General features: G+C 47.6%; 3 protein-coding genes across 3 annotated transcripts; 2 read left to right on the top strand and 1 right to left on the bottom strand.

Annotated features, from left to right (window-relative positions):
* Positions 1 to 29,517: 29,517 nt before the first annotated feature.
* On the bottom strand, positions 29,518 to 111,278 carry LOC142310678 (trypsin-like). The gene is made up of 5 exons (XM_075348260.1): positions 111,150 to 111,278; positions 32,675 to 32,828; positions 31,907 to 32,160; positions 30,957 to 31,093; positions 29,518 to 29,728 (listed from the first exon to the last, which is right to left on the bottom strand). The coding sequence occupies exons 1-5, from the start codon at positions 111,196 to 111,198 to the stop codon at positions 29,579 to 29,581; spliced, it is 744 nt and encodes a 247-aa protein (XP_075204375.1). The 5' UTR covers positions 111,199 to 111,278; the 3' UTR covers positions 29,518 to 29,578.
* Positions 48,660 to 57,965, top strand: LOC142310684 (trypsin-like). The gene is made up of 5 exons (XM_075348267.1): positions 48,660 to 48,717; positions 48,882 to 49,035; positions 51,800 to 52,053; positions 53,661 to 53,797; positions 57,816 to 57,965. The coding sequence occupies exons 1-5, from the start codon at positions 48,678 to 48,680 to the stop codon at positions 57,963 to 57,965; spliced, it is 735 nt and encodes a 244-aa protein (XP_075204382.1). The 5' UTR covers positions 48,660 to 48,677.
* On the top strand, positions 93,177 to 100,821 carry LOC142310681 (trypsin-like). Its single transcript, XM_075348263.1, has 5 exons — positions 93,177 to 93,216; positions 93,376 to 93,529; positions 96,494 to 96,747; positions 99,918 to 100,054; positions 100,672 to 100,821. The coding sequence occupies exons 1-5, from the start codon at positions 93,177 to 93,179 to the stop codon at positions 100,819 to 100,821; spliced, it is 735 nt and encodes a 244-aa protein (XP_075204378.1).
* Positions 111,279 to 126,927: the final 15,649 nt, after the last annotated feature.

The raw sequence follows: 126,927 nt of genomic DNA, 5'->3' as shown, positions 1-126,927 counted from the left end.
TTAAAACCTTGGCAGGAACGGGAAAGCCTGATGGTTGATTTTTCCCCATCTCCCTCCTCTTCGGGTCGTTCAACCCCGGCTCCAGCGCCCTCCGGAGAGGACGAACCGGAAGTAAGGATTGGAGAAGCCCTCACCAAGCAACAGAGGCGAGAGGCCAGACGGCTGGTTCAGCAGAACCCCGATGTCTTCTCCGAGCTGCCTGGTAGGACAAGTCTGATACGACATGACATTGTCACCGAGCCTCACCTGAAGGTACGCCTGAAGTCATACCGGGTACCGGAGGCTCGAAGACAAGCCATATCAGAGGAAGTGAAGACAATGCTACGCCTGGGGGTCATCGAAAAATCCCGGAGTGAATGGGCTAGTCCGATTGTCCTAATACCAAAACCCGATGGCTCCTTAAGGTTCTGCAATGACTTTAGGAGATTGAACGAAGTATCCAAGTTCGATCTCTACCCCATGCCCCGGGTGGATGAGCTGATTGATAGGCTGGGACAGGCGCGATACTTCACCACGCTCGACCTGACCAAGGGGTACTGGCAGGTGCCACTGACGGAGTCCGCAAAGGAGAAAACCGCTTTTGTTACGCCGGAGGGTCTCTTCCACTATGTTGTCTTGCCTTTTGGGTTACACGGCGCTCCGGCCACATTCCAGAGGTTGATGGACTTGGTGCTGGAACCCCACCAGGCGTATGCATCATCGTATCTTGATGACATCATTATTTACAGCTCCGATTGGGAGACCCACTTGGAACAGGTACAAGCGGTGGTGGACGCGCTCCGAACAGCCGGATTGACAGCCAATCCCAAGAAATGTGCGTTGGGGCTCACGGAAGCCCGCTACTTGGGCTATGTAATAGGCCAAGGAGTGATTAAGTGGAGGCGATCCAGAAGTGGCCTAGACCCCTGACCACGAAGCAGGTTAGGGCTTTCCTGGGTATTGTGGGGTACTACAGGAGGTTTGTAAAGGATTTTGCGGGACTATCGGCCCCCTTGACGGACCTTCTCAAAGGCAAGAAGTCCGTCATGGTGCGCTGGACTCCGCAGGCCGAGGACTCCTTCCGGGCCCTGAAGGGGGTCCTGTGCGGACAACCTGTTCTTGTCAACCCTGATTTCCGGAAGGAGTTCATAGTACAGACTGATGCCTCTGAGGTCGGCCTGGGGGCAGTGCTGTCTCAGGTGGTTAAGGGGGAGGAACACCCTGTCACCTTCTTGAGTAGGAAGCTCACCCCTCCTGAGCGGAATTATAGCGTAGTGGAGAAGGAGTGCCTGGCGATTAAGTGGGCCTTGGAGTCCCTGCGCTATTACCTGCTGGGACGGCGGTTTCGCTTGGTGACTGATCACTCTCCGCTGGTCTGGATGAGGTCCGCCAAGGAATGGAATGCCCGGGTTACCCGGTGGTTCCTTTCTCTGCAGAACTTCTGTTTTACGGTTGAACACCGGGCCGGTAGGTTGCAGGGCAACGCCGATGCCTTGTCCCGCGGCCCGTGTTTGATGGCGGGAGTTCAACCCCGCACGCTTGAACTGAGGGGGGGGGGGTATGTGAGACTGTGACCGGGGTTATCTATGACGGCCGGTACATCTCGCCCCGGTTGTGCTCACTCCATGATAGAAAGTAACTCCACTCCGGGGTTAATGCTGTTTCCCTACAGACTGAAAGGAGGGTTAAAAGGGAGCAGGAAGATGGGCGTGGTCGCCTAGTGTGTGAGGGAGTGAACACAACTCCCTGAGTATCTGCCGGAGAAACAAGTGTATGCTGCATTGGACTTGTGATTTGTGCAATAAACCGTGTGCTGTGACCCTTGGTGCCTGGATCCCGTGTCTTCTGCTACGCAGCCGACCACGCTACCTCACAATATATATATATACCTAGCTAAGGATGGTTGACCTTAGGAAGATCAACACTAGGCATTGCTCCCACTAGCCAGTTTCCTACTCCACACTGATGAGGGGCAAATACCCCGAAACAGCTGTCTGTGGATGGATACCATGTTTTGACATAGGTGGTTTCCTTGACTGGAGACTGCCCTTCCCGTGGTTTTTCCTTCCCGGTGAAAGACCTGGCTAGTTACCCGCCAGCGTTGAGAAACATGTGATGGTGTCTCCGCGGCTTCCTTGTTTTGTATATATATATATATATATATATATATATATATATATATATATATATATATATAGCACTATGTAATAAACTGTATAAGTGGCAAAAAATAGTTTTCAACAAAAACATACTAAATAACATTTGTGCAGTCCATGAATTTGTTGTAAGAAGTAGAATTGACTCCATCAGATCCTCCTTCGCAGATGACCTCAGATCTGACCTAATAATTTTAAGGCTAGAGAACAACCTCTCTACAGTAACTTGGGTTGGAGGCAAAGCCGTAACCACATGGGCAACATCTCTAACAATTTCCGGGTATAAAGGAATTGTCTCATGCACAGTCATTTTAGATGAATGGTTGAATTTTTCTATTATTTGAGAGGAAGTGAAAAATTTTGCTGAAATTTGGTCAATCTGCCGCTATAGGAGATGGAGTGAAATCTTTTTCCTTGCGGCAACGCTTTGCCTGCTCCATGTCATCCAAATACTTGTCAAAGTTAAACTCCTCATCTGATGAGGATGAAGATATGGCAGCAGTAGCACTGTCAGGACCCAAGTCCTCTTGCGCCTGGCAGTCCTGTAGCCGCTCATCCTAACTGTACCTCACTCAAAGCTTCTTTTCCTTTAGTAAGCTGTTGATCATCAAGCAGTATTCGATGACTTGGGTCCACATAAACAGCTGCCAGAAGAAATTTATTTTCCAATAGCTGTGTCTCTCTCCGTTTCATTGAAGCAAAAATGCCATCTGCGATTAAACCTCTTTGAGACAGGCAAAATAGCAAGTTCTTCCACTCCCTTATGAAAATGCCAGAAGTTAAATCCTCAGCTTGTAATTTTTTTAGTCATGATAAATGGGTGCTTAATCAATTCCTTCAATTCAGTCACCTGTGTTCACTGACCTTCATTTAGGGTTATCTGTGGGTTCGCCATATCTATAAGAAACGGTTTTAGTTCAAGCAATCGCTCAATCATTAAATAAGTGCTGCCCCACCGAGTGGCTTGATTGACAATTGCCCCTTTCCCAGCACGTCTCTTCAAGATGGAATCAATTTTAGGGGTTCTGGCGGCAATAACCAATTTCCTCACTTTTCCAATCAGATTTCCAGCATGTCCCTCTTGCAGACTATCTCTTATTGCCAGCTGCAGCGTGTGCACAACACAGCGCATGTGATGAATATGAAAGTGTTTTGAAGCAGCTTCAACAAGATCATCTAATTCTAAAGTATCATTTTGCTGTTCTGTTGTAATATCTGTTTGTTCCTCCGTTACATGAACAGCGCTGTGGCTCCATCTCACACATACTGATTACTGAATCCTAAATTTTCTTCTAGCTGTTGTTCATTACTCTCATTCATCAGTGTAATTGTACTTATCATGTGTGAAGCATTGTCCGTTACAATAGCAAAAACCTGTACTTTTTGAGTTTGTAATCTTGCAGAACGTTTTCCACTAAGGCCTGGAGAAACTGGCCGCTGTGATGAGCTTTACTATCTTTTACTGCCAGTGTCTTACTAACAATTTCTTTCTTGTCACAAACATATCGAACATTGATGGCAAAATAATTCAGTGAAATGCAGTAACTCTGGCATCCAGCAAAGGCAATGGGTGAAAAGATAGGACATTCAGACACATCGTGTTGTGAGGATCCTCACAAAGAATGAGCAGTCAGTTTGTGGATTTTCTAATCTGCTTTTGCTATTGAAAGCATTATTTATGAGCTCTAAAACCTTTCAGGTGATGCAGTTTTTTAAAAAGCTGATCTGCTTTTGCAGCTGAAAAACGTATCCTCAAAAAACGCAGCAAAAACGCTGTGTGTGAATGTAGCCTTAGATCAGGAATAGAACAGCCATTTATAGGACATTTCATAACTTTCCCAAATTCCTATGAAAAAATATTTAGCACATTCTGCATTGCACTACTGGACCCAACTTATTATATATTTTAGGAGTCAGAGTCAGTGCATTTTATACCAACTCCACCAAAATGAACACGACTCCGACTCCACAGCCCTGGATACCATGGGTGTTTTCCAGAGACTAAATCATTACTACACCGGTAGACGAATTTAAAGAAGGGTGTATATTCCAACATGTGGTCACTTGAGGGGGTTTCTGCTGGTCTGGCACTTAGTTAGGGGCTCTGCAAATGGAGTCTGCTTACTATTCTAGGAAAATCTGTACTCGAAAAATCAAATGACGCTTCTTCTCTTCCGAGCCCTGCAGCGCGGGCGAACTATACTGTACAGTAACGTGGAGTATTCAGGAGAAATTATGTTACACATTTTGGGACCTTTTTTTTACCTATTGTCCTTGAAAAAATTGGAAATCTGAGGTTAAAATAACAGTTCAGTGGTAAAAATGTAATTATTTTTTGCTCATCGCCCTTTTAAAAAAAAACAAAACAGCCTGTCTAATATAATGGGGAGGGTGACATGTCAGGACATGTAGTGTGATATCTCTAGCAGTTTATTGGAGTTGACCATCCTGCTAAACTGGTTTCCCAACAGTGACAGGTCCAAAAAGTTAACCTCCTATTGTGAAGGTTTCAAATTGTGAAATTGCATACCGTGATGTTACAATATATATAGTAGTGATGTCTGGTATCGATACACCTGACCTCCACAAAAATAGAAAGTCATGAAAGTAACAATCGCATACAACCACAAAGGATGAGTAGGGACTACAATGACAAACTCAGAATTTGTTTTCCAGTCCAAATAATGTGTTGCTCCCCTTGAGGCACCAATGGCAAGATCAGATAACCATGACTGTGTGTCCAGTAGAGTTGAGCGCGGTTCGAGGTTCGAGGTTCTCCAGTTCTAGGCTCGAGTGATTTTGGGGCCTGTTCTAGATCGAACTAGAACTCGAGCTTTTGCAAAAGCTCGATAGTTCTAGAAACGTTCGAGAACGGTTATAGCAGCAAAAAACCAGCTAATTCCTAGCTGGCTTTCCGCTGTAATAGTGTAAGTCACTCTGTGACTCACACTATTATGACATTTCAGTGTATAGTGTGCGGGAACAGCGCCTTCAGATCACTGCTGTTTGTATAATGGCCATTTTTTTTTTTTTTCCTTGTCTTCCTTCCCTAAGCGCGCGCGTCTTGTGGGGCGGGCCAGCATGTCAGCCAATCCCAGACACACACACAGCTAAGTGGACTTTTAGCCAGAGAAGCAACGGCATGTGTGATAGGATGTCCATGTCACATGTCCCTGCATTATAAAAACGAGTATCTGCCCGTCCGGACGCCATTATCTCTTCTGCGTCCTTGGTGTCAGACATCACTGGCGCAGCTCCGTCCTGAGTACTATCGCTGATACAGCTGTATGCGCTCCATACACAGCGCTGGACAGCATAGGGATAGCACTTTCTATCAGTCCTTTTAAGGGCTCGTACCGGCAGGGTCAGAGCCATAGGTGACAGGTCCTGAAAACAGAGACAGCGTCTGTGTAGCTAAGGTCAGGGATTTCGTCGCTGCATTTCCCCATTAGGAGGGAATAGAAAGGCAGGCTTCCATTCCTCTACCCAGAGCCCCACAATCCTGCCACTGTACCCTCCTGTCCTCTGCACACTCCAACTCATTATAACTAAGCCATTATACTAGCAAACACTCAGTGTACCTAGTGGCATCCTAAACGTGGCTATTGTACTTTTGTGTAGTCACACTAGTGGAAAGATATTTGCAGCACGTCTGCCTGCATTGCACACTCAAACTCTTTTTAACTAAGCCATTATACTAGCAAACAGTCAGTGAACCTAGTGGCATCCTAAACGTGGCTATTGGACTTTTGTCTAGTCACACTAGTGCAAATCTATGTGCAGCACCTCTGCATGACACCCTCCTGCTCTGTTTTTAATAAGCTATAATGATAGCAAAAAATACTGCCATTTAGTGGCATCATAGAACTGGCTGTTGTATTCCATTAGTGCCCCACTGGTGCCAAGCTATTTCTAGCACCTCTACATGACACCCTCATGCACATTTTGCTATGCTAATGTTATAGCAAACTCAGGGAATTCATTGCTGCATTTGATAATTCGGAGGGATAGAAAGTCAGGCTTCCTTTAGCTTTTCCTTCTGTTCATAGACAGCATCTCCAAGTTCACACCCGAAGAGCAATTTCCCCTCCACGTCTAAGTGTGGAGAGGCAGCTAGTGCGCATGCGTGTGCCGATTTACCCCAGCTGCAGCCTAACTACAGTGTTTCGCCTAGTGAGTATGCTCAGCCTGACTGTGCCATTCCTGACGCTAAGTCTTCATTTCGGGATACAGCGCATGCTCCCACACTAAGTGTCAAAAGCCTCTTTGCACAGGTACTTGCATTCCATGCCGGGTCTAAGTCCTGTTTTGTGCCTAGACACCATGCTAAAGCTGATAGTCTTTTTTCAGAGACTGTATTTCATGCTACTGAGCATGCTCAGGCACTTACTGCATCAGAGACTAGGTCCGGTAATGAACTCTTTGGCCCTGCCCCTGATGTGGGGGGTCCCATATAGACCACAGGGCATCAGGTGTCCTCCCAAATGGCTTGCAGAGGCCCACCCCTATGACTTGTCACCGCATTATTGATGGTCAGACGATGACTGGAGAGGTGTTTGGGTCATGGCAGCCATGAGGTCATCATTGAAGTTGCGGTTCCAAATAGGACGCTAGTTATGCCACTCATGACGTGTCACTCTACTTTTGTCTCCAGGAGGTGCATTGTCGTTCACCCTGGTTTGGGGCGGACCCAGGTTATAAAAGGGGCTGGAGCCAACAAGGAGGTGCACAGTCTTCTATTATGCTCCGAAAGAGCACACCTCCATGTGTTGAACCCATTGCGGCTTTAGGCCAGAGGTAGGCAGGGATAGGGTGTCGATGCAGGCCACCACCACAGTTGGTAACGCAGAACGGTTAAGACCAGCTCCTGTCCTACCAGTCCTGCTTGTGCAGCCCAGTGGCATTAACAGGCCTGCTGCTGCTGATGTGCCTGCTGTCCACAGGTGTGGCCCCTACGCACACGGTCAGCATACTCAATGGCCCCTGTGTTGTTAACAGGGAGTTCCTGGGCTGGGTGGGCATGTGGACCCTGTGACGCTAACAGGGCTCCCAGTCTCAAGATCCGAGTGGAGTCTAACTTGGTTCAGGCTACTATTAGTTTCATAGCCACACAGCTCTGTATCCTCCACCAAACCTTCCAGTTGCCAACCTCTCCTTTTCCATCTGGGAGCACGGTGGACATTGACTGCTGATGGGGATATATACCTTTCTCTTTCTTTTCTTATTAATTTTCGTTATATAGCGGTAACATAGTATATACCACCTTATCCAAATCTGCCAGTCCCACTGTAACAGATGGTGTTTCTTCAGCAAATGTTACTGTTGCTTAACCACCAAATCCACGGACCAAAACTTTTTTCCCCTTTCCAACACACCTGTTCCCCTTTCCACCAGCATCTGTCCTTTTTCAACTCATTTTGTATATGACCAAAAGTGCAACTCTGCAGGGCCAGGGACACCGTACTCAACGCCATCTCAGCACAGCAGCCAGCCCTCGGTCCCTCAGATGTGGACAAGTAAAAGACCATTTCCTCCTATCCATGACAAAGCGTTGAGATTCACTCTGTGCAGCACTGGTGTTTAGTGGAAAAGCAGATCTAAGATTGCGTACCACATTCTGCAGATACTCCTGTATACGTGCGTCCATTTCTATGGCAGGAATTATTTCGCCAAATTTTGTCTTGTACCGGGGATGTAACAGTGTGGCAACCCAGTAGTTAGCATTACTTCGAATTCCTACAATCCGAGGGTCATGTTGTAGGTAGTGCAGCAAGAAGGCGCTCATGTGTCTTGTGCATCCAGGAGGACCAAGTCCTTGGTGTGTTGGTGGCAGAGAGGTGAGAATCGTGCCTCCTTCCTCTGCCCTCTCCCCACAACCTCGCACAACCGAAATGTGAGCAAGCTCTCACTCATCTGCTGAGTCTTCCATGCCCATCGCCAGTTCGTCCTCCATTTCTTCATGGGCTCCTGCACCTTCCTCAACACTTTTTGCTGATACTATGCGCCCTTGTTAATCCCTCTCCCTCACCATGACTGCCGCATAGGTGCCACTGACCATCTGGACCTCGTAGATCTTGTTATCCCTTCCGCATATGACTCCTCCTGTACTTCCTCCCCTTCCTCTTGTCCCAACACCTGACTCCGAATAATGCTTACAGTGTGCTCCATCATGTAGATGACCAGAATTGTCACGCTGAGAATGACATTGCCAGTGCTAAACATCTTCGTCGACATTTGTAAACTGTGTAGCAGGGTGCATAGGTCCTTGATCTGACACCACTCCAGCAGCGTGATCTGCACCACCTCTGGATCAAGTTATCCCAGGCTATATGTCATAACGTATTGCAGCAGGGCTCTGCGGTGCTGCCACAAACGCTGCAACATGTGCAGATTCCAATTCCTGCGTGTGGGCACATCGCATTTCCGGCGTTTAACCACCAGACCTTAAGACTTCCGGAGTGATGAAAGTTGTTGAGCTGCTGTGTGCGCACGATGGAAGTGAGCACATAGTGAGCGTGCCCGCTGCACAAGGCCATGTAGGCCGGGATGGTGTTTTAAAAATTGCTGGAGAATTCGGTTCAACACGTGAGCCACACAAGGCACGTGTGTCACATTGCCCTGACGATGGCCCGCAGCCAGGTTTGCATCATTGCCGCACACGGCTGTTAAGTCACCAACGGAGTCCGCTCCGTCAATTTGTACTCCGGTCGCCAGGTGACAACGTGTTCCTTTCATGCATAGTGCTGATGATGGGAGAGGAGTCGATGCCAGCGGCGCAGGTGGACGCAGGTTATGCTCACCCACTGGGCTGCATTACCTTGACAGATGCAGAATCTCTGGCTGAATGTAGCTGGTGGGTATCTCACAGATGAAGTACCATCATTCAGCTACAACCAATGGGAAGACACCCTTTTTTATGCCCATCCTGTCTGCAGACCACTGCCAGACATAGCTATGAACCTCTGGTTAATTTTACCCCCAGTTCAGTTTTATGATTTTGTGTGCTTGTTACCTGACTACTTTTCCTGCTTGCTGTTTATGTACCTTGTTGGCCGATCGCATTTCACCTCTGCTTGTTTTCTGATTAAGTCCTGGCCATCCCATTCTGTTCCTGTTCCTCAATTAATGTTTTGACCCTGCCTGACTACTATTCTCTGGAAATGCAGCCTTCCACAGGTATTGATCACCTTGGGCCCTGTGTAATTCCTAATCCCTGTATAGGGGTTAAAGGGTTTCAGGGTTCTAGGGGTCCTGCTTGGTGAGTGGCTTCCCTCTAGCCTATCATTTACAGCCCATCTGAGTGTGTGGATCAAGGAAGGCATTACACCGTGCTCTTTGCAGAAGGCCATGTGGGCCAGGATAGTGCTTTAAAATTTGCTGGACAACCAGGTTCAACACGTGAACCACACAAGGCACGTGTGTCACATTGTCACAGCGAAGGGCCGCACCCATGTTTGCATCATTGTCGCACCCGGCCTTCCCTGGCTGCTGGTTGAGTGGAGACAACCATTGATGAAACTCGGTCTCCAGAGCTAACCGTCCACAATTTCTCAGCGGTGTGACTCACATTTCCCATACATTTCAAAGTAAACCTTTGACCACCTGATGGCATTGAGCTCTGCTGCCAGCATAGTAAGGAGGTGTGTGGTAGTCCTTGTGCGCAGTTACAAGGAAGGGTGGCCTGACCACACAGGGTTTGGGCCAAGGTGGAGGACCCACACGAGGTTGAAGAGGCAGAAGCAGTGTATTAACTTCTACATACAGAAGAAGGATTGACACAACTCGTGGGGACGGCAAGACTTGTACAGCAGACCCTTCTCCATCTCTCCCCACAGTAACCCATTGCCCAGTCAGCGACATGTAACGCCCCTGTCCATGCTTACTGGGCCAATTATCTGTGGTGAAATGCACCCTGTCACACAGAGTTTCTCAAGGAATCAGTGATGTTTAGTGCGACATGCTGGTGTAGCGCGTGCACGCCTTTGTTGGAGAAGGAGTGGCGTCTGGGCATCGGCTCTTGGGGCACTGCGATGGGCATAAGGTCTCGAAAATCCTCGGTTAAAAAGGTTGGAAAGGCATCATTTTGGTAGCCAACAGTTTGCAGATGCTGAAAGTCAACCTCCAAGCCATGTCATGCCCTTCTAAAAGCATGTAAAACACAGCGAGGGGACTCCAACCACAGTCTCCCTCGTTTCCACTAACTGGGCCACACACACCCCACTTGACTGGCAACAGTTGACCCCCCTTTTGAAAAAGAAAAAGATGCTTTGCATGAAGCACTCTCCAAAATACGCGTGCCTTTCCCGTCCCCTGGCTGACCCAGGGGAAGAAAAGTCCTCTGAGAGCCATGACTTGTTCATCTTGGTTCTTTTAGAAACACAGCGAGGGGACTCCAACCACAGTCTCCCTCATTGCCACTAATTGGGCCACACACACCCCACTTGACTGGCATCAGTTGACCCAATTTTCAAAAAGAAAAAGATGCTTTGCATGAAGCACTCTCCAAAATACGCGTGCCTTTCCCGTCCCCTGGCTGACCCAGGGGAAGAAAAGTCCTCTGAGAGTCATGATTTGTTCATTTTGGTTCTTTTAGAAACACAGCGAGGGGACTCCAACCACAGTCTCCCTCGTTGCCACTAATTGGGCCACACACACCCCACTTGACTGGCATCAGTTGACCCAATTTTCAAGATGAAAAAGATGCTTTGCATGAAGCACTCTCAAAAATACGCGTGCCTTTCCGGTCCCCTGGCTGACCCAGGGGAAGAAAAGTCCTCTGAGAGCCATGACTTGTTCATCTTGGTTCTTTTAGAAACACAGCGAGGGGACTCCAACCACAGTCTCCCTCGTTTCCACTAATTGGGCCACACACACCCCACTTGACTGGCATCACTTGATCCCCATTTTCAAAATGAAAAAGATGCTTTGCATGAAGCACTCTCCAAAATACGCGTGCCTTTCCCGTCCCCTGGCTTACCCAGGGGAAGAAAAGTCCTCTGAGAGCCATGACTTGTTCATCTTGGTTCTTTTAGAAACACAGCGAGGGGACTCCAACCACAGTCTCCCTCATTGCCACTAATTGGGCCACACACACCCCACTTGACTGGCATCAGTTGACCCAATTTTCAAGATGAAAAAGATGCTTTGCATGAAGCACTCTCAAAAATACGCGTGCCTTTCCGGTCCCCTGGCTGACCCAGGGGAAGAAATGTCCTCTGAGAGCCATGACTTGTTCATCTTGGTTCTTTTAGAAACACAGCGAGGGGACTCCAACCACAGTCTCCCTCGTTTCCACTAATTGGGCCACACACACCCCACTTGACTGGCATCACTTGATCCCCCTTTTCAAAATGAAACAGATGCTTTGCATGAAGCACTCTCAAAAAATATGCGTGCCTTTCCCGTCCCCTGGCTGACCCAGGGCAAGAAAAGTCCTCTGAGAGCCATGACTTGTTCATCTTGGTTCTTTTAGAAACACAGCGAGGGGACTCCAACCACAGTCTCCCTCGTTTCCACTAATTGGGCCACACACACCCCACTTGACTGGCATCACTTGATCCCCATTTTCAAAATGAAAAAGATGCTTTGCATGAAGCACTCTCCAAAATACGCGTGCCTTTCCCGTCCCCTGGCTTACCCAGGGGAAGAAAAGTCCTCTGAGAGCCATGACTTGTTCATCTTGGTTCTTTTAGAAACACAGCGAGGGGACTCCAACCACAGTCTCCCTCATTGCCACTAATTGGGCCACACACACCCCACTTGACTGGCATCAGTTGACCCAATTTTCAAGATGAAAAAGATGCTTTGCATGAAGCACTCTCAAAAATACGCGTGCCTTTCCGGTCCCCTGGCTGACCCAGGGGAAGAAATGTCCTCTGAGAGCCATGACTTGTTCATCTTGGTTCTTTTAGAAACACAGCGAGGGGACTCCAACCACAGTCTCCCTCGTTTCCACTAATTGGGCCACACACACCCCACTTGACTGGCATCACTTGATCCCCCTTTTCAAAATGAAACAGATGCTTTGCATGAAGCACTCTCAAAAAATATGCGTGCCTTTCCCGTCCCCTGGCTGACCCAGGGGAAGAAAAGTCCTCTGAGAGCCATGACTTGTTCATCTTGGTTCTTTTAGAAACACAGCGAGGGGACTCCAACCACAGTCTCCCTCGTTTCCACTAATTGGGCCACACACACCCCACTTCACTGGCATCAGTTGACCCAATTTTCAAAAAGAAAAAGATGCTTTGCATGAAGCACTCTCCAAAATACGCGTGCCTTTCCCGTCCCCTGGCTGACCCACGGGAAGAAAAGTCCTCTGAGAGCCATGACTTGTTCATCTTGGTTCTTTTAGAAACACAGCGAGGGGACTCCAACCACAGTCTCCCTCGTTTCCACTAATTGGGCCACACACACCCCACTTGACTGGCATCACTTGATCCCCATTTTCAAAATGAAAAAGATGCTTTGCATGAAGCACTCTCCAAAATACGCGTGCCTTTCCCGTCCCCTGGCTTACCTAGGGGAAGAAAAGTCCTCTGAGAGCCATGACTTGTTCATCTTGGTTCTTTTAGAAACACAGCGAGGGGACTCCAACCACAGTCTCCCTCATTGCCACTAATTGGGCCACACACACCCCACTTGACTGGCATCAGTTGACCCAATTTTCAAGATGAAAAAGATGCTTTGCATGAAGCACTCTCAAAAATACGCGTGCCTTTCCGGTCCCCTGGCTGACCCAGGGGAAGAAATGTCCTCTGAGAGCCATGACTTGTTCATCTTGGTTCTTTTAGAAACACAGCGAGGGGACTCCAACCACAGTCTCCCTCGTTTCCACTAATTGGGCCACACACACCCCACTTGACTGGCATCACTTGATCCCCCTTTTCAAAATGAAACAGATGCTTTGCATGAAGCACTCTCAAAAAATATGCGTGCCTTTCCCGTCCCCTGGCTGACCCAGGGGAAGAAAAGTCCTCTGAGAGCCATGACTTGTTCATCTTGGTTCTTTTAGAAACACAGCGAGGGGACTCCAACCACAGTCTCCCTCGTTTCCACTAATTGGGCCACACACACCCCACTTCACTGGCATCAGTTGACCCAATTTTCAAAAAGAAAAAGATGCTTTGCATGAAGCACTCTCCAAAATACGCGTGCCTTTCCCGTCCCCTGGCTTACCCAGGGGAAGAAAAGTCCTCTGAGAGCCATGACTTGTTCATCTTGGTTCTTTTAGAAACACAGCGAGGGGACTCCAACCACAGTCTCCCTCATTGCCACTAATTGGGCCACACACACCCCACTTGACTGGCATCAGTTGACCCAATTTTCAAGATGAAAAAGATGCTTTGCATGAAGCACTCTCAAAAATACGCGTGCCTTTCCGGTCCCCTGGCTGACCCAGGGGAAGAAATGTCCTCTGAGAGCCATGACTTGTTCATCTTGGTTCTTTTAGAAACACAGCGAGGGGACTCCAACCACAGTCTCCCTCGTTTCCACTAATTGGGCCACACACACCCCACTTGACTGGCATCACTTGATCCCCCTTTTCAAAATGAAACAGATGCTTTGCATGAAGCACTCTCAAAAAATATGCGTGCCTTTCCCGTCCCCTGGCTGACCCAGGGGAAGAAAAGTCCTCTGAGAGCCATGACTTGTTCATCTTGGTTCTTTTAGAAACACAGCGAGGGGACTCCAACCACAGTCTCCCTCGTTTCCACTAATTGGGCCACACACACCCCACTTCACTGGCATCAGTTGACCCAATTTTCAAAAAGAAAAAGATGCTTTGCATGAAGCACTCTCCAAAATACGCGTGCCTTTCCCGTCCCCTGGCTGACCCAGGGGAAGAAAAGTCCTCTGAGAGTCATGATTTGTTCATTTTGGTTCTTTTAGAAACACAGTGAGGGGACTCCAACCACAGTCTCCCTCGTTGCCACTAATTGGGCCACACACACCCCACTTGATTGGCATCACTTGATCCCCCTTTTCAAAATGAAACAGATGCTTTGCATGAAGCACTCTCAAAAATACGCGTGCCTTTCCCGTCCCCTGGCTGACCCAGGGGAAGAAAAGTCCTCTGAGAGCCATGACTTGTTCATCTTGGTTCTTTTAGAAACACAGCCAGGGGACTCCAACCACAGTCTCCCTCGTTTCCACTAATTGGGCCACACACACCACACTTGACTGGCATCAGTTGACCCCCCTTTTGAAAAAGAAAAAGATGCTTTGCATGAAGCACTCTCCAAAATACGCGTGCCTTTCCCGTCCCCTGGCTGACCCAGGGGAAGAAAAGTCCTCTGAGAGTCATGATTTGTTCATTTTGGTTCTTTTAGAAACACAGCGAAGGGACTCCAACCACAGTCTCCCTCGTTGCCACTAATTGGGCCACACACACCCCACTTGACTGGCATCAGTTGACCCAATTTTCAAGATGAAAAAGATGCTTTGCATGAAGCACTCTCAAAAATACGCGTGCCTTTCCGGTCCCCTGGCTGACCCAGGGGAAGAAAAGTCCTCTGAGAGCCATGACTTGTTCATCTTGGTTCTTTTAGAAACACAGCGAGGGGACTCCAACCACAGTCTCCCTCGTTTCCACTAATTGGGCCACACACACCCCACTTGACTGGCATCAGTTGACCCCCCTTTTGAAAAAGAAAAAGATGCTTTGCATGAAGCACTCTCCAAAATACGCGTGCCTTTCCCGTCCCCTGGCTAACCCAGGGGAAGAAAAGTCCTCTGAGAGTCATGATTTGTTCATTTTGGTTCTTTTAGAAACACAGCGAGGGGACTCCAACCACAGTCTCCCTCGTTGCCACTAATTGGGCCACACACACCCCACTTGACTGGCATCAGTTGACCCAATTTTCAAGATGAAAAAGATGCTTTGCATGAAGCACTCTCAAAAATACGCGTGCCTTTCCCATCCCCTGGCTGACCCAGGGGAAGAAAAGTCCTCTGAGAGCCATGACTTGTTCATCTTGGTTCTTTTAGAAACACAGCGAGGGGACTCCAACCACAGTCTCCCTCGTTTCCACTAATTGGGCCACACACACACCCCACTTGACTGGCATCAGTTGACCCAATTTTCAAGATGAAAAAGATGCTTTGCATGAAGCACTCTCAAAAATACGCGTGCCTTTCCCGTCCCCTGGCTGACCCACGGGAAGAAAAGTCCTCTGAGAGCCATGACTTGTTCATCTTGGTTCTTTTAGAAACACAGCGAGGGGACTCCAACCACAGTCTCCCTCGTTGCCACTAATTGGGCCACACACACCCCACTTGACTGGCATCAGTTGACCCCCTTTTGAAAAAGAAAAAGATGCTTTGCATGAAGCACTCTCCAAAATACGCGTGCCTTTCCCGTCCCCTGGCTGACCCAGGGGAAGAAAAGTCCTCTGAGAGTCATGATTTGTTCATTTTGGTTCTTTTAGAAACACAGCGAGGGGACTCCAACCACAGTCTCCCTCGTTGCCACTAATTGGGCCACACACACCCCACTTGACTGGCATCGGTTGACCCCCCCTTTTGAAAAAGAAAAAGATGCTTTGCATGAAGCACTCTCAAAAATACGCATGCCTTTCCCGTCCCCTGGATGACCCAGGGGAAGAAAAGTCCTCTGAGAGCCATGTCCACATTGTCAGTGGACAGACACGTGTGCTTATCTGCCAGCAGACCCCCAGCAGCACTGAAGACAGGTTCCGAGAGAACGCTGGCTGCAGGACACGACAAGATCCCCAAGGCGTACGTGTCGAGCTCAGGCAATTTATCCAGATTGGAAGCCTAAAATGAGCAGGGCTCAAGTTGCACAGTAATGGCATCGATGTTTCCTTGCATATACTCATATATCTGTGTCTCCTCTTTTTCCTTGTCCAGCTCTTTTGTTTTCGCATGAGTATATGTCCTTGTCACTTTCCCATGTGTTTGTGTTGTGTTGTGAGTTGTTTATCACCTTTTGGACACCTTTGAGGGTGTTTTCTAGGTGTTTTTCTGTGTTTGTGATTGCCTGCCATTGTTTCCTATGCAGTTCGAGTTCGGTTCGTCGAACGTTCGACGAACCGAACTCGAACGAGAGCTCCGTTCGGCGAACCGACCTCGAGCCGAACCGGGACCGGTTCGCTCATCTCTACTCCTCTTATCTTAGTATCATCTGCAAATTTTACGAGTTCCCCAATAATTCTGATGTCCAGATAATTTATAAAGATATTAAACTGCACTGGACCCAGGACAGAGAGTTGTGGACCCCACTCTTCACTTTCCAACAGTTTGATGTGTAGCCATTTAGTATTACTTGTTGTGCATGATCATTAACGCCTTCACCCCCGGCCCCGAAAACACCCTTCTGACCGGGCCATTTTTTACAATTCTGACCACTATTAATTTATGAGGCTATAACTTTAGAACACTTCAACGGATCCTGGTGATTCTGAGAATATTTTTTCATGACATATTATTTATTTATAGAGCACCATTGATTCCATGGTGCTGTACATGAGAAGGGGTTACATACAGAATACATATACAAGTTACAGTAGACAGACTAGTACAGAGGGAAGAGGGCCCTGCCCTTGCGGGCTTACATTCTATAGGATTTTGGGGAGGAGACAATAGGTGGGGTGGCAGCTCCGCACGGTGGTGGGGCGGCAGCTCCGCACGGTGGTGGGGCAGCAGCTGTGGTGGTGGTGGTGAAGCAGTGAGGTCATTGAAGGTTATAGGCATTTCTGAACAGATGAGTTTTCAAGTTCTGTTTGAAGTTTGCAAGTGTAGTAGATAGTCTGACGTGTTGAGGCAGCGAGTTCCAGGAGACTGGGGATGCTCGGGAGAAGTCTTGGAGTCGGTTGCGTGAGAAGCGAATGAGAGAGGAGGAGAGAAGCAGATCTTGGGAGGACCGGAGGTCACGTGTTGGAGTGTAGTGGGAGATAAGTTCAGAGATATACGGAGGAGATAGATTATGGATGGCTTTGTAGGTCAGTGTTAGTAATTTGAATTGGATACGGTGGAAGATTGGGAGCCAATGGAGGGATTTGCAGCGAGAAGCAGGGTGGTATTGAGGAGAGAGGTGGATCATTCGGGCAGCAGAATTAAGGATGGACTGGAGAGGGGCGAGCGTGTTGCAGGGAGACCACAGAGGAGGATGTTGCAGTAGTCGAGGTGGGAGATTATGAGGGCATGCACTAGCATTTTTGTAGATTGGGAATTGAGGAAAGGGCGGATTCTGGAAATATTTTTGAGTTGAAGACGGCAGGAGGTGGTGAGGGATTGGATTTGTGGTATGAAGGACAAGGCAGAGTCAAAGGTCACTCCGAGGCACCGAACTTTCTGTGCTGGGGAGAGCGTGATGTTATTTATTGTAATAGGTAGATCAGGTAGAGAGTGTAGGTGAGATGGAGGAAAGATGATCAGTTCAGTTTTGGCCACATTGAGCTTTAGGAAGCGAGAGGAGAAAAAGGAGGATATAGCAGATAGACACTCCGGGATTCTGTACAGCAGAGATGTGACATTTGGGCCAGAGAGGTAGATCTGAGTGTCTTCGGCATATAGGCGATACTGGAAGCCGTGGGACTTTATGAGTTGTCCCAGGCCAAATGTATAGATGGAAAAGAGTAAGGGTCCCAGGATAGAGCCTTGAAGGACGCCAACAGAGAGATGGCGGGATGAAGAGGTTGTGTGGGAGTGGGAGACACTAAAAGTGCGGTTGGAGAGGAATGAAGAGATCCAAGAGAGGGCGAGGTCTAGACACCAAGGGAAGAGAGGATCTGTAGTAGTAGGGAGTGGTCGACAGTGTCAAAGGCTGAGGACAGGTCTAGAAGTAGGAGTATAGAGAAGTGGTTGTTAGCTTTGGCAGTAAGTCATTTGTGATTTTAGTCAGGGCAGTTTCAGTGGAATGATGTGGACGGAAGTCGGACTGTAGGTTGTCAAAGTGAGAGTTAGAGGAGAGGTGGGAGGAAAGTTCAGCATGGACATGCTGTTCCAGGAGTTTTGAAGCGAATGGGAGTGGTGATATGGGGCGATAGTTGGCAGCAGAGGTTGGGTCAAGGGAAGGTTTCTTTAGGATGGGTGTGACTGTTGCATGTTGAAAGGTAGAAGGGAAGGTACCAGTTGTTAAAGATAGGTTGAAGAGATGGGTTAAGGCTGGAATAAGCATAACGGTGAGGTTGAGGAGGAGATGGGATGGGGTCAAGTGCGCAGGTTGGGAGGTGCGCTTTTGAGACAAGATGCGCAAGTTCTCCTTCGGTGATGGTGGGGAGAAAGTTTATGGGAGAGGGGCAGTGGTCTGTGTGACGACATGGACTCTCATGGGTTAAAGTTTCTTAAAATCCAGCCAGACAGCATGATAGATTGTCTATAGACGGGGGAGAAGTCCCTCATTGTTTTTACAAGACTCTTGTTGACTCAATGTAATTGTGTTGGCCACTGAAAGCTAGACGTATTGTTCTCCAGACATTTCCAGTAACCATTGTATTGTAGTTGTGTATTGATAATGTAATTACCTTAGTAGCCATTGTCTAGTCGGTGACTCCCAGTTTACATGTACACCCTCAGTCTTTCTATGCACATCATTTAAATGAACATTGTCCATGCAGCTTGAAATTCCTCCAATGGGAGAAGCAATCTTGTCCAACCAATCGATGAGGACGCAGTGTATCTAAGTGGAAGGCTGTGGCTATAAAAGGGACTTCTTTAAGCCACTAGGGTTGATGAAGGTTGATGGATCCAGTCTAAGCTCTTTGGAGCTGACTAGAGGATCAGGATATCTTATGGCTTCAATCTAGGGACTCCGGACCCGGTTGGAGACCATATCCACAGCCTAGGGATTTCGACTCCGGCTGCCAGGATTTTAACATCAAACCAGGACTACCTAAGGAGGACACTCAGGTTGGGACAGTTCAGTCACCTGTTACAGACTTTGCAGACCTCAGACAGCGTGGAACCTGTGAGGCATGGACATTCTAAATCCCTGGTGAGCCAGCGGAAGGGTGAGACTCTGTTGCCTGTTACATTTGTGTGTTTTTCTGGTTATGTGTTATGTGCCGTTAATTGTTTGGGGATCCAATAAAGTCTAATTATTGTGGTTCCCTCACCCTGTGTTGTCTGAGTAGTGTTACGCCCACGGTTAAGGAGGCTGGCGTTCAGTTGGGATGAGCCCTGAGCCACGCTGTCTTTCTAAAGGCGGCGGGTTTTGGTGGACGAGAGCACCCACTGAGCCCCGTGTCTCCACATTTGGTGGCAGCAGTGGGATACTACTCAGCCTGGTTTACCCAGGGGAGCTGCAGTGGACTGGTGTTTTCGGACACCGTCCAGGGCTCAACAACCAGGGAGGCACATAAGCATACCCAGCAGGCCATAGGGGAGGCATTCAGGTTTCGGACGCTGCCATATCCAACCCCACCAGCTCAGCCATGGGACAAGGACAAGAGAGGAGTTACGACCGCTGCAGTAAATGGATGCTGCAGGATCTGTGCCGGAGGCGAGAGATTGTCTGCTGGAGCGCTGAGACTCGGTCGGACTTGATCCGGAAATTAGTCCGTTGGGATGCCCAGAATGATGCAGAGGACTATGAGGATCCCGCCGATATTGACCCAGAGGATGTAGACTATGTGCCACATCATGGATCTAGTGACAATTGGGAATCAACTTTGTCCAAAATGGCCCAAGCCACAGCGTTGTTGGATGCATTGGGGCCTAGATCCTCAAGAGAAGAGAGGGCTTATGTTCTGGAATATGTTTATGGGCTTCCAGCTGCAGTACTGATAACACCAGCCGGTCGAGAAGGATGGTCCCGCTACCCAGCAGAAGCTGCGCCAAAACAAAGGACTACAAACAGGGCCTGTGACTCGCCCAATCTATGGCGCTGTTATACATGTGGGCGCAATGGACATATTGATAAAGATTGTCTCCAAAACCGAGGCCGCATGCTTGGAGCCTGTCTGCCACTCCAACCAGTCAACATATGCCGAGATGAACCAACGAGACCTGAGGAATGCTACTCCCAAGAAACACCAATAGTTGAGGAAGTGATTTATCCAGTCCACACCCTACGGCAGGCCGGACACCGTACACCAGCCAACCTCCATCCCCACATCCAGACGGTCAAGGTCGGTGATATACAGGCTCAGGGACTTTGAGACATTAGATCTTCCATCACTCTGGTAAGCCCAGTTATTGTTTCTCCAGAAGACCCTGTACCAGATTCCCAATTATCCATCTCCCTGGCTGAGGGCCAGCGCTCAGACGTCCCTCTGGCATGTGTGCAGTTGGACCTAAAAACCGACCAGGGAGAGGTCGAGGTGGAGCTTGTGGATAGCCTCCCCACACCTGGTATTTTGGGGACCATCCAGGAAGTGATCGATGTGGGGATTGTGAACAGCCTCCCCATTCCTGACATTGTGGAGACTGACCAGAGCAAGGCTGATGTGGAGCTTATGGACACCGTCCACACACCTGTTGTTTCGGGGACTAGCCAGGAGGAAGTTGAAGTGGGGTTCATAGATGGCCCCACCAAGCCTGTTGTTTCGGATACCACTCAAAGGGAAGTGAAAGTGGGGCTTGTGAATTACCTGCTCACACCAGTCATTTTGGAGAATGACCTAGGACAAGGACTAGCCAGTCAGTTTGAAGAAGCCATCACCCACCTCCAAGCCAAGCAGGACCCTGATGTGGATCTTTCTAACATCTTTCCCAGGGATGGTTTGCATTCCCGGTCTCCATCATCCACTTCTGAGCCAAGAACCGTGAGTAAGCCTAACCACACTGTGGCTATTGACTGGGGGAGGATTGATAGTGGCAGATTTGTGCAGGCCCAACTCATGGACCCCACCTTAGTGCTTGTCCACCATATGGCTGCTCAACTTGGGGGAGGTAATCAGGGGGAGGTGTATAGATGCGAGCCTCTGTTGCTGACCTCACCATTAAAAAGGACAATGCCGTCAAGAGGAGAAGGATGATCGGAAGCCTATCATGTCTGGCTAATATTAAGAAGGGGGAGGAATGTGACGACATGGACTCTCATGGGTTAAAGTTTCTTAAAATCCAGCCAGACAGCATGATAGATTGTCTATAGACAGGGGAGAAGTCCCTCATTGTTTTTACAAGACTCTTGTTGACTCAATGTAATTGTGTTGGCCACTGAAAGCTAGACGTATTGTTCTCCAGACATTTCCAGTAACCATTGTATTGTAGTTGTGTATTGATAATGTAATTACCTTAGTAGCCATTGTCTAGTCGGTGACTCCCAGTTTACATGTACACCCTCAGTCTTTCTATGCACATCATTTAAATGAACATTGTCCATGCAGCTTGAAATTCCTCCAATGGGAGAAGCAATCTTGTCCAACCAATCGATGAGGACGCAGTGTATCTAAGTGGAAGGCTGTGGCTATAAAAGGGACTTCTTTAAGCCACCAGGGTTGATGAAGGTTGATGGATCCAGTCTAAGCTCTTTGGAGCTGACTAGAGGATCAGGATATCTTATGGCTTCAATCTAGGGACTCCGGACCCGGTTGGAGACCATATCCACAGCCTAGGGATTTCGACTCCGGCTGCCAGGATTTTAACATCAAACCAGGACTACCTAAGGAGGACACTCAGGTTGGGACAGTTCAGTCACCTGTTACAGACTTTGCAGACCTCAGACAGCGTGGAACCTGTGAGGCATGGACATTCTAAATCCCTGGTGAGCCAGCGGAAGGGTGAGACTCTGTTGCCTGTTACATTTGTGTGTTTTGCTGGTTATGTGTTATGTGCCGTTAATTGTTTGGGGATCCAATAAAATCAAAATTATTGTGGTTCCCTCACCCTGTGTTGTCTGAGTAGTGTTACGCCCACGGTTAAGGAGGCCAGCGTTCAGTTGGGATGTTCAGTTGGGATGAGCCCTGAGCCACGCTGTCTTTCTAAAGGCGGCGGGTTTTAGTGGACGAGAGCACCCACTGAGCCCCGTGTCTCCACAGTCTGTTATATGAGGGGGTTGTGGTGGTTGAGCAGAAAAGACTTGTTTGGTTTGGTTGATCTTTTCTTTGAAATGTGTAGCAAATTCTTCTGCGGAGATGAGGGAGGTTGGAGGGGGCAGTGGTGGGCGAAGGAGGGAGGTAAAAGTATTAAATAGCTGTTTGGGGTTGTGTGTTAAAGAGGATATGAGGTTTCTGAAGTAATTCTGTTTAGCGGAGGTGAGGGCCAAGCGAAATGTGTGAATTGCATTTTTTAATGTGGTGAAGATTTCCTGGGAGTGCGTTTTCTTCCAGTGCCGCTCTGCAGCCCTAGACACTTGCCGTAATTTTTTAGTGAGGCTGTTGTGCCAGGGCTGTCTATTGATTCGTCTCGCTCTGCTGTGTACAAGGGGAGCGACTTAATCAATAGCTGATGTGAGTGTGGCGTTGTAAAAACTGGCAGCACTTTGTATTAGCACTATTGTACTTCATGTTCTTTGTAAATTTAAGCCGATATTTTTTGCATTTATTTGAGAAAAAAAATGGAAATTTGATGAAAATTTTGAATGTTTCATCATTTTCAAACTTTGAAATTTAATGCCTATAAATCAGAGACTTATGTCACACAATATAGTTACTAAATAACATTTCCCACGTCTACTTTACACTAGAGCAATTTTTGACACATCATTTTTTTTTTGTTAGGAAGTTAGAAGAGGTTCATCACCAATTTCTAATTTTTCCAACAAAATTTACAAAACCATTAGTTTTAGGGACCATATCACATTTAAATGACTTTGAGAGGCCTAGATGACGGAAAATACCAAAAAGTGACCCCATTCTGAAAACTGCACCCCTCACACTGCTCAAAACCACATCCAAGAAGTTTATTAACTCTTTATGTGCTTCACCGGAACCAAAGCAATGTGTAATTAAAAAATGAAAATTTCACTGTTTTACATAAAAATTTTATTTTAGCCATAACATTTTGCATTTTCATAAGGGTATAAGGGAAAGTGCACCATAAAATGTAATGTGCAATTTCTCCTGAGCACGCTAATACCTCATATGTGGTGGAAATCAATTGTTTGGACGCAAAGCAGGGCTCAAAAGGGAAGGAGCGCCATTAAAATTTTTGAAAAGCAAAATTAGCTGGAATCATCAGCGGACGCCATGTCACATTTGGAGAGCTCCTGAACAATAGAGCTCCCCCAGAAGTGACCCCAATTTGGAAACTAGACCCCTCAATTAATTTATGTGGATGTTTGTTGAACCCCTTGAAGCCCCGGGAGCTTCACAGAAGTTTATAAAGTTGAGTCATGAAAATAAAAAATTGACCACAAAATTGTTGCTTAAACCAGGTAGCTTTTTTTCACAAGGAAAAAATGCATCATGAAATTTATTGTGCAACTTCTCATGAGTATACTGATACCTCATATGTGGTGAAAATCAATTGCTTGAGTGCACAGCAGGGCTTGGAAGGGAAGGACCGCCATTTGAATTTTTGAAAGCAAAATTTTATCTGGAATCATTAGCAGACGACATGTCATGTTTGAATTGTGTTGCAGAGGTCCTGATCAGAGTGAAGAGGGAGCGCGATCGGTATTGATAGCGGCAATTGGGGGGTTAAAAAGCCAGGCAAGCCTACTTTCAGGGGCAGGAGCTCAGTTGCCGGGTAAGCCGAGTTCCGGGCCACGATCGTAGGTGCACAGCCCCCTGTGCCCCCACAATTTTTGGGTCAAACCGGTATGTCCCTGGATGTTAAGTCACCTTAAAATAGGACGTATCGGTATAGCCTGCGGTCTTGAAAGGGTTAAGCCAGTTGTGAATCCATCTAACTGATTTTTTGTTGCTTCCATACTTGATAATTTTTTCAGTGAGGATGTTGTGACGCCCTGGTCTATCAGGTCGTCACAGGGTATTGTGCAATCTACCCTTCTGTGCAATATCCACCTACTCATGGTTACGGGTCCCTAAAAAATGGTGTTGCCAAAGACCAGCTAATAAAAATCCTAGGAACACTCTGCACCACACCCACCAGACACACAAGTGGACAGCCTGAGTGGAAAACGGTCGCCCACTTAGGGGGTTGGTTAAGGGGAGGTCAGGAGTGTCAGGAGTCAGTTGAAGTGAGATTCAGGAAGTAAGAGGAGGTCAGGAGCTGGGTTCTGTGAAACTACTAGGTAGCAGACGTTGGTCTGGGCCTGGTAGGAGCTGGACCCCCGGTCACAGGGATCGTGACAAGGGACACAGCATTGTCGTGGAGGACAGCCGGCGGCCTTGTACCATCACCGGGCTGGGACCAGGGCACGGCGGGGTACGTGGACTCTAGGTCAGGGAGTAGCTTCAGGCAACCTGACAATTTACCCAATGAGAACGGAACCTTCAAAATCCGCTCTCCACCCGCCCCAAAATCGGGGTACTAGCGCAACAAGAGGGATAGGACTTTCCACAAATACGGTCCAAGAAATCCCAAGCGTGAACCCTGAGAGCAAGCTCTCTCAGTTAGCCATACTGGGGAGCGGGACCCGACTAGTTTCAGGCCATAGGGACCAATCAGAGAGAAACAAGGTGCCAAGGGAAAGGTCACAGATCAACAGGTAACACCAACGTAAACGGCACCCAGGTGTGCTCCCCCTCAGCGGCAGCTGTGTCCAGAACTTTGGTTTACTACAGTTGTCGGGATCAGCGTTATTGGGCTGAGTGAGTACGCAAGTGACCCATAGTTCCCCAACGGCATCTCCCTGTCACCATCACCGAGTCCCGGGGCATTCCCCTTACCCGTGGAGGGGTTAGACACTTGGCTGCCCACTCCATCGCCACCGGATACTCCCAGCCGCAGCGGTGGTACTCCACCTTACCACACACCACGGGTGGTGTCACGAACTGTAAATACAACATCCCCTTTAAATACCCCCTTAATTCGAGTGGTCGCACCACCCCCAGGTCCGGACGCCCCTCGAGCCACCGCGGATCCGGATCCGAGCAGCCCGGCTGCTGGCACGGGGGCGGTACAATGTCATGTGACACTTTATCGAATGCCTTACTGAAGTCAAGGTATATACTATATCCATAACTTTCCCCTTGTCGGTGACTTTGTTGTAGAAAGAAATCAGGTTGGTCTGACAAGATTTATTGGTCAAAAGCCGTGCTGGCTTTGGTTGATTAATGCCTTCCCATCCAGGTACCTAAGTAAATGTTCTTTGACAAAGATTTTCCTGCAATAGAGCTCAGGCTTACCGGCCTATAATTCCCTGGATCCTCCTTTTCCCCCTTTTTGTAGATGGGAACCACATTTGCGCTTTTCCAATCTAGAGGAACCTTTCCTGTTTCCCATGACTTATTGAAGATTATGGCAGCGGTACTATTATTTCCTCAGCTATCTCTTTCAAGACTCTTGGGTGTAAATTGGCTGGACCTGGGGATGTCGTTTCCTTTAACTTGGCTAAGGGTACCTTCACACTTAGCGATGCAGCAGCGATCCGACCAGCGATCTGACCTGGTCAGGATCGCTGCTGCATCGCTACATGGTCGCTGGTGAGCTGTCAAACAGGCAGATCTCACCAGCGACCAGTGAACAGCCCCCAGCCAGCAGCGACGTGCAAGCGACGCTGCGCTTGCACGGAGCTGCCGTCTGGAAGCTGCGGAGACTGGTAACTAAGGTAAACATCGGGTATGGTTACCCGATGTTTACATTAGTTACCAGCGCACAGCTGTGTGTGCAGGGAGCAGGGAGCCGCGCACACTGAGCGCTGGCTCCTTGCTCTCCTACCATAGCTACAGTACACATCGGGTTAATTAACCCGATGTGTAATGCAGCTACATGTGCAGAGAGCAGGGAGCCGCGCACACTGCTTAGCGCTGGCTCCTTGCTCTCCTAGCTGCTGTACACATCGGGTTAATTAACCCGATGTGTACAGCAGCTACATGTGCAGAGAGCCGGAGCCGGCAGCACAGGCAGCGTGAGAGCTGCAGAGGCTGGTAACTAAGGTAAATATCGGGTAACCACCTTGGTTACCCGATGTTTATCTTGGATACAGCTTACCTCAGCTGTCAGACGCCGGCTCCTGCTCCCTGCTCGCTTCATTTGTCGCTCTCTTGCTGTCACACACAGCGATCTGTGTGTCACAGCAGGAGAGCGGCTTTGAAGAAAACGAACCAGGGCTGTGTGTAACGAGCAGCGATCTCGCAGCAGGGGCCAGATCGCTGCTCAGTGTCACACACAGCGAGATCGCTAATGAGGTCACTGCTGCGTCACAAAAAGCGTGACTCAGCAGCGATCTCGGCAGCGAGCTCGCTGTGTGTGAAGCACCCCTAAGTGTTCTAATATCAATTCTTTGCTTATTGTTACCTTGGACTCCCCCTTACAATCACTTCTATCATGATTATTGTAGATGCTTGCATTAGTTGTTTGGGAGAAGACAGATACCATCTACGGATTTAGTATCTCCACCGGCTGTTCCACTTTGTTGACTGTTTCACCTTTTGATTCTGAAGGACTCCTATGGTCTCTTTCACTTTTCTTTTCCTTTTAACATACCCCCAAAATCCTTTAAAGTTACTCTTTGCCTCTTTTGCAAGTCTCAATTCGTGTTTGGCCTTAGCTCCTTTGATGCTTATCTTGCAGAGTCTGCCAGGTGCCATGTATTCACCCCTAGGTCTAAACCCCATCTCCCACTTGTATGTTTTAATTTTCTTTTTAAAGGGGTGGTTCACCCATATTTTTTATTGCCTAAATCGATATTATATTGAGAAACAATGTTTCTCTCAAATACCTTGCGTTGGCAATAGTGCATGTGAGAGGCGCTACTGCAGACCACTGTTCCCCCGTCCAGTGATGTCCCTGTCAAGTGCTGCACACGTCACATCTGTGCAGCCGGCTGCATTCTGAGCCCATCTGCTCCCTGCTCTCTCCTCCCTCTTCCCTCACAGCACAGCGCGTCTCTTGGTTGCAGCGTTTCTGCGAGGAGGGAGGAGGGATGGGGGAGGAGGGAGGAGGGAGCAGGAGACGCGCTGTGCTGTGAGGGAGGAGGGAGGGGGAGCAGGAGACGAGCTGTGCTGTGAGAGAGGAGGGAGCAGATGGGCTGTGATAGCGGTGAAACACCGCTCACAGCTCAGAGTCTGGAAGAATGTAGCCGGCTGCACGGATGTGACGTGTGCAGCATTTGACGGTGACGTCACTGGATGAGGAACAGCGGTCTGCAAAAGCGCCTCTCACAGGCACTACTGCCAACACAAGGTATTTGAGAGAAACATTGTTTCTCAATATAATATCGAACTTGACAATAAAAAAATATGGGTGAACCACCCCTTTAAGCAGGTGATGTAATTTTTTGTTCATCCATCCTGGTTTATTTAGGTCTTTCCCAATTTCCTTCCTTTTAGATATTGTTAGTTCTTGTGCATTATGGATTTTGCAGGCACTCACAAGTAGCAATCCCCATTTCTATTATTAAATGCATATTTGTGGCACACAGCTTTCCCTATCCTGCACGTCCCTATTCTACACTATCGCTCTCCTATCTATCGCAACTACCTATCATGAAACCCATAGCTAAGCTAACTGTCTGGCAGCAGCGGCGGCGGCAGCACCTTACCTAACATTTCACATTCGCAAAATGGCATTGACGCCGCATGTCCGCATTTTATATGCAGACGGACATGTGACTTAAGCAGCCAATGATACAAGCCCTTGTTTCTGAACCTTGTGAATGTTTGCTGTGTCATGATTGGCTGCAGGAACATCAGGAAATAAAGTTAGAAAAAAAATGGTGCCACCAATGTTTTTGTTTTTGTTTTTTTAACGCCATTAACCGTATCATAAAAGTAATAAAACAGCTTTATCCTTCGGGTCGGTATGATTACAGCAATACCACATTTATGTTGTTTTATTAATCTTTTAACACTTTTACAAAAAAAAACAATTTTATTGAAAAAAGAACAGTTTTTCCATTGCTGTATTCTGAGAGCCATAGCTTTTTCATTTTTCCACTGATGGTGCCTTGTTTTTTGCAGAACCTGATGATGTTTTCTTTTATTTACGTGCAACTTTTTGATCGCGTTTTAAACTAATTTTTAGCGATATTATGAAAAAGCATCAGTTTTTCTTGACGCATTTTGTATTTATTTTTTTTTCATGGTGTTCACTGACGGGGTTAACTACTGTTACAGTTGTATAGATTGGATTGTTCCAGATGTGTTAATACCAAATGTGTACTTTTTTGATTATTTATTGTTTTACATAAATATACGCATTTATTGGTAGCATATTTTTTTCTTTTTTTCCCCCCTTTATTTAGTGATTTTTTTGTTAAATATTTTTACTTTTTATTTTTTTACTTAGTCCCTCTCTGGGACATTAACTTTTATTACATTGATGGCTGGCGTTATCTATTGCAAAGCACAAGCATTGCAATTGATACCTGTCAGTTTTACACTGACGAAAGTCTCTAAGACTGTGCCCCTGGCATGGTCTCAGAGGCTTGCCATACCTGGGTTGCCTTGGCAATGATTGGACCCCCATGATCACATTGCTGGGGTCCCAATTGCTTGGGAGAGGGTGTTCACTCGCTCTCCCCGCGCCTAAATGCTGAGATTGATCTTGTTTTCAGCAGTTAGGGGGATGAACATCCAGTGAAGGCATGGGGACCACTCATGGCTGCCAGAGCTGGAGCTCAGCTGTCGTTTGGCGATCACACAGGCACAGCTCCTGTGCCCGAACAATACCATGACGTACCCCGTATGTCATCAGTCGGGAACCCCTTCCCAACCATCACGTACAGGGTACATCATATGATGGGAAAGAGTTAAATAATTGGCGTTGAAAAGACCTCAGAGTGTTACATTTTTTTAAGGCCTATTAGTATTTCCAGTATTGTGATTTTGTAAAAATGTTCGAACCTGACGAATTTAAATTTTAACAGATTCTATCTCTAATTGTGAGCCAAGGATTCCATGAACAAATCTTGATCTCTCTAAAGAGGTTAAATGATGACAAACAGGGATTCCCGAAGATTACACTCCTCAGCTAGATTACACTCCTCAGCTAAGCCCACAGTCCGATCTGTTGTAACCCATTTTCACAGGTAAGTCTTGTGGTTCCTCAAAGTTACAAGCTGGTTCCTCTCCTCTTTTGCTGCCCCTTCTGTCATTTCTCGTACCAGCTCTATTTGACATAAATTTAATTTTTTGGAAAGATTTGCCAAACCTGGTAAATTTCAATTTCTAAAGATTCGATCATCTCTGCTCATTAGTGAGGTGCGGAGGGCAGATATTTTTAAGTCATTAGGACATGCCATGTTTTTCTCTAAAACAAAGTTGGAATCTATTCAACCTCATATGGGGTTTTTGTCTTCCTCTCCATAAATACCGCAGGTATGAAGATGATGGACCTTCCCGTGTCCCAAGCATTATACACTGAAGCTGTGATTTGTTTTATCTTTTTATTGATTGTCACCTGCCACAAAGATGTGAATTATAATAAAGTAGCAGAGTAAGAGAAGAAGACAATCAGAAGATGGAAAATGTTTAGTTGGCAGCCATGGTGCTGGAGATCCAGGAGTTGTAGTTGCAGACCTTGGTGTAGACACCAGGATAGTTCCTGAGGGCACAGCCGTATCCCCAGGACACAATACCCTGGAGACGTCCACCACAGACCACGGGTCCACCAGAGTCACCCTGAGGAGATGCAAAAAGACATTGTTAGATTTTTATAGAACTAAAGAAGTTGCAAATATTATGTATCAATATTCTCAGAGATACATTTATGGATACTACTGCCATTTATGGGTCTTCTTGAAATATGAGCTATCTATCTCCTGGTAAAGGTGGCCACTTACAATCCATCGCTGTTGATCGAATGTTCATGCCGCCAACTAATAATCCTCTTGAAAAATATAAAATGTTCATGTAACGAAATCTGAAATATATCTTATCTTTAAAGAGAAGGTAATAAGCCATTGCTGGACAACTATGGCTGCAGACATTCTCTTGTGACTTAAAGGGAACCTGTCAGGTCCCATATGTCTTCTAACCTATTTACCAGAATGGGGACATATACCAGGAGGGACCCAAGAGTAGGGCAAAGAAACCAGGAGCGGAATATGTATACCAGGAGGGGACATATATATCAGCAGGGGCCCAGAATGTGGAAATACATACCAGGAAAGGAACACGTATTACAGGAGGTGAACATGTATACCAGGAGGTGACATATATATACCAAGAGGAGCCCAGGATGAGGCCATATATACAAGGAGGGGGCCATTTACCAGGATGGGAACATTTATTCCAGGATGGGGGGCATATATAGCAGGATAAGGGATATATTTACTAGGATGGAAGACATATATACTAGGATATTTACCAAGATGGGCTCAGGATGAGGGACATTTAACAGGGAGAGGACATATCTACCAGGGTGGGAGGTATATATACCAGGATTAGGACATATTTACCAGGATGGAGCACATATCTACAAGGATGGGGGGTATATATACCAAGATGGGGAACATATTTACCATGAAGAAGCCCAAGATTGGGGACATTACTACATAATGCGGGGGAGGGCAACTCATATGTCTTTATAGGCTTTAGAATGCTAAATTTATAGATACATATACATACCTCTGATCAACATAGAGGGGGTCCCAGGGCCAAAGTTTGCATTGGGGGCCCATCTAGTTACCCCACTGCCCTTGCCCTTTAAGTTATAAACCCTTTTTTATACTTTGATTTTACACAATATTATTAGACAGGGATGGTTAGGCAGAGATTTTTAGCCCACACATGTCCCTGCTGCTAGGTTAGATGACATATGGGACCTGACAAGTTCACTTTAAGAATACTGAGATACCCATTATTGGGTCACTGATCTGACAGTCATGGGATGAGAAATCCACATTACCTGGCAGGAATCTTTGCCTCCTTCCAAGAATCCAACACAGATCATGTTTCCGGTGATCTCTCCGGGGTAGGCGTTGCTACACTGGGCGGCGGTCAGGACGGGGGCGCTCAAGCACTGGAGGAGGTTGGGCATGTTTGCTGAATGTAAATTTACATTGAGTATTAGATTTAGTATGTAAACCCTAAAATTATTAACTATCCAGACGATGATTTGCACAAATGCATTTAAAGTGCAAGAGCCCTTCTCAGATAACTATTAATAACCTCAGTGATAGCAGCCAAGGCTGAAAATATCAGGATTTCTGCATGTGGGGTGGGCTCATACTCCAGACTGAATAAATTGAGATGTTTTATAAATTTGTTTCCATCATTTACAGATGAGTAACATGTCCCCACAGACCGTCACACATGTGCATTTAATGCATGGATTAGTGAAGGGGTCCTAAAAAAGTATATCTTTAAAATATATTCTCTTAAAAAGCTCAACTCCTGAGCAATCTATTCCCCTGAGCAGTCTCCACTTCTGAGCAATCTCCACCCCTGAGCAATCTCCACTTCTGAGCAATCTCCACCCCTGAGCAATCTCCTCCCCTGAGCAGTCTCCACTTCTGAGCAATCTCCACCCCTGAGCAATCTCCTCCCCTGAGCAGTCTCCACTTCTGAACAATCTCCACCCCTGAGCAATCTCCACTTCTGAGCAGTCTCCACTGTTGAGCAATCTTCATTTCTGAGCAATCTCCACTGCTGAGCAATCTTCAGCCCCGAGCAATTTTTACCCTTGAGCAATTTTCCCCTCTGAGCAATCTCCAGCCAGCCCTGAGGAATCTACACCCCTGAGCAATTTCCACCCTGAGCAGTCTCCACACCTGAGTAATCTCCACCCCTGAGCACTCTCCAAATTTTAACACGTCAGTAACTTATTTTTTTACTTCCTCCTAATTCTTGACTTACTTCCACTGCTGAGGGTGTTTCCCCATCCGGCGATCAGACAGCTGGTGCCGGAAGCAGGGCAGCCAGTGGGCAGACCAACAGTCTGGACGTAGGAGTTGACGGAGGCAGCAGAGGCCAGCTTGATCAACATGATGTCATTGTCCAGGGTTCTGGAGTTGTAGCTGGCGTGTCTGATGACTCTGGAGGAGCTGATGAACTGCTCGGTACCTTCACTGACGGCGATGTTGTGCTCTCCCAGTCTGACCTGCAGGCTCCTGCAAGAAAATGTATATTTGTCTTGAATTTTTTATGATTAGTAAATATTGATACATTTCATAAAATACTTAAAATTCCTTAGATTAAAAATTGCACATACAAAAACTAGGGGGGAAGGAAGGGGCCAATGTATCAGCTTCACAGTGGTGGATCTGATCTCCATGTATCTGGTCCACCACTGGGATGTTGATACATTAGCCCTTACCCTCCCCCCTTTATGTATGTGCATTGCCTACCACTCATGACCATGAGAAGGAGAAACACATTGGGAGGCATGCAGGGCAATTGTAGGGAGAAATCATTCAGGGACAGATGTGAATACCATTGTAACCTCTTAATCTTGCTTTTCTATATACTCCCAATTTTTAACACAGCATACTGTACACTATATGTGCTCTGCTCATGATATCAGACTATAAAAAGGATGGTGTCAATACCACAATTGCTTTGTGTGGTCATAATGTCTACCTTTATTTCAATGATTCAGTTTTGGTTACAATTCCGGTAACTTACGCCTTGTAGCAGTGAGCGGCGGAGACCACCCACAGGCTGTTGAGCAGGGCTCCACCACAGAAGTGGTAGCCGGAGTTCAGGGATGCGATATAGGGGACGGAGTTCTTGGTGCAGGTGTAGCCTCCGACAATTTTGTCTTCATCCTCAAAAGCAGCTGAGAAGATTACAATAAATCAGGTTATATATTGCTACATTGATGTCTTAAAATGAGCAATGTTCTTCAGAAGGAAGCATCGGACTCACCAGCAGCTCCGAGGAGCACACAGATCAGGAGGAACTTCATGATGATGGATCCAGAATGAATATGGAGGGGAAACCACCAGTATTTATACCCAAAATGTTATCACCCATCTACCACCTCGTCACCCAAAAATAAGTTAATAAATATCCACATAACCTAAAATATACACATAATCTGTGGATGAAGGTCACGTTGTTGGAAATGTTCTTTTGACGTTGTTGAGTAGTTGAAAAGTTTCTGTCCTGGAAGATAAATCATCATATGTTATGCTGCTTGTCTTAGGCCGCCTTCACACGTCCGTGTCTCCGATACATGTGACGCTTGTTTCCGCACATGCCAGAGACACAGACACACGTAAACCCATTAAAATCAAGGGGTCCGTGTTTTCACATGGTCCGTGTTTTCACATGGTCCGTGTTTTCAGATGGTCCGTGTTTTCACATGGTCCGTGTTTTCACATGGTCCGTGTGGAGCATACGCCTGACCGTATGGTATAAGGTAAGGTAAGGTATATAAGTGATATAGGGATGCAGGTGAAAAGTGAAATCTGCCCGGCAACAGACAGTTGGAATTAGCCAATAGGGGATGAGCTAGTGCTGAGGGAGAGAATCAGTATCTGTGGTAACGTCAGTGAAGGTCCAGGCTGTGACAGGAACAGACGTCAGGTCTGAGGAGCAGCAGAGCTGCATAATATGGGGGATTTGGGACAGGAAAAGAAACTAAGAATCAAGGAAGCGAGATTCTGACCAGAGAAAAGAGCCATCTACAATACAGTTACTTGAGTCCAAGTCTAAATCCACTGAGCAAGTGAATGACCGAGAGACTGATCCCTAAGGGAGACGCTCAGCAGTGCGGTCCTTAATGGCTTATATCTCAAGAAGAAACAGTACACGAGTCGAATAGATAGATCCAGAAGCGTGAGAAGGCGATTAGCCCAGTCTGGCCATATTGGTGTGCCGCCCCGTGCTGGGCAGCCGAGCCGCTCGGGTCCGGACCTTCAGTGGGTCGCTCGAGGGTCCCCGGACCCGGGGGTCCATGGTCACTCCGATCAAAAAGGGGTTGGCGGTGTGGGGATGTAGGTGTACGGCCGGAGCCGTGTTTAAGTTCGTGACGCCACCCACGGGATGTGGTAAAGGTGGACACTACCGCTGCAGTTACGGGGCACCCGAGGGAGATGTTGCGCAGCAAGTTGTTAACCCCTCCGTGGGTAGGAATGGTGGCCCCGGGACCCGTTGGGGGAGTCGGGCGGTGCAGGGAAATGGGCGGCCGGAGGGCACTGATATACTCACTATTAGTAAACACACGAGTCTCTGGTAAACCAAGGTGATGGTGGTCGGTGCCCGCAGCCGGCTTCAGTCTGGTCCCCCACCCGGTTGGTGGTCTCTGTCTTTCTCCTGCACCTGTTTTGTGATGGTGGACTACCTGCACTTGCAACTTCAGGAGTCCGCTCCCTGGCTTGTGGTTGCCTGAGGAGCCCTTTGCCCTGCAGACGCTGGCCCTTGGGATCTCTCTGCCATAGCGGTGGCTTTCTATCCCCCTCATTGGGCTGTTACCTTCAGTCGGGACTTTGAGTGGGACAGGACCTGTAGTCCTGGTCGCAATCAGTTAATTAGCTAGCCCCCAGTAGCTTCTGGACCTAGCTTCAGGGTCTGAGTACCCCTCTTTGTGCTCCGGTTTCCGAGTCGGTTCCCCGGGTCGGTACCGGCGGGCCATTACCCTGTCCCGGTCCACCACGGTTCCACCAAGCCGTCTTCCCGGCTCCTGCAGACAGAGGCCTCCGTTTGCCTCCTAGCCAAAGGTACCCGGGCTCCTACTCTAGCACCTGTCAGTCTGCTACAGGCCTGTCACACAGGCCTGACCTTCTCCACTGAACTCTCAAACTGAACTACTGTCTTATCCCGCCTCAGGCCATCCAAACTCCTCGGTGGGCGTGTCCAACCGCCTGGCTCCGCCCCCTGGTTTGTCCATCAAGCACTGAGGGGGGTGACTAGGGTTTAAAAGTTTGGCTGCTATCTCCTTGTTAAAGGACTGGTGTAATGCGGGGGCCTTTCTGTGATTACCTGGCCCGGCCAGGGCGTCACATTGGCACAATCTCTACGGGAGAGGAATATGACATGGAGCCGCAGAGAGGACTCAGCGACTCTAGAGGACTGTGATATCAGGAGGAGCCGAGTGGTGGTGAATTGCTTAGGCCTATGTGGAAGTGTAAGGACATATGAGAATGAACACGCTACAGGAATATGTCTGGAGTTACTCTTCAATGCATATGAAACATCCGATAAGCAATGTGCCCGCTATCGTGTGTATAGCATTACCATTTCTATCAGAGTGGTGGCTTCCTTTCCTGAGTGAAGCAACAATTGGTCATGGAAAGCCAACACTAACGGCAATATGCGGCCAGCACGGACGTACCTCCCACACAACACAAAGTTACACACCCAGCCAGGACCACATCTTTCATGTAGCGTGCCGGGGTGCAGCTTTCTCACAATCTCAGGCTTGCACAGAGAGTTCGTCGTCTCGCGCAACCGCACCTATGTTTTTGGCTCTGCCCGCAATGGGGCAAAGCAAAGTGCACCTGCGCAATCCGGGAATGAGTACGCAAGCACACGATTTTGCCAAGCTACGTGGATGATGACGGAAGCTTCATCCATGTTAATCATCAAAGGAGGGACAGGAGCTGAAAAAGAGAACGCCCATCCAACCAGAACGGTTCATTTACATACATGGCACCAAATTGTATAAAGGTATTTGTGGGTCTGCAAGGGGAGTCAGGGAACAAGTTGTACCTTCATAGAATGCAGCCCAGGAGCTGCAGAAGGTGATATTTTTGGTTTAACACTCAAAAATCCGGTGACAGGTTCCCTTTAAGTGGGATACGATAGGAACTTACAGTACTTTGTAGTTTTTAGTTAGATAGGGAAGATTACAGAAGAGAGGACCTATGCTCCTAATATTATTTTGAAGGGTGTTTTGCACTCGGACACAGGGCCGGACTGGGACTGAAATTCAGCCCTGGAATTCAAACCAAAGCAGCCCACATGCAAAAATCGGGCTGCTCACTGGACCCCGCCGCTATAGTGGTGGCCGGCGGGTGGCGGCAGCCACAAAATAATTTTAAACAGCAGGCAGTGCGGGCAGGGCCAGCTCCAGGTCTTTGTGGGCCCCGGGCGGAAGAGTCCCAGTGGGCCCCATCCACACGCAGACACACACATACGTACACATACATATACATATTTAAAGAGAAACTCACAAAAATACATATAGAACTGACACATCTATACAGTCATATACACTGACATACATAGATACACATCATACATGCATACAGACACACACAGCTCTGCTGCATACATACACACATAGCTCTGCTGCATACATACACACATAGCTCTGCTGCATACATACACACATAGCTCTGCTACATACATACACACATAGCTCTGCTGCATACATACACACATAGTTCTGCTGCATACATACACACATAGCTCTGCTGCATACATACACATGTGACGCCCTGGCACAGCCAGGTTGTCACAGAAAGAGTTAATCCTCCTTGGTAATCTGATCTCACACCGGTGCAGCCAGACAAACCACAGCCCCCCAGTGTAAGAGAAAAGCAGAGGAGAGGGGAGGGGCTGGAGCAGAGAGTGTGTGGAGGGCAGACAGGACAGAAGTCTGGTGTTGTAGCTCCCAGGCTGGGAGTGAGGCGTGGTCTGAAAGGGCCGGGACAGGCCGTAGTGAGGAAGGGGCCAGAACAGGTAGCCGGAGCAGGGCGGTGGCCCCTCGGTACCTGGGTACCCGGATCACTACAGGGGAGTGGATTCCCCGTTCCCGGCTGAGGAGAAAGAGGAAGAGAGTGGAGAGAAAGACACTTGGCTGCAGGGGAAGAACAACAAGGGCTGCTGCACCGTGTGTGGGACACTAACACCCCCGTACCGAAGGCTGCGGACACCGGCAATTCCTAGTTTACCAGTGACTCCGTGTGACTTTCTTGTGAGTACACCCGTGCCCTCGGGCACCGCACTGCAGCACTGCGCCCTGTTCCCTGCTTACCCCATCACCGGGCCCCGGGACTACCAACCCCCTACCCACGGAGGGGAGAAATAACATCTAGCTGCTCCATACCATCGCTCCCGGGATCCCCGTCCAAAGCAGCGGTGGTGTTCCAACTTCACTACAACCGTGGGTGGCGTCACGGACAATCTCCCTTACCCAAATCCCCTTTTACTGTGGAGCCTGGGATCACAGACCGGGTCACGCCACCGTGGTACCCACAGAAGTGACTCTGTGGCCCGGATCTGAGTACCCCTGGTCCCCGGGCGACACACACACATAGCTCTACTACATACATACACACATAGCTCTGCTACATACATACACACATAGCTCTGCTGCATACATACACACATAGCTCTGCTGCATACATACACACATAGCTCTGCTGCATACATACACACATAGCTCTGCTGCATACATACACACATAGCTCTGCTGCATACATACACACATAGCTCTGCTGCATACATATGAAATGATGGGCCAGGGGCGCCTCTGACCTTGTAGTCGTGGCCCTGGAGGATTGGCTTACCCATGGCTCCACCATTACTGGAAACTCAGGCTCTGTTCTTGTGGGGCAGTGTGTGACGGCGCTTTCGACGGATGGTGCACAAACAGTCCTCAGGCAAAAGCTGGTGATAATAAAAGATGACATTTATTGGCACAATACAATCCGGTCAGCAGAATTCGGCACTTTCTGTGGAGCTGGGGACAACCTGCCCAAACGCGCCCTCTGGTGGGGATATGCCCTGAGTACTCCGCTTCTCCGGGCTCCCACTCCTAGGTCAAGCACACACCGGACCCACACCAGCGGATTCAGACCTTGAGGTTACGTTCCCCTCCGTTGCTCCGGCGTCCCCTGATGTTCCGCTCACACACACTGCCACCGATGTTCACACACTGCTGTCCCGGATCTCTCTCCACACACACACACACAGACCTTCCCTAGACATCCAGCCGACTCCTCCTTCCCCGGTGGCAACAGCCGTCCCACCCGGCCACTAGGGGGTGCCCTAACACTACAACATATTACAATACACTTTTATTAAAACAACTTTAACAATTCCGGGTTAACTCTGTTGGTACTGGTAGGGGGTAGGCCCACCCACTACACACACACATAGCTCTGCTGCATACATACACACATAGCTCTGCTGCATACATACACACCTAGCTCTGCTGCATACATACACACATAGCTCTGCTACATACATACATGAATCTGCTACATACATACACATAGCTCTGCTACATACATACGCACACGTGGCTCTGAGGGGCCCACACACGCGGCTCTGGGGGGCCCACACACAGCTCCAGGGGCCAGCACATACAACACCGGGGGGGGGGGGCGGGGGGGGGCACATACCGCTCAGGTCACGGTGGAGAGGGGGCCCACACAGCACCGGAGAGAAGAGCTGTGCTGGGGGTCGCTGGCTGGCACTGCAACTCCTTCATCTGTGGGACTGAGCAGGCCGGTCGGTAGCTCTGCCCACAGATGAAGTTCAAACCAGGAAGTCTGCGTGCCTTAAAGGGACGGTGCTGCAGATTCCTGCCTGGCGAGGACTGCGGACCCACGGAACTCGGCCCGGGGGCAGCAGAACTAAGGCGAGGGGCACCAGAACTGACGAGGCCGAGTGGGCCCCCCCGGCTCTCCAGGGCCCCGGCATTTACCCAGGTATGCCGCGTGCACTGCTGACGCCGGCCCTGAGTGCGGGAGAGCCCACCGGGAGAAGTCCCGCCCCTCCTGCCTGTCAGTCCGGGCCTGCTCGGACAGCATGTTCTGAAGTAAGGAAGGGTAAAGTGTCAGAAGGATTCCTTATCTCAGGCCAATTGGGCCTCCATCAAACAGCATCTATACTAGGTGTAGTCAGATTTGAGGGTCACATCGAAGAAGATGGCCAAGCTGGGACATGTGTTCTCCTTGGAAAATTAAAGCTGCAGAGGTACACCAAGGAACATGGCTCAGATTAAATGGATTTTGAGTATAGTTGTGAGGAGTCATTGCGACGCACCTGAGCCTGTGAAGTCCTGCTGATGTACTGTATATACTTATCGTTTTGTTCAGTAAAAAAGTTTAATTTTGCAATCTGGTCTCCCTCACTCATCTCTACCTTGCTGGGTCCTGGGCTGCCATGTTAAGCAGGCTTCAAAGACGTATTGCTAAGGTAATAACACACACAGCCAGGAGGCCCCTTTTTCTGTAGCGTGGTGGGGCATGGAAGTGACCCTCATCCATGGCCGCCCCATATGTTACAAAATCAGATCCATACCTGATTGTGTGACCAGGAAAGAACCATACTCTCCTAGGCAGCTGCTTTTGTGCCAATTCAACTACCAATTTCTCGAGTTGTTGGTTGATCAGTAGCTGCCATACCATGTAGAAGGATCGCTGCTGCATCGCTAAGTGTGAAGGTACCCTAAGTGGCAAGAGCTGACCCAGCTTGCTATATGCATACTATCTTATCTAGATTATAGGAAAGGGTACTCAGCATGGCAGGAGTCTTTGTCCAAATGGCCATTGCTTTTACCTGTGCACCTTCTTGTGTCTGTGCCCTAAGAGAGATACTTTTAGGTGCACTCAATTTTTAAAGGGCCAGCAGCCAGCCCTCACAACTTTCAGAGGGCCAGACGGCCTTTACTCAATTTTATTTTTTTATTTTTATTTTTTTGGGAGGTACACCCTTTTTTGTATTTAGTTTGTTATTTATATATTTATATAGTCACACGGTTTATGCAATGAAGATACACTATTCATTACATTTAATATATTTAACGGGCACTTACATAACCCTTATTTATTTATTTATCCATTCCCGGGACATTTTTTGATATTTATCATTATATGATTATGGGATTTTACGTTACTCTATATATATATATATATATATATATATATATATATTGTGAGATGCCAAGGGGAGAAGTACTAGAGAACAGGTATGTTTCCCCTCGGTTCATTTCATATGTCTCCATGTATTGATTGTGGAGCGGTTGGCCCATGCAAATGGGCTGCGAAAAGTTGGGAAAGTTATATCTGGCTCAACAATAAGTTAGTCACTGAAGCCTGTTTATTTCATTGTAATTTTGGGCTCGGTTTTTCCTGGAGCAATCAGTAGGAATGGCAGTGGGACTGGTTGCTCCCTTCTCCACATTCAAGCCAGGGTTTTGATTCCTCACTGGATCAGCTGAAATAATCAGGAGGCATTCAGAACAGAGAGGCTGCTGAGGAGAGGTACAGGCTCATGGCTGCTGGGGCTGAGACTCCATACCTCCACTGGCTGTGCTGAGGAACCCACACAGTAAGAGAATACTGTTTTGTTGTTACATAGGTTTATTTTGTAGTTAGCATTCTGTTGTTAGTTAGTGGCCAGACGGCCTTAGACGTTTATTTTCCTGTTTTTGCATGTGTAACACTGAGGGATAAGTGTACACAATAAACACGGCAGTGGCCGTATCTGTTTGGAACCTGCCTGTCTGCCGGTGTCATCTGTGAACCATAGCCACTCTCTTGGACCAAAGCAAAGATTCCAGCTGAGCTATATTCCCTGTCTCACAAATGGTGTCTTGAATGCGGGCATTAGTGGCTATTGGACTGTGGCTGCAGATAAACCGTTCTATGGGCATTGTCTCTTGTTAATGTCCTGGCTGAAAGCTCCTGTGCTGCTGAAGAGCCAAGAGACCAGCAATATGGAGGAGCTGCTGAAACAGTTGGTGCTGGCCAACATTAACCAACAACAGGCCAATGTCTAGCAACAACAGGCCAATGTCCAGCAACAACAGACCAATGCCCAGCTACAACAGGCCAATGTCCAGCAACAACAGGCCAGTGCCCGGCAACAACAGACCAATACTTACCTCCAAAAGGCGCTGGAGCAGCAGCATCAAATGCACCAAGAGCAGTTAAATGCAATAAAGGAGGACTTGGTTCAGCAGCCGCGAGACGCGGAGGACCGTGCACAAAGCCCTGCCAGTGCGCGGAAAGCTGTACAAAAGACTTTACTTAAAATGACTGCTGATGATGATGTGGAATCATATCTGGCAGTGTTTGAACGTATTGCAGAACGTGAGCACTTACCGGTGGACAAATGGGCTGAAGTGCTCGCTCCATTCTGATTGGAGATCCGCAAAAGGCATATAATGATCTAAGTGGAGCTGATGCTATGGACTATAGTAAACTAAAAGGCGAAATCCTGGCAAGGCTGGGAGTAAACACATATGTACGGGCACAGCGGTTACATCTTTGGACTTTTGTGGCACATCAGCCAGCTCGTTCACAAATGCATGACCTCATCCATCTGGTAAAAAAATGGCTGCAACCAGAAACTTTGACGCCCGCACAGATGGTGGAACGTGTTGTCCTAGACAAGTACCTGCGAACCTTACCGGCTAAGATCCAGAGGTGGGTCGGACAGGGTGACCCAACTAGCGCCGACCAGTTGGTGAATATGGTCGAGCGTTACAGCGCTTCTGAAAGCCTACCCCAGGGGACGCTTTCACCTTGCTGGGGTTCTAGGAAATCGCCTGAAAGGCCTGAAAGTCCTGCTAAAACTACTCTTTTTCCAACAGAGAATGTTGCAACTAGGGGTAGCAGGTCCACAAAGGACTATGTTAGTGGTGTAATTTCTCAGCAAGTCACCAGGCCCAGACTGAGGTCCCCAACTGGCCTATACAGTGTTGGCGATGTCGTGGGCTCGGCCACGTAGCTGCTAACTGCCCATTAGCCTATGGACTGTAACACTACAAGGCGTCTGTCATTATACGTACAGTCTGTGCTGCGGAGATCCTCACAGGAAATGAACAACATGTGTGTTGCATTGAGGTCAACGGCTATAGTGTGAATGCCATCTTAGACTCTGGCAGTCAAGTAACCTTGGTACATGCTAGCTTGGTGGACCCTGGAGTAATAACAGGTTCAACTGTGGGCATTAGTTGCATACATGGCGATACTAAAAACTACCCCACAGCCTGGGTAACTCTTGCCACGCCCTTGGGGGCCAAAAGACATCAGGCGGTGATTGTAAAGACTATGTTGCATAGTGTAATCCTGGGGAGAGACTTTCCCTTATTCTGGGACTTGTGGAACGTTAAAAATGGCGTGAACACCCCGATTGAAGAAAAACTGGTGAACGATACCCTGGGGTTAGCCCCTGAGCCACTGGAACAAGATGATAGGGGACCCAACACAGGGGTAGCACCAGAATCTGTAGACTCTCCTCTGGCTGTGTTTGCAGGCGAGGCGGACACGCTAGAGGATGTTATAGAGATGCCAGGTCTTGAGGTGGCCCGTGATAATTTCGGGACCGCTCAACACCAAGATCCAACTTTAACAAGGGCATGGGAAAATGTGAAGGTCTCTGAGGGAAACCCAGTGTACCCAGGGGCTCAAAATGTGTTTCCACATGTGGCAGTGCAACAGGGCATGCTATACCACATTGACAAGATGCGAGGAGTGGTGGTGGAAAAGCTAGTGGTACCCAAATCCTTTCGTCAGGTGGTTTTAGACCTGGCACATAAACATCCCTTGGGGGGCCACCTGGCTTGAGAAAAGACAAAAGACCGTATTCTGCAACGTTTCTTTTGGCCGGGTCTGGTGGGAGATGTAACTCGGTACTGTCAATCCTGTCCTACATGCCAGTTGACTGCGCCTATGACACATTTTAGAAGCCCCCTGGTACCCTTGCCAATAATAGAGGTGCCCTTTGAGAGGATAGCAATGGATATAGTCGGTCCATTAGTTAAATCTGCCAGGGGTCATCAATACATTTTGGTGGTACTGGATTACGCCACCCGTTATCCGGAGGCTGTACCCTTACGGAATGCCAATGCAAAAGCAATTTCAAAGGAGCTTTTGAACATGTTTTCTCGCACAGGCATTCCGAAAGAGATACTTACGGATCAGGGGACCCCCTTTATGTCTCGTATTCTCAAAGAACTATGTAAATTTCTAACAATCTCCCACCTGCGTACCTCAGTGTATCACCCTCAGACGGACGGTCTGGTCGAGCACTTTAATAAAACTTTAAAGGGGATGTTGAAAAGGGTAGTGGATAAGGACGGGAGGGATTGGGATACTCTCCTGCCATATCTCTTGTTCGCTATACGAGAGGTACCCCAATCCTTCACGGGTTTTTCACCTTTTGAATTGGTCTATGGGCGGTGTCCCAGAGGCCTGTTGGATATTGCCAAGGAGACTTGGAAGCAAGAGGTGACTCCTTACCGCAGTGTAGTTGAACATATAACACTTATGCAGGACAGAATTGCGGCAGTTATGCCAATAGTCAAAGAATGTTTGGAGCGCGCACAACGCGCCCAAAGCAGGGTGTACAACCGGGCGGCTATAACACGAGTTTTTCAACCCGGGGATCAAGTGTTAGTCTTGGTACCTACTGTAGAAAATAAATTTCTTGCAAAATGGCAGGGGCCATACGAGGTGCTGGAAAGAATAGGTGAAGTGAATTATAAGGTACACCAACCAGACAAGAGAAAACCCCAACAAATCTACCACGTAAACTTGCTTAAGTCCTGGCGGGACAGAGAGAGTCTGGTAGTGGAAACTACCCTTGATAGTGGGCCTCGAGTGGCACCAACATCTGAGGTAAGTGACCCCCAGATAGTACCACCAGAGGTGGGTATTGAAGACACGCTATCCAAGACCCAAATACAAGAAACCAAGGAGTTCGTACAGAGAAATGCAGATATTTTTTCAGAACTACCTGGCCGTACTCACCTAATTAAACATGACATTGTCGCCGACCCTCAGACACGTGTACGGTTAAAACCGTATCGAATTCCTGAAGCTCGGAGACAAGCCATTGCCCGGGAAGTAGAGAAAATGCTGGCGCTCGGAGTTATTGAGGAGTCCCGGAGTGAGTGGGCTAGTCCTATCGTGCTGGTGCCCAAGCCCGATGGGACTATCCGGTTCTGTAATGATTTTCGCAAGTTGAATGAGGTATCGAAATTCGATGCCTACCCCATGCCAAGAGTTGATGAACTTATAGAGAGACTTGGTTCAGCCAGATACATATCCACTATTGACTTAACAAAAGGTTATTGGCAGATTCCCCTCACTGACTCTGCCAAAGAGAAAACTGCCTTTGTTACGCCACAGGGACTGTTCCAGTACCGGGATATGCCATTTGGTTTGCATGGAGCCTCAGCCACCTTCCAACGACTAATGGATATTGTCCTAAAGCCCCATGTCCAGTATGCATCCGCATATTTGGACGATATCATTATCTTTAGTGATAACTGGGAAACTCATTTGCCAAAGGTGCAAGCTGTCTTGGACTCTCTAAGGACTGCCGGCTTGACTGCCAATCCCAAGAAGTGTACATTGGGGTTGGAAGAAGCTCGCTATCTGGGATACATCATTGGTAGAGGAGTTATAAAACCTCAGGCAAACAAAGTGGACGCCATTCAGAATTGGTCACAACCGGTCACCAAAAGACAGGTCAGAGCCTTTTTGGGGATCGTTGGTTATTACCGGCGGTTCATCAAAAATGTTGCTACCATCGCAGCCTCACTCACGAATCTTACCAAGGGGTCAACCTCTGTCTCAATAAAGTGGAACGCAGAAGCAGAGGACGCCTTTCAAAGGTTGAAAAAGGCTTTATGTGACCAACCAGTGTTGGTTACCCCAAACTTTACACGAGAGTTTATTGTTCAAACAGATGCCTCTGGTGTTGGCCTCGGCGCAGTGTTTTCACAAGAAGTGAATGGCGAGGAACACCCAGTGGGCTATCTAAGCAGAAAACTTACGGAGGCAGAACAAAAATACAGTGTGGTTGAGCGAGAAACCTTAGCTGTGAAGTGGGCCCTGGAAACCCTGCGCTATTATTTACTAGGACGACGATTTAGGCTAGTGACAGACCATTCACCCCTGACATGGATGTCCCAGGCAAAAGAGGGCAATGCGCGGGTGACACGCTTGTTCTTGGCGTTACAAAATTTTAAATTTTCAGTGGAGCACAGAGCAGGCACGGCGCATGGGAATGCAGACGCGTTATCTAGAACGCACTGCTTGCTGAGTCATTGTGTCCGACCCCACGGGCTCGAACAGAGGGGGGGAGTATGTGAGATGCCGAGGGGAGAAGTACTAGAGAACAGGTATGTTTCCCCTCGGTTCATTTCATATGTCTCCATGTATTGATTGTGGAGCGGTTGGCCCATGCAAATGGGCTGGGAAAAGTTGGGAAAGTTATATCTGGCTCAGCAATAAGTTAGTCACTGAAGCCTGTTTATTTCATTGTAATTTTGGGCTCGTTTTTTCCTGGAGCAATCAGTAGGAATGGCAGTGGGACTGGTTGCTCCCTTCTCCACATTCAATCCAGGGTTTTGATTCCTCACTGGATCAGCTGAAATAATCAGGAGGCATTCAGAACAGAGAGGCTGCTGAGGAGAGGTACAGGCTCATGGCTGCTGGGGCTGAGACTCCATACCTCCACTGGCTGTGCTGAGGAACCCACACAGTATGAGAATACTGTTTTGTTTGTTACATAGGTTTATTTTGTAGTTAGCATTCTATTGTTAGTTAGTGGCCAGACGGCCTTAGACGTTTATTTTCCTGTTTTTGCATGTGTAACATTGAGGGATAAGTGTACACAATAAACACGGCAGTGGCCGTATCTGTTTGGAACCTGCCCGTCTGCCGCTGTCATCTGTGAATCCACAGCCACTCGCTTGGACCAAAGCAAAGATCCCAGCTGAGCTATATTCCCTGTCTCACAACATATATATATATATATATATATATATATATATATATATACAGTGCCTACAAGTAGTATTCAACCCCCTGCAGATTTAGCAGGTTTACACATTCGGAATTAACTTGGCATTGTGACATTTGGACTGTAGATCAGCCTGGAAGTGTGAAATGCACTGCAGCAAAAAAGAATGTTATTTCTTTTTTTATTTTTTTTTTAAATTGTGAAAAGTTTATTCAGAGGGTCATTTATTATTCAACCCCTCAAACCACAAGAATTCTGTTTGCTTCCCCTAAAGTATTAAGAAGTATTTAAGGCACAAAGAACAATGAGCTTCACATGTTTGGATTAATTATCTCTTTTTCCAGCCTTTTCTGACTAATTAAGACCCTCCCCAAACTTGTGAACAGCACTCATACTTGGTCAACATGGGAAAGACAAAGGAGCATTCCAAGGCCATCAGAGACAAGATCGTGGAGAGTCACAAGGCTAGCAAGGGGTACAAAACCCTTTCCAAGGAGTTGAGCCTACCTGTCTCCACTGTTGGGAGTATCATCCGGAAATGGAAGGCTTATGGAACTACTGTTAGCCTTACACGGCCTGGACAGCCTTTGAAAGTTTCCACCCATACCGAAGCCAGGCTTGTCCAAAGAGTCAAGGCTAACCCAAGGGCAACAAGGAAGGAGCTCCGGGAAGATCTCATGGCAGTGGGGACATTGGTTTCAGTCAATACCATAAGTAACGTACTCCACCGCAATGGTCTCCGTTCCAGACGAGCCCATAAGGTACCTTTACTCTCAAAGCGTCATGTCAAGGCTCGTCTACAGTTTGCTCATGATCACTTGGAGGACTCTGAGACAGACTGGTTCAAGGTTCTCTGGTCTGATGAGACCAAGATCGAGATCTTTGGTGCCAACCACACACGTGACGTTTGGAGACTGGATGGCACTGCATACGACCGCAAGAATACCATCCCTACAGTCAAGCATGGTGGTGGCAGCATCATGCTGTGGGGCTGGTTCTCAGCCAAGGGGCCTGGCCATCTGGTCCGCATCCATGGGAAGATGGATAGCACGGCCTACCAGGAGATTTTGGCCAAGAACATCCGCTCCTCCATCAAGGATCTTAAGATGGGTCGTCATTTCATCTTCCAACAAGACAACGACCCAAAGCACACAGCCAAGAAAACCAAGGCCTGGTTCAAGAGGGAAAAAATCAAGGTGTTGCAGTGGCCTAGTCAGTCTCCTGACTTTAACCCAATTGAAAACTTGTGGAAGGAGCTCAAGATTAAAGTCCACATGAGACACCCAAAGAACCTAGATAACTTGGAGAAGATCTGCATGGAGGAGTGGGCCAAGATAACTCCAGAGACCTGTGCCGGCCTGATCAGGTCTTATAAAAGACGATTATTAGCTGTAATTACAAACAAGGGTTATTCCACAAAATATTAAACCTAGGGGTTGAATAATAATTGACCCACACTTTTATGTTGAAAATTTATTAAAATTTAACTGAGCAACATAACTTGTTGGTTTGTAAGATTTATGCATCTGTTAATAAATCCTGCCCTTGTTTGAAGTTTGCAGGCTCTAACTTATTTGCATCTTATCAAACCTACTAAATCTGCAGGGGGTTGAATACTACTTGTAGGCACTGTATATATACAGTATATATATATATACATATTTATATATTTTTTTTTTTATTTTTTTTTTCAATGATTTGAGAAATAATTTTGCATCCATATCTGTATATACTGTATTTTTTCAAATTTTTTCCTGTTGGTCATATTTTTTTTAAATATTTTCTTCAATAAAAATCTACTATTTTATTAATCTGCTTATCTTCTTATTTGGTTTCTTTAGTTTTTTTGGCTATCACAGCTACTTTGTTGGTCCTATTCACACTCCACTGGCCCATTAGTTAGCCACCATTTTTAAAAGTTTGTGTAGAATAGATGTAAGCCTGAAAAGGACTTTTGGTTTTAGGTTGCAGCAGTAACATCTTTAAGGCTAGAATCCCTGCCTACATGCCTCTAATACACTATCCCTTCTCCAGCAGCTTGCCCTACACTAAATGCAGCTAAAAGCAATGTTATTATTATAGAATTATCCCTGGAAAGGACTTTTGGTTTATTGTTGCACCAGCAGGTACTATGATGCTATAAAATATTGTCCCTTCTCCAGGAGAAACTCTCCAAACACTATTTCAGGGTACTGTGCGCCGAGCATGGCGTCACCGAGTCTTATATAGAACTGATGACGCAATGCGGCCGGTCAATCACAGTACAGCCAGTAGCCAACATGGTTATGATATTACCATGATTGGCAGGTAATGCTCGCTTGTTTAGTGGCTGAACTTGAGCAAGGCACCTGAGTAGCAGGATACTCCATTGATTATAGAACATCTCAAGCACCCCAATGCTCAATCGAGCACGCTCGCCCATCAATAGTAATAACCTGTGTTATCAGTCTGTCAGTCTAACAGTTCAATAGTAACTTTTCTCCGATGAATCACTGAGGTTTTTGCACCTATTTTGTATAAATCACATTCTAATCATATGAGAGCTGAGCTAATTTATTGAATTGGAATTGAACTGAAAGATATTTTATAATTTATAGCAAAATCCAAGGGAAATAACAAGCCAAACATCTAGAGTTAGATATAATGTCCTTAGACCTATGCTGCCGGTAGGACATGTGCAACCACTCCCATGCCATGATGTCGCACATAAATGTTACTGTATCAATTATAGTGATATAACCCAAGAAAAGAAGCATAACATATGACCACTTTTCTTTCGAAGATGGAAAATTATCAGCCACTGATTACAAAAACATTCCAAAGTGACCTTCATCCATAGATTATATGTATATTTTAGGTTATATGGATATTCATTAACTTTCTCTTGGGTAACGAGGTGGTAGACGGGTGATAACTTTTTGGGTATAAATATCGGTGGTTTCCCCTCCATGCTCATTCTGGATCTATCATGAAGTTCCTCCTGATCTGTGTGCTCCTCGGAGCTGCTGGTGAGTCCGGTGCTTCCTTCCAAAGTCCTTTTGTTTAGTTTTTGATATATTTTTATGCTTTTTTGAGGATTTTTTTTGCCTTTTTTGTTATCATATACCTAACCTTTTTGTTATAGAGACACCAATGTAGCAATATATAACCCGATTTATTGTTATCTTCTCAGCTGCTTTTGAGGATGATGACAAGATTGTAGGAGGCTACACCTGCGCCAAGAACTCCGTCCCCTATATCGTGTCCCTGAACTCCGGCTACCACTTCTGTGGTGGATCCCTGATCAACAGCCTGTGGGTGGTCTCCGCCGCTCACTGCTACAAGGCGTAAGTTACCACAACTATGACCAAAACTGAATTATTGAAGCCAATTAAGTCCGCAACTTTTTACCTTCATTTTTACTGTTCTTTATTGTTGTGGAGTAGCAAAGAGTTATTGTGGTATCGAAACCTGTCCCGTATCGTAAATTGTGTATTTGTAGATGGCCATCATTTTCACGTAAAAAAAAAGTTTATCACGGACATATTGGAAATTGCAGCAAGTTCCATGCAGTATAATACCAGAAAATGAATTAAGAAGGTTTTGTGGGACTGTAATATTGTTAAATATTTAATTTTTGTTACAGGTCAGATTCCAAAACATAAAATAGTCATGACTATCAATGGAGAACCCCTCTAATTAATTGAGAGCACTTTGTGTACCCTGTATGTCATAATCTGGGTGCACGTGTATGGAGCAGGCTCAGGTAATGAACCTGCATGACACCTGGCAAACTTCAATAAGTAGATAGCAAAGCTGAAATGCAATTGGCAAAGGAAGATGCTGGCTGTTAAACACAGCCAGCATCTGCCTTAGCAGCAAACACTGCTAGCCACAATTGATGTGTGGCGCCCCTGACCTGGTCAGGCACCATGCGGGGTCAGTACAAACAGGTAATCCCAAAGGCTGACTAGGGTGTGGACACATACAGACATGTAGTAACCAGGACACACACACAGCTTAGAGGGGACCCCTGGGCAGACCCAGGGAGGGGGCGTAGCCCTCACATCCCAGCTAGTGGTGGGTAGTGGGACTGGAAGCTAGAGAGTGTGCAGTGGCAGTCAAAGGAGTAGGAGTGGAACAACCGCGTCTGAGGTATTGAGCAGAATAGCAGGACACTGTCAGACCCTGCACCTGTAGTGGCTGCTGGCGGGGGAGAGCGGCTACCCAGTAGGGCTGCCTGAAAACCACCTAGTGAAGAGGTTGTTGAGTAAGGGGACTACCGGTAGGCCAAGCCCCCACAGGGAAACAGGTCCCTAGAGCAGGAACCCATCTACTCGGCCTGCTAAACCTGCTGTTGAGGGTGCTGGATGTACCGCACCGAACCACACAGAGTCCGCAGCATCAACAAAAATGAGAGGGCCCATAAGTAAAAGAAAGTAAGCTGCCAGTATTACTTGGTACACTCTGTCAGCAAACGGGCCAGAAAGGGAAGAACGGCAGTTGCAACTTCCCTGGGTGATTCCCACAGTACTACAAGTAAGGAGTCACCCCAAACAAGAAGGGCTAGGAAGGCGAGTCAGCAGTCACCCCTGGATCAGCCTGAAGGATACCTGGTTCCACCTGATTCGTCATAGCATCGCCCGGGTTGACTCACAGCTACCATCTGAAAGCGAGTATAAACCCTGAAAGACATTGCTGCCTGTGTGTGAGTTCTTCTGCGACTTGTGGTACTACACACTTACACCTGAGCCCCTAGGGCCAGCCTCACTCTCGGGAGGCCATAACACCAGACTGCATTTACCATCGGCCCCAGAAGCTCTCTAAACTGCAGTGGCGGTCACCCCCTGACCGCAATTACCGAGAGTGGCGTCACAATTCCTATTGAAGTTAACCTGACCTACCTGTGGCCAGAAGATCCCCAACACGTGAAGACCCTGAGGCGACCTGCAGGTAATGGGGCTTCACAGATGCTTTTTAACTATTTAAGTGCCACTTTAATTCAGTGGCAGCATCATTTAAAGGTTTATATAGCAAGATACCAACTCACACTACCAAAAGACAAATTTAAATAGCAAGATGAGTGGACATTTTGCAACCGCACTCTAAACATAAAATATAACTTTTAATGGTGCTCATTTAAAACGAGTAAACATCATAAAAACGTAAGTATAAAATGAGAATACCTAAAGCAGTGGTCACCAAGCTCAAATGGGCCCTGGTTTGGGTAGAGCGCACAAAACACTAGCTGGACTGGGTCACTATTATGTCACCTCAGTGCTATATTAGAGGTCACATGTACAGGGAACCGCCTGCTTGGGTTTTCTCATTTTATACTCACGTTTTTATGAGGTTTACTCGTTTTAAATGAGCACCATTAAAAGTTATATTTTATGTTTAGTGTGCGGTTGCACAACGTCCACACATCTTGCTATTTAAAATCATGTAAAAGTTGCAATCAGATGGCCATATAATGAGGACGACAATCACGTCGTAACTCCGGCGGCTCTCCTGACCCGAGCGTGACAGTTGCATATACATACACGCTATATTTCCTTTTTTCACCACTTTTTCTTAAGAAATACCATAAAAAGTATTCAATATGCTCCACATGCAAAGAAAAAAAAACAAAAAACTTTCCTTCAGTTCCATATACAGAAAAATAAGTTTACGGGTTTCAGAAAATGGCGACAAAAATATATATTTTTTTTTTACATATTTCAGATTGTTTTACTCAACTTAATTTTGAAAAAAAACTAGACAATATTTGTATTATATTCTCGAAGTCATGTTACTGACCAGGAGAGTTCCAGGTCAACTTTACTACATAGTGAATGCAAGGACAAAAAAAAAACCTGAAAAAGAATGACAGAATTTCCAATTTTGTATCATTTCATTACTCTTGGATTTTTTTTTCCCACTTTTAAGTACATTATATGGTAAAATGAATAATGTCATTCAACACTACAACTCAACCCACAAAAACCAAAAAAGCAAGCTATCAAACAGCTATATCGATAGAAAAATATAAAAAAAAAAGTTTTTGGAAAAAGGGGAGAAAAAAATCAAAACCCCAAATGATTATGAAAACAAAACTATATCTTCTTCCAGGAGCGTACAGGTCAGACTGGGAGAGCACAACATCGCCGTCAGTGAAGGTACCGAGCAGTTCATCAGCTCCTCCAGAGTCATCAGACACGCCAGCTACAGCTCCTGGACCCTGGACAATGACATCATGTTGATCAAGCTGGCCTCTGCCGCCTCCGTCAACTCCTACGTCCAGCCTATTGGCCTGCCCGGTGGCTGCCCCGCTGCTGGCACCAGCTGTCTGATCGCCGGATGGGGCAACACCCTCAGCAGTGGAAGTAAGTCAAGACATACAGAATATATTTATGAGAATTAAAAAAAATATTGTTATGTAGTTAGTAATCATGTTAAGTAGTCATCATCATGTACGTAGCTGGAATTTGTTCAGGGGTGAAAACTACTCAGGGGTGTAGACTGCTCATAGATGGAGGCTACGCAATAAAGACTGCTCAGGGGTGGAGACTGATCATGAGTAAACGCTGCTCAGGAAAGAGTCTGCTCAGGGATGGAGACTGCTCGTGAATAGAGGCTACCTGAGAAAGGAGACTGCTCAGGGGTGGAATCTGCTCAGTTGTAGAGACTGCTCAGGGGTGGAGACCGCTCAGGGGTGGAGGCTACTCCATAAAGAGACTGTTCAGGTGTGGAGACTTATAATGAGAAAAGGCTACTCAGGAAGGAAACTGCTCAGAAGTGGAGATTGCTCATGAGTAGAGGCTACTCAGAAAGCAGACTGCTGATAGGTGGAGACTGTTCATGAGTAGAGGCTACTCAGGAAGGAGACTGCTCAGAGGTGGAAACTGCTAAGGGGTGGAGACTGCTCATGAGTGGAGTCTACTTTGGAAGGAGATTGCTCAGGGGTGGAGACTGCTCATAACCAGAGGCTACTAAGGAAAGAGACTGATCAGGGGTGGAGATTGCTCAGTGGTGAAGACTGCTCATGAGTGGAGGCTACTCAATAAAGAGACTGCTCAGGGATGGAGACTGCTCATGAGTAGAGGCTACTCAGAAAGCAGACTGCTGATAGGTGGAGACTGTTCATGAGTAGAGGCTACTCAGGAAGGAGACTGCTCAGAGGTGGAAACTGCTAAGGGGTGGCGACTGCTCATGAGTGGAGTCTACTTTGGAAGGAGATTGCTCAGGGGTGGAGATTGCTCAGTGGTGAAGACTGCACATGAGTGGAGGCTAATCAATAAAGAGACTGCTCAGGGATGGAGACTGCACATGAATAGAGACTACTCAGGAAGGAGACTGCTCAGAGGTGGAGACTGCTCAGAGGTGGAGACTGCTCAAGGGATGGAACTTATTAATAAACAACTAAAATACAATTCTATAGGGGATAAATGAGTGAAAAATCAGAAATGTCAGGCATTTTAGTCTTCATAGACATATAATTGAAATCTCTGAGAAACTTTCAAGTCACAAAGAGCTAATATATTGCTACTTACTGTAGTTATTCTCTCAACCAGGAGGACCGGCACCATATGCCCCATTAGACAGATATCAAAACAGAATCTTTAGATAAAAACTCCATTTATCTCATCACCATCTTTTGCTGAGGATTTGATGTGTAAAATGTTAAAAGTAAAAGTAAGATGATGAATCTTATTTTTTAAATGGAATTTTTCAGAGGTTACATGATGCTGAATTTCTAAAATAATTTTTTGAGCTTTTTCACAGCTTAGATGGAGGTTTTGTACAAATATTATTTATGTATGGAAGAAACCATGCTGTATCCAGGAGCACTGAGCTTTCATGAGATAGTACAAGAGAATAAGTACAAACAGTGATGATTGATTTTCTCTTTTTTTAGAGTTTTATAATTTATAGTTAATAATTTTGAGGCCTACACACAATATGCTAATATTTTATGTAAATTTACTTGTAGCAAACATGCCCAACCTCCTCCAGTGCGTGGACACCCCCGTCCTGACCGCCGCCCAGTGTAGCAACGCCTACCCCGGAGAAATCACCGGAAACATGATCTGTGTTGGATACTTGGAAGGAGGCAAAGATTCCTGCCAGGTAATGTGGATTTTCAATCTCATAGTTTTCAGATTTGTAAACCTAAGATGGGACAGTATAGGTTCCTATAGACCAGGGGTCTCAAACTCAGCTGGGTGTATGGGCCGCATATAGAAAAAAAAAATTGAGAGTGGCCGCATTCTTTGCAGGACAAAGTGACATTTTTAATGAATTCATGGTTTTTTTTCTATACATCTTTGGATCACTTTTTTGAACATTTGCTTATTAGAACAAACCTGCACTTTTAATGCTTAAGAAAGCATTTTTAATGGTGCAAAAAAAAAAGTCATGCTTTATTTTGAATTTTATCACCTTCTTGTGATATTGTTTAAAAAATTAGCAGCATCATATAGTATTCTTAGCCAAGATATTGTAGTAATGTCCCCATCTTTGTGCCCTGTAGTAATGTCCTCCATCCTTGTGATATTGTGCCCAGTAGTATTGTGCCCATCCTTTTAGTATTGTGCAAGTCCTTGTGGTATTGTGCCCATCCTTGTGCCCTGTAGTATTGCGCTCATCCTTGTAATATTGTGCCCAGTAGTATTGTGCTCATCTTTTTGGTATTGTGCCAATCCTTGTAATATTGTGCCCAGTAGTATTGTGCTCATCCTTGTAATTTTGTGCCCAATAGTATTGTGCTCATCCTTGTCATATTGTGCCCAGCAGTATTGTTCTCATCCTTGTAGCATTATGCCCAGTAGTATTATGCCCATCCTTGTGGTATTGTGCCCAGTAGTAATGTGCCCATTCTTGTAGTATTGCGCTCATCCTTGTAATATTGTGCCCAGTAGTATTGTGCTCATCTTTTTGGTATTGTGCCCATCCTTGTAATATTGTGCCCAGTAGTATTGTGCCCATCCTTGTAATATTGTGCTCAGTAGTATTGTGCTCATCCTTGTAATTTTGTGCCCAATAGTATTGTGCTCATCCTTGTCATATTGTGCCCAGCAGTATTGTTATCATCCTTGTAGCATTATGCCCAGTAGTATTATGCCCATCCTTGTGGTATTGTGCCCAGTAGTATTATGCCCATCCTTGTGGTATTGTGCCCAGTAGTAATGTGCCCATTCTTGTAGTATTGTGCCCATCCTTGTAGTATTGTCCCCAGTAGTATTGCGCCCATCCTTGTAGTATTGTGCTCATCCTTGTAATATTGTGCAAAGTAGTATTGTGCCCATCCTTGTGGTATTGTGCCCAGTAGTATTGTGTCCATTCTTGTAGTATTGCGCCCATCCTTGTAGTATTATGCCCAGAAGTATTGTGCCCATCCTTGTGGTACTGTGCCCAGTAGTATTGTGCCCATTCTTGTAGTATTGTGCTCATCCTTGTAGTATTGGGCCCAGCAGTATTGTGCCCATCCTTGTAGTATTGTGCTCATCCTTGTAATATTGTGCCCAGTAGTATTGTGCCCATCCTTGTGGTATTGTACCCAGTAGTATTGTGCCCATTCTTGTAGTATTGTGCTCATCCTTGTAATATTGTGCCCAGTAGTATTGTGCTCATCCTTGTAATATTGTGCCCAGTAGTATTGTGCTCATCCTTGTAATATTGTGCCCAGTAGTATTGTGCCCATCCTTGTGGTATTGTGCCCAGTAGTATTGTGCCCATCCTTGTAGTATTGTGCTCATCCTTGTAGCATTATGCCCAGAAGTATTGTGCCCATCCTTGTGGTATTGTGCCCAGTAGTATTGTGCCCATCCTTGTAGTATTGTCTCCAGTAGTATTGTGCCCATCCTTGTAGTATTGTGCTCATCCTTGTAATATTGTGCCCAGTAATATTGTGCTCATCCTTGTAGCATTGTGCCCAGTAATATTGTGCTCATCCTTGTAGCATTGTGCCCAGTAATATTGTGCCCATTCTTGTGGTATTGTGCCCAGTAGTATTGTGCCCATCCTTGTAGTATTGTGCCCAGTAGTATTGTGCTCATCCTTGTAGTATTGTGCTCATCCTTGTAGTATTGTGCCCATCCTTGTGGTATTGTGCCCAGTAGTATTGTGCCCATCCTTGTAGTATTGTGCTCATTCTTGTAGCATTATGCCCAGAAGTATTGTGCCCATCCTTGTGGTATTGTGCCCAGTAGTATTGTGCCCATCCTTGTAGTATTGTCTCCAGTAGTATTGTGCCCATCCTTGTAGTATTGTGCTCATCCTTGTAATATTGTGCCCAGTAATATTGTGCTCATCCTTGTAGCATTGTGCCCAGTAATATTGTGCCCATTCTTGTGGTATTGTGCCCAGTAGTATTGTGCCCATCCTTGTAGTATTGTGCCCAGTAGTATTGTGCTCATCCTTGTAGTATTGTGCTCATCCTTGTAGTATTGTGCCCATCCTTGTAGTATTGTGCCCAGTAGTATTGTGCCCATCCTTGTAGTATTGTGCCCAGTAGTATTGTGCTCATCCTTGTAGCATTGTGCCCAGTAATATTGTGCTCATCCTTGTAGCATTGTGCCCAGTAATATTGTGCCCATTCTTGTGGTATTGTGCCCAGTAGTATTGTGCTCATCCTTGTAGTATTGTGCTCATCCTTGTAGTATTGTGCCCAGTAGTATTGTGCTCATCCTTGTGCCCTGCAGTGTTGTATTGTGTCCTGCACTACTGTGCTCATCCTTGTGGTATTGTGGCCATCCTTTAATAACATGCAAAAAAAAAATTCTCACCTTTCCTCCGTTGCCGGTGTGCCCACGATCAGTGTTTGCAGTGTTTTGAATACAGCATGATTCAGCTGCATCCAAAATGCTGCATTGTACAGTACAAGCAGATTTGATGGTATTTCTAAAAATCCCATGTCCACTGTGCTTGTGCGGCCCAACAGTGAAAACTGACCTGCGGTGCGGCTTGCAGAGGCTGCAGCATGTGAATTTATGCTGCGGATTCGCATGCACTCCCTAGGGAGAACACAGCGAGGAGACCCTGAACCCTGATCGCGGGCACGGGTAGCTGTGGTCTCCTAAGGAGGAGACTTGCGGCCCCGCAGGTCAGGACCCGCCGTGTCCAGGATGCTGTGGGTCCTGATCGTGAGCACGTACCTGCTTGTTGCAGCCCGTGACGATCACAGCTCTATGCCCAGGGGCCAGCGCCGGCAGGACGGTGACGCACAGAGGAGCTGTCTGGGTTATGCCAATGGCTACCGCCAGCCAATCAAATGCAAGGATGTGATGTCATATAGCGACGTCACTTCCTTGCATCTGATTGGCAGGCAGCAGCCATTGATATAATGCTCCTCTGTGCGGCACCACAAATGATTCAATTGTAGTAAAGTCCTGCTAGTGCCGACCCTCGGACATGGCGCTGCGATTGTTACGGGGTCTGCGGGCCACAACAAGCAGCCTCAGGGTCCATGTGTTTGAGACCTCTGCTATAGACAGTAGATGAACAATGACAGAACCTTTGCCGAACACCGACGAGCTAAGATGGACTGGATGAAGCCACCATTGGCCAAATCCATCATTTTTGGTAAAACCAACCAAATCTAATATATATGGTGTGTCCCAATATGCCCAGTTTCTCCCTGATGAAGGCGTTTGTTCAACTCTGGAACGTGTAGATTAATAAAACTGCTCTCTTGTTCAACACCATCATCTCCATTGGATATCTCCTTGACCAGAAGAGAAGCAGATTTATCCATATTTCCCTTTCCACTATAACATGCCCATGACTACAAACACCAGATACAGAGATTAAAATGCCCCAATATATGTACTTAGAAGAGATAGGTCACCAACAAAGGTTTCTAGTAGAGGCTTATTCCTCTCTTTCCATGGCGTACCCATACATGTTTGGTCTTACCAAGAAGAATGAGACAGGGTTAGTGGTTGGCCATATGAGCTTTCTGCTATCCGGTGCATGCATAGATATAGTCAGAAACAGGTCGGTAACACCATATGGTCAACAGAACTCATCAGCGGTAGCTCTTTACATAAATGTATACCTGGTCTCATCTTTTAGAATATTGATACATGATGTTCTTCTCTTCCGTACCGCTTTAAAAATGTAATAATTTGACTTTGTATCTTCACAGGGTGACTCTGGTGGACCCGTGGTCTCTAACGGACAGCTCCAGGGTATTGTGTCCTGGGGATACGGCTGTGCCCTCAGGAACTATCCTGGTGTCTACACCAAGGTCTGCAACTACAACGCCTGGATCTCCAGCACCGTTGCCGCCAACTAAACATTTTCCCTCTTCTGATTGTCTTCTTCTGTTACTCTTCTTTGTTATATCTCACAACTTTGTGGCAGTTCATGGCTCAATAAACAGTTAAAACAAATCACAGCTTACAATGTATGTAATACGGGAAGGTTAAAGGACCTGTCCATGTAGGTCAATTTAATATTCTTCAATGTTTATTGAGGTTAGTTAGATTCCAATTGTCATCAAGTCTTATGATTAAAACGCATGTGCCCTCTCCCCTAATGAGCTGTTCATTATCACCAAGTGCTGCAGCATTGGGTTCCATAGTGAGAATACACATTAACCGGTAAGACTAGGGTATAATCATATGCATCTCAGCCTTGGCGGCAGCTACCTGGCTTTGGGTGACAATACAAATATGTTTTTAGCCTCTATCTAAAAGAAGACATCTATTAACTGTAGTCACGAAAAAAAAAATACTGTATTTGTGCAGACAACAGGAATTTAATATGAGATTTTATAGCTGGAGTGAAGTCTCAAATGGTAAAATTAGAAAAATGAAAAAATACAGGCATACCCTATTCTAATTGTATCATCATCTTTGTAGTTATCACTGTTCACACGGGACAGATAAGAGCAATGAGATTGAAAATGTTATTTATGGATTAACTCAAAATATATAGACTTTAGTTACACACGTGGTCAAAATTGTTGGTACACCTCGCCCCTCGTTTAATAAAAGAAAAACCCACAATGGTCACAGAAATAACTTGAATCTGACTAAAGTAATAATAAATAAAAAAAATCTATGAAAATGAACAAATGAAAGTCAGACATTGCGACTTTTCTGCTTTAACAGAATTTAAAAAAAAATAAAAGTCATGAAACAGGCCTGGACAGAAATGATGATGCCCCTGAAAATAATGTGACAAAAGGGACATGTTCAATCAAGGTGTGCCCACTAATTAGCATCACAGGTGTCTACAATCTTGTAGTCAGTCAGTGGGCCTGTATATAGGGCTACAGATACTCACTGTGCTGTTTGGTGACATGGTGTGTACAACACTCAGCATGGACCAAAGGAAGCAAAGGAAAGAGTTGTCTCAGGAGATTAGAAAGAACATTATAGACAAGCATGTTAACACTAGAAGTCCCAGAGAGGGGTCATTTAACATTTCTACCTTTGGAACCCAGAGACGGGTCGAATGACCTGAAGGATTTTAGCTAACATCCTATAATCACCGTCTTTTGTTCTGTAATTAAGGCCATTACTGTCGCACCACAGGAGGTTGTTGTTTTCCATTGAGTTTAGCCATTTAGTTTGTAAATAGTTCTATTCAGTTTATTGTATTTGGTCATTTGACCCTCTTTCGGGACTTCAGGGGGGAGCTCGAAATTTCTGGGACTTCTAGTGTTAACACTAGAAGTCCCAGAGAGGGGTCATTTAACATTTCTACCATTGGAACCCTATGGAGCTCGAAATTTCTGGGACTTCTAGTGTTAAAGGTAAATGTTATTAGACCATCTCCAAGCAGCTTGATATTCCTGTTACTACAGTTGCACATATTATTCAGAGATTTAAGATCCATGGGACTGTAGCCATCCTCCCTGGACATGGCCACAAGAGGAAAAATAATGAAAAATCAAAGAGACGGATAATGCGAATGGTAACACAAGAGCTGAGAAAAACTTCTAAAGAGATTAAAGGTGAACTTCAAGCTCAAGGAACATCAGTGTCAGATCGCATCATCCATCGTTACTTGAGCCAAAGTGTACTTCATGGGAGACGACCAAGGAGGACACCATTGTTGAAAAAAACTCATAAAAAGCCAGACTGGAATTTGCCAAACTACATATTGACAAGCCACAAAGCTTCTGGGAGAATGTCCTATAGACAGACGAGACAAAAATAGAACTTTTTGGCAAGGCACATCAGCTCTATGTTCACAGATGGAAAAATGAGAAGAACGTTGTCCCTACTGTGAAACATGGAGGAGGCTCAGTTATGTTCTGGGGCTGCCTTGCTGCATCTGGCACAGGGTGTCTTGAATCTGTGCAGGGTACAATGAAATCTGAAGATTATCAAGGGATTCTACAGAAAAATGTGCTGCCCAGTGTCAGAAAGCTTGATCTCAGTTGCAGGTCATGGGTCTTGACAAGATAATGACCCAAAACACACAGCTAAAAACACCCAAGAATGGCTAAGAGGAAAACATTGGCTGAAGTGGCTTCTATGAGCAATGATCTAAATCCTATTGAGCATTTTTTGGCACCTGCTGCCTGGAATGGTATAGTTACGGGGATGCTGTGTAACGTGTGAATGCTGGCCGTTCCCCGGTTCTGTGACCCTAGGGACGCTTTTTAATGGGGAGTATTTACAGGGGAGATTAAAGTCATTGGTGTGACGCCACCTACGTGTTGCGGTTAAGATGGTGGAACCGCCGCTGCTGAGTTGGTTATCCCTAGGGCTGGTGGTAATGGCAGCTGTGGTGGTAGGCCCTTCGCAGGTAGGGCGGAGCCCCAGGGGATATATGGTGGAGACTTTCGCCGAAGAAGGGAGGCCACAAAGTGCGTTGTAAATTAACAGTCTTTACTCACAGTTGGGCCCTTGGACGGCTGGTTCAGGTCCCTGTAGTTACAGTGCCAGTTTGATGACTCGGTTGCTCTGTCCCCGGCAGCCTCAGTGTGGTTGGGTTCCCGTAGCTTGAACCTGGTTTGGAGCCTGACTATCCATTGGCAATCTTCTCGTCCATACGGCGGGCAGTGTGGACCCTGTAGGGCCGGTCCGTGTTCCGAACCCTGATCGGCTCTTTACTGCTGGTGCCCGCGGATCTGTGGGTCACTGTGCAGGTATTTACCAGGCCGCGTGAAGTTGATGCCTGACCTAGGGCCCTGTGCCCCGTCAGTGTTCTGGTCCCAGTGGAACTCAGGTGTACCTACCCTGACGACCACTCTCCTGTGACCCCGGGTCACCGTTACACGACCCAGCTTTAGGCACGTCTCTCCACTCTCTCTCCTAACTAACTAACCGTTCCCTCCCAACAGGCTGTCTAGTCCCCTGGACTGGCTCCGCCCTCTAGGTGGCCATCCCTTGGTGTCTGACTAGCCAATTACCCCTGGTGTGGAGTGGAAACTGGGATTTTGGGGTGTGCAGATGTCACTGGCATTGGTGTTCCAGGTCCCTGGGGGTAGGCCCTGCATCCTGGTGAGGATGCAGTACCTAGTAGTGCCCTGAGTGACTCAGGGGCACTACATGCATTGGCTTCAAAGTTACCTCCTGCTTAGGTATAGGCTGAGAGGCGCTTCTGGGTAAAAGGGTGCTGGTTGTGTAAGAGCAGGGAAGGTGTGCACGTGTGTGCCCCAATGCACTCTTGAGGGACTTGTGCGCAGGACTCAGGAGCAGGAGCATACGTGGATGGCTGTGAAGAGGCAGGGTAGGGCGCAGACCAGCGGTAAGCATGTCAGCATCCCTGCTGCAGGGATCCCAGTGTTACAGTACCTCCCCTTATGCTACCTCTTCAACAGGCCTGATGTAAGCTTCTTCTACAGCAAGATGTCTTCCAAGTTGAACTCTGATGGAATGGCTGATGGAATGCTTAGGCCAGATGGCCATTGCTTGGGAGGCTTCTTTCTTGTCCCTGAATGGCAGAAGGAATTGGCTTCCAGGGTACCATCAATAAGGCTTCAGTGACCAGACAGCTTTTGTGGCACCTCTGCCACCAATGGTGCACCTCTCTGAATTTCCAGTCCAAAACAGGCTTGTTGGAACAGACCAAATCAGACCCAGGATGTCTATCTCCATATGCAATCCTCTTCTGATTGTATTCTTCTGTTACTGTTAGATTTTAAAGGTCATCAAGTCTTGTTCGGGTGAGAACTCTGCATTCGGAGATCTCTTTCTTGGTGCTTCTGAACTTGTCCTGTCCATGTCAGGGGTGTGTCATGGGTGACCGACAGTCCTGTGGTATCTGGCTATAGAAGGTCACCCCATTTGGCTGCACAAACAGTCCACTGACTTTCTATTATTTGTGCTTGAAGGAACAAGAAAACACTACACAGTTATATAGGCCACTCAAAAATGTGGAAGCCACACAATGAAGTCTAAGATCCACTAAATTTATTAATTGCACATTAATCAAACATACATTTAAGAGAGAGAAACTCTGTAAGTAATGCACTGTAGAAGAGACTAATAAGGAGGTAGTAAATCTCAACAAGGTGGAGACCAAGTCATTACAAAATTATTCATAATCAGGAAAGGTCTGGGGGAACACGGAACAGCAATTACACAGAGATTGCAGACATTCATAAATCCATCTCCCACAGACCACAACTCCAATAATGTCCCGCTGGTAATAGGGGGCTAGCCATATTTACTGCTGCAAACTCCCATCCCATATAGTACATAAACACAATTCCCAGTGGTAATTACCTTAGGTATGTACAGGGTGCAGTATTGGTTGCCCTCCCAGAAACCCTGCAGGAGCGAGTGATGACTGGTCCGAGCCCGACGCGCGTTTCGTGATCCTTCTTCAAGGGCGGTTTGCATACATGGAGGTTGATGCATTGGAGATGGGGGTTGGGACTGTGTTGTCACAAGGTCCATCTCCTGGTAAATGGCGTCCATGTGCTTTCATTTCAAAGAAATTGTCTTCAGCCAAGAGAAACAATGATGTTGGTGTGGCGCCCCTGACCTGTTCAGGCGCCACTGAGTATTGCACCCATGCTGGGGCAGTACTTCCAGGTAATCCTAAAGGCTGGAATAGGGTGTGTACGCACAGACACATTGTGACCAGGTCTCCCACACCTTGGAGGGGACCCCTGGGCAGACCCAGGAGGGGGCGTGCCTCCACATCCAATCAGGGGGTGTGGTAGAGAGGCTGGGAGCTAGAGTTGCAGTGGCAGTCAGAAAAGGAGGAGGAGAGGAGAGCCTGTCTGATAGTGGAGACGCAGGAGAGCGGACACGCTAGTCAGACCCTGCACGTGGAGTAGCCGCTGGCGGGGGAGAACGGTTGCCACACAGTCAGCCTGAAAGACACCTGAAGAGAGGACAGGCAGTTGAGTACGGGGACTCCTGGTAACTAGGCACGCACGGGGAACAGGTCCCTAGAGCCAGACAACCATTTAGTGGTCTGCTAAATCCTGCAGGTGGAGGGACTAGAGGTTCCTCACCAACCAAAACAGAGTCTGAGCATCAGCAGCAACGAGGGTGCCCATAAGGAGGATCGAGCCTGGAGCCATCTTCCTTGGTCCACGCTGCCAGCAAACGGGCCAGAAAGGGGAGAAAAGGCAGTTGCGACTTCCCTGGATGAATCCCACGGTACTTTAAGTCAGGGGTTGTCCGAAACAAGAAGTGCTAGGAAGGCGAGCTAATGGTTACCCTTATACCAGCCTAAAGGATACCTGGTTCCTCCTGGTTTATCTCAGCATCGCCCGGGTTACCTCACAAAACCAGCTGAACGTGAGTAAACAAGTTGAAAGACTTTCTGGACTGCAACTGAGTTATTCTGCGACCTGTTGTTCCACACACCCGAGCCCTGGGGCCAGCCTCACTCACGGGAGGCCACACCACCTGACTGCAGACTCCATCAGCCCCAGACGCTCGTTAAGCCTGCAGTGGCGGTCACCCATAACCCTGACCGCAAACCGTGAGTGGCGTCACGACTCCTATGTAAATAAACCTGACATACCTGTGGCCAGAGATACTAACAAGTGGAGATCCCGCGGCGTCCCTGCAGGTGGATGGATGTTCCTGGGAGTGGTGGGCGACACATTGGCAACAGAGAACTCTTGGCGATTAAGTTGGCTTTCAAGGAGTGGTGTCATTGGTTGGAGGGGGCAGTCCATCCTATTACCGTAATCACAGACCATAAAAACCTTTCATATCTCAAGTGTGCTAAACCTCACAATACTACGCAGGCTAGATGGTCTTTGTTTTTTATTAGGTTTAATTTTCCTGTCACTTACCTTCCGGCTGTTAAAAACATCAAGGCAGATGCTTTATTCTTGGTGGTAGTGATCATGTGAACCCTGTCTACAATTTGCAGAAGGGGATGTTTGCTCAGCCTTGTGCCCAGACCTGGAGGTGGAAGGTGTTGGACGCTCAGGGTACGCCCCAGCCTCTTGCCCTCCAGGGAAGGCACCTATTTTGTGCCATAAAATAATTGGAGAACATCACAATACTGTACTTGCAGGTCATCCAAGTAATAAAGAAAACTCAAACCTCCTTTCTGTCGCTTTTGCTGGCATCAGGATGTGGCTGACTATGTGTCTGCTTGCAGTATTTGCGCACATTCCAAGGTTATGCATACTCGGCCATCTGGATCTCTCCTGACATTGGCTATGCCTAGTAGATCTTGGACACATTTATCCATGGATTTCATTACTGATCTACCTTTGTCTGCAGGTAAAACAGTGGTCTTTGTGGTGGTAGATAGGTACATTTCATCGTGTTACCAACACTTCCAAATGCCAAGACTCTAGCTCAGGTGTTCATCGATGAGATTGTGATGGTTCCCGGGGTTCCTTCCAATATGGTGTCAGATGAGGGAACCCAGGTTGTTTCCAAGTTTTGGAAAGCATTTTGTGCTCAATTGGCGGTTTAATTGTCTTTTTCTTCTGCCTTCCACCCCCAGTCAAATCGTCAGAAATAGAGATGAGCGATGTTCGAGGTTCGCCAATTTCATGTTCGAGTGATTTTGGGGGGTGTTCGAGTCGTTCGACGAACTCGAGCCTTTTGCTAAAAGCTCGACAGTTCAAGTAACGTTCGAGAACGGTTCGATTAACAAGCTGGCTTTTCACTATAATAGTGTGAGTCACTGTGAATCACGCTATTATCAAAATTCAACGTATAGTGTGCGGGGGAGACAGGATTTAGATCAATGCTGCTGCTGAGTGCTGAGAGAATGCCGATCGCCATTTTTTTTTTTTACCCTAACCGCGCATACAGTGGAGCGGGCCAGGCTGTCAGCAAATCACAGGGACACACACACAGCTAAGTGGATTTTTGCCAGACAAGCAAGGGAATGTGTCATAGGCTGTGCATGTCACATGTCCTTGCCTTATAAGACACGGACATTTTGCCCGTCGCCGCCATTATCTCTCTGCTGCGTGTGGGTGACAATCACCGCTCCTGCTGCTGCTACTGCTGCTGTGTGCGCTATAGAGATACAGTGCAATCTACACAGCGCTTTAGGTTAACGATTTGGGACTACTGGTTATTTCTGCCTTTTTCAGGGCTGATTTACAGGCGTTCATAGCCATAGCTGCTAGGCAGGTCCGTGCAAACGCTGTGTAGGGCTTTAGATAACAGTGTTTGGCTACTTCAGCTCAGGCAATTCCTTGCTGCATTTTTTCATTAGCAGGGATAGAAAGTGAGGCTTCCTTTGCTGTCCTGCTCCCCAGAGCACCCGTGCATTCTACCCACCTGCCCATTTTTGCCACGCTATTTTATTTCCCCAAAGAGCTGACAATTTTTGGGGCATCCTAAAAGTGTCTGGAATACTAAGTTAGTGTTCCTTTGCTGTCCACTGACCCACAACACCCATGCATTCTACCCACTTGCCCAGTTTTTGCTACGCAATTATAATTGCAAACGGTGCTGCCACTGTTAGGGGCATACTAAAATTGTCTGGGATACTACCTTAGTGTTCCTTTGCTGCCAATCACAGTACAGTACCTGTGCATGCTACACACCTGTCCATTTTTGCTATGCAATTCTAATTGCAAACTGTGCTGCCACTGTTAGGGGCATACTAAAATTGACTGGGATAGTCAGTGTTGGTTCTTCAGCTGTCAGTAAAGCTAGACCACCTCTGCAATCTACACCACATCTCCATTTTTGCTACCACATTTTAAGTGTCCAATCTTGTTGCTAACAAAATTAGTGGCAAAAGGACAGATGCTGGTGGAAAGGGGAACAGGCGTGTTGGAAAAGGAAAAAAATGTTTGTGTCCGTGGGGTAGGTGGGAAAGCTGCATTAACATATGCTGAAGAAAGGCCATGTTCCAGCAAAAGTAAGATGTCTACTACTTTCCGTGTGCTACCTTTTTTACGGAACCGAACAACTGTAACAAAGGTAGATGATGCACAAAAAAAGAACATGCTTGAATGGATCTCAAGTGCTCCAACAAGTGGCCTCTCCTCCACCTCAACTTCAACTTCAACATCCAAAAAAACAACAGTCCTCTGAGTTGTCACCCCAATCGCACTTGCTTTCTCCCAGCTCTCAAGTCTCCACCCGCCCTGCAGAGTATGGTGTAACAGAGATGGGTGAGTCTGCAGAGCTGTTCAGTCACACTATAGCCTAGGAATCAGAGGTCTGCTCCCAAGCTACAGTGAGTACAGAACAGGAAATGGTCTGCAGTGATGCCCAGAAGAGTCAGATTCAGGCCGTGATGACCAGGTTTCTGAGCATAATGTAGACCCTCATTCCCAAACTGTAACACCTGTTGGTGGAGACAATGAGGAACATACTGATGACGATGAGACGCAGATACCTGATTGGGATTGGGATGACAACTTAACTATTCAGTCAGGGCAGGAAGAGGTTAGGTCTGAGGGCGAGGGGAGTGCAAACACAACGCTTGATGATGAAGTTCTAGATCCCACTTACTGTCAACCCACAGTCAGGCAGTCGAGGAGGTCACCAGAGGCGGTGGAGGAGGATGCGACTGACAACGAAGTTACCTTGCGCCTTCCTGGAAAAAGTCGGAGTACTGGAAGCATGTCAACAACTGCATCCTCAGCCACAACTCTGCCTCTGAGCACAAGTTGGGGTGGCTCTGCAGGTCACATGGGCTCTAAGCCTTGCATAACCTGGTCCTTTTTTGACATCGCAAAGGATCTCCCAAATCATGTGATCTGTAAGATTTGTCGCCAATCTATAAATAGAGGCCAAAACCTCACTAGTTTTACAACAAGTCCCAGTGGGAAGCTCACCGTGCTACAATGCGGCCTAGCGGAGCGGGCCAACCACCGTCTGCCCCTTCAAGTGCATCTGCGCGCTCTTCATCCTCTATGACTGTGGGGACAGCTGTCACACATGTTTTTCCACGCACACCTTCCACCTCTTTAACACTAGAACTACTGAGGTAGTCATTTTGACTACTTTGCACCATGTATTTCTATATAGGTGTCACGAGTCCAGTAGTTCTAGTGTTAACCGCAACAGGCAGTTTGCTTGGCAGGTCGTCAGTTGTTTTGGAAGGGGAAACAAGTGCTGGTGTAGAGCTGTCTCAGACATCAAGAGCACCAACTTTGGATGAAGGCAACATCATGTCTCCGCCTGCACTTTCCTCACAGACCTGCAGTTTTCCAGGGACACCCTACTCACCACCATCTACACACAGCAGCCAGATCTCGGTCCCTCAGATGAGGACAAATAAAAGGCCATTTCCTCTGAGCCATGACAAAGCTAAGTGGTTGACTTTCACCCTCTGTAAGCTCTTGGCTACCGAAATGCTGCCTTTCCGCCTGGTGGACACAGAGGATTTTCGAGACCTTATGTCAGTCACAGTGCCCCAATACCAGATGCCCAGTCGCCACTACTTCTCCAAGAAAGGTGTGCCTGCGCTACACCAGCATGTCGCACACAACATCACCGCTTCCTTGAGAAACTCTGTGTGTGACAGGACAGGGTGCATTTCACCACCGATACTTGGACCAGTAAGCATGGACAGGGGCGTTACATGTCGCTGACTGGGCACTGGGTAACTATGGTGAGAGATGGAGAAGGGACTGCTGAACAAGTCTTGCCGTCCCCACGACTTGTGCGTCAATCCTCTGTATGTCGAAGTTCCTCCACTGCTTCTGCCTCCTCAACCTTGTCTGGGTCCTCCACCTCCGCCCCAAGCCTGCCTGGTCAGGCCACCTGCGTTGTAACTGCGCACAAGGAATCCCGCACACCTCCTTACTATGCTGGCAGCAGAGCTCAAAGGCATCAGGCAGTCTTTACCTTGAAATGTCTTGGAAATAAGAGTCACACAGCTGAGGACTTGTGGTCAGCTCTTGCGAGCGAGTTTACTAAATGGTTGTCTCCACTCAACCTGCAGCCAGGGAAGGCCGTGTGCGTCAATGCTGCAAACCTGGGTGCGGCCCTACGCCGGGGCAAGGTGACACACGTGCCTTGTATAGCTCACGTGTTGAACCTTGTTGTTCGGCAATTTTTAACCCACTATCCCGGCCTAGATGGGCTTCTGCACAGGGCACGGTCACTCTCTGCTCACTTCCGCCATTTAACCGCCGCAGATGACTGACTTGCATCGCTCCAGAAGTCTTTTGGCCTGCCAGTTCATCACCTGAAATGCGATGTACCGACACGCTGGAATTCGACTCTCCACATGTTGCAGCGACTGTGGCAGCACCACCGGGCCCTGGTGCAATACATTATGACGTATAGCCTGGGCCAACGAGATGCAGAGGTGGGGCAGATCACACTGCTTGAGTGGCCTCAGATCAAGGACCTCTGCACCCTTCTGCACAGTTTCAACATGACTACGAATATGTTTAGCGCTGACAATGCCATTATCAGCATGACAATTCCAGTCATTTACATGCTGGAGCACACGCTAAACACTATTCGGACTCAGGGGGTGGGACAAGAGGAAGGGGAGGAAGTACAGGAGGATTCATATGCGCAAGGGATACCAACATCTACAAGGTCCAGGCGTTCAGCATCACCAAGGGGGAAGGCATGGGACGGTGGGGGAGAGGGATTAACAAGGGTGCATGGTAGCAGCCAAAATGTTGAGGAAAGTGCAGGAGACCAGGAAGAAATAGAGGACGAACTCTCAATGGGCATGGAAGACTCAGCAGATGAGGGAGACCTTGGTCAAATTTCGGTTGAACGAGGTTGGGGGGAGATGTCAGAGTAAGAAAGCACGGTTATCACCTCGCCACCACAAACACAGCGAGGACTTGGTCCGCATGGATGCACAAGACACATGAGCGCCTTCTTGCTGCACTACCTACAACATGACCCTCGGATTGTCCGAATTAGGGGTACTTTGCATGCTGCGACATCACTACTGCGATATTGTCGGGGTCAAATCGAAAGTGACACACATCCGGCACTGGTAACAACGTCGCAACGTGTAAAGCCTAGATGCGCCGATAAACGATCGCAAAAGCGTCGAAAATCGGTGATCTGTGTAGCGTCGGTCATTTTCATAATGTCGCACCAATAGGAGATACGATGTTGTTCCTCGTTCCTGCGGCAGCACACAAATTGCTGCGTGTGAAGCCGCAGGAGCGAGGAACATCTCCTTACCTGCCTCCACCGGCTATGCGGAAGGAAGGAGGTGGGCGGGATGTTTACGTCCCGCTCATCTCCGCCCCTCCGCTTCTATTGGCCGCCTGCCGTGTGACGTCGCTGTGACGCCGCACGACCCGCCCCCTTAGGAAGGAGGCGGGTCGCCGGCCACGTCGCAGGGCAGGTAAGTGCGTGTGAAGCTGCTGTAGCGATAATGTTCGCTACGGCAGCTATCACAAGATATCGCAGCCGCGACGGGGGCGGTTACTATCGCGCTCGGCATCGCTAGCCGTTGCTAGCGATGTCGCAAAATGCAAAATACCCCTTAGAAGTAATGATGACTACTGGGTTGCCACACTATTAGAACCCTGGTACAAGTCCAAATTTGCCATAGAAAGGGACGCACGTATGCAGGAGTATCAGCAGAAGCTGTTACTCAATCTTAGCTCAGCTTTTCCACCAAACACCAGTGGTGCACGGAGTGAATCACCCAGTTGTCACTTGCCAAGCATGGGACTTGTGGAGACACGGGGCTCAGTGGGTGCTCTCGTCCACTAAAACCCGCCGCCTTTAGAAAGACAGCGTGGCTCAGGGCTCATCCCAACTGAACGCCGGCCTCCTTAACCGTGGGCGTAACACTACTCAGACAACACAGGGTGAGGGAACCACAATAATTAGACTTTATTGGATCCCCAAACAATTAATGGCACATAACACATAACCAGCAAAACACACAAATGTAACAGGCAACAGAGTCTCACCCTTCCGCTGGCTCACCAGGGATTTAGAATGTCCATGCCTCACAGGTTCCAGGGCTATTTACTCCAATCCAGCAGCACCCCGCTTTTGGCGGCCACCCATCGAGAAAGGAATAATGCCAGATTTAGGAAGCTGGCTGAGGTCTGCAAAGTCTGTAACAGGTGACTGAACTGTCCCAACCTGAGTGTCCTCCTTAGGTAGTCCTGGTATGGTGATAAAATCCTGGCAGCCGGAGTCGAAATCCCTAGGCTGTGGATATGGTCTCCAACCGGAACCGTAGTCCCTAGATTGAAGCCATAAGATATCCTGATTAGAGATGAGCGAACCGGTCCCGGTTCGGCTCGAGGTCGGTTCGCCGAACGGAGCTCCCGTTCGAGTTCGGTTCGTCGAACGTTCGACGAACCGAACTCGAACTGCATAGGAAACAATGGCAGGCATTCACAAACACATAAAAACACCTAGAAAACACCCTCAAAGGTGTCCAAAAGGTGACAAACAACTCACAACACAAACACATGGGAAAGTGACAAGGACATATACTCATGCGAAAACAAAACAGCTTAACAAGGAAAAAGAGGAGGAGACACAGATATATGAGTATATGCAAGGAAACATCGATGCCATTACTGTGCAACTTGAGCCCTGCTCATTTTAGGCTTCCAATCTGGATAAATTGCCTGAGCTCGACATGTACGCCTTGGGGATCTTGTCGTGTCCTGCAGCCTGCGTTCTCTCGGAACCTGTCTTCAGTGCTGCTGGGGGTCTGCTGGCAGATAAGCACACGTGTCTGTCCACTGACAATGTGGACATGGCTCTCAGAGGACTTTTCTTCACCTGGGTCATCCAGGGGACGGGAAAGGCACGCGTATTTTTGAGAGTGCTTCATGCAAAGCATCTTTTTCTTTTTCAAAAGGGGGGTCAACCGATGCCAGTCAAGTGGGGTGTGTGTGGCCCAGTTAGTGGCAATGAGGGAGACTGTGGTTGGAGTCCCCTCGCTGTGTTTCTAAAAGAACCAAAATGAACAAATCATGGCTCTCAGAGGACTTTTCTTCCCCTGGGTCATCCAGGGGACGGGAAAGGCACGCGTATTTTTGAGAGTGCTTCATGCAAAGCATCTTTTTCTTTTTCAAAAGGGGGGTCAACCGATGCCAGTCAAGTGGGGTGTGTGTGGCCCAATTAGTGGCAACGAGGGAGACTGTGGTTGGAGTCCCCTCGCTGTGTTTCTAAAAGAACCAAAATGAACAAATCATGGCTCTCAGGGGACTTTTCTTTCCCTGGGTCATACAGGGGACGGGAAAGGCACGCGTATTTTTGAGAGTGCTTCATGCAAAGCATCTTTTTCTTTTTCAAAAGGGGGGTCAACTGATGCCAGTCAAGTGGGGTGTGTGTGGCCCAATTAGTGGCAATGAGGGAGACTGTGGTTGGAGTCCCCTCGCTGTGTTTCTAAAAAGAACCAAAATGAACAAATCATGGCTCTCAGAGGACTTTTCTTCCCCTCGGTCATCCAGGGGACGGGAAAGGCACGCGTATTTTTGAGAGTGCTTCATGCAAAGCATCTTTTTCTTTTTCAAAAGGGGGGTCAACCGATGCCAGTCAAGTGGGGTGTGTGTGGCCCAATTAGTGGCAACGAGGGAGACTGTGGTTGGAGTCCCCTCGCTGTGTTTCTAAAAGAACCAAAATGAACAAATCATGGCTCTCAGAGGACTTTTCTTCCCCTGGGTCATCCAGGGGACGGGAAAGGCACGCGTATTTTTGAGAGTGCTTCATGCAAAGCAACTTTTTCTTTTTCAAAAGGGGGGTCAACCGATGCCAGTCAAGTGGGGTGTGTGTGGCCCAGTTAGTGGAAACGAGGGAGACTGTGGTTGGAGTCCCCTCGCTTTTGAAAAAAGAACCAAGATGAACAAGTCATGGCTCTCAGAGGACTTTTCTTCCCCTGGGTCAGCCAGGGGAGGCGAAAGGCACGCGTATTTTTGAGAGTGCTTCATGCAAAGCATCTTTGTAAGCTTGAAAATGGGGGTCAACTGATGCCAGTCAAGTGGGGTGTGTGTGGCCCAGTTAGTGGAAACGAGGGAGACTGTGGTTGGAGTCCCCTCGCTGTGTTTTACATGCTTTTAGAAGGGCATGACATGGCTTAGAGGTTGACTTTCAGCATCTGGAAACTGTTGGCTACCAAAATGCTGCCTTTCCAACCTTTTTAACCGAGGGTTTTCGAGACCTTATGCTCATCGCAGTGCCCCAAGAGCCGATGCCCAGGCGCCACTCCTTCTCCAACAAAGGCGTGCACGCGCTTACACCAGCATGTCGCACTAAACATCACTGATTCCTTGAGAAACTCTGTGTGACAGGGTGCATTTCACCACAGATAATTGGCCCAGTAAGCATGGACAGGGGCGTTACATGTCGCTGACTGGGCAATGGGTTACTGTGGGGAGAGATGGAGAAGGGTCTGCTGTACAAGTCTTGCCATCCCCACGAGTTGTGTCAATCCTTCTTCTGTATGTAGAAGTTAATACACTGCTTCTGCCTCTTCAACCTCGTGTGGGTCCTTCACCTTGGCCCAAACCCTGTGTGGTCAGGCCACCCTTCCTTGTAACTGCGCACAAGGAATACCACACACCTCCTTACTATGCTGGCAGCAGAGCTCAATGCCATCAGGCGGTCAAAGGTTTACTTTGAAATGTATGGGAAATGTGAGTCACACCGCTGAGAAGTTGTGGACGGTTAGCTCTGGAGACCGAGTTTCATCAATGGTTGTCTCCACTCAACCAGCAGCCAGGGAAGGCCGGGTGCGACAATGATGCAAACATGGGTGCGGCCCTTCGCTGTGACAATGTGACACACATGCCCTGTGTGGCTCACGTGTTGAACCTGGTTGTCCAGCAATTTTTAAAGCACTATCCTGGCCCACATGGCCTTCTGCAGAGAGCACGGTGTAACGCCTTCCTTGATCCACACACTCAGATGGGCTGTAATGGGGAGGCTAGAGGGAAGCCACTCACCAAGCAGGACCCCTAGAACCCTGAAACCCTTTAACCCCTATACAGGGATTAGGAATTACACAGGGCCCAAGGTGATCAATACCTGTGTAAGGCTGCAGTTCCAGAGAATAGTAGTCAGGCAGGGTCAAAAACATTAATTGAGGAAGAGGAGCAGAATGGGACGGCCAGGACTTAATCAGAAAACAAGCAGAGGTGAAATGCGGATCGGCCAACAAGGTACATAAACAGCAAGCAGGAAACGTAGTCAGGTAACAAGCACACAAAATCATAAAACTGAACTAGGGGTAACAGTAACCAGAGGTTCATAGCTATGTCTGGCAGTGGTCTGCAGACAGGAGGGGCCTAAGAAAGGGTGTGGTGTCTTCCCATTGGTTGTAGCTGAATGATGGTATTTCATCTGTGAGATACCCACCAGCTACATTCAGCCAGAGATTCTGCATCTGTCAAGGTAATACAGCCCAGTGGGTGAGCATAACCTGCGTCCACCTGCGCCGCTGGCATCGACTCCTCTCCCATCATCAGCACTATGCATGAAAGGAACACGTTGTCACCTGGCGACCGGAGTACAAATTGATTGAGTGGACTACGTTGGTGACTTAACAGCCGTGTATGGCAATGATGCAAACCTGGCTGCGGGCCATCGTCAGGGCAATGTGACACACGTGCCTTGTATGGCTCACGTGTTGAACCTAATTCTCCAGCAATTTTTAAAACACCATCCCGGCCTACATGGCCTTGTGCAACGGGCATGCTGCTATGTGCTCACTTCCATCGTGCGCACACAGCAATGTAAGGGGTGGACGGACCCCTAGTGTGGAGAAGACGTTTTTCCCCCCCTGAAGACGCCACAGGAGTATGGAGGCACATTGTACCATGTTATGTGTTATGTGCGGTTCTTCCCCCCCTAGGTGCCAGTGTAGTGAGTGGTTCCCCTGGTAACAGTGACAGGGAAGGAAAGGGCAGGGCAGCCTAGGAGGGAAGAGAAGGGGGTTGGGCTCTGAATGCACGGCAGTGTGCTGTGAGATGTAACAGGAGAGAGCTGAGGAGAAGTGCCGGGGCAGAGTGCAGGAGTGGGTGCTGTGGCAGTGGAACGGAGAAGTTGGAGCTAATCCGGAGCCAGTAGTGAGTACTGGAGCCGTCCCCTAGTTCAATAGAAATCCCTGGGAAAGGGCTGGACTAAAATCGGGATAGGAGTACCACTGCTAGGGGGATAACAATTGGCCCCTGCAGGCAAAGGAAAGTGCCCGTAGAGAAAAAGGAAACCGTTTTTGCAGAAAAGGACTTGTAACGTACTAAAGTAAGCCTGCTGCAAACAAAAAGATGGAAGCTTTGTTTAATAAAACGGTGTTTGGTTTACCCGCTGCCTGCAATTGTCTCTTTCCTGAAAGTGAAGAAGGAGCTGGAGAGCACAGAAAGAACGCTGTCATGAATGGGCCCCATGCATCCACACTCTGCCCCAACAACACACCTGTATTGCAAGTAACGGCCGGGCCGGGGTTCAGCCTGCGGCCCACAAGGCGAGGGGACTCGACTACACCCCCTGAGGCGCCCTCTGCCCCCGTTACAGCAGCTCAACAACTTTCGTCGCTACAGAAGTCTTCAGGTCTGGTGGTTAAACGCCTGAAATGCGATGTGCCGACACGCAGGAATTTTAATCTGCACATGTTGCAGCGTTTGTGGCAGCACCGCCGAACCCTGCTGCAATACGTTATGACATATAGCCTGGGATAACTTGATCCAGAGGTGGTGCAGATCACGCTGCTGGAGTGGTGTCAGATCAAGGACCTATGCACCCTTCTACACAGTTTACAAATGTCGACGAAGATGTTTAGCACTGGCGATGCCATTCTCAGCGTGACAATTCTGGTCATCTACATGATGGAGCACACTGTAAGCATTATTCGGAGTCAGGTGTTGCTCCAAGAGGAAGGGGAGGAAGTACAGGAGGAGTCATATGCAGAAGGGATAATAAGATCTACGAGGTCCAGCTGGTCAGCGGCACCTAGGCAGCAGTCATGGTGAGGGAGAGGGATTAACAAGGGCGCATAGTATCAGCAAAAAGTGTTGAGGAAGGTGCAGGAGCCCATGAAGAAATGGAGGACGAACTGGCGATGGGCATGGAAGACTCAGCAGATGAGTGAGAGCTTGCTCACATTTCGGTTGTGCAAGGTTGTGGGGAGAGGGCAGAGGAAGGAGGCACGATTCTCACCTCTCCGCCACCAACACACCAAGGACTTGGTCCTCCTGGATGCACAAGACACATGAGCGCCTTCTTGCTGCACTACCTACAACATGACCCTCGGATTGTACGAATTCGAAGTAATCCTGACTACTGGGTTGCCACACTGTTAGATCCCCGGTACAAGACAAAATTTGGCAAAATAATTCCTGCCATAGAAATGGACGCACGTATGCAGGAGTATCTTCAGAAGGTGTTACGCAATCTTCGATCTGCTTTTCCACTAAACACCAGTGCTGCACAGAGTGAATCTCAACGCTTTGTCATGGATAGGAGGAAATGGTCTTTTACTTGTCCACATCTGAGGGACCGAGGGCTGGCTGCTGTGCTGAGATGGCGTTGAGTACGGTGTCCCTGCAGAGTTGCACTTTTGGTCATATACAAAATGAGTTGAAAAAGGACAGATGCTGGTGGAAAGGGGAACAGGTGTGTTGGAAAGGGGAAAAAAGTTTTTGTCCGTGGGTTTGGTGGTTAAGCAACAGTAAGGGCTACTTTGCACACACAGATAAATCTTTGGCAGATCTGTGGTTGCAGTGAAATTGTGGACATATTATTCCATTTGTACACAGCCACAAACCTGGCACTGATTGTCCACAATTTCACTCCAACCACAGATCTGCCGCAGATTTATCTCTGTGTGCAAAGTACCCCTGACATTTGCTGAAGAAACACCATCTGTTACAGTGGGACTGGCAGATTTGGATAAAGTGGTATATACTATGTTACCGCTATATAACGAAAATTAATAAGAAAGAGAAAGGTATATATCCCCATCAGCAGTCAGTGTCCACCGTGCTCCCAGATGGAAAAGGAGAGGTTGGCAAATGGAAGGTTTGGTGGAGGATACAGAGCTGTGTGGCTATGAAACTAATAGTAGCCTGAACCAAGTTAGACGCCATTCGGATCTGGAGACTGGGAGCCCTGTTAGCGTCACAGGGTCCACATGCCCACCCAGCCCAGGAACTCACTGTTAACAACACAGGGGCCATTGTGTACGCTGACCGTGTGCGTAGGGGCCACACCTGTGGACAGCAGGTGCATCAGCAGCAGCAGGCCTGTTAATGCCACTGGGCTGCACAAGCAGGACTGGTAGGACAGGAGCTGGTCTTAACCGTTCTGCGTTACCAACTGTGGTGGTGGCCTGCATCGACACCCTATCCCTGCCTACCTCTGGCCTAAAGCCGCAATGGGTTCAACACATGGAGGTGTGCTCTTTCGGAGCATAATAGAAGACTGCGCACCTCCTTGTTGGCTCCAGACCCTTTTATAACCTGGGTCCGCCCCAAACCAGGGTGAACCACAATGCACCTCCTGACAAAAGCAGAGTGACACGTCATGAGTGGCATAACTAGCGTCCTATTTGGAACCGCAACTTCAATGATGACCTCATGGCTGCCATGACCCAAACACCTCACCAGTCATCGTCTGACCATCAATAATGCGGTGACAAGTCATAGGGGCGGGCCTCTGCAAGCCATTTGGGAGTGGCCTGGCCACATTGTCAGGACACCTGATTCCCTGTGGTCTATATGGGACCCCCACATCAGGGGCAGGGCCAAAGAGTTCATTACCGGACATAGTCTCTGATGCAGTAAGTGCCTGAGCATGCTCAGTAGCATGAAATACAGTGTCTGAAAAAAGACTATCATCTTTATGGTGTCTAGGCACAACACAGGACCTAGACCCGGCACGGAGTGCAAGTACCTGTGCAAAGAGACTTTTTGCACTAAGTGTGGGAGCATGCGCTGTATCCCGAAATGAAGACTTAGCCTCAGCAATGGCACAGTCAGGCTGAGCATACTCACTAGGTGAAACACTGGAGTTAGGCTGCGGCTGGGGTAAATCGGCACACGCATGCGCACTAGCTGCCTCTCCACACTTAGACGTGGAGGAGAAAGCAGCCAGCTGGACAACCCAAGGCCCAGCCCTAAATGGCAGCTGACGCCTGGGCGCAAATGAAACCGCAGCAGGCTTCAGGTTACAGGTTTTGTAACAACAAATACCATCCAAAAGAACAGGTGTACTTCTTCCCATGGATAATCTGATATGATCCTTTTTTTCACGGACACAACCATCGCTAACAAATGTAGATGAGGCCAAAACAGCAGCTGCTTCAATGGATCTCAAGTGCTCCATAAAGTGGCCTCTCCTCCACCCCAATTTCAAGATCCCAAATACTCCATTCCTCTGTGGTGTCAATCCAATCGCACTTGCTTCCTAACAGCTCTCAAGTTTCCACCAGCCCTGCTGAGTATGGGGTAACAGAGATGGTTGAGTTTGCATAGCTGTTCAGTCGCACTATAGCCTGGGAATCAGAGGTCTGCTCCAAAGCTGCAATGAGTACAGACAAGGAAGTTATTATTATTTTTATTATTATTGATTTATAGAGCACCATTGATTCCATGGTGCTGTACATAAGGGGGTTACATACAGAATACATATACAAGTAACTATAGACAGACTGGTACAGAGGGAAGAGGGCCCTGCCCTTGCGGGATTACATTCTAAAGGATTTTTGGGAGGAGACAGTAGGAGTGGTTTAGGTTGAGCGTCAAGTACGTATGGTGGTGGTGTCATTGAAGGTTATAGTCATTTCTGAACAGATGAGTTTTCAGATTCAGTTTGAAGCTTGCGGGTGTAGCAGATAATCTGACATGTTGAGGTAGCGAGTTCCATGAGACAGGGGAAATGATCTGCGCAGATGGCCAGAAGCTTTGTGAGTGGGATCCAGGCCCCGATGAAGAAGGTGCTGAGCCTAATCTACACCCTCATTTCCAAAAAGTCAATCCTCCTGGTGGAGACAATGGGGAACATGATGAGGAGCACAGATACCTGATTGGAATGACAACTTTACTATTCGGTCAGGGCAGGAAGAGGTTTTCTCGGAGGACTCAGGACGAGGGGAATGAAAACACACAGGGTTATTGATGAGGTTGGAGACCACACTTACTGTCAAACCAAAGTCAGCCAGTCGATGAGGTCAGCAGAGGAGGTGGAGGAGGATGCTACTGACGACGAGGTTACGTTGCGTCTTCCTGGCCAGAGACAAAGTACTGGAAGCAAGTCAACAACTGAATCCTGGACCACAACTTTGACTCTGAGCAGAAGTCATGTTGGCTATGCAGGTCACATGGGCTGTAAGCCTTGCTTAGCCTGTGAATTTTTGGACATCGCAAAGGATCACCCAAGTCATGGAATCTGTAAGATTTGTCAACAATCTGTAAGTAGAAGGCAAAAACTCACACCTTTGAGTAGTTCCTCCTTGAAGTGTCACATGGATATGAATTGATAGCGTGAAGGTGTATTGCTCAGCTTTAGCCACTGTCAATGCAACATGCTTATTTGCCATTGCATGCATTGTTGCAGACTACACACAAGGGGCTGCTGTTTTTTTGGATCTGCCTTGGTTTGGTCACTATAGCAATATCAAATTGCTCTTCGGGTGTGGACTTGGAGATGCTGTCTATGAACAGAAGGAAAAGCTAAAGGTGTGTGTTACAGCAAGGAGCCACCGCGGAAACACTTCGTTCAATTGTGAGGGGAGTCATGTTGTACTTTGATGATGAGCCCCGTAATGCCAGTGAGCAACATCCTGTGCCACAGACCAACATTCTTACAGTGCTGTCTATACTGTTTACCGTGAGAGGAGCGTAAAGTCTGTATTTCTGGAAACTGGCCATCACAGTACCCGGGTACGGTAGGCTGTGCCCAGACAATAATGCGGGCACGCAACACTTTGTTTTATTAGCAAAACACATATCTGTTCTGGGTAGGCCAACTATATAGACAATAAGACTTGCTGCCTCTGCACTGTCAAATTGTCACGTACAGTTTAAATCATAGAGGGACAGCAACACATGTTTGCATTGACTGTTGCTTTTCAAGATTTCCATGACTGTGTTGCAGAGCTGTGTGGTTTGCATTCACACTGTTATCATCTGCATTATCTGTGAGGCTTCAGCTAACAAGGGTATTCAGGGGGGGTCATGTGTTTTGTCTATGTTTAGGTAGATAACTTGGAAGCTCTTGTGATGCGCCACTGGTAAGTCATGTTCGCGCACACAATCACACACACACACGCACAAACACACAATTACTGCTACGCAGAGGGATTAGTAGGTAGTAGGCAACAGAATAGATTGTTCAATTATTTAAATTGTATGTGTGGCGCCCCTGACCTGGTCAGGCACCACTGAGTACTGCACCCATGCTGGGGACAGTACAACACAGGTAATCCAGAAGGCTGACCGGGGTGTGGAACACAGGCGCATAGTGATCAGGTCTCACACATGTACCCATGAGAGGACCCCTGGGGGTCCCAGGAGGGGGCAAAGCCTTGACCTTCACTGGAATAGTGGAGGGGGCCAAAAGCCTCCATCTCCTCTCAAGGGGTGTGGTGGAGAGTCTGGTTGCTAGGTGGCGTAGGCAGGCACAAAAGGGAAAAGAGAAGGAGGAGTAAACAGTCTGGAGTCTGCAGCAGAGTGTGGAGGAGTGAGCAGCAGGAAAGTGAAGCTCAGACAGCAGCAGCAGTGAAGGTCCCAGATGTGAGTCAGTTAGAGGAGAACTCCAGAGGGCTCGGTGAGGAGCAGACCTGTGGGGTTGATGCTGTCTAACAGCGCCCGCGCAGTGGCTACTGACGGGGGAGAACGGTCAACTAGGAGTGCTGCCTGAAAGCCAGCTTCAGCTAGAGAGAAAGCACGGAGTGGGAAGTAAGGAGACTGCTAGAGAGCACCAGGCCCAACCGGGCGGCAGATCCCGAAGCGAAGATAGATCCAGCTTTCTTCTGCTAAACCTGCCGGTGTGGGGCTCTCAAAGCCCACACCACAACACCACAAAAGCCGCAGCCACGTAACCGCAGTGAGGGCCCATAGGTCACAGGAGGCAAGCAGCTGGAGTGGCCTGGTCCGGGGAACAAGCAAACGGCAAACAAAAGGGGGAGAGAGGCTGCAGCATCTTCCCTGGGCGACCCCCATAGGGACTAAAAGTCGGGGTCACCCCAAACCACCAAGGGCTAAGGAAGGCGAGTCAGTAGTCACCCTCATAAAGTCAGCCTGAAGGATACCTGGTTCCCATCTGGTTCATCTCAGCTACGCCCGGGCTACTCACCCTGCCATCAAATGTGAGTAAAGCCCTTGAAAGACAATTCTGTCTGTGTGGAGTTATTCTGCGCCTTGTGGTACTACAAACCTACACCGGGCCCTGGGGCTTGCCTCACTCTCAGGAGGCTATTCCAACTAACTGCACACACCATCAGCCCCAGGCGTCCCCTAACCTGCAGTGGCGGTCCCCACTGACCGCAATACTGAGAGTGGCGTCACGATCAAAACCGAAGATTTCCTACCTGTGACCAGCACCAGCTACGTGGAGTCCCTGAAGGTATGCACCGATACAACACCTGAGGGGCTTCACATCTGGCGTCACGAACAGGATAAGGACTAGACCTGTCCAGACAGGTGACCATGTGCCTGGGCGGTCCGCTTGAAAAATTGGAAGCGCCGCCATATTGCCACCATGAAAAGCGCGCTGAAAAACAACAGCAGCCCGCGCTGGGAGAAGTTACCGCCCACGAAGAGGTGTGGCTACCCAGAGATCCTCTGCAGAGTTCTGACCTTGCCAGCTATGAGAGTGGAAGCGTCCAGAGACGGCGGGAAGGAAAGGGAGCCACAAGCCTGCTGCTGGGAGAGGAGCTGCTGAAAGAGGCAGAGCAGAAACTGAACAGCTTGTTATCAGAGGCAACGGCGAGTCCACAGCTGGAGAGTCGTGCAGAAGAGGGCGCGGAAGAAATGGCGTCTGATCGCAGAAATCCAGAACCGGGCTCCGCTGCCTGGTGGTATCGGGAGCTGGCCCAGTTCTGCGACCGACTGGAGACCCGGGTTGTGGAGCAGATCCGGGAAGAACGAATGGAAATGCTGGAGATGACCGCGGCGGTTCGGGCCTATGAAAGGAGAGCCGCGCGCCGAGTGCCGGACAGGACGGCGATGACGCAGACCCCGATGCTGCCACCGGCGGGTGAGTCGAGTGATGCCCCGTCCAGCGCAAGTGCCCCGACCCCTGCTGCCACGCCCGCGGTCCCCGAAGAGGCGTCCGGTGCGGCGACGCTGAAGCAGGCCGCAGCCACGCCAGGTGCGGCCTTCCAAGCCCCAGCGGCCGCAGCGATGCCCTGCTCGGCCCACCAAGACCCGGTCCCTGCAGCAACGCCCAGTCCGGCCCGCAAAGAACCGGCTGCCACCGCGACCCTCATCCGCGTCGCAGGCGTAACGCTGACCCAGGCCGCCGCCCTGCTAGGCCCGGCCCGCCGAGACCCCACCGCCGCAGCAACGCTCGTCCGCGCCGCAAGTGAGGTGCTGAACCAGGCCGCAGCCACGCCAGGCGCGGCCCGCCAAGCCCCGGCCGCCGCAGCGATGCCCTGCTCGGCCCACCAAGACCCGGTCCCTGCAGCGACGCCCAGCCCAGCCTGCACAGATCCCATCACAGCTGCGACGCCGATCCAGGCCGCCGCCATACAGGGCGCGGCCCGCCAAGACCAGGCCGCCGCCATGCCGGGCGCGGCCCGCCAAGACCAGGCCGCCGCCAAACAGGGCGCGGCCCGCCAAGACCAGGCCGCCGCCATGCCAGGCGCGGCCCGCCAAGAAGAGATTACCTCATCATTTACCCCGGCCTGCAAGGCCAGAGCAGACACCGCTCCCCAGTCCAAAGAGGTCCCTGCTAGGAAGACCCTGATAGGAGAGGACCCCGAATACTGGAAGCTGAAGGCTGACCTAGAGGCCCAGTTCCCACAAGAGATGGTGGATCGGTATCTGCTCCCTCCGCATACCCCCAAGGAGATTCAGGCAACCCCTGCAGCCGCGCCAGAGAGTCCACCGCCCAGACCAGCTGAAGAAAGCCCATCCCCAGCACTGCCACCAAAGGAGTGCCAAGAAGAACTAAGGGGGAGAGGAGGCCAGGAAGCTGAGGAGCTGACTCCAGAGCCATACCCAGAGCCGGAGATGTTACCCTATTCCCGTTGGGATGAGGAAGACCTGACACCGTCCGCTGACGAAGATCTGCCTAAAAGTCTCACCTGGGAGTTTGCAAGCTGTACCACGCAGAGTTCAGGCCGCAAGACAAGGCGTCGCAACAGAACAACGCTGTCCCCTGCACCACAATCTCCAGAGCAGAGGGAAGTTGCAGCCAGAGACCTACAGGAGAAAAGGTTACTGAGAAGGTCCAGAGCCCAGGTCAGAGGACCCCTTTGCAGAGGAGTAGTGGAAGATTTCAACTTGAAAAGCGGATACGGCTTTATTGTAGCCCCTGGTATCAAAGAAGGGATATTTGTCAACAGAAGAGATGTGAGCGCTCATCTGCCTAGAGGACACCCTGGCAGAAACCTAAAGATGGGGGATTCAGTACAATTCACTATGCATGAAGGCGAAAGAGGACTGTACGCGCTTGACGTAGCACTATGCACCAGCAAACCTTACAGCCACCCCATGCAACAAGAAAGAAAAGACAGAGATAAAGACACAGATGAAGATCAAGAAAGAAAAGACAAGGAACCTATAGATGAAACTACAACAGATGAAGAAAGAGGCCAAGAAAGCAACAGGTGCCGCAGCCCAACAGGCTCAAGCCCTGGTAAAGAGGAGTAGAGAAAAGCAAAGTAAGAAGAGAAGTTACTGTTTTGACCAGTTTGAAAGTTTGTTTTGCAACGTTCAAGTTTAAGCATGTGCCCACAAAAACTATTGTGAGAAAACCATAAACCTTAAGGCTATGAACTGGCTATAGCCACAAACTCTCGCAGTGTAAATAGTTACACCAGAGGGCACCACCACCACCAGAGTCAGCCTGTTTAGGGGCTTGGCTCGTCTGCAACCAGGAGGAGCCCGTCCGTATATAGGGCCTTGGCTCACCTGCAACCAGAGAGCACGCCTGTTTATGGGGCCTTGGCTCACCACCACAAAGAGGGTACCTGGTCAGCACCAACTGTGGAGGCCGCCTCTGCATCCTGCCAGAAGAGGCTGAAGGCGCGGATCCACCAGGCCAGGTATACCCTGAAGACCACCAGCCCATGTAAGCCGCCTCTACATCCTGCCAGAAGTGGCTGAAGTCGCGGCCAACGTGAAAGGGTTTTGGGTGGGTTAACGGACTTGTGGGTGGAGGGTGGTGATGTATGGTACCTGGTGCTTTTAAATGTTTTACATGTTTTAATGTTTTATGCATTTTAAAATGTTGTCTTGCAGCCCGAGGACGTGCTGGTGATAACTAAGGGGGAATGTGGCGCCCCTGACCTGGTCAGGCACCACTGAGTACTGCACCCATGCTGGGGACAGTACAACACAGGTAATCCAGAAGGCTGACCGGGGTGTGGAACACAGGCGCATAGTGATCAGGTCTCACACATGTACCCATGAGAGGACCCCTGGGGGTCCCAGGAGGGGGCAAAGCCTTGACCTTCACTGGAATAGTGGAGGGGGCCAAAAGCCTCCATCTCCTCTCAAGGGGTGTGGTGGAGAGTCTGGTTGCTAGGTGGCGTAGGCAGGCACAAAAGGGAAAAGAGAAGGAGGAGTAAACAGTCTGGAGTCTGCAGCAGAGTGTGGAGGAGTGAGCAGCAGGAAAGTGAAGCTCAGACAGCAGCAGCAGTGAAGGTCCCAGATGTGAGTCAGTTAGAGGAGAACTCCAGAGGGCTCGGTGAGGAGCAGACCTGTGGGGTTGATGCTGTCTAACAGCGCCCGCGCAGTGGCTACTGACGGGGGAGAACGGTCAACTAGGAGTGCTGCCTGAAAGCCAGCTTCAGCTAGAGAGAAAGCACGGAGTGGGAAGTAAGGAGACTGCTAGAGAGCACCAGGCCCAACCGGGCGGCAGATCCCGAAGCGAAGATAGATCCAGCTTTCTTCTGCTAAACCTGCCGGTGTGGGGCTCTCAAAGCCCACACCACAACACCACAAAAGCCGCAGCCACGTAACCGCAGTGAGGGCCCATAGGTCACAGGAGGCAAGCAGCTGGAGTGGCCTGGTCCGGGGAACAAGCAAACGGCAAACAAAAGGGGGAGAGAGGCTGCAGCATCTTCCCTGGGCGACCCCCATAGGGACTAAAAGTCGGGGTCACCCCAAACCACCAAGGGCTAAGGAAGGCGAGTCAGTAGTCACCCTCATAAAGTCAGCCTGAAGGATACCTGGTTCCCATCTGGTTCATCTCAGCTACGCCCGGGCTACTCACCCTGCCATCAAATGTGAGTAAAGCCCTTGAAAGACAATTCTGTCTGTGTGGAGTTATTCTGCGCCTTGTGGTACTACAAACCTACACCGGGCCCTGGGGCTTGCCTCACTCTCAGGAGGCTATTCCAACTAACTGCACACACCATCAGCCCCAGGCGTCCCCTAACCTGCAGTGGCGGTCCCCACTGACCGCAATACTGAGAGTGGCGTCACGATCAAAACCGAAGATTTCCTACCTGTGACCAGCACCAGCTACGTGGAGTCCCTGAAGGTATGCACCGATACAACACCTGAGGGGCTTCACATCTGCATGGTTCTTATTGTTTGTTTTGGTAAAGTTAAACAATCATTTATCAACCCAACTGCCTAGAGTCCTTTTCCTGTTGCCTGATTTTGCTGCATACTGGGGAGCCCACCCTGTACACGACTTAAAATGAAGCATAAGTCGCAATGTGAATTTCACTCTGCTACAATGCGGCCTAGCGTGCCTGTGCAACCACCGCCTGCCCCATCAAGTGCATCTGCATGCTCTTCATCCTCTGTGACTGTGGGGACAGCAGTCACACATGGTTTTTCACACTGAACTTCCACTCCTTTACCCGCAACAGGGAGTGTGATTGGCAGGTCATCACTTGTTTTGGAAGTGGAAACAGAAGGTATTGTTGAGCTGTCAGACATCGAGAGAACCATGATTGGATGCAGGCTACATTATATCCACGCCTGCACCTTCGTCACAGATTGCCTGGACTACCTGCAGTTAATAATTGCATTCCAGAAATGGAAAGGAGTGTAGAATGCACATGTGTTGTACCTTGCTTGGCAGCAAAGGAACACTAACTTAGTATTCCAGACAATTTTAGGATGGCAGAAAAAGGTTCAGCTCTTTGGGCAAATTAAATAGCGTGGCAAAAGTGGACAGATGGGTACAGTGGCCGTGTTCTGTGGGTACCAGGACAGTAAAAGAAGCCTCACTTTCTATCCCTCCTAATGATCAAATGCAGCAAGGAATTCCCTGAGTTTGCTATAAAATTAGCATAGCTAAATGTGCATGAGGGTAGAATGCAGAGGTGCTTGAGATTGCTTGGCACAAGTGGCACAATAAAGGAGTCCAACAGCCACTTTTTGTATGCCACTAAATGGCAGTATTTTTTGCAATCATTATAGCTTTTTAAAAACAGAGCAGGAGGGTGTCCTGCACAGGTGCTAGAAATAGCTTGGCACCAGTGGGGCACTAATGGAATACAACAGCCAGTTTGTTTTTTTTTGTTTTTTTTTTCTCTTCGTTTTTTGCTTTTCCAGTGTTCAAGATGTATGGATCCAGTGGTCTTCAGATTTTGGAAGATTCTGCATGGCTGTTGCTCTTCTGTGGCATTACTCCTCCATGGACACCTGAACAGATGACCATCAACACAGATTGCCCTACTTTTGGACCACACTCATTAGCTCTGATCCATGCTCTAAATCCTTACTGATGTTTTTGTAACCTATGATGTGAAGTTATGTAAAAAATCATTTGGCCTCTTATTTCATTGGCCTGTGCTTTGATGATTATGAATTCTTCAACTATTGTTGATTATATGCATAATATTCCATGTTTCAGATTTTCCTATGTCCTCCATTGAGTGCTATGTGGGTTCACAAATGTGTTGCTGGGGTGTCCTGTTTGCCCTTACTACATTCCATGTACTTGGGAAATGCCATATGTATGATTACACCTGTCCCATGGACCAATCTACAGTTGTGAATTGTAAAGATTGTTCTGCCCTTGCATATTGTCTGTAAAGAACTGCAAAAATCCTATTCAATAGTAGATACTTTCATTTTATTCATTGATAATAGTGTATTTTTTTTTTTTCTGCTCTCCGTAAAATATACACATTTTTTCTAAATGCTGATTGCTCTCCAAGTCTATAGGGTCATTTTAAACTTAAGCGCTAGCATATATTCACTCTTGATTTCGGCACCGTTAGCTGTATGGGCGCCTGCGCTTTATTATATCGCCTGTTTACATGGTATTTCTTCGCGCATGCGCATTTGTGGATTTTCGGCGCAATAGGGGAAGAAATTTCCTCTTACACGCCGATGTATTTCCGGTCCATTGGCCACTTCCGCCCGGCGTGTCAGCTGAACACACAGTTTGATTTGAGCACGGGAACACCAGTATTTGATTGTCTCATTAACTTTCCTGTATTTATATGTGTGCTTTCTCTTGTTTGTCCATTACCTTCCCCTGATGAAGCCCTTGTATTAGGGCGACACGCGTAGGGTCAGTGCTTATCTGTCTGGCACCTTACCATGGCTGAATTTTTGCCTCTACTTTTGTAAGTGTTCCCCTCTGGACCTCTTGTTTGGTGGCTTATTATGGTCCTTTGCATGTTTTAGGGCAATGCTCCTTTAGGAGATCTATATTAGGTTATTCCAGGTCTTGTTACCTTCATTTGCCCTTTAGATTTCTGTAACATCTTGTATTATCATGTATGGATGTACATTTTGTATGTGTTAGTGCCGTATTGTTGGGTCCATGGGACAGGTGTCCATGTGTTTTTAAGTGGTTTTAACGGTGTTTTGCACTTTCACGTTCCTAATAAATATTTGTATATATATTTTGACTATATTTGATGAGTTGAGTGCTTTTTTGCCTACTCTTTTCTCTCTCTTTAGTTATAATGAGTTGTAGTGTGCAATGCAGGCAGAGGTGCTGCAAATGTCTTTGCACTAGTGGGACTATAGCAAAGTCCAATAGCCACGTTTAGGATGCCACTAGGTACACTCAGTGTTTGCTAGTATAATGGCTTAGTAACAATAAGTTTGAGTGTGCAATGCAGGCAGACGTGCTGCAAATATCTTTCCACTAGTGTGACTACACAAAAGTCCAATAGCCACGTTTAGGATGCCACTAGGTACACTGAGTGTTTGCTAGTATAATGGCTTAGTTATAATGAGTTGGAGTGTGCAATGCAGGCAGACGTGCTGCAAATATCTTTGCACTAGTCTGACTATAGCAAAGTACAATAGCCACGTTTAGGATGCCACTAGGTACACTCAGTGTTTGCTAGTATAATGGCTTAGGCGGGCTTTGCACACTACGACATCGCAGGCCGATGCTGCGATGCCGAGTGCGATAGTACCCGCCCCCGTCGCAGCAGCGATATGTGGTGATAGCTGGCGTAGCGAAAATTATCGCTACGCCAGCTTCACACACACACTCACCTGCCGTGCGACGTCCCTGTGGCCGGCGACCCGCCTCCTTGTTAAGGGGGCGGGTCGTGCGGCGTCACTGTGACGTCACACGGCAGGCGGCCAATCGGAGCGGAGGGGCGGAGATGAGCAGGATGTAAACATCCTGCCCACCTCCTTCCTTCCACATAACCTACGGAAGCCGCAGTGACGCCGGTAGGAGATGTTCCTCGCTCCTGCGGCTTCACACACAGCGATGTGTGCTGCCGCAGGAGCGAGGAACAACATCGGACCGTCGCGTCAGCGTAATTATGAATTACGCCGACGCTGCACCGATGATACGATTACGACGCTTTTGCGCTCGTTAATCGTATCATCTAGGATTTACACACTGCGATGTCGCATGCGATGCCGGAAGTGCGTCATTTTCAATTTGACCCCACCGACATCGCACCTGCGATGTAGCAGTGTGCAAAGCCCGCCTTAGTTATAATGAGTTTGAGTGTGCAATGCAGGCAGACGTGCTGCAAATATCTTTCCACTAGTGGGACTATACAAAAGTCCAATAGCCACGTTTAGGATGCCACTAGGTACACTCAGTGTTTGCTAGTATAATGGCTTAGTTATAATGAGTTGTAGTGTGCAATGCAGGCAGAGGTGCTGCAAATGTCTTTGCACTAGTGGGACTAGACAAAAGTCCAATAGCTACGTTTAGGATGCCACTAGGTACACTGAGTGTTTGCTAGTATAATGGCTTAGTTATAATGAGTTGGAGTGTGCAGAGGACAGGAGGGTACAGTGACAGGATTGTGGGTATGGGTAGAGGAATGGAAGCCTGCCTTTCTATTCCCTCCTAATGGGGAAATGCAGCGAGGAAATCCCTGACCTTAGCTACACAGACGCTGTCTCTGTTTTCAGGACCTGTCACCTATGGCTCTGACCCTGCCGGTACGAGCCCTTAAAAGGACTGATAGAAAGTGCTCTCCCTAAGCTGTCCAGCGCTGTGTATGGAGCGCATACAGCAGTATCGGCGATAGGACTCAGGACGGAGCTGCGCCAGTGATGTCTGACACCAAGGACGCAGAAGAGATAATGGCGTCCGGACGGGCAGATACTCGTTTTTATAATGCAGGGACATGTGACATGGACATCCTATCACACATGCCGTTGCTTCTCTGGCTAAAAGTCCACTTAGCTGTGTGTGTGTCTGGGATTGGCTGCCATAATGGCCCTCCCCACTACACGCGCGCGCTTAGGGAAGGAAGACAAGGAAAAAAAAAAAAAAATGGCGATCGCCATTATACAAACAGCAGTGATCTGAAGGCGCTGTTAACGCACACTATACACTGAAATTTCATAATAGTGTGAGTCACAGAGTGACTTACACTATTACAGCGGAAAGCCAGCTAGGAATTAGCTGTTTTTTTGCTGCTAGAACCGTTCTCGAACGTTTCTAGAACTATCGAGCTTTTGCAAAAAGCTCGAGTTCTAGTTCGATCTAGAACAGGCCCCAAAATCACTGGAGCCTAGAACTGGAGAACCTCGAACCGCGAACCGCGCTCAACTCTAATCCTGATTCTCTAGTCAGCTCCGAAGAGCTTAGACTGGATCCATCAGCAACCATCAACCACCTGGTGGCTTAAAGAAGTCCCTTTTATAGCCACAGCCTTCCACTTGGATACACTGCGTCCTCATCGATTGGTTGGACAAGATCGCCTCTCCCATTGGATGAACCTCAAGCTTCATGGACAATGTTCATCCAAATGATGTCTACAGAAAGACTGAGGATATCTACATAAAGTCTGCAAGTCACAGACTAGACAATGGCTACTAAGGTAATCACATTAGCAATACACAACTACGTTACAATGGTTACTGAAAGAGTCTGGAGAAACAATACGTCTGGCTTTCAGTGGCCAACACAATTACATGAGTCAACAAGAGTCTTGTAGAAACAATGAGGGACTTATCCCCCGTCTATAAACAATCTATCATCCTGTCTGGCTGAATTTTAAGAAACTTTAACCCATGAAAGTCCATGTCGTCACAGGACTGTCTCATCATTATCAGTCAAACCATACCAGCAACACCATATCTGGTGCTGGTTACAGCAATTTTATGGAATCGTTTCATAATTTTTTTAGACCATCCAATGCGAGGCCACAAGAGACAAGAAGTCTGACACATAGTCAACGGCTGGAGAGGATGATACAGGAGTATCTCCAAATGAACATCGATGCCATGACTTTGCAAATGGAGCCTTGCTCATTTTGGGCTTCAAATCTTGAAAAATGGCCTGAGCTCTCCACTTACGCCTTGGAGATCTTGTCGTGTCCCGCAGCCAGCATTGTCTCTGAACGTATCTTCAGTGCTGCTGGGTGTGTGCTGACAGATAAGCGCATGCGTCTGTCCAGTGACAATGTGGACAGACTAACATTCATCAAGATGAACAAGTCATGGATCCGCAAGGACTTTACTACCCCTGTGTCATCCTGGGGAGAGTAAAGGCTGGCGTATTTTTGACTGTGCTTGATGCAAATCTACCTGTCAAGTTTGCAACTGGGGCACAAGTGATGCCACTGAAGTGGTGTCTGTGGGGCCCATTTTTTTGAAAAAAGGGAGACTCTGCTTGAAGTACCCTTGCTGTGTTTTTAAAAATGAGCCAAGATGAACAAGTCATGGATCAGCAAGGACTTTGCTACCTTTCCCCGGTGTCATCCTGGGGACAGTTAAGGCTGGCGTATTTTTGACTGTGCTTGATGCAAATCTACCTGTCAGATTTGCAACTGGGGCACAAGTGATGCCACTGAAAAAAAAGGGAGACTCAGCCTGGAGTACCCTTGATGTGTTTTACATGATTTTAGAAGGGTGTCCCATGCCTATATCTCTGTCTCCTCCTTTTTTTCCTCGTCCAGCTGTTTTGTTTTCACATGAGTATATATCCTTGTCACTTTCCCATGTGTTTGTTGTGTCTTGGGAGTTGTTTGTCACCTTTTGGACACCTTTGAAGGTGTTTTCTATGTGTTTTTATGTGTTCGTGCTTGCCTCCCATTATTTTCAATGGGGTTCGAGAGGTTCGTCGAACAGTTCGTCGAACGTTCGTCAAACGGGGCCTCCGTTCGACGAACCGAACCGAACTCGAGCCTTCAGAGGTTCGCTCATTTCTAGTTAGAAACTTACCTTAGGTGTTTTGTCACCAAGAACCAGAAGGATTGAACATCTTACCATTGGCCGAATTTTCTATAAAAAAAATCATCATCAGGAGTCTACTGACAAGTCACCTTTCTTTGGTGCATATAGTTTTCATCTACAATTTGGTACCTTTAAGCCTGTTTTACACGTTGCAATTTTGCATACGATATCGTATTCGATTTGCAATGCCCCCATCGTATGTGTGGCATGTTCAATTTGTTGAACGTGCCGCACAAACGATTAACCCGCGTCATACGTACTTACCCGTCCATACAACCTCGATGTGGGCGGCGAACGTCCACTTCCTGGAGTGGGAGGGACGTGCGGCGTCACAGCGACGTCACGCGGCAGCCGGCCAATAGAAGCGGAGGGGCGGAGATGAGCGGGACGTAAACATCCCGCCCACCTCCTTCCTTCCGCATTGCCGGTGGGAGCCGCCGATGGAGGTAAGCTGTCGTTCAATGTTTCCGGAGTGTCACACACTGCGATGTGTGCTGCCTCGGGAACATTGCTCAACCGCACGTTCAATTCATGAGAAATGAACGACGTGCATGCAATGAACGGATTTTCGTTCAATTGTAATCGCACGTAGCTGTCACACACTACAATGTACCTTACGATGCCGGATGTGCGTCACTTACGACGTGACCCTGCCGACACATCGTAAGATATATTGTAGCGTGTAAAGCGGACTTTAGTGGTAGGGGTGCTTCGGGAGTTCCTGAGGAGGAGCGTTTTGCCTCACCATTCTCTTCTGTATGGCAATAGCTTCAGAGTAACTTGAATCTGATGGGAGAGAGATACAAACATATGGCTGACAAAAAAATCCTTGCCAGGTCTGATTGTCTACCAGAAATATCATGGTAAAGATTCCTTCTTAGAAGTTGGGACCTAGGTGTATTGGCCCTTATAAGGCAATCACGGTCATTAACCCAGTTACGTTTAGTCTGGAATTTCCTCAGGCTTTTGGGATCCACAGCTCTTTAGTTAAGGATTTTTGGAGTCCCAGCTCTTTAGTTAAGGATTTTTGGAGTCCCAGCTCTTTAGTTAAGGATTTTTGGAGTCCCAGCTCTTTAGTTAAGGATTATGTTGCTGAATTATCTCTTTTTTTGCATTTATTATATTCATTTTCACTATTGTTTTATACAAACTTTGTTGAAACAAATGTGACCATTTAAGAGGCAAAATGGGTCATTGTTTGCTTTATTAATTAGTACATTTTTTAATTACTTAGTAAATTTAATCTTCAGAAGAAAATGTGTGTCATGTCAACAGGTTAAGAAAATAATAGAAGTTGCAACACCATGCCTTCATTGAGAAAATAATTAAAGGGGTTGTCTACAAAAATTGCAGCCCATGAACACACAATGGTAGGCTGCAGCGCTCGCTACTTGACATAACAATGCCGCAAGAATCTAGGGAGTCAGCGCAGAAATTCCTGAAAAAAGGCTGATTCGGGAAGTATTTGTTTTGGTTTTTTATTTACTACAAAATTCATACAGCTGCACACTGAAATGCTAACAGTGAATAAGTGAACTCTGGTATTGCATTACTGCTATAAGAATATTTGAAAAAAAGAGATACTTAGTTTATGTATTTTGCAATGCATGTGAGCTCGGTAACCAACGGCAAGGTGATCTCTTGTATACAAGAGGTCTTGCCGCTGGTTATCGGGCTCACATGCATTGGCCAATACATAAACTAAGTATCTCTTTTTTTTTTTTTTCAAATATTCCTATAGCAGTAATGCAATACCAGAGTTCACTTATTCACTGTTAGCACTCCAGAGTGCAGCTGTATGTGTTTTCTAGTTAGATTGTATTTTCAGCTAGCACCTTTCCTCACCTGTTGGATGTGCAGTCTTTTTGATACATTATTTTTTTTTTTTTAATTAATCTCTCAATCTTTAGCCTTTAATACACGGTTTTACAGAAATGGAAAGTCACTTTAAGGCCATTAAAGAAGGATTTTAAAACACAGCAGGGCATGGTCAGATGGAGTGAAACTCCAATACATTTGCACTGGATAGTCTGTGAATTTGTAGAAAATTCTTCAGCAAATGAAAACCCAAAGGCTTTGATTTAGCTAAAAAGGAAAATCTGTAGAATCTTTGCTGGTGGTGGGACATGTGCAACCTCTCCCATGTAGACCATGCTGTGATCACGCACCTTCATACATCAGTCATAGTAACACAACCTTAGAAAAGTAACATGACATATGATGATCTTATACCTTCCAGGATGGAAAATTATTGGCCAAGAGGTTAGAAGAACATTCCCATCAAGGTGGCCTTCATCTATAGATTATGTTTATATTTTGAGATATGTGGATATTTATTAACTTTCCCTTGGCTGAGGAGGGGCTAGACGGGTGATATTGTGATAACTTTTTGGGTATAAATATCGGTGTTTTCCCCTCCATACTCATTCTGGATCCATCATGAAGTTCCTCCTGATCTGTGTGCTCCTCGGAGCAGCCGGTGAGTCCTGTGTCCATAGTTAATTCCCATATTTTTATTTTTTTTATCAATTCTTATAATTTTATGTTTTTGATCGTAATCTCAACTTTTCCAATATGCTACATTTATGGATCACTATATTAACACATGACGTAACCTGATTTATTGTAATCTTCTCAGCTGCTTTTGAGGATGATGACAAGATTGTAGGAGGCTACACCTGCGCCAAGAACTCCGTCCCCTATATCGTGTCCCTGAACTCCGGCTACCACTTCTGTGGTGGATCCCTGATCAACAGCCTGTGGGTGGTCTCCGCCGCTCACTGCTACAAGGCGTAAGTTACCGCAACTCTGACCCTTCTAAATCATTCCCATCAAGTCAACAAGTTTTGCCCTTTATTTAATTGATTTTTTTATTGTAGGGCAGCACAAAGCAATAGTATTGCAACCATGCCTTTAATAAAGTGTTTTTGCGATCAGAGCACTTATAGTATACTAGAAGGTGGCCCGATTCTACGCATCGGGTATTCTAGCACTTACGTATTGTGTAGTTCATGTATGATTTTTGTTATATATATATATATATATATATATATATATATATATGTTGTTGTGTGTAGTTACCAAGTGTTTGTGTAGGGCGCTGTACTTGTTCTGGGTGTTGTCTGGGTGTGGCGGGGGGTGAGAGCGGTGTTGTTTGTGTGTTGCGTTGTTTGTGGAGCGCTGTGTGTCTGTAGCGTTGTGTGTGTGTTGCGCGGTTTGTGTGTGTGTGGTGTGTTTTGGGGGGAGGTATGTTTTGTGCAATGTGTGTGTTGTGCGGTATGTGCGTATATTTGTGTGTGCAGCGTTGTCTGTGTGTGGGTGTCTGTGTAGGGAAGTTGTTTGTGGTTCCCAGTGTGTGTGTGTGGTGTGTTGTGCAGTGCGCGCGCGTGTGTGTGTTGGGGGGAGGTGTGCACTTCCCATCGTGCTCCATCCCCCATGCAGCGCACTCCCCATCGTGCTCCATCTCCTATGCTGCGCACCTTCCATCGTGCTCCATCTCCCATCCTGCGCACTCCCAAACGTGCTCCATCCGCCATGCAGCGCACTCCCGATCGTGCTCCATCCCCCATGCTGCGCACTCCCAAAAGTGCTCCATCCGCCATGCTGCGCACTCCCAAACGTGCTCCATCCGCCATGCTGCGCACTCCCTTTCATGCTCCATCCCCCATGCTGCGCACTCCCTTTCATGCTCCATCCCCCATGCTGCGCACTCCCAAACGTGCTCCATCCCCCATGCTGCGCACTCCCAAACGTGCTCCATCCCCAATGCTGCGCACTCCCCATCATGCTCCAAGCCTCCCCCAGCATCAGCCTCCCCCTCCCAGCCTCCCCCAGCATCAGCCTGCCCCTGCATCAGCCTTTCTCCTTCTAGCCTCCCCCAGCATCAGCCTCTCTCCTCCTAGCCTCTTTCCTCCCAGCCTCCCCCAGCATCAGCCTCCCCTAGCATCAGCCTCTCTCTTTCCAGCCTCCCCCAGCATCAGCCTCCCCCAGCATCAGCCTCTCTCCTCCCAGCGTCCCTCGTCCCAGCCTCCTCCAGCATCAGCCTCCCCCTCCCAGCCTCTCTCAGCATCAGCCTCTCTCCTTCCAGCCTCCCCCAGCATCAGCCTCTCTCCTTCCAGGCTCCCCCAGCATCAGCCTCCCCCAGCATCAGCCTCCCCCTCCCAGCCTCCTCCAGCATCAGTCTCCCCCTCCCAGCCTCTCTCAGCATCAGCCTCTCTCTCCTTCCAGACTCCCCCAGCATCAGCCTCCCCCTCCCAGCCTTCCCCACGATCAGCCTCTGTCCTCCCAGCCTCCGTCTTCCGCTCCCAGCCTCCCTCAGCATCAGCCTTCCCCAGCATCAGCCTTCCCTTCCCAGTCTTTCCCAGCATCAACCTCCCTCTCCCAGCCTTCCCCAAGATCAGCCTCTCTGCTCCCAGCCTCCTCCAGCACGCCGTGCTCCTCTGCCGACACTCACACACCCGATCGCATACACTCACACACACCCGATCGCATACACTCACACACACCCGATCGCATACACTCACACACACCCGATCACATACACTCACACACACCCGATCGCATCCACTCACACACACCCGATCGCATCCACTCACACACACCCGATCGCATACACTCACACACACCCGATCGCATACACTCACACACCCGATCGCATACACTCACACACACCCGATCACATACACTCACACACACCCGATCGCATACACTCACACACACAGACACTGACAATATCGCACATACGCGCTCACAGTCACAACATCCGGAGATACCACATGCTTCTGGCCATGTGATTCTCCGTCAGGTCCTGGAAGGTCACAACAGCACAGTATCGAGGCCGAGAAGCAAGTGATATCGGCGGATGCTGCGAGTGTGTAGATGCGATGTAATGTGTGTGTGAGGTGTGTGTGAGAGTGAGTGTGATCTGATGTGTGTGTATGTGTGTGTGTGCTGTTATGTGTGTGCGTGTAGATGTCCGGCCGAAGCAGGACCTTGATGCGCTGGTAACTATGCAACCATGGTTACCAGCGTATCTCGTCCCCCGCTCGCACGGGAGCCCACACCAGCATACGGCAAGGCCAGCAATGCGAGGGTAAGTGTCGGCTGGGCTGGCGGCGTACGCTGATGTGGGCTCCCGTGGGTGGGGGGGGTCGGGGGGGTCGGGTACAGTACTCACCCGGGAGTCGTTTCTCCGTCCGTGTCAGTTCGGGGACTGCGTGCGGGGGGCGGGGCCAGAGCTAGCGTGCATTGCGTGAGGGGGGCGGGGCGTGGCGTGGCCGAGTTGCCAATCCCTGCAGGGTGCCGGGGCGAGAGGCCAATCTGTGGGGGGGCGGAGCCTGGGCGAGCGGCTGGCCAATCCGTGTGGGGGCGCAGCCTGGGCGAGCAACCAATCCGTGTGGGGGGGCGGGGCCATGGCGAGCCCAGCAGCCAATCAGCTTTGTGTCACCGTAAGGACACTGTCACCGTGACACAATTTTGGAGCATGACAGACAGACAGACAGACAGACAGACAGACAGAATAAGGCAATTATATATATAGATGTTGCATTAAAATTATGATGTGACCGGAACTTTGTTGTTCTCTAGAACAATAATGAGGCATAATCTTCATTGTCAATTATTCTATTGAGCTCTGTAATATGGGAATTCCTAATATTTTAGCATTTTATGTATTCTACATTCTTGATTAATTTTCAAGTATTTATCAAAATTTATTTTAAAAAATAAATAAATAAAAATATATATTTTTGTTCCAGGAGCGTACAGGTCAGACTGGGAGAGCACAACATCGCCGTCAGTGAAGGTACCGAGCAGTTCATCAGCTCCTCCAGAGTCATCAGACACGCCAGCTACAGCTCCTGGACCCTGGACAATGACATCATGTTGATTAAGCTGGCCTCTGCCGCCTCCGTCAACTCCTACGTTCAGCCTATTGGTCTGCCCGGTGGCTGCCCCGCCGCCGGCACCAGCTGTCTCATCGCCGGATGGGGCAACACCCTCAGCAGTGGAAGTAAGTCAATAATTAGGAGGAAGTAAAAATATGTTAGGGACGTGTTAAAATTTGGAGACTGCTCAGAAGTGGACATTGCTCAAGGGTGGAGATTGCTCAGGGGTGGAGACTGCTCAGGGGTAGAGAGTGCTCAGTGGGGGAGATTGCTCATGGGAGGAGAATGCTCAGGGGTGGAGAATGCTCAGTGGGGGAGATTATTCATGGGAGGAGAATGCTCAGGGGTGGAGAGTGCTTAGTGGGGGAGATTGTTCATGGGAGGAGAATGCTCAGGGGTGGAGAGTGCTCAGTGGGGGAGATTGTTCATGGGAGGATATTGCTTAGGGGTGGAGATTGCTCAGAAGTGGAGATTGCTCAGAGGTGGAGATTGCTCAGGGGCAAAGATTACTCAGGTTAAGAAATACAGAATTTATTTCTTAGTAATGTAGTAGTATTACTAAAACAGAAGAGTAGGAGCTACTGACTTGTTAGATGCTGGAGTTTATTCAGTGTGTCTAAAAATTATTATTTTTTTAATAATCAACACCAGACAGTGATATTTTCTGCAAAAGAATCCAAAACGTACATTTCAGGGTGCACTATGGAGAAAAAAAGCTTTCTCATTAATTAAACTGTTGGTTTAAAAAAAAAGTAAGTGCCTAAAAATAATCATATCAAACTGAAATGATTGAAAGTGTCTAAAAATAATCATAACAATTCTTACAAAATAATTTGCTTCCACGACTTAAGGGGATTTTTTTAACAAAACAATAAATTCAAGTTATTTATTTTACCTTACAATTTAGATAAGAATGTTGTAGCCAAAGAGCCTTTCTCATTAATTGAATTGTTGGCTTAAAAAAATAAGTGTCTAAAAATAATGATATACCACTGAAATGACCGAAAGTGTCTAAAAATAATGCTATAACACTGAAATGACTGAAAGTGTCTAAAAATAATGCTATAACACTGAAATGACTGAAAGTGTCTAAAAATAATGATATAACACTGAAATGACCGAAAGTGTCTAAAAATAATGCTATAACACTGAAATGACTGAAAGTGTCTAAAAATAATGCTGTAACACTGAAATGACTGAAAGTGTCTAAAAATAATCATATAACACTGAAATGACCGAAAGTGTCTAAAAATAATCATATAACACTGAAATGACTGAAAGTGTCTAAAAATAATGATATACCACTGAAATGACTGAAAGTGTCTAAAAATAATCATATAACACTGAAATGACCGAAAGTGTCTAAAAATAATCATATAACACTGAAATGACTGAAAGTGTCTAAAAATAATGATATACCGCTGAAATGACTGAAAGTGTCTAAAAATAATCATATAACACTGAAATGACCGAAAGTGTCTAAAAAATAATCATATAACACTGAAATGACTGAAAGTGTCTAAAAATAATCATAACAATTTTTACAAAATGCTTTGCTTCCACGGCTTAGGTATTTTTTTAACAAAAGAATAAATACAAGTTATCAATTTTTCCTTACAATTTAAATAATAATGGCGTATCTAAAGAGCCTTTCTCATTAATTAAATTGTTGGTTTAAAAAAATGTGTCTAAAATTAATCATATAAAACTGAAATGTCTGAAATGTCTAAAAATAATCATAACAATTTTTCCAAAATGCTTTGCATCCATGGCTTATTTTCTTAAAACAAAACATTACGTGCAAGTTATACAATTTTCCATACAATTTAGTTAAAATTAATGTTGTATCCAAAAATATTGAGAATCAAAAGTCTGAGAGCAAAAACTGTCCTTTGTATTGGCTTTTTTTTCTGGGAGTCTAAATTTAGGTAATGGGCCATAAACAATATTATTATTCTTTATTTTTACAGCACCATTGATTCCATGGTGCTGTACATTATAAGGGGTTACATACAGAATACATATACAAGTTACAGTAGACAGACTAGTACAGAGGGAAGAGGACACTGCCCCCACGGGCCTACAGTCTTACAGGATAATGGAGAGGAGACAGTGGGTTGGGGGGGTTGCAGCCGCTCCGGTGGTGGTGAGGTGGAGTGCGGTCATTGCAGGCTGTAAGCTTTCTTGAGAAGATGGGTTTTCAAGTTTCTTCTGAAAGTTCCGTGTGTGATGGATAATTGGACATGTTCGGGCACAGAATTCAAGAGGATGGGGGATACTTGGGAGAAGTGGAAGCGATTCAGTGAGGAATTTACAAGTGTGGAGGAGAGAAGGAGGTCTTGGGAGACCTGGAAATGTGTGACGATATCAAGAGATTAGTTATATGGAGGAAACAGATTGTGGATGGCTTTGTAGGTCAATGGTAGTAGTTTGAACCAGATAAATTGGGGAATTGGGAGCTAATGAAGGTATTTGCAGAGGGGAGAAGTGGGGTGGTAGGGAGGAGAGAGGTGGACTAGTCATGCAGCAGAGTAAAGAACTGGAGAAGTGCAAGACTGTTAGCAAGGAGGATGTTGCAGTAGTCGAGGTGGGAGATGATGAGGGAAGCACTAACAATATAATAGATCCAGGGTTGAGGAAAAGATGAATTCTGGAAATATTTTTGAGTTGGAAGCAGCAGAAGGGTGTAAAGGATTTGATGTGTGGTGTGAAGGACAAGGTAGATTCAAGGGTATCCAGTACAGAGGAAAGTGTAGTTTATCTTCATGGTGCTCAACAGACTCCATTCACTATACTAGACTTCCTATTTTTGTCATAGAACAAATCCAGTACTGTTGGGTAACAACCAGGAAGATCGGCATTTACCACCGTATTACCAGTAACCATAATTTACTTGGATGAGATCTTTCTAGGACTCCAATAACGATCGAAAGTGGAAATTGTAGAAAGGGAATGAATCTGAAAATTGTTCAAAATGTATTTTAGTCAGGTGACATGATGCTCCATATCTAACGTCATTTTTTTAGATCTTAGCCAGCTTAGGTAGAGTCTGTGTACAAGTAAAAGCATTGTTAATGGTAATACTGATTACCTCCATTTTGAAATGTTACGGATGTGGAGAAATCTACTTAATCATGTAGAAGACAATCTCATGTGACTAAACCTTAGTGGAAGAGAGATTAATATTAAACTGAGATACAAGTTCTTTGATGATTGATGATTTTTCTTTTTTCGTTAATCATTTGGGGGGTCTTAAATATACAATATCTAATATTTTATGTAACTTCTCTTGCAGCAAACATGCCCAACCTCCTCCAGTGCGTGGACGCCCCCGTCCTGACCGCCGCCCAGTGTAGCAACGCCTACCCCGGAGAGATCACCGGAAACATGATCTGTGTTGGATACTTGGAAGGAGGCAAAGATTCCTGCCAGGTAACGTGGATTTTAATCCCATAATTTTCCAATCTATGACCAAAGGATGGGGCTATCATGGTGGCCCTACACTCTATAAGAACATTGGCTGATCCACCATTCTTTGCGAGACCAGCCAACGTTAATCTGTATGGTGTGTCCCAACATGACCATGATGGCAGATATCAGACACATAGATTTTAACATTCCCATTCCTATGTTCTTAGAGGAGATAAATAAGAAGAGAATCCGGCACTCCGCTCTTCTTAATTGATTACGGGGTTGGACCCTATCTGAGCATCAACAATAAGGACGGGAGTGCCGTATTTCCACAAAAAATACTTAGAGGAGATAAGTCGCTACCAAGGGTTTCTGGTAGAGGCTTACTCTCCACTCTCCATTGTGAATACTGTAGATACATGTTTGGTCAAACTGAGGCATATGGGGAAGTCAGGAGGATTAGACCACAGGAGCATTCTGCTATCTAGTGCTTGTGGCCACATATCTACAGGACTCATCAACGGCAGGAGAATCCATAAATGTGTCTCTAGTCTCATTTCTTACAATATTGCCTTATGATATTTAGTACTTGTATAGTTCTGTAGCAATGTACCAATTTTGTCTTTCTTTCTTCTCAGGGTGACTCTGGTGGACCCGTGGTCTGCAATGGACAGCTCCAGGGTATTGTCTCTTGGGGATACGGCTGTGCCCTTAGGAACTATCCTGGCGTCTACACCAAGGTGTGCAACTACAACTCCTGGATCTCCAGCACCGTTGCCGCCAACTAAACATCTTTCCTCTGTGGCTTGTTATCTTCTCGTACTTGTGGCAACTCGCAATCAATAAAAAGTTAAAACAAATCACAGTCTTAGTGTATCAATGTGTGTGACATGGGAAGTTAAAATGAACTGTCCACGTAGATCAGCTTAATATCCTGCAGTTTTTATCTAGAGGAAGACAGAAAACACATATGAGGTCCATATGTCTGTATTTTAAAAGGACCTATGTTCCATCAACTTCTAATATAAGTGACTTCTCCACTCCTCCAAGTCACTAATCACCACATATAGAATCATTAGGGTCTATGCACTACACAGTAAAATGCTGAGATGCCCATGATGAGCCCATAATTTTACCCTTAAAGGGAATCTGTCAGGTGATTTTCTAGTACAATACTAATGTTATTTTTAAATAGGGCTTAAGGAGACCTCTCAGGATCAGTAACTTTTATTGCTCTACGTTATACTGTTCTCTTGTTGTAAGCTCCATAGAATTCAGTGTGATGTAATAACTAGTCAAGCATATGGAAATACAAACTGCATATTCACTGCTGCCCCCCACACCTCTCATTACTGACATCAGTGATAGTAAATCTGAACTGAATTTATACTGCTGCCCCCACTCATACACCCTTCCACCTCTCAGTGGTGATAGTGAATGCATTGGGTGGGGGGGGGAGTAAATATTCAAATTTTATTTATATACACTTGAGTAATGTGCACCAGACACTGAATTCTATGGAGCTTACAGCAAGATAAGAGGATAAGGTAGAACAATAAAACTTAGGGTTTAAGGAGACCTTTCAGGATCAGTAAGTTTTATTGTTCTACCTTATCCTGTTATCTTGCTGTAAACTCCATAGAATTGTGTCTTGTGCACACTAGACAAGTGTATGTAAATACAATTTGCATATTTACTCCTCCCCCCACCTTCTCAGTGCTGATATCAGTGAAAAAAATCTGAACTGAATTTGCATACTCCCTTCCACCTCTCAGCAAGAATCCTGGATGCACTGGGAGGTGGGAGGGGGGAGCAGTGAATATGCAAATTGTATTTACATACATTTGACTAGCCTGCACCAGACACTGAATTCTACTGAGCTTACAGCAAGATAACAGGATAATGTAGAGCAATAAAAGTCACTAATCCTGAAAGGGGACCTAAAGCCATATTTAAAGATAACATTAGTATTGTACTAGAAAATCACCTGACAGATTTCCTTTAAGAAATAAAAATTATGGGATCATCATGGGCATCACAGCATTTTATTTCCTTGTGCAGCAGCTACCTGGCATTGATTCACAAAACTTGTTAGCTTTCTTCCAAAACACATAAAGAGAAGAGATCCATCAGTAGGTAAGACTATATCACACATAATAGTGTTATAATGGCCAACAATGTAAAAAAAAGCCTAAAGAAAGGTTATAGTCTGAACATAATCAGAGATTGGCATGGATAGCAACAAGCGCCGAAACAGATAACCTGGTGTCTAATATGACATCATTGACAGGATTTAGTCACATAGCCATGATGAAAGAGGGTCCAATATCCCAGTCATGGCCGCACAAATATTACGGCTTTGTATGTTTCGCGATATTGATTAGTTGCTTCATCAGGAGCGGAAGAAATGGAACTAAACATCCAGTGGTCTAGGGTTTTTTTTTTTTATCTCCGGAGCGCCAGTCACATAATCAGAGCTTATTTGGCAGGTGATCGCAAGTATTGGTGCGCGCACAAACGGGAACTCCTGGCAAAAAAATTCCAAATGCAAAAATTACATTTTTTGGTTGTCGCAAATTTCGATCAAAATGCAATAACAGGCGATCAAAACGTAGCATCTGTGCAAAAATGGTATCATTAAAAACATCAACTCGAGACGCAAAAAGTAAGACATCACTGAGCCCCAGACCCCAAAAACTGAGAACTCTACGGGTTGCGGAAATTGGCGCAAAAAGTGTGCCACTTTTTTTGGACAAACGTCCGAATTTTTTTTAACCCCCTTAGGTAAAAATAAACCTATACATGTTTGGTGTCTGCAAACCCGTACCGACCTGAAGCATCACACTGACACATCAGTGCTACCATATAGTTAACACGGTGAATAAAATATCAACAAAACTATCATGCAATCGCACTTGTTTTTCAATTTTTCCGCACTTAGAATTATTTTGCCATTTTCAAGTACACTATATGGTAAAACTCATGGATTAATTTAAAAATACAACTCGTCTCGCAAAAAACAAGCCCTCATATGGCAAGATTGACGGAAAAATAAAAAAGTTACTGCCCTCGGAAGAAGGGGAAAAAAATGGCGAGGTAACATCATCAATTGTCCTTGCTGCGCTAATGTCCCTCATGTGTTCGCTGACCCTTATGCGGAGCTCTCTGAAAGTGAGGCACACATAGATCAGGGAACAAGCACAGGCGACCAAATATATCACACACATAGTGCTACATGACTTGATGTCTGATGTCTAATTTTAACTTTCAATAAAGCAAACCTATTGCTGATCCAAAAAAGGGATCATTTTTGGAAAACGTTTGTCAAAAAAGCCATGGCTTCTTCCTTGTACACTGCATGTGTCTAAACATCAGCGTGGAAGACATCTGCTCCCCTGGATCTTAAATTTGGATCATATTTACATTTTAGAAGCCATAAAAAGTGTCAGTGCACTGAGATACTAAGAAGGCTGATGGTTATCACCGGTTACCATCCGCTTACCTATAGTCATGTATGTTGAGTCACTTGGACATTACTAAAGCTTTGCTTGGAACAAAGAGCTTGAAAGGTGCTGGACAGTCCTAGGAGACCTCAGAGTGTTACATGTGTTGGAGGCTTTGCAGTATTTCGATTGGTGACTAATCAAATGTTGCTTAAAAATTTGTCAAATCTGGTGAATCTGAATTTCAAATCATTGGATCAGCTCTAGTGACCATTTATATTTATAAAAACTGTAAAACTCTGGAATGTCTTCAGTTATTTCCTTTGAATTACACTCAAGCTTCAATTTCAAAACTTATTTTTTAGTAGTTATACAGCTTGTGTTATTTGGAATTTTTTTTTTTTACAAAGATCATATAATTTTAAAATCTAATATATAAAGCTGTGTGTGTGTGTGTGTGTGTGTGAGTGTACAGTATTTGTGTATGTGTATGTGTGTGTATGTATGTACAGTATGTATGTGTGTGTACGTATGTGTGTCTGTGTATGTGTAATAGTATTTATGTATGTGTGTGTATGTATGTATACGTATGTGTGTGTGTGTGTATGTGTGTCTGTGTGTGTGTGTATGTATGTATACGTATGTGTGTCTGTGTGTGTGTGTGTATGTATGTATATGTATGTGTGTGTATGTGTGTCTGTGTCTGTGTGTGTATGTTAGTATACGTATGTGTGTGTATGTGTGTCTGTGTGTGTGTGTGTATGTATGTATACGTATGTGTGTGTATGTGTGTCTGTGTGTGTATGTATGTGTAGGTGTATACAGTATATGTGTGTGTACATGTGTGTATGTGTGTATGTGTGTGTATGTATGTGTGTGTGTGTGTGTGTATCTGTGTAAAGTATGTGTGTATGTATGTGTGTGTGTGTATGTGTGTATACATACTGTATGTGTATGTATGTATGTGTGTATGTGTGTGTGTGTGTGTGTGTGTGTGGTTGTGTGTGTGTGGTTGTGTGTGTATGTATGTGTGTATGAATCTTTGTGAAGGACGCATGAATCAAGCCGCCGCATACAAGGTTATTCTGGAAAAACAGTTGCTTCCTTCTGCTCAGGCAATGTTCCCTAACTCTGAGGACTGGTTTTTCCATCAGGACAATGAGCCATGCCACACAGCTAGGTCAATCAGTGCACATCACAACCATATCATGTACAGCCCAATCTCCAGACCCGAACCACATTGAAAACCTCTGGAATGTAATCAAGAGGAAGATGGATAGTCACCAGCCATCAAACAAAGAAGAACTGCTCACATTTTTGCACCAGGAGTGGAATAAGGTCACCCAAAAGCAGTGTGAAAGACTGGTGGAAAGCGGCCAAGACGCATGAAAGCTGGGACCACAAATCATGGTTATTCCACAAAATATTGATTTCTGAATCTTCCTGAGGTAAAACATTATTAGTATTGTTGTTTCTAATTGATTAGAAACTTGTTTTCTTTGAATTATTTGAGGTGTGAAAGCACTGTGCATTCTGTGCATTGTTCTGTCCATTTCACATTTTCAGAGAATAACTACAAAATTTTATGCTTGAAATGTCGGAGATGTCATCAGTAGTTTATAGAATAAGAACAATTTACATTTTACTCAAAAATATAAAGAGAAAAATACAGTATATATATATATATATATATATATATATATATATATATATATATATATATATATATATATATATATATATGTATATATACAGTATATATTTATATATATATATATTTTTTATTTATATATATATATATATAAATATATATATACTGTATAAATAAATAAATATATTTATATATATATATATATATATATATATATATATATATATATATATATATATATATATATATATATATATACATATATATATATATATTTATATATATATATATATATATATATATATATACATATATATATATATATATATGTAAAAGGAAAAGGGATCCAGCAAATTTCAAGAGGTCCGGTCAGCATAAAACTATGGATTTATTGGTAGAAATATTAAACAGTATAGCAGAGCTGTGAACAATATGTTGCAGGAAATAGTGCGTTACAGACAATATTTTTATATATATATATATATATATATATATATATATATATATATGTATATACGTATATATAAAATGAGGTGTGGGTAGAGAGTATATATTGGACATTGTCAGGTGGGACTTTATCAGGGACCTTGCTTCACATTCTATATCTGAACTGTAAACAATTTTCAACATAAAGTGAGAACTAGACCATCCGGTCATACATTGCACACGTGCCCGTACAGTAGTAAACAGTGACATTTTGTTCTGTTTATTTCTTATTTATCTCTTAGTCTCTTAACCCCTTCCTGTCACTACAAATTTTTGTTTTTGCGCTGATCCAAGAGTCATAACTTTTATTTTTATATATTTTTCAGTCCATATACAGTAGCTGTTTGTTTTGTTTTGGGTTTTTTTGTTTATTTTTTTGTTTATTTCTTTGAATAATGTTTTTAAAAAATGCATTAAATTTAAATTTGAACTGATTGGCCACAAATTCTGTTAAGCTTCCTACTGCCCTGAGAAGACGTGTGTAAAGGCCCCGTTACACGCTACGATATATCGTGCGATCTCATGAGCGACGTGACACGCCCAGATCGTATTTAGGATTTGCTGAGATCGCTCATAGGTTGTTTAGTTGCGTTCACACGTAACGATCTCAAAAACGACGCATCAGCAATCAATGATATATCGTTGGACCCAGGCGGTCGTGTGAATGTTGTTCAACGTTGGCAGGGTGTCAAACGGAGCAATATGTCATCTGTGTTTCCAAAAGCGAACAATTTTTTAAAAATGAACGACGTGTCAATGATCCACGATTTTCATCCTATTTGCAATCGTTCAGAGTCGCTCTTAGGTGTCACATGCAACGACGTCGTGAACGATGCCGGATGTGTGTCACGGAATCCGTAACCCCGACGACATATCGCACGATATATCGTAGCGTGTAACGGGGCTTTAACACTCTGAGGTCTCCTAGGACCGTATGCAACCACTTTCAAGCTCTTTGACCAAATATAGCTTCCAAGTGACCTCCAAATATCCTAAATAAACGGATAGTAATTGTTCTTCACGCCTGTTTTCTCCACACTGTCTATATAGTTTCCTCACTGTTTTATGGCTTTCTTTCCCTATCTCCATGGCTAAGCTGTTACGTTCTCTCACTATTTAGATTCTTCATAAAAATGGCTGCTGCATTCTCTACCTATGCTTTTATACAGACAATGATAATCCCTTCTGATTGGCTGTGCTATACCGTGGGATTAGGGATGAGCGAATATATTCGGCACTATTTGTTACTTGCATGAATATTTAGGTATTCGGGCTATTCGTTACTAGTCGAGTATTTTGGTCCTCGACTCGTGAGTTTCGAGTCCCCTCATGTTTGGCGCCTGATTTTCAGCCATTAAACATGCGAGGATTTCCTGCCAATCACAGTAGTGCTGTAGGCATTTTTGCTACTGACATTACTGTAAATTGGCAGGCGTTGTGAAAAAAAACAAAAAAACATGAAATGCGGTCCCTGTTTATTTGTGATAACCACTGCAAGTAAAGGAGATAGCTGGGTACTGCTTTACTAAGGCTGGGAAGTTACATGGTTATTAGGCCTTCCCCAGCCTAAAAATAACAGCCCGCAGCCACCCCACAATTGTCACATCTATTCAATGCGCCAATTGTGGTGCTTTGCCTGACTCATCTTGATTGCCCTGCTGTGGTGGCAATCGGGGTAATTTATGGGATGATGTCAGTTGTAATTTATTAAAATTCACAGCTACCTTCAAGCCCTGGGTTGGACATGGAGAGATGTTTATTAGACCCTCCCCTCATTTCCAGCCCTGTAAGTAAAAAGAAAAAGAAAACACAGAAAAAACACACCATTTTTCACCAATTTATTAACCCTCAAAACAACCCCCCAGGTCTGGTGTCACATGGCATCCCACAATGATCCCAACTCTGCTACATCCAGAAGCTGCAGTTATGGAAAACGTGAACGATCACTGCAGCTCCCGGAACACACTGAGGGCAGCAGGGGACCCAGCTGTAAAAAGCAGTGACGTCAGTAGGATTACTGGAGTTCACAGCCGAGTTCCCATGGTACCAAATGTGACCACTGGTGAATCCGCTGCCTGATTTCTGGACTGCCAGATTGTGGGACATGGCAGCACAGCAGTACGGCAATCCGGCAGTCAGGTCACCGGAGTTCACAGTCAGGGGCCCCCCCGCTGCCTTCAGTGAACTCAGTTGAACCCGCTGCCGGATTGCCGGACTTCTGGAGGTGTTTGATAGACCTCTCCATTACTAACCACTGGGCATGATGCCAGCTGTCAATTCACAGCTGACATCAACTCCAACTACCATTACCTCAATTGCCACCGCACCAGGGAAAATCGGGAAGAACCGGGCAAAGCGCCAGAATTGGATCATCTAATGGATGTGCCATTTTTGGGGTGCCTGCGGGCTTCTATTGTTAGGCTGGGAAGGGCCAAATAACCATGGATCTTCCCATCCTGATAATATCAGCCCCCAGCTGTCTGCTTTATATTTGTTGGTTATCAAAAATGGGGGGCCATGATATTGTTTTATTTATTTATTTGGTAAATAGCTGTAAAATCTTTAACACTTACAGTAAAAGTCGGTTATGCCATAAATGCATTTAATTTTGGTCAATCACATGAACGGCACACGGATGTCACATGGATGTCATTCGTGTGCTGTACGTGGCTTTTATGGATTTCTATTGGCCATTTTCATCTGTACTGATGCTAAGAAATGGATGTGTGAACATCAACACCTATTTAATGAGTATGAGTGTGAACGTGTCTCCACTCCAGGACATGTGAAAATGGACACTGCACGTACTGGAAATACGGATGTGTTAAGGGACCTAAGGCCGGAGTCACACTTGACCTGGCACGGCCGCACAGTCTCCTGACAGGAACGGGTCGGCTGCATGTATTTCTATGCAGCTGAGACACTCCTGTCCGGAGAATGTACGGCCGTGTCGGGTGATGTCGATGCGAAGCTCACGAGAGTCACTCGCAAGTGTGAAACCGGCTTAAGACAGATTGTGAAATTCAATTATTTCCATAATACAGGTGAAGCACGGGAGGAGTCCTGAAGACAGAAGTGAGAAGACGTCTGGTGGAAGATGAAAGCCCATGGTCAAGGCTAATTGGAAAACAGCTAACCAACAAATTGCTAGAGATTGAAGGGAAGGATGAAGTTTTGGAACTTGTGGATAGTTAGAAGATTTGAGGGGTTTTCATAAAAGGAACCTGAAATGAGAGTCATGCAGCAGGAATTCGTGGCCGGCTGCTTTTATGGCAGCTGCATATATTTACTCTGAAATGCTGCAACATTTCAGAGAAATTAGACTAAGCCGGATGAGGACCATGTGTCTCAGATTTCCTGTGAAATACAGGCCCTCAACGGCTTCTCCCCACCCCGAGCCCCTACACCGACAGGTCTCCATACACACACATAGAGAGAAACCTGTCCGTGTAGGGCAGCGGTGCCGGGAGGAGCCGCCGGAGACCTGTCTTGGACCAGTCACCTGAGTAGCATAGTCCATGGTCTTCAAGTAATCTTATTCCCTAAAGAGTAACACGTACATTGCTGAAATTATTCAGCCGTTGTCTAATTCATGCTGATTCCTCCACCTATTCACATTACAGATGTGCTGGTGCCATACCCACATCTGTAAATGAGGAATTAGATGAGCGCCCCCTGCAGGAGCCGGAGGGGATTGCACCCCGGTTATTATCAGGCTGGGCTCCGCTCTCTCGGGCTGTGTATACTGGCGGCACAGAAGTACACGGCGCCATCCTCTGGGGCTGAGACCTTTAGGGTCAGGGTGGACTCGTAGACCGTGGGCCTCTTTAGGGACCACCTCTCCTTATAGTCATTCTCCATGTCCTCAGAGTTCATATTTATGGAAAGCACCATGAGCTTCATCCCCTGCCCCGGCTTCTGCTGATACCAGAACATGTTGTAGTAGGTGCTCCCATCCTGAGTGCATTTCAGCTCCAGTTTTTCCCCAGTCTTCACCATCAAAAGCTTCTTCCCCTGCTCCACGACCACCGCACCGCAGCCTGCCAGGGACACACAAGGGACAGGAAGCTAAACTGGACAGCATCCGAAACTGAGCCCAGGAGCTGACAATCCACCAACAGCAGTTATATCTCCCTGACCCCGGGAGCTGACAATCCACCAACAGCAGTTATATCTCCCTGACCCCAGGAGCTGACAATCCACCAACAGCAGTTATATCTCCCTCACCCCGGGAGCTGACAATCCACCAACAGCAGTTATATCTCCCTGACCCCGGGAGCTGACAATCCACCAACAGCAGTAATATCTCCCTGACCCCTGGAGCTGACAAACCATATAGAGTACATGTATCTCCCTCACCCCAGGAGCTGACAATCCATATAGAGTACTTGTATCTTCCTGACCCCAGGAATATAGCGTACTTATATTTCCCTGACCCCAGGAGCTGACAATCCATATAGAGTACTTATATCTCCCTGACCCCAGGAGCTGACAATCCATATAGAGTACTTATATCTCTCTGACCCCAGGAGCTGACAATCCATATAGAGTACTTATATCTCCCTGACCTCAGGAGATGACAATCCATATAGAGTACTTATATCTCTCTGACCCCAGGAGCTGACAATCCATATAGAGTACTTATATCTCCCTGACCCCAGGAGCTGACAATCCATATAGAGTACTTATATCTCCCTGATCCCAGGAGCTGACAATCCATATAGAGTACTTATATCTCCCTGACCCCAGGAGCTGACAATCCATTTCCAGCAGTTATATCTCCCTGACCTCAGGAGCTGACAATCCAGCTATAGTAGTTATATCTCCCTGACCCCAGGAGCTGACAATCCATCTACACTAGTTATATTTCCCTGACCCCGGGAGCTGACAATCCATCTACAGTAGTTATATTTACCTGACCTCAGGAGCTGACAATCCATCTACAGTAGTTATATTTCCCTGACCCCGGGAGCTGACAATCCATCTACAGTAGTTATATTTACCTGACCTCAGGAGCTGACAATCCATCTACAGTAGTTATATTTCCCTGACCCCGGGAGCTGACAATCCATCTACAGCAGTTATATCTCCCTGACCTCAGGAGCTGACAATCCAGCTATAGTAGTTATATCTCCCTGACCTCAGGAGCTGACAATCCATCTACAGTAGTTATATTTACCTGACCTCAGGAGCTGACAATCCATCTACAGTAGTTATATTTACCTGACCTCAGGAGCTGACAATCCATCTACAGTAGTTATATTTACCTGACCTCAGGAGCTGACAATCCATCTACAGTAGTTATATTTCCCTGACCCCGGGAGCTGACAATCCATCTACACTAGTTATATTTCCCTGACCCCGGGAGCTGACAATCCATCTACAGTAGTTATATCTCCCTGACCCCAGGAGCTGACAATCCATCTACACTAGTTATATTTCCCTGACCTCAGGAGCTGACAATCCATCCACAACTGCACCTGATCCAGAGTGAGACCCTGATATTTGCTATCCCCGCAGCCTAATGATAACTTACTTGGGAGAAGGGTAAATGCAGAAATCAGCAGGAGGGGTGGGATCCTCATTGTCTCCAGGGGATGGATCCTCTCAGTATAATTTAGGGACTTCTGTAGGGGGAGATTCCGGATTCATGAGTGCTCATGAAATGACGATTCTTCTGATGGTGGTTACCACTTCCTACTGTAACTTTGTTGCCTTTTCTGTTTAACCCCTTCCGTTCCTATATAATGATATTTACAAGAAGCAGAATTTGAGGTTGAGGGCAGCGATTACAGGACATGGATAATTCGGCGCCTCCTGTTACTCTCTATCAGACTCTCCCAACTCTCTATGTACCGGTAGATTTCCCTCCTGTTTTTGCAAAGTCAAGAAGACGTCTAGTACAAAAAATTTAAGACCATGATTATTTCTTCTCCATTTTTCTGGGGCTCTGTTTGGCTCCTCCATCGCATATTCCTACAAAAAAGCCAGAAAAAGTAGAGCAATAATTGTTACGGTTCAGTGAAGGACACCATGGCCGAAATTCCTCAGACCCCATCTCAGACAAGATGGTCGGTCGGGGGCTGTTGATTTTCATCGTTTGACAAATCCATATCTCCTTTTTCCATCCTTTCAATAAAACAGAGAATAATGAATTTGGTGGTGGAAATATGAGCAGAAGGTGACAAAGTCGACATTTCACATGAAATCCACTGGAGTAAAATGTGCCAGAAATTAAAACTGAAAAGTGGCGAGAGGTGTGAACAGTTGCAAAGTGTAAAGGCCCCGTCACACACAGAGATAAATCTTTGGCAGATCTGTGGTTGCAGTGAAATCATGGACATATTGTTCCATTTGTACACAGCCACAAACCTGGCACTGATTGTCCACAATTTCACTGCAGCCACAGATCTGCCACAGATCTGCCACAGATCTGCCACAGATTTATCTGTGTGTGTGACAGGGCCTTTACTCACACATGGGGTGACATTATTCTACTAGTCTTCAATAGATTTTATTTTTTATTCCCTCACTGCACTAAAGATGGCTCAGTCTTCTCTTCCATCGTCACTCTGGCTCAGTCTTCTCTTCCATCGTCACTCCGGCTCAGTCTTCTCTTCCATCGTCACTCTGGCTCAGTCTTCTTTTCCATCGTCACTCCGGCTCAGTCTTCTCTTCCATCGTCACTCCGGCTCAGTCTTCTCTTCCATCGTCACTCTGGCTCAGTCTTCTTTTCCATCATCACTCTGGCTCAGTCTTCTCTTCCATCGTCACTCCGGCTCAGTCTTCTCTTCCATCATCACTCTGGCTCAGTCTTCTCTTCCATCATCACTCCGGCTCAGTCTTCTCTTCCATCATCACTCTGGCTCAGTCTTCTCTTCCATTGTCACTCTGGCTCAGTCTTCTCTTCCATCATCACTCTGGCTCAGTCTTCTCTTCCATTGTCACTCCGGCTCAGTCTTCTCTTCCATCATCACTCTGGCTCAGTCTTCTCTTCCATCATCACTCCGGCTCAGTCTTCTCTTCCATCATCACTCTGGCTCAGTCTTCTCTTCCATTGTCACTCTGGCTCAGTCTTCTCTTCCATCATCACTCTGGCTCAGTCTTCTCTTCCATCATCACTCCGGCTCAGTCTTCTCTTCCATCATCACTCTGGCTCAGTCTTCTCTTCCATTGTCACTCTGGCTCAGTCTTCTCTTCCATCATCACTCTGGCTCAGTCTTCTCTTCCATCATCACTCCGGCTCAGTCTTCTCTTCCATCATCACTCTGGCTCAGTCTTCTCTTCCATTGTCACTCTGGCTCAGTCTTCTCTTCCATCATCACTCTGGCTCAGTCTTCTCTTCCATCATCACTCTGGCTCAGTCTTCTCTTCCATCATCACTCCGGCTCAGTCTTCTCTTCCATCATCACTCTGGCTCAGTCTTCTTTTCCATCATCACTCTGGCTCAGTCTTCTCTTCCATCGTCACTCAGGCTCAGTCTTCTCTTCCATCGTCACTCTGGCTCAGTCTTCTCTTCCATCATCCCTCCGGCTCAGTCTTCTCTTCCATCATCACTCTGGCTCAGTCTTCTCTTCCATCATCACTCTGGCTCAGTCTTCTCTTCCATCATCACTCTGGCTCAGTCTTCTCTTCCATTGTCACTCCGGCTCAGTCTTCTTTTCCATCATCACTCTGGCTCAGTCTTCTCTTCCATCATCACTCTGGCTCAGTCTTCTCTTCCATCGTCACTCCGGCTCAGTCTTCTCTTCCATCATCACTACGGCTCAGTCTTGTCTTCCATCATCACTCTGGCTCAGTCTTCTCTTCCATCGTCACTCCGGCTCAGTCTTCTCTTCCATCATCACTCTGGCTCAGTCTTTTCTTCCATCGTCACTCTGGCTCAGTCTTCTCTTCCATCATCACTCTGGCTCAGTCTTCTCTTCCATCATCACTCTGGCTCAGTCTTCTCTTCCATCATCACTCCGGCTCAGTCTTCTCTTCCATCGTCACTCTGGCTCAGTCTTCTCTTCCATCGTCACTCCGGCTCAGTCTTCTCTTCCATCATCACTCTGGCTCAGTCTTTTCTTCCATCGTCACTCTGGCTCAGTCTTCTCTTCCATCATCACTCTGGCTCAGTCTTCTCTTCCATCATCACTCTGGCTCAGTCTTCTCTTCCATCGTCACTCTGGCTCAGTCTTCTCTTCCATCGTCACTCTGGCTCAGTCTTCTCTTCCATCATCACTCTGGCTCAGTCTTCTCTTCCATCGTCACTCTGGCTCAGTCTTCTCTTCCATCATCACTCTGGCTCAGTCTTCTCTTCCATCATCACTCTGGCTTAGTCTTCTCTTCCATCATCACTCTGGCTCAGTCTTCTCTTCCATTGTCACTCTGGCTCACTCTTCTCTTCCATCATCACTCTGGCTCAGTCTTCTCTTCCATCGTCACTCTGGCTCAGTCTTCTCTTCCATCGTCACTCTGGCTCAGTCTTCTCTTCCATCATCACTCTGGCTCAGTCTTCTCTTCCATCATCACTCTGGCTTAGTCTTCTCTTCCATCATCACTCTGGCTCAGTCTTCTCTTCCATTGTCACTCTGGCTCACTCTTCTCTTCCATCATCACTCTGGCTCAGTCTTCTCTTCCATCGTCACTCTGGCTCAGTCTTCTCTTCCATCATCACTCTGGCTCAGTCTTCTCTTCCATCGTCACTCTGGCTCAGTCTTCTCTTCCATCATCACTCCGGCTCAGTCTTCTCTTCCATCGTAACTCTGGCTCAGTTTTCTCTTCCATCGTCACTCTGGCTCAGTTTTCTCTTCCATCGTCACTCTGGCTCAGTCTTCTCTTCCATCATTACTCTGGCTCAGTCTTCTCTTCCATCGTTACTCTGGCTCAGCCTTCTCTTCCATCGTCACTCTGGCTCAGTCTTCTCTTCCATCGTCACTCTGGCTCAGTCTTCTCTTCCATCGTCACTCTGGCTCAGCCTTCTCTTCCATCGTCACTCTGGCTCAGTCTTCTCTTCCATCGTCACTCTGGCTCAGTCTTCTCTTCCATCGTCACTCTGGCTCAGTCTTCTCTTCCATCGTCACTCTGGCTCAGTCTTCTCTTCCATCGTCACTCTGGCTCAGTCTTCTCTTCCATCGTCACTCTGGCTCAGTCTTCTCTTCCATCGTCACTCTGGCTCAGCCTTCTCTTCCATCGTCACTCTGGCTCAGTCTTCTCTTCCATCGTCACTCTGGCTCAGCCTTCTCTTCCATCGTCACTCTGGCTCAGTCTTCTCTTCCATCGTCACTCTGGCTCAGCCTTCTCTTCCATCGTCACTCTGGCTCAGCCTTCTCTTCCATCGTCACTCTGGCTCAGCCTTCTCTTCCATCATCACTCTGGCTCAGTCTTCTCTTCCATTGTCACTCTGGCTCAGTCTTCTCTTCCATCGTCACTCTGGCTCAGTCTTCTCTTCCATCGTCACTCTGGCTCAGCCTTCTCTTCCATCATCACTCTGGCTCAGCCTTCTCTTCCATCGTCACTCTGGCTCAGTCTTCTCTTCCATCGTCACTCTGGCTCAGTCTTCTCCTTTTTCTTCCCTCCAGCTCAGTTTTCTCTTCCATCTTCTCTCTGGTCCAGTCTTCTCTTTTTTCTTCCCTCTAGCTCAGTTTTCTCTTCCATCTTCTCTCTGGTCCAGTCTTCTCTTCTGACCTACCTTCAGGTCAGACTTCTATTCTGTCTTCCCTTCGGCTCAGTCTTCTCTTCCATTTTCCCTCCGGCTCAGTCTTCTCTTCTATCCTACCTCAGGCTCAGTCTTCTCTTCCATTTTCCCTCTGGCTCAGTCTTCTCTTCTATCCTACCTCTGGCTCAGTCTTCTCTTCCATTTTCCCTCTGGCTCAGTCTTCTCTTCTATCCTACCTCAGGCTCAGTCTTCTCTTCCATTTTCCCTCTGGCTCAGTCTTCTCTTCTATCCTACCTCAGGCTCAGTCTTCTCTTCCATTTTCCCTCTGGCTCAGTCTTCTCTTCTATCCTACCTCAGGCTCAGTCTTCTCTTCCATTTTTCCTCCGGCTCAGTCTTCTCTTCCATCGTCCCTCTGGCTCAGTCTTCTCACACGTCTTTAATTGTTTACACCTCCACCGCTGACTAGACCCCAAGTGATGTCATGATGACGTTGTGGAGCAATAAACCTCATGACCTCACCTGAGGCCTAATGTGCCCCAAAGTTACTGAAGAGTGCAGAAGACTGAAGATGGAAGAAACTACTGGAGCCAATGGAAAAAATGAGCCAATGAAGGACTGGTCAGGGAGTTGTGGCTTCAGGTCAAGTGTGTGTATTTTTTAACCCTCTGTTTATTATGCTTTTAGGTCTGGAGATATCTCAGATCCCAATAAATTACTTTTACCAGCAATTTATTTGATGCAAAACTCCCACATTAGAGCAAATCTGTAAATCAGATATCAGCAGATTCATTCGTCTTTGTCTTTCACAGTCGATATCATTAATCATAAATCTGTTTTCACAGTCCTGAGCTGCAAATTAGATACATTATATCTCCTGCCATTATTTGTATTTACTTTATATACGGTATATTTATGTCTTCTTATTCTTTACTAAGCAGGTCAGTGCCCCCTTCAGGTGTCGGAGGGGATTGCACCCAGGTTATTATCAGGGTGGGCTCCGCTCTCTCGGGCTGTGCATACTGGCAGCACAGAAGTACACGGCGCCGTCCTCTGGGGCTGAGACCTTTAGGGTCAGGGTGGACTCGTGGACTGTGGGCCTCCGCAGAGACCACCTCTCCCGATAGTCGGTCTCCATGTCCTCAGAGTTTGCTCCAGGTGAATACACCATGAGCTGCAGTCCTTGCCTTGGCTTCTGTTGATACCAGAACATGCTTAAATAATTATTCTGATCCTGTTTGCATTTCAGCTCCAATTGATCCCCAGATTTCACAATCTGAAAAGTCTGGTTCTGCTCCACCTTCACCGCTCCGCAGCCTGATAGAGAAACAAGGGGTTAATAATGAAAAGCTCTGATAATTTATCGACAGACACCACAGATCGGTGAAAAAAAAATCCAATACTGAGGTCTTAATAGACAAGATAATGAGATAAAATCTTGATTATCTGGCATGGGATCATTGTGCTTTATTAGTAAGTTTTCCGCTCCATCAGGCAACAGACTAATGGATTTTGGCAGGAAATTTTTCTACATAATTTGATAATAAGAACTTACATAGAAGGAAAGAAAATGCAAAGAGAAGCAGGAGAGGAATCCTCATCATCTCACCCCCGGAGATGGATCCGCTCTGTACAATGTATACACGAACGTGCCTTCTTCTGCTCTCATTGGGAGGGATTAGTGGTCGCCATTCATCAGTTTTTGCTATTTATTTTCAGTTTCCTGTTTCTTCTCGGCAATTTAACCCTTTTTTTACCAGTGTCGTCAATGTATAACAAGGAAGGATATGGTTAAATGAGTAAGAACCCCAGCATACTGTATATTGAGCTCCACCCCTTTGCCACACCTTTTATTTAAACAAGCTCCACCCCTGAAAAGCTAGCACCTAAATTTTTCCTTTGCCGCACCTATTAATTTGTACAAGCTCCACCCCTGGGGGCTAGCACCTATATTTTTCCTTTGTCACACCTATAATTTATATAAACTCTACCTCTGAGAAGCTAGCACCTTTTTCTTTTGCCATACCTATTATTTAAACAAGCTCCACCCCTGAGAAGCTAACTCTTATTCTTTCTTTGCCTCACCTATTATTTAAATAAGCTCCCCCCTAAAAAGCTAGCACCTATATTTTTCCTTTGCCACACTTATTATTTAAACAAGCTCCACCCCTAAGAAGTAAGCACCTATATTTTCCTTTGTCATACCTACTATTTAAACAAGCTCCACCCCTGAGGAGCTAGTGACCATATTTTTAATTTGCCATAGCTCTTCGTTAACCAAGATCCTTCTTACTATGATAATCCACTGCAGTTTGATAACTAGTCAGTATACTCATGTCTTAATGTACCGAGGACCGAGGTATGGGTAATGGTGGTGGTTCTGATAGTAAACAGTTGTGCAATGATTCACCCGCTGTAACTGTAGATCTCAAACTTATTTCTTCTTTTGAGGCACAAATCTCAGTGGTTACACAATACAGGTTCAGTCCCAATCACACAGATACAACGCACAGGCTTGGTGGTTACAATCCGGAGAGGCGCAGAAGCTGGATGGTTTCAGTATTGCGCAACTCATTTACGTCTTTAATTGTTTGGGACACCATGATAGTTATGAACAGTAGACCGCACATTATATTGCTCCTGCAACAATAAGAAATCCCTCTGACCTCTTCTTCTGAATCCCCAGCTCCTCTTGCCACCAGGCACCTCTCCAGCACTACTTTATCCCTTTAATAGCATCATTCTGAAGAATTGTGGTGTCAAATCACTGCTGTGTATCAGCAGAGGCTTACACAATTTGGGTGGTGGTGAAGTTTGGCGGTGTCTCAGCAAACACTGTCACTGAGCAGCGGCACCTCCATCTCACCATGCGGCTCCTCCATCTCACCATGCAGCTCCTCCATTTCACCATGTGGCTCCTCCATCTCACCATGTGGCTCCTCCATCTCACCATGCAGCTCCTCCATCTCACCATGCAGCTCCTCCATCTCACCATGCAGCTCCTCCATCTCACCATGCGGCTCCTCCATCTCACCATGCGGCTCCTCCATCTCACCATGTGGCTTCTCCATATCACCATGCAGCTCCTCCATCTCACCATGTGGCTCCTCCATCTCACCATGCAGCTCCTCCATCTCACCATGCAGCTCCTCCATCTCACCATGCAGCTCCTCCATCTCACCATGCGGCTCCTCTGTGGCGCCCCAGGACCTGGTCGCCACAACAGCATTGCCCCCTCCAAAGGGTTAATGCTGAGCCTGGAGGTAATTGGGAGGTATATTGGCCAGTAAGTGTAACGTCCAACGCAGTCCTCCCTCAGACCAGTAGGGGGAGCTCTGAACCTGGAGTTCCAGGGAGCATTCCCTAAGTCTGACCTGAGGGAGGAGTTAGTGTTCTGTCTGTAGAGAGAAGTGATAGCAAGCAGACGCAGAGTAGTGCTGTCCTATGGAACTGGGGCCTAGAGCTGAAGCAGCTTGGCCCAGTGAGGCAGGAGGAGCAGAGAGGCAAAGAAGAGACTCGGACATCTGAGTCGGTGGCCACCAGGGCCTAAAATACTCCCTGGTAGCCGAATCCGAAGGGCAGGAGAGCTGCAAGCACCTGGCCCATAAACAGCCTGAAGGTACAGCTGCATCATCAGGGCCCGGTGTGGACTCCAGCAGAGAAGCACCAGAGAGGGCCTGTGCAGCCTACCACAGAGGGAAAGGGACGTACCACCGGTCCCAGCAGCAAGAGGGCCATTGCTAAATCCAGAGAGCAGGGTCCTATCACAGCAAGGAAAAGAACAGGAGTAGGCCTCATACTCATCTGGCCAAAACGACAGCTCAGTTACTTCCAGGCCGGCCGGAGCCCTCTACCACCTGTAACGGTCTCCCAGGACTAACCGTTTGGGAAGTAAAAGAGGAGAAGGTAAAGAGACTGTTGTTTGTGCCTGGTTCTTTCATTGCCTGTCGGCCCTGCACCGTGTTTTCCACACCACACCATAGACTCTCACGAGCACCAACAGTGTCCCCGGGGCACCGCTTCACCTGTGGGGAGCAGTACCACCATTGCTGCCATATCATCACCCCGGAGGCCTCACACAGCAGCGGCGGCTTAATAGCTGCATACCACAGGTGGCGTCACGAACACAAACTTTATTAACTAAGCCACATATAAAACTGACACCCACCAGGGCCACGGAGTAGGGCCCCGCCACCACTAATGACCCCCGGACTAGTCCGGTCCGGCACCGGGTGTCCCATAGCCCTGGGGTGGGCGAGTCAATTTTGGCGCTGTGAACAGGATTTCGTGCCCGGTCCCACCGGGTACTGTGCGTCTGCAGAAACTGTGCCTAAAAGACTGTGTTGCTGTTTGAAAACTGCCGCCGCCATTAGCCTCGCTGAGCGCAGGAAGAAGGGGGGCGTGCCCGAAAAAGAGCGCGAAGGGAGCGCGCCATCAGAGCAGAGGGTTGTTAACCCCGCGCTACCCGGAAGGGATTTTGAAAAGTGAACGGAGCCTGGTGAGGTTCACTAAGGGGGAGGAAGATGTCCGACACAGAGGGAGAGCAGGTGGCTGTGGTAGCTCAAGACGCAGCAGCACCGGCCGATGTAATCCCAGTCGCCGTCGCCCCAGCCCCCGCTGTAGCGCCGGTAATGCCGATCACAATGCCGTACATCCCGGGAGCAGAATGGCTGTCGCAGTACTCCGGGGAGTCCCATACCTTGAGCGACTTCAGAGAAAGGCTGCACAGCTTGTTCCGGGTGTATCCTCTGACTGAGAGCCAGAAGGTGGGCATATTAATGGGGCAGCTAGCCGGTGCGGCCCAGCGTGAAGTGAAGTCCTGGCCTGATACAGATAAAGGGACAGCAACCCAGATACTGGCCAAGTTAAAGAGTACTTTTGACACCTGCACCGCAGCAGAAATAAAGATGAGATTCTTTGGGTGCAAACAACGGGCCACAGACAGCATAAGGGACTATGCCTTAAACTTGCAGGAGGCCCTGAAAGCAGTTAAACAGGTGGACCCAGAGAGTGTACGTGAAGAAGACAAACTCCTAACTGAGCAGTTCATAGAGGGGCTCCTGTCAGATGCCCACAGGACCCAGCTGCGTATCATGGTCCTGCAGAACCCTGCTCTGGAGTTTGCAAAGTTTAAGGACCAGGCCATCCGGGTACTGAGAGAATCTACACCGAATGACCCAGTACCCCTCCGGCCTCTTACTATCACGTACCCAGGGGTGGTGCCTGCAACACGAGCCGCTGCAGGGGCTGAGGCGCAGTCCCTGGATAAGGATCCCGCTGCAGAGCTCAGACAGCAGGTCCAGGAGCTGACCAAGACTGTGGCTGCCCTTGCCAAGACCGTGCAGTCTCTACAAGTGACCCCATCGCCTGCAAGAATCGAGTTGGCCTCCAGCCCAGATGACGTCCCATGGATGCGACAGAGGAGGATACCACCAACCCGAGGAAAAGACACAGACCAGTATGATTCAACGGGACAACCGATCTGCCGCCGCTGCAGCCAGGCGGGCCACATTGCAAGACACTGTCCTTTAAATGGGCCGAGCCTGGGGCCAGGAGCCAACCCCCAGGTGTAAGGAAGCCCGGCTCAACCCCCAGCCGCAGCAAGTATGTGGGAGGACGCCCGGTCCTTCCTATTGTGCTGGATGGGATCCCGTTCAATGCTCTCCTGGATACGGAGTCCCATGTAACAACCATCCCTTATAAATTGTACAAAAGATATTGGGCTGATTCAGACATTGACCATGGCCCAGATGATGATTTAATAATTGTGGCCAGTAATGGTCAGCCCTTGCCTCAAATTGGGTATAAGGAAGTAACCATTAAAGTGGGGCAGGTAGAATTGCCATGTCAGGGGATGATAATTGTAGATATTGATCGCAAAGAATCTGACCCACTGCTAACCATTGGTACAAATGTGATGGAAAATTGTCTTGCCGAAGTGATAGTTTTGTTGCAGCAGGCGTCTGAAACTGCCAGCTCCGGGCAGCAGCGTGCCCTACAGAGGGAGATCAGAGCCCTGATGAGGAGGCAGCAGGTAGAGCTGGCCGGAGGAGAAATTGGCAGTGTAAGTGTCAGGGCGGGGAGGAGGGTGTCAGCACTGCGCTCACCCCTCTGCTCGGGTCCGGCTGCTGCTGCTCAGTGGTGGCTCGAGCGGTGGGCCGGATCCCGGGGGTTCTCGAGCGGCGCTCCTCGCCCGTGAGTGAAAGGGGATTGGGTTTTGGGATATAGTCTATTGTCCGTGACGCCACCCACGGCTGTGGTGATTTGTTGACACCACCGCTGCTCTGTATGGGGATCCCGGGAATGATGGTGTGGAGCAGCAAGTTGTTGTGTTGCCCCTCCGTGGGTAGGGGTTGGTGATCCCGGGGCCCAGGGAAGAGGTGGGAGATGCAGGGCCTGGTGGGCGCAGGGACGCGGGGGCAGCGCTGTGCCTTGCGGCACTGTGGTACTCACTCAGCCTGAGACGATGACACAGTTCTCGGTAAAACACACGGCTGGAAAGACGGTTCCCACGGACGGCTGCACTTGCTTTTCCCCAGTAGTTGACGGTGACAGTCCCTTTTCCTGCACCTAAGATGGTTGATGGTTGCGATGGGTTCCCACCGGTAACCCGCCCCCTGGCTTGGATATGGGCCGGAGGAGCCCTACTTTGCCCGCAGGCGCTGGCCCTGAGAAACTGGTGCCCTGGCGGTGGCGGTGTCTCTCCTTTAATGGTTGGACTGTTGCCTTCAATCGGGACTTGGTTGTTTGGAGACAGTCGTCCCCTTCACTGACGGATTTGGCAGATTATGGCGACTCCTAGCCTTGCCGGGATCCGAGAGGCCCCTGCCCTGGTGCTGACTGTTCCTTGTACACTGCTCCAAACCGCCGGGTCACCACCCGTCCGCCGTCCTTCCAGCGACCTCCGAGCAGTCACCCCTGCGGACAATCACCGCCGTCTGCTGACCTTGCTGTCTCTCAGCCCGGGGCACACACCCGGACCAACTTCAGGCTTTACAACTGTCACTACTCCTACTTTCCTCCTTTACCACTTCACTTCACTTCCTTTCACTTTCACCTCCTAAACTCATCTCCTTGTTTACTCCTTCACTTCCCTAGCTTCACTGCCTGGTTTTCCCGCCTCCAGAGCTGTGAACTCCTCGGTGGGCGGAGCCAACCGCCTGGCCCACCCCCTGGTGTGAACACCAGCTCCTGGAGGAAGGCAACAAGGATTTGGGGTTAGCTGATGTGCCTAACTGGGGTGTAGGGTGTGGTGGTGTAATGACCTGTGACCCCTGGCTTGCCCAGGGCGTCACATAAGGGTAAGTGACCCTCTCCCCATTGCAATTCCCCCCAAAAGTGAAATATTGATATGGTGTCGGGCAGCAATAGGTCTCAAGGGTCAAGATTACCAGGCCCTGGTGGAACCTGTGTATTCAGAAAGTAGGCCTGGTGTCCTGATAGCCAGAGGGGTAGCAGACGTCCGCAAGGGAAGAGTGCCCGTCCGCGTCCTGAATTGTGGGGAGGAGGAAGCCAAATTGCCCGGGTACGCCACTGTAGCAAAACTGTACACTGTCAGTAACAATACCATCAAAGCAGTGGAACCCTTGATCCCGTCCGACCAGGCGGAAGACAATGACTCCAAGGGACACCTGTAAGACTGGTGCCAAAAATTACATGTGGGCACCGACTCCACCCCCTCACTCCAAAAGCATGGGGTTTACGGGGTGGTACAGGAGTACGAGCGGGTCTTCAGCAAACACCCCCTAGATTTTGGGCAGGTAAAAGGGGTTAAACATCAAATCCCCACGGGTGATCATCATCCCATTAAAGAGAGATACCGCCCTGTACCCCCAGCACAGTATCAGCGTGCCAAGGAGATGTTACGGGAAATGAAGGAGGCTGGGGTTATCAGAGATAGTTGTAGCCCCTGGGCAGCTCCACTAGTGCTCGTAAAGAAAAAAGATGGTACAATGAGAATGTGCGTAGATTACAGGCAAATTAACCGCATTACACATAAAGATGCTTATCCACTGCCCAGAATAGAGGAGTCACTAACAGCCTTAAAGTCAGTTAACTATTTCTCCACCTTGGATCTCACCAGTGGGTATTGGCAGGTTCCCGTGGCAGAGGCGGACAAGGAGAAGACTGCATTCACGACACCAATGGGCCTCTGCGAGTTCAACTGTATGCCATTCGGGCTCTGCAATGCCCCAGGGACATTCCAAAGGTTGATGGAGTGCTGCTTGGGCCACCACAACTTTGAAACCGTGCTGTTGTACCTGGATGACGTCATAGTCTACTCCAAGACTTATGAAGACCACCCGAGGCACTTAGCAGAAGTGTTTGAGTCCTTGTCGGAGTATGGCCTGAAGATAAATTCCAAATGTCACCTCTTGAAGCCAAAGGTACAGTACCTGGGTCATGTGGTCAGCGCAGAAGGTGTGGCACCTGATCCGGAGAAAGTCACCGTAATCAAGGACTGGCCAAGACCCACCATGGTAAAGGAGGTGCGGCAGTTCCTTGGGCTGGTGGGCTACTACCGAAGGTTCATTGATGGTTTTGTGACGCCCTGGGCAAGCCAGGGGTCACAGGTCACAACACCACACACACCCCACATTCCCTGCAGGAACACCAAGGTCAGAACACAAATCCTTGTTGCCTTCCTCCAGGGGCTGATGTCCACACCAGGGGGTGGGCCAGGCGGTTGGCTCCGCCCACCGAGGAGTTCACAGCCCTGGAGGCGGGAAAACCAGGCAGATCAGTCTAGACAAAGTTAAGCTAGGGAAGTAAAGGAGTAAACAGCTAAGACAGAGTTTGGAAGTAGAAAGAGAGAAGTGACAGCAAGAAGCCTGAAGTTAGTCCGGGTGTGTGCCCCGGACTGAGACAGCAAGGTTGGCAGACGGCGGTGACCGTCTGCAGGAGAGGCTACTTGGAGGTTGCCGAAAGGACCGTGGACGGGTGGTGGCCCAGCGGTACCGGAGCGGTATACAAAGAGAAGCCAGCACCAGTGGCAGGGGCCTTTCGGATCCCGGCAAGGCTAGGAGTCGCCATAATTTGCCAAATCCGGCAGTGAAGGGGACCTCCGGGTCTCCCAGCAGCAAAGTCCCGATTGAAGGCAACAGTCCGACCGTGAAGGGGAGACACCGCCACCGCCATGGCACCAGTTTCCCAGGGCCAGCGCCTGCGGGCAAGAGAGGGTCTCCTCCGGCTCATATCCAAGCTGGGGAGCGGGTTACCTGTGGGAATCCATCGCTACCAAAGAACCGTACTTAGGTGCAGGGAAGTGACCGTCACCGCTAACTGCAGGGAACATCAGCACCGTAGCCATCCGAGGGACCCGTCCAACCAGCCGTTTGTTTACCGTGAACTGTGTCATCATCCTTGGGCTGAGTGAGTACCTCCGTGCCGGGCGGCACAGCGCTACCCCTATGTCCCTGCACCTCCACAGGCCCCATAACCCGCCTGTCCACCATCCCAACCCCATCACTGGGCCCCGGGACAACCAACCCCCCTACCCACGGAGGGGAGAACTAACAACTTTGCTGCTCCCTGTCACCGCTCCCGGGATTCTCATACAGAGGAGCGGTGGTGTCCCTACAATCACCACAACCGTGGGTGGCGTCACGGACAATAAATTATCCCACCAACCAAACCCCCCTTTCACTCACGGGCGAGGAGCGCCGCTCGAGTCCCCGGGATCCGGCCCATCGCTTGAGCCACCGAGCAGCAGCAGGCCGCAGCAGCAGCAGCAGCCGGACCCGAGCAGTGGGAGAGCACTGCGTCCCCTCCTCCGCCCGCGACAACTTGGCGTCACGAACAGGATCTTACCGCTCTGCCGTTGGGTAGAGGTGCGCCTTGTGACCGCCGGAGGTGTCCGGTCGGAAAATTTCAGAAGCCGCCATCTTTGGCGCGAAGAGTTCCCGCTCGAGCGTCTTCTTGAGTAGCAGAGGCGCGAAGGCCAAAACCCCGCCCCGATAGAGGAGGGGCCGGAAAGAGGCTAAGGGGGACGAAATGGCGACTGGACACATGTAGCCGCGGCTATAAAAGCAGAGACGCCAGGACTCTGCAGCCACCCTGTTCCTGGAAGAAGCCGCCAGCAGCATGTGGATGCCGTCCCGAAGCACCGTAGCCCCCGCGCCGGGAACCGCGGCGTGGGTGGAGATCCGGACCGCGCAGCTCTACCAAAGGCTGCAGGTTAAGATGCAGCTCCTCATGGAGGAGTGGGAGACCGACATAGCGGATGTCATAGCGACCGTGCGGAGACGCGAGGAGGAAGCTGAGTAAGGGAGGGTGAGTGACCCACGCCCCGATGCCCTTGAAGGGCCGGTCATCACGGCTGCGGGACCCGGTCTAAACCCTCTCGCCCTGTTACCTCCCTCGCCACCCATCTCGGAAGCCGTGATCCCGCCACTAGGTCCGCTGCCACCGCAACCGGTAGCGATACCCAGCATGCCCGCCCCGGCGGGCCGACCTGTAGCCGGAGCCCGTAGCAAACCGGAGGTGCTGCCCTGGAAGGCCCCGAAGTCTGAACCGGAGGCATCCCCTGAGAAGTCCCCCGAGCCGGAGCCGACAGCCCGCTCCGTGCCGAAGGCCCAACCGCGGAAAGCCCCTGTGCCCATCCCCCACACCTCGGCTGAGGTTGCGCCGGGTTGCCGCTGCAAGGCGGCGTCCAAGACCAAGAAGCCGCGGGACCTGCCGCCCAGATCCCTAGCAGTGGGCAGCGTCCAAAATGTCCCGCGGGGCCCGACCCGTGCGCCGGAGCTCGCAGCAGTGCCGTACTGGGACAGGGAGCCGGTACCGTTGGGCCTGGAGATTGAAGAGAGGGAAAGGAAGAAGGCGGAGTTGGTGGCCCGTGCAATCCGGGAAAAAGAGAACCTCCGTCAGGCAACTTTCCGTGTCCGGGGCCCGTTGTATGAAGGGCAGGTGAGGCGGTTTGATGTCCGCCGGGGCTATGGATTTATTTATGAACCAGGCCTGGAGGCCGAAGTGTTTATAGCCCGGCGGGATGTGAATGCTCACCTGCTAGAGGAGCACCCTGGTCGGAACTTGATGCCGGGCGACTTGGTCCAGTACACCCGGCACTGGGGGGAGAGGGGGTGGTTCGCGCTGGATGACAAGTTAAGGGGCAGCCAAGAGTCCCGTGTGAGCGCCGAGCCCCCTCCCTCAAGTGATGCTGAGGACTCCGAGTGATGGCAGCGGAGTACCGTTGCACCGTCCACGATGGGACCAAAGTCTGTGTGTGTTTAAAAGTTTGCAAAAGATGATAAGAGAAAATGAAACCGTGAAAATAACCTGATTTGAACCGTGATTTGCAACCGGCCGTTGCCGGCACCGTTGTCCCCGTGGGGACCGCTTGAAAAGTTGTTTGCATAGAGAACTTTCTATGGACAAGCCCATGAACTTGCAGGGCAACCACAGACGTTAAGTGGCTTGTAAATAAAAAAAATGTTTCCGTTGCAGCTGTGACGCCCTGGGCAAGCCAGGGGTCACAGGTCACAACACCACACGCACCCCACATTCCCTGCAGGAACACCAAGGTCAGACCAGAAACCCTTGTTGCCTTCCTCCAGGGGCTGATGTCCACACCAGGGGGTGGGCCAGGCGGTTGGCCCCGCCCACCGAGGAGTTCACAGCCCTGGAGGCGGGAAAACCAGGCAGTTGAGTTTTAGAGTTGAAAGTGTGAGGAGTAAACAGT

This window comes from Anomaloglossus baeobatrachus, chromosome 5 (genome assembly GCF_048569485.1).
Source record: "Anomaloglossus baeobatrachus isolate aAnoBae1 chromosome 5, aAnoBae1.hap1, whole genome shotgun sequence".
Lineage (NCBI taxonomy): Eukaryota > Metazoa > Chordata > Amphibia > Anura > Aromobatidae > Anomaloglossus > Anomaloglossus baeobatrachus.
Note: the sequence above shows the minus strand (reverse complement) of the source record. Positions and strands in the feature narration are given on the sequence as shown.

Excerpts from the sequence above, each read along its gene's own strand:
- LOC142310684 (XM_075348267.1), top strand. The coding sequence starts at position 48,678 with ATGAAGTTCCTCCTGATCTGTGTGCTCCTCGGAGCTGCTG. Across the intron at positions 52,054-53,660 it reads CAACACCCTCAGCAGTGGAA|CAAACATGCCCAACCTCCTC; the intron begins GTAAGTCAAGAC and ends ATTTACTTGTAG. Across the intron at positions 53,798-57,815 it reads GAGGCAAAGATTCCTGCCAG|GGTGACTCTGGTGGACCCGT; the intron begins GTAATGTGGATT and ends GTATCTTCACAG.
- LOC142310681 (XM_075348263.1), top strand. The coding sequence starts at position 93,177 with ATGAAGTTCCTCCTGATCTGTGTGCTCCTCGGAGCAGCCG. Across the intron at positions 93,530-96,493 it reads GCCGCTCACTGCTACAAGGC|GAGCGTACAGGTCAGACTGG; the intron begins GTAAGTTACCGC and ends TTTTTGTTCCAG. Across the intron at positions 96,748-99,917 it reads CAACACCCTCAGCAGTGGAA|CAAACATGCCCAACCTCCTC; the intron begins GTAAGTCAATAA and ends CTTCTCTTGCAG.
- LOC142310678 (XM_075348260.1), bottom strand. The coding sequence starts at position 111,198 with ATGAGGATCCCACCCCTCCTGCTGATTTCTGCATTTACCCTTCTCCCA. Across the intron at positions 32,829-111,149 it reads TGCATTTACCCTTCTCCCAA|CTGCTTTTGAGGATGAAGAC; the intron begins GTAAGTTATCAT and ends TAATCTTCTCAG. Across the intron at positions 31,094-31,906 it reads AAACACCCTCAGCAGTGGAA|CAAACATGCCCAACCTCCTC; the intron begins GTAAGTCAAGAA and ends ATTTACATTCAG.